This window comes from Myiozetetes cayanensis, unplaced genomic scaffold, assembly GCF_022539395.1.
Source record: "Myiozetetes cayanensis isolate MyiCay16 unplaced genomic scaffold, myiCay2020 scf14, whole genome shotgun sequence".
NCBI classification, from domain to species: Eukaryota; Metazoa; Chordata; class Aves; order Passeriformes; family Tyrannidae; genus Myiozetetes; species Myiozetetes cayanensis.
Genome location: NW_026087048.1, coordinates 12874869 through 13015401, shown reverse-complemented (window position 1 = coordinate 13015401; position 140533 = coordinate 12874869). Strand labels below are relative to the sequence as shown.

Here is a 140533-nt window from a genome sequence, read left to right as displayed (position 1 = left end):
GCTTACACATAGTATTTATATGTTCCTCCACCCTGGTTTTGGCTCCTTCCCACTTTTCTTCACAAGCTGCAGGCTGAAAAGGGCCATTCAGGGAGGCTCAGCGACACGAACACGGCTCCAGTCCCTCTGCCAGCTCCCTGCTCCAGAGTGAGCACAACAGATTTCAGCAGGAGAAAAAGTTTTCTTGGCCTGTGTTAACATTTTCACTTCTCACACTCAAACTGTGTTCCCTCGGGCTTTTCTTTTTTCTCCTTTCCTCTTTTGATGCTAATTGTTGCAATAGAGACCGTAGCAGCAAAGCTGCAGACTGTGACAACTCCAGCTGAATTCTATATATCTACATAAGGCTTGGGAAGCAGCACCTTCTTCCCACAACCCCACTTCTGAGATAACACTAAACCAACGTAGGTGGTCCTTGGTTTCTGCTCCTGAAACCTGATTTGCTACCAGTAAGTGCAAAATGGAAAACAAATACAAACATGCATTTCCCCATCCTGGATTTGGGCATACACTTTTTTTGTGAGTTTTTTTTCCCTTGTTGGAAGCTGATTTTCTTGCTTTCTGTAGTATATTAAGTGTGTCCTAGTAATCAGATCTTCAGTGAGGACAAACCAGTGTGACTCCACTTAGTTGCTGGAGCATGGCTGATTTGCACTTCACAACCTCTTCACACCTCAGTTCCAGCGACCTATAGGCATGTATGAACACACTCCCCGTGTCTCCATTACTGCTATGAAGCCAATTTTCAGAGGAAATTACAAATCTCTTCACTGTATATCAACTCACTGATGGCATTCTCGGATTCTTGGATTGATAAACACGAAGTAGACGCCCTCTACTTATCAGTGCAGGTGAAGCCTGGGCAGAAGTGGGGCAGAAGCTTCTCACTGAAAGGAAATGTCTATGAAGCACATTATTATTGTCCTGTTTCTGAAAGCATGCCTTATACAACCAGGGGGCCAGGCTCTGGTAAACAACCACCAAATACAAATGTTCAGTGACCAAAGGCTGTGGCACAGAGATGACCCATGGACTGGCTGGAGTAGCTCAGAAACTCCTTAAAAATATGTATGAGAAAATGCTGGGGACCTGCTCCCATACCAGGGCTTGTGGTGGGGGTGGCAGGGTGCTGAACAGGTGCTCCCATCAACTCCATCCCAAGTGGCATCTCCTCTTCAAGCAGACTGTGACAAAGAAACTGGGAGAAGCCAGGGGCTGAACCTGGAGCTGTGCAAGACTTTGTGTGAGAGACATGGGAGTAAAGGCAAGCTGGGGGGAGGCTCTGCAATAAAGCAGGCTGAAGGAAGGGCACGGCACTCTTTGGTCCCACAGCACCACCCCGATCTACACCATCCCCCGAGGACTGCTCATAAATCCCACCCCAGCCCATCTTCACTCTCCGAAACATCCCTGGCACAACGAGCGCTGCTGCCTGCCCTGATGTAACCAGACCTTGTGCTGGTCAGCTTGGCAGAGCAGCACTGCAGGAGCAAAACCAGGCCACAGTTCTCTCCCTGGCATCCATCACAACACTCTGAGTGCTGCCCAGTTTAGGAATCTTACAAGCCCTCCTTCTCCCCATGCGCTTGGGATGTGTGTTTGCTTTGGCCGCCGCGCCCCAACCTCCTTTTCATTTCTAATTTTTGTATCCAATCACTTTGCACACAGCAATTGGCTCCAGTCAGAGCAGACACAGGTCCCCACTTGTTCCAGCCAGAGCCATAGACCACATAGTGTTCTGAGTCGCGAAGAGGAGGAAAATGGGGACAGAGAAGAAGTGACTGACAGGCCCAGGATATGGCGAGTGGAAGGGCCTGGGTCACGGGGGTGCTGCCCCAGGGGTTTGTGGAGCTGGGTGAGCTCCATTTTTCTTCAAAAACTTTCTGTTGTCCATGCAAAGGAACATCATGGGTTTTTTTAAAAACGCCAGCAAGTCACAACTGCCAGCTGAATACAAAATGCAGTGTTGCTCATGGCAGGGTTTTTCATCCAGGACTGGTTTTGACTGTAATTTTCCTGTTGTTTGTTGCCACTTGCGGTGCACGCGTAAGCTGGTGTCGGCATGCTCTGGTGAAATGAGGCATTGGTGGTTTGGTTTGTTTGCTCTTCTCCAGGAAATGTGACTCTCTTGTGGCAGCCTGGTCATGTTGCTCTCTCCTGCCTCATCATGTAAATGTAGAGGTTGTGATGGTGTCTTTCTAAAAGCCATCACAAAACTGGACCTAAGGGATTTACACAAGAAAATACGGAGGACTGAGGTGAAGATGGGCACAGGATCCAGCTCTTTGCCTCGAGCACAGCCTCTGTTCTCACACAAGGACAAGACACTCATGCAAGACAGTGAGGGAACCTCAAAGGGGTAAAGCCTTGAAGTGGTGGCCATCCATACATCAGGCTCTGCACCACACACTGCATCTGGGCTAGGACAAACCTTGCAACTCAGTGGCAATTAACAGGTGCACTGAAGTTTCCTAAAGAATTACATAACATCCCTACCTCTTTCCTGCTTGAAGTGCTTATTGCTTGTGAAATGTCTACTATGTTATGCTGCCAGCTTTGTCAAGTAGGATTTTATACTGATCTTTATAAACATCAGTGCATGCATCTATAATGTCACCAATGTCCTTAGGACTTGGCTAAAAACCTCCAGGTCTCATGGTAAACGTGGTTTCTTGGGATCCCTTTGCAATTTTCCTTTGACAGGTGACTTACAATTTACTTCTATTAATTTTACAACACACAAGAGTCCCATTATGAAATAAAAGACCTATGACCAAAGATACACATGGTTTCCAGATGCTGACCAAACAAAGACCAAAAACCACCCTAATCACTCAGAAAGGCCCAGAAATGAGACACAGAGCTTGTCCCTGCTCTTGTGGAACTTCCCAACCTTCTACTTTGCTTATCCTGTTTCTAAACCTTGCGTCACAAGCAAAACTTTGTGTCACAAACAGATGAAAGGGAGAGCAAGAAGACTTTTGAGAGCGAGAAGATTGTCATTCCTGTGAATATGGTAGCCTGGCACTGGAGGAGTTAAACCCCATTAACACCTCTGAGTGACTGGAATCCACAAAGGTGTGCAAATGGCAGCCAGCCCCTCAGAAGTGTTGAGTTTGCCCAGGGACTGCTAAATTCCTGCCTCTCCCCATGCAGTTGACATCTTCATCCCCACCAGCTTGCTGGCTGCCTTCCCTTCCCTGTGGAGCTGGGAGAGAGAAATGAAAACACAGATGACTATGAGGCTGGAGAAAACACTCTGAAAAGGTGATTTCTGGCAAAGGAGGGTTTGCCATGTCAGAGGACACTTCTTGGCTTCAGCCCTACAAAAAACAGCACCCTGTGAGGAGGAGGATGGAAAAGTACCAGCAAGTGCTCTCTCCCAGCCCCCCTCCTCCCGGGGAGAGCTCTGCAGACACCCCCCCCACACACACACACACTCCTCTGCTGTGGTATTTAACATGGGGCTGTGGGGAACGTGATGCTTTCAAAGGGCACGGGCCTCAAAGGGTCACAGACGCTGCAGTGGGAGCAGGGAGAGTGCAGGGAATACCTGACCTGGTCCTTGCAAAGCTGCATTAGGAAAGAGTCTTCAGCTGGCCCTGATCCCACAGAGGATCCAGTACCCAACAAAGACAACGGAGGGGTCACTTGGACAGTCTCAAGATTTCCAAGCCTTGTTCCAAGTTAAAGTGTTAAATCTTTAGGCAACTCTTACCAATTTCCAAGCCCAGGAACCACAAGATGCCCCAGAGAGGACAGGCAGGCTGGTCTGAGAGCTGGCTGAATATTTTGCAGTCACTATTTAAAAACGGGACATGAGCAATTTATAATGAAGCAGTGTCACCAGCTGGCATCTGAAAAGCATTTCCTCTCTGTCAACAAGCAGGAGAGAAACTGGAGGGAATTGTGTGAAACCAAATTTCATATGCCTTTTATTTATAAAATGATTCCCCATCTCAGCAGCTGAGCAGCCTCAGAATGGGTTTTTTTTGGGATCCAGGTTCAGAGCATGTCCCCTGATCCAGCATCAGCAAGCACCTTAAGCCCTGTTTGTGGTGTGGTATGGTTCAACACCCAAGTTAAAACTCATCCTGGTGTCAAAAAGCATGCCAAGACAGCACATGTGTATGAATATCAGTAGTGGAGGCATGGCCATATTTTCTTAAGCTGATGCTATGTAAGAGATAAGAAAATTCAAATCCCGTGTTTGTGTGCTTCATGCAGCCATGCAGAGAAAGAGAAACAGCTTTCCTCTACCTCTGAATCTGATTTGCCCATTATCTCCCAGCTCCTGCCCTCCAGCCCAGGGAATAATTGAGAATACAGACCTGTTTATAATTCTCCTCCATAAGCACATGAGTCAGAGCTGCTGCCTTCATTTGCAGGTAATCACACTAGTGAATGCAGCCACACTAGTTCCTTGCCTTTTAGCATCCTTAGAGGGGGTCTTTGAAGTTTTAATGCTTTGAATCTGGATTAGCTCTCTCGACTCATTATTTATGGCCATTTATCCCAACCTGAAACAGGTCCCACAAGCTCTCTGATAAGTGGGATGAGAGATCATCTAATTCCAAAGGAGTTTCTGGCATGTGTCACTGTCCTCTGCTTAAAACAGCACCATCAAGAACATTTAGCTTCATGGTTTTTCTGTGATTTAATGCCATAATCACCCCTTCCTTGCCTCTGCGGCTACGAGGGAGTCCTGGGGCCTGTGCAAGTCACTCCACTCTGACACAGAAACACACTGTGCAAGGCGTGTCTCGTCTGTCTGGGAAAGCTGGGGGGAAAGGTAACATGTTGCATTTCTGCACAAGTGATAAATCATTGTATTGGTTCCCTGTTTGGCTTTGCTGGGCAGTAGGCAGTCAGTGCTGCATTCATTCCTCACTCCTCATTCCTCCTGTGGCTTTGCTCTTCAAAGGCATTATCATCACACACCTGTGCTAGGGCAGTGCTGCCACTTCCCCTTAGTAAATGGAAATCCAGTTACTGAGAGGACAAGACTCGCCAAGGGTCACAACATGCACTCAGAAGCAATGGAAGGAACTGAACAGCTCAACCCTGTATGACACAGAGCATCCCTCCTCCTACCAGGAGGGTAACCTAAGGAGGGACAGCTCTGCAATTTGTATCTCCCACCAAGTACCATGCACTTAACATAACTTGCAATCTGACTCATACCAATCCTTAGTCATTTTAAGAGTGATTTGTCATTTGCTGTCAGTCATGTTCCTGGTGTTAGATATTAGGAAAACCTTTCTTCAGGGAAAGGTTTATCATGCATTGGAACAGATTGCCCAGGGAAGTGGTGGTGTCACCAACCCTGGAGGTGTTTAAAAGCTGTGTAGATGTGGCACTGAGGGACGTGGCTTAGTGATGGACTTGGCAGTGCTGGGTTAGTGGTTGGATTCAATCCCCTTCGAGCTCCTTTCCAACCTTAGTGTTTCTGTGATTCTACCATCTCCCTATCCCATCAGTGAGCCTGCTCTCACCTCTGAAGACTCCATCTTAGTAACATGGGAGGGGAGGGAATTAGGAAGCAGCACTCCTCACAGCTCCAACCACCTCCCAGAGCCTTCAGTTTTGCTAATATAGGAGGAGCATTGGTGTCTCCAAGAGATGCAATAGGTGGCTGTAGCCTGATTCTCTGCACTGGCCAAGTGCAAAGGTGCACTCAGACCATACAAATAACCATTTAACCCCAGATAACAGTTTAACTCAGTTAAAGGATTGAACAGCCGGTATCTGTTGAGTTCTGGGGAGAAAAATACAAAGGCAGCAGGCAAAGGAGCCTGTTGATTTAGGAAAGGTGACAGGGAGCAAACAGCTGTCCAACCAAGCTGGGGAGCATGCAGCAAAGTGCAGGGCCCACTCTGAGCCTTGCTAGACAAGGGTGCTCTGTGCATGGAGAGCTGCAGAACTTCCAGTTCTTACAGAAGTCCAGGTCTTGAGTTGCTGTTCTCTGCCAGATGCCTGTGGTCATCGGCTCCAGGGCACTGGCAGCCAGGACAAGATGACCAGAGCTGCCTCTCCTTTGCTCAAATCACAGAATTATGCAAATTGCTCACTGACTTAACAAACTGATTTAAATTAAACACAGGTCTCTTTTCACCTGAAGGTTGCAATGCCATCCATGACACTACTAAGACCAAGAGGGTGTGTTAAATTCCTATCCTCTTTGTCCAAGACCTGAAAGAAAATCATGGCCAACAGACAGAGCATCCTCACTAATCCAGCTTGTACCACAAATCCATGCGCAGTCCTCAGCATTTTTTGTTTACCACTCAGAAACCCATCTCCATGCACTCCCCTGGTGTTTTACTGTTGAATCTTAACCTTCTCCCAAAGGACATCATCTGGCAGGTGCCCTGGGTTTCTGTTCTCTTTGATACCTTCAAAGCCTAAATGTGAGTGCTGTGTTAGGGCTACTTCTTGCATTCCTGTATTTCTTCTGCCTTCCCCATAGAGGCCCTGTTTATAGAAACTGCCCTAGGACACCAGCAGAGTTCTAGTTAAGAACATCAGAAGCTTTGGCCATTTTCCTTCAAGAGCACCCTACTGCTTTAATTTCTGCTCCCAGCTGTTCTGAAAATGGGGGGGGGGATACCTCCTCTCCAGCCGGAACAGCTTATGATACCTGTTATATCAGACCACTGATGTTTTTAGGAAGATTTACCAGCAGTTGTTTGGAACAAATGCCTAGCAGCTGGAGCAGGGGCTGGAGAAAAGACATCCTCTATTAAATCCCTCTCTACACCTGATTAGAGCTCAGCAGGCTTTTCTGCTGAGACACTGATGCAATCTTTGGTCTCAGAGAGGGACTTTTCAATAGCCTGAAGTGGCTTGGTTAGTGAATTAAGAACTGGACTGGGAACAAGCTTCCTGCTTTTCAGCCACGTGGCTGTGTGCAGCTTTGGTCCCATCCTTTAAATCTGTTGAGTCAGTTTTTCATGGGTTTCTATAAAGGGGCTGCTCTTGGGCAAGTCTGGACTGCCAGCAGCACAGCCAAGAACAATTAACCCAGGTAGCTTTAAATGAGTTAGCAGAAGTGCTGGAAGGAATCCAGCCCCAGGTGTTGCTGTGCTGTGGATTCAGCCCTCTCCCCTGCAGTGATGAGAGTGAGTTGAGAGGCTCCCAATGCACCAGTGTGTCACTGGTAGAGACACCCCACCACATCACCCAGCCCACTGTTTGCATCACTACAGTGTGATAAGGGCCACCTTAATTTAATGTGTGAGTGCAGTAATACAGACATGCCCAAATTCTACTGCCTGCTGCACCTCCAGCCTCTCATCCCAGACATGCACCTGGCCAGGTGGCTTCTGGGTTGGCTTCTCTACCCAACCCATGGAGGGGAAACATATCTTTGATTGAATCTTAAAACCACTTTTTCTCTCACTCCTGCTTTCTCTCTGCTGGTACGTTTTGGTCCCACTGAACGCTGGAGCTTATGCAGAGGTGTCTGACGTGAGAAGTGAAATAGGGAGGCAGCCACATGCCCTGCAGTCCCGATCTGTGGGCCTCCAATGGCAGCAGGTTGGCAGCTTCTCAGAAGACAGAGCTAGCACCCCAGGACAGAAAATTATGTCTGAGTGTGTTTGAGGTCAGTCTGCTCTGAGCTCTTTCAAGCATCCCATTGAGGTCTCAGCTCTTATTAACCAGTTCCTTCAGTCCCCTGCAGCTCATGGTCATGCCTAGAAAGGAAACCTCCCGCTACACACTGAAGTTCCCTCAGCAGGAGCTCATTGCAGTGCAGACCAAGGCCCCATGGGGAGGTTGAATTCAGGTGAGGGAGGCAAATGTATTGCAGTCCTGTGAGCAAGAAGCTGTTATACCAACCCACCCCTTTCTTCATCCAGCCTCATAAATCTCCCATGTGATTTCTTATTTCCAGTCCAGACTCTCTCACTGGTTTCTGATCTTGGCTCTCTGACACTGATCTTGGGGCAGAAGTTTCCCATCAGGTCTCTCCAGGCTGGCTGCTTCAAGGGACCTTAAAATAATTCATTTGTTTCACATTGTATGCTTATATTCACTAGCTAAATGTTTTTCAAATGAGCTTCCTGCTCAAAGTTGTGTTTCCAAAGAGGTCCTTGAGTAACTCCTTGTCATGTAGCAAGGGGTTAGTTTTCCTCCTGTGCTCAGTCTGCCTTTCTGGTTGAAGTTATGCAGGCAAGATAAAATTAAGATGTCTTTGTTTTGAAACTGTCAGAGAGGACAAGAGTGAGAGAGCTTAGCAAGGCCAGCAGCAGGGAGGCAATGCTCTCAGCATCCACTGGAATAAACGGTCAGGGAGTGTGCTGGACTCTGAGTGTGTTTGTGGCTGGGGACTACCAGCCTTGTGCTGGGGCCGTGACCACGTACCTGGCACAGGTGTTCGTGGAGGCAGGGATGCCACCTGAGACCAGCGCTGCGGTTTGTGGGGTCTGTGGGGAGAGCCCCAGGGTGCAGAGAAGCACTGAGCCCAGGCAGCTGGGAGGGAGGATGCTTTGAGTCACTTTGTTTCCAGCTCTCCCTTTCCCATCACTTGTGCTGCCCTGTTTTGCCCTGGTGCCTGCTCTGTCCCACGTGTGCCACACACAGTATGGCTGCAGTGGAGGCACTGGACCACTGGCTTTCCTAAACCAGAGACATGCCAGTAGCTTATTTGCCCACGTCAGCAGAGAAAAAACGAATGTCACAAACCAACCTCAGCACTAACGGACATGGAAAATTGGCAGGGAAGAGGGTGCCATAATTGCAGTGGCTGCAGGAGCACGGAGCAGTGCTGCCCAGAGACACACATCAAAGGAAAATCCCTGCCGGCCCGGCTGGCTCTGCCATCAGCCCTGCTTCCCTCCTCCATCTTTTGTCTCCTGCCCTGAGGGTACAGTAAGCCAGAGTGCCTGCCAGCCCTCCACCTCTGGATTCAGACTGGGAAGTAAACACAGTGTGGCTTTAAATCAGGGAAGAGTGGCAGCAAAAGGATCGATGCCGCCTGAGTGTCTCAGAGGCTGCCGGGGATGGGTGCTGTTCCTTCTTCACGCCCCAGCCTCCTCCCCACAGCCTGAGCAGTGCTGAATAGAGAAGCCTCTTTGGGGACAACTGGGACCGGGGCTTTTCCAGGGCTGGCATGAGTCAGGGGACAAAGATGAGAGCCACACACAGGGCAAATGGAAAAATCCAACCAGCTCACCTTACTGGTGGCTAACAGAGGGTTATTCTTGGCCACGCTCCCCCTGTACCAAGGAGGAGTGCTGTAAACACTGTCCCAGGGCCTGCACTGCCTCCTGCTACCACTTCCCAATTAATCAGCATCCTGAGTTGCAGGCAACAGCTTAGTAATGGGCACAAACACTCATCTACTTAATCATATTCCCAGTGCCCAGGTTCTCCTTGGCCAGCTTGATGAGTGCCATGTTCCTCAGGTCCCTTCTCAGCCCCAGCAGCTCTAGTGCAGCACCTTCACCTGGGACAGGCAGATTCCCCAGGCAGATGCTGCCCATCTAAGCACTCTTTCTGCACTAACCACTAGGCACTGCCCCTTCCTGATGTCTAATAGCAACCACCACATGCTTCACTCACCTCCTAAGCGCACCAGGAAATAAACAGCTGTGGTATATTTGTGCCTTCTGTTGTAAAGCTGGCACGTGGAAAAACAGAAGGAGCACGGGCTGGGAATCAGGGATGTGCACAGAGAAATGACCTTCTGGGTTGGAGATAGGTCAGAAGCTTCAGGAGAGTCCAAGGGATATTTCATCAGGGAATATCAGGCAGGTACAGGTACAAAGTCCAAAAGGAGGAGAGGAAAGGAGATGGGATCCCAAGAAAGGGGGTTGGTAACAAATTTAATGTAGTGCAGAGTGGCTTTTTGCTTTGCTTCACCTCCACAGTCCTCCCTGCTCAACATCCCTAAGTTTGTGTCCTCTGCCAGAGTACCACCATACAGCCACAGCAACACACTGCAGCAGCTGAGGCGACACACAAACAATTGGGCTGCTGTCAAATTCCTGAATCATCCAGGTGCTTCCAGCTGACTTTTGGAATAGTTAAATATACTGATGTCCCTGTCAAGGATGAGAAGACCAGGTCATGTCACTTTGCCCTCAGAGTCAGTGGCATGGCTGTGAATATAACCCAGGAGCCTGTGCCTGTCCCTCTGCCAACCACTAGGCACTGCTCCTCCCTGATGTCTAATAGCAACCACCACAAATATGCCTCACTCATCTCATAAGCACAGCAGGAAATAAATGGCCACAGTATATTCCTGCCTTCTGTAGGGCTGCTGTTCAGCTCCGGCGCTGCCCTCAGGTAACCTGGGAAAGAGTGGCTCTTGTGTGACGCCCAAGACGTTGCTGGCCACAAAATGATGTAAGCTTTAAAAATGAAACAAGCAGAAACAATAAGGAAGACAAACCAGCCAGCAGCAAGCACTTCATTTTCATAGGAAACAGCAGGATTTGCAAGCAGGAGAGTCTGCACGCCTCTTCACCTGCCTGGGAACAAGTGTACCAGAGCACTGCAGGTTGACTTGCAGGACAGCTAAATACACGTGAGCCAGGGATTTTTGACATGGTCCTAGGCAGGGCTGTGCAGCTCACATCTCTGCTTTTAAATAACGGTACTTCTGTGTGTCTGAAGCTCAAGTGACACCTCAACCTGGGTAGGGAGCTCAGAGAGTTCAACAAGAGGTGCCATGCAATAAGGTAGCTACGTGTGTCTCATGGGTACATCAGTCCCCTACTCCTGTATCAGTGTCCCTCAAACTAGATTAAAACCTAAACTCAAGATCTTAATTTTCAGAGTTCTTACTGAGCCCAAGGGATCAAAAAAATCCCATCTGAAAAGACCACATATCACTCACACAACTCTCTTTTTGCATGGAAAAACATAGGATACAGAAAATCCACCAGAAAACTGAGAACTCCAGGGAATGCAAATCCCCTAGTGACAGGTTTCACAGAAACACCTGGGGAGAAAGAGGCCTATGGTGGGCTTTTCAGTATAGTATAGACAAGGCTGAGCAACTTGAGTCTGTCTTGGGAATTTTTGCATTAAAAGAACTGCTCTGTGGAGTGTGTTGAGCAGATGAAAGAAGCAGGTAAGAGTTCTTACAGTACGGTAGAGAGGTCTTCAAAATAGAAGGACTGGCTGATTTTACCCATTGGCACAGAGGTAAAACTGAAATTGAGTGGGTTTAGCTGAAGAAGACACCAAGGTTTTTGATATTGAGAAGTAATTTGGACCCTTGGTGCTTGCTCTCCTCCCTCCATGGGAATGATGTCTCACCCACACCTGACCACCCAGGCTGCCAGGGTCTGAGGGAGGGAAACAGGGAACATCATGGCCCTCAGTAGCTTAGTTTGATTCCAGACCCTGATGCACATGCTCCCCTCCTGAACAGTTTCTTTCTTACAGCTTGAACACTCCACATTGTCCTTCCCCACCATTTTGCAGGCAAGGTCCTTCTCCTGGCTGCTTGTGTTAACACAGGTTTCCCTTGTTCTGTCCCTTGAAATTTCCAGTAAAGCGCCTTTAATACAATCTCTCTGTGGCTGTGCTAATTATGTGTGAAATATTTTTTCCCCCCATAAACCAAAGAAAACAAATCAACACAGTAAGATCCTTTCTCTCAGGCTGTTTGGCAGGTCTCACAGTCTTCAAAAAGTTACCTGAGGTCCACACAGTCTCTGCTGTCTTTTCACAACAGCTACTTTTGGGTTCCTGTAAAAAAAAAAACCAACAAAAGAAAGGGCAAAACAAATCATAAAGCCCTGAAAGGCTATTTTCCCACCTGAATAGCCCCAAGCCAAAGGACAGGCTGTCTGCTGAATTGTGTACTCCGTGTGGGGCCTGTTTCTGAAAGAAGGAGGGATGTGGGGTAGAGTAGCACACCCCTACAGCCCTTGCTCCCTAGTATGGGGATTTCCTTGGTCTGCTAATTCTGCTCTGGTTTATCACTTCCCTCAGCTCCTGCTCAGTTCTACTTTCCCTTGCAGTGGCTCTGGTTATTCCTTGTCACCCTGGCCAGGTATCCAGCCTGTTCTAATAGTGCTCGGGAAAAGGAAGGTCAGAAAGTGAATGACCCACAAGATGAGCGTGGCTGTCATTTCTTCCACTCAGGAAAGTATTCTTACATCTTCTTTTTCCAAAACCCATACCAAGTACATACCACTCAAGGCAACATTATCCCCATATGTAAGATTTATTTGAAACACCACAAAGAAGAAAGAAAGGGAGGAAAGAGGTCAAGTATATGTGCTCTGGGAACAGCTAGTCTTGGGGTTGAGACTACGCCAGGTCTGTTAGTCTCTCCTCTGAAGGGTCCTGGCATTACATCAGGTTTGGGCTCCCAGCCCATTCTTTCTGAGGTGGCTGGTTCCCTCCTGGGGACAGTGACGTTACTCCTGCAGCCTGACATCAGCATCATTACATCAGGTCTCACCCTCTTGCCCACTCTCAGCTGCCTCAGGGCTGTGAGATTCAAGTCACCGCTAACTCACCCCTCGGAGGAAGCAGTTTTGACACAGTGACCGTGCTGGATCATTGTATAAATCTCACCCAAACCTCAAAGGGGCAGACTGGGGCTGCGAGTTGAGCCATCCCATCTCTGCTTACTCCAGCCCCTCAGGGCAGGACCAGCTGGGGATTCCTGCAGCAACCCCAGCCAGAGGTGTCCCAGGCTGAGCCCTGAGCAGCTGTCCCAGCCCTGTGCATGGGGCTTGTTTCTGGAAATGCTGCATCTGGCAGGGCCCTTCCTACTTCACAAATATTGACATGGAGATCTCAGCAACCCAGCCAAGGAATAACATTTCCAGGGAGCCCTTAATCTGCAGAGCTGCTTCGATGAAGATGGGGGGATTTGGATTTTAGTCCTTTGCTTTTCTCTGCACTGTAGCAACTCCTGAGGTGGACCTGTCCAACCCTGACCCAGATTCAGGCACCAGAAAACTCTGGAGAGGCACAGAAATGCCTTCTGGAGCTGCAGCCACCACTTTGCAGATCAATGGGGGATGTTTCCCAAAAACATACAGATGCCAGGAGGCAGCAGTTGTCAAAGAGAGACCTGTTAAGAGGTCCGAGCACAGTCCCAGCTGGGTTTTTAAGAAAGCAACAGCAGTCAGTAATGTAGAAGTGTACAGACTGCTGGGAAGGTGTCCTGAGGACTTCTCCCTGCAGTTTTACTTGGTCTGGCATTTGGCAGCGCGTGTGGAACTAATGCCAGGGTGGGTGCAAAAACCTAGGGCAGTTTGAAATGCTCTCTCCTAGCACAAGCACAAACCAAGGCAAATTTTTCACACCAGCCACACCACATGTGCCTCAACCCAGGCTCAAAAATCTATTGCTCCTCTCATCCACCTAGAAACTCAGCAGAGGGCAGAAGGAACATCAGTGTGTGGGAAAGGCCCAGCAGCATGGAGACAGGGAAAGAAGGAGGTTGTTTGGAGGTGTGTTTGATGAGGGAGAGCCATATGAACATCTCCCTAACTCTGGATGCTCCTCTGAGAACCACTCCAGTGCTGGGGAAAGAATGGGAGGGTCACAACCTCCTCTCTAACCATGATCTTTTCAATGGAAGGTTTGATCTGCCCCCCTGAGTATTCTGAGCTAAAAGGTGAGGCAGGTTATATATACACCACTGGCAGAAAAAGGTGAGATGTGCTATTAGGAGTAACCCTGAGGATATTTCTGGGCCTTCTGACCTAAAACTCCAGCTCCACCTAGCCACCCTACAATCCAGACAGAGAAATGTCCTCTCTTCTGCAGCAAACAAAAAGACACATCTGCTGAAGAGTGGAAAACAAGAAGTGCTGAAACCAGAGGATGAGGTTTCATAATTAAACAAACCAAGAAAGACTAATAATAAAAGTAAGAGAAGTGGAAGGAACAAGCTACCAACTCACTGCCAACCAGTGAGGATGGATAATTTGTCAAGGTCTCCATGTGTTGTGCCTGAAGAAGCCCCCTACACTCTTCCCCATTCATACAGGTCTGCAACTGATCTCTGACTGCTCCAGAGGTTGCAGATAGCAACATCCAGCAGGGATCTTACATCCACATCCATTACACGTGGGTCTGTGTAATTATTGCTGTCAAATTGTGGAGCGCTTAGTGGGATTTTGGTTTTGAGATCGACTTTTTTACAACATTTTCTTGTTTACCAGCATGAAACCTCTTTCACTTGCAAATTAGGAAGCGAAATATAAATGGGAAAGGGAAAATGAATATTCTGGGCAGAACTGAGAGGGTTAAGAGGCTCAAGGGATTGTGTTAATGAATGACAGAAGAGGCTGAGTGCCCAAGAGATGAGTGTGCACCTCTTAACCAAGGACTGAAAACCTGTTAACTACCATAAGAAAATCCCACTGCCTGCTGTGAATGTTCTTGGACTTTGTGCTTAAAAAATGACCTCTGGGCTGCTGCATGCAAGCAGAGCCAAGTCTCCCTGTGATCTCCTTATTCATCAGCTGAAACTGCTCAGCCTGAAGGATTCCTGGAAAGCTCTTTGCAACCAAATGCTTTGGCCTAATCTTCTGGGGGGGGGCTTTAAAGCTACTGGCACAATGGCCATGGCCTTTAGAGTGGGAAATACAGAAGATGTTCCTTCTAGCTTCTAGGAGGAAGCCTTTCCCGCTCCAGAAATTAGTGATTCTGGGTGGGGAGCACCTCATTCACCCCTCAGGACTGAAATGCACAGGTTCATTCCTCCTGTTTCTCAGCAAAGACTGGCCAGAGGACAAGCCATACCCAGAGCTGCAGAGCAGCTCCTTCCATGAGGGCAGGTTGCTGCTGGTGTTTCTGTTGAGCTTTCTTTTTGCCATCAACAAATCAGCTCAGTATTTCCTTGTGGAGAGGCATTGCTCAGGTCAAAAGCCTCACCAGAGACCTCTCCCACCTCCAAAGCACCTGGCACATCCCACTGAGGTCAGAGAAGCTTTCTGAAGAAGCCAGATGAAGTTACACCTGCTACTGGAGCCTATTTGCTTCCTGCTTTTTGCACTCCTGCATCCCCTCCCTGCCTCTGCCTCACTGACCTCAGACAAGCAAACACCTTTCACTGGAAAAAAACAAATGCCACAAAAAACCTTATTCAACAAAAAGAGCAAACAAAACAAAAGGAGAAACTCTGCAGAATTTCCCCTGAGCAGTGAACTTCACTGGGAGTCAGGGAGACCTCCACTGGCAGGGGTGGCTGACCCCACTCGGGAGCCCTGCACGCAGTTGGGAGCGTGCAAAGTACGTCACCTCTGCTGCCAGAGCAAAAGGGTGCAAGACCGTAAATGCCCAGCCCAGCAAACCTGCCGGGCTTGACGTAACCTCCCCATCAGCTTCCAAGGTCAATAGCGACCTGTTTATACTGTGCGGGGTGAGAGGAGGCATTCTGGGAGAAAAGCAAACAGAGGAGATGTCCTGTGCCCATACAAAAGGTGCTGTATTCCCGTGTTGCTCCATCCCTGGTTGGGAGGAACATAAAATTAGCACTGTTTTCATTCATTCATTGTGCAAACATTCCACGTGGTGCCCACCCCCATGGTTTCCTTGCTGAGCCTGCAAGTCTCCATCAGGGAGGCTGGGAGGGGGGCAAAGGTAGGTTCAGTCCAAGCAGCTGATTAACAAGGTGAGGTGAGGGCATGAATGTGGCAGAAGGGGAAAAACGGAGAAAGGGAGAGCCGAGGGTTGTGTGTGGGGAAGCGTGCATGGGCAGCGAGCTGCACACAGCATCACCCTGGCTAGGGGAGCAGTCCACACTATCCCTCCTGGAAAAAAGCTGTCTCACCATCACCCAGGGATGGCCAGGAAGGCTGGACACATATCACATGCTATGACCATGGAGAGAGGTCAGGTCCCTTGTACAGCAGGGGCTCTGTGGATGGAGCTTGATGGACTGTGCGGTCACGTCTTGACCGATTAACAAACCTGTGCCACCTAGGGCTGCCCAATCCCTTTGCTTAAGAGATGTCAGCCCTCCCCTGCATCCCAAAACACAAGAGCAATGTATCCCTGGGGTGCCCTGCAAGAATGCAGAGGGATGAGCACCCCCAGGACACTGGCCATCCCCTCTGTGTGCCAAGCACCAGTCCAAATGGTGGTGTGAGCCTTAACACCACGCATTTAAGCCAGCAGTGCCCATTGCCACCAGACCCTCCCTTTGGCCATCCAAGGATTGAGATAAGATACTAGGCAGCCAGAATAAGCACAAGGTGCCTCATCTAGGCGAGCCAGCGTTGCCCAGCGCCAAATCTGTGACCAAAGGTGTCCATCCCCACTCACTTCGTTACAACCCTCTTGAGCAATAGGAAAGACACCAAGGGGACGAGAGAAGCAAAAAAAGAAGAAAATATTTTTTTAAAAAATCCACTTCCAAACAAACCCTGGTCTGTGCACACCATCCCCTCCACTGGCCTGGGATTCTATTTTTGTCAGGGGATGAACAAGCCGCTCTATCGGGGTGGGGGCGAGCGCTGTTTACGTCTGCCGGCGCAGGACGGGCTGTGAGCAGAAGGCAGCTCATTCAGCAGGAGCCGGAGAGTCCCGGCCACTGCAGGTTGAATAGGTACTTTGTCCAGCACGGAGGTTCAGGAAGGGCACCGTTTCCAATCCGGGATGCAAACAGGGCTGGGAGAAGCTGTGTGTGTGTATGTGTGTGTGTATGGCGTTGGCTTTTTAAATATGGGGTGAGTTTTCCACCTGCACCAACAAGGATGATAGTCACTCTGGAATAAAGGGGTGCAGGTGCTGTGTTTGTGGGGGAGGCTCCCCTGTGTCATTTTTACCCCCAGATGTTGACTCATTTCTTTTCAGTCCCCGCCCATGCTCTCAGGATCATATCTTGGTAGGCAAAGCCTTGTGACGGGAGGTTTTAGACCCCTCATAATTTTTATCTAGAGGGATTTAATCACTATCGCTCTCCATCACTCCAGTAGGACTCAAAAGGAAGGCCATACAACCACCCTGCTCAGAGGCCCAGTGACATGAGCTATGACACAACATTTCCACATTACACCATGCTTTCCCCATCGTGGAATCTTGACTTGGAGAAGTGCAGGACCCAAACGTGAGGGTCAAAGCTGACATTCTGAGGTGGCAGCCTTGCCCTTGCAGAGCATCACTACCCATCACTGCTCCAGCGTAAGAGCTTAGCAATGCAGCCAACACTGTTGAACTGCTGCAGCCTTTGCTGGCTTTAAAAGAGGGAATAGGGCTGAGAATGGAGATATTCTGGCTGTGACATTGGCTTTGCCCATAGCCTTGAGCAAGTTACCCTGCCTGTGTGAGCCTCAGTTCCACACAGCTCCAGGGCTTCAGCCTACAGGGCAGTGGGAGCTCAAATGCTGATCACTAAAGGAACCTGTGATGGCTGATAAGGCAGTGCCTGTTGCAACATCAGATATCTGACTGTAAAGGCAGGAGCAATACTTTTTGGGCACAAGCTCAAAACCCCTGGATTGCCCCTAGATCTCCAGCACCTTCTCCTGAAGGTGGTTCATGAACTGAGTTTGTGCATCACCCCACTCAATCACCCTCTTCTTACGTCCCCACTGGTTTCTTCTAAATGCCTAATTAGCTTTTAATAGGATACAGTTATTCCAGAAATTGTGTGTTTTAGGGACACAAAACTTTCCTTTTCATCCTGAGAGTAAGGTAAGGATTTGAGCTGAGAGCTGTGACATGACTGCACTGGTAGCTGCAGAGAAGGAGAAGTAGTTCACAATAGTAAGTGGTTTGATTAGAACAATTCTTAAAAGCAGTTTGAAAGGTTTATTCTTTGTTGTACTATTTGTTCTATTTCTTTTTTCTTTCCCTCTCTCACCTGGCTCGAAAGCCTCCCAAGCCCACCTTTCATTGCTTTTGGAAAAGTGCAGCTATCACTTTAATTGACACAACCTTCTTCTGCCTGGTATTTTTTTCCTTTTCTGCCCATTTTCATTCAGTGATTTCTTCCACCATACATATTCTGGATATTCAATTGTTTTCACAGCAGAGCTATTATCCACTTTTCCTTGGCCACAGGGTTTTTTCTCTGTTCAAATATTTGCACTCCCTGAAGGCTGAACTTCACCGGGAATAGACATAAGCCTCCCTTGAACTTTATAATGACATGTAAAAATCTTACCTAACTGAAAGCACTTTTGCAATGTGTTACCTGTATTTCAAAGAGCCATGAACTGTTGCTTTCCCACTTTAAACAAAAAACAAAAGCCATCTATGTGACTGTTTTTGACCTGGCCTCTCCTCAGCTTAAAGAACAAACAAACACAAGGGCAGCTTATGAATCACAATTTCTCTGACCATATTTAGCTGTTTTTCCAATCGTTCCTGATGCAGACAAAAAACTGGGACAGCCAGCAGGTACTGAGCAGTTTCTGCCCCTTTCCTGAAGCTGCTAAGAAACCACTTTGTGTGGAGCATCACATTTTCCTAGCTGGTCAGCTCCAAAGTGGAATTTTCTCTGTTCCTTGGCTTAAGCTCACCAAAGGTTTGGATGAGGTTTTCTTTGCCAAACCACAGCAGCAGTAGAGGGTACACAGGACTCACAGTTATTCCACAGCAAAACAACTAAACATGTACATTTCCCAAAAGATCTTTATGTTACAGAGAGAAAGGGCTGTGGTCAGGGATGAGGTGTTTCAGAGTGTCTCACGTACGTGAGTCTGAGCAAAATCAGCCAGGTCACATTTTATAGCTCCTGTCTATGTGCTTTTTATAACCAGCTGGAAATACCGAGTCCTGCCTAGAGCATGAGCTGTCATGCCCCATCTGAAGTGTGTTTTGCCTGTCTCCTCTCATTGCTATAGCTACACTGTGCTGCCCAGTGCACAGACCCCCAGCCAGTGAGGAGGGGAGGCCTGTGATGCTGCAGTGCTGCCCTGTCTGTCTCAGCCCACCCAGCATCTGGAGGTAGTGGCAGCCCTAGGGTGGATCCAATGCCCTTTGAGGAGGTGGGAAGGCCCCCACTTAATCTCAGCAGATAGAGAGTTAAATTTGATATGGACAAACAGCGCTCTTATAGACTGAAAGGCATGTGAGGTGGTGGAAGCAAGCACAAATGCAGGCTGGGCAGAGAATAGACTGAGAGCTCTGCTCTCTCTTAGGAACAGGACTTGGGAGTGTTGGGGGATGAGAAGCTCAGTATGACCCAGAGATGTGCACCTGCAGCCCAGAAAGCCAGCTGTGTCCTGGGCTGTATCAAAAGCAGCTTGACTAGCAGGTTGAGGGAGGGGATTCTACCCCCTACTCCACTCTGCTGAGACTCCACCTGCACTGTTGTCTCCAACTCCGTGGCTCCTGGCATAAGAAGCACATGGATCTGTTGGAGCAAGTCCAGAGGAGGCCAGGAAGATGATACAAGGGCTGGAGCACCTCTGCTGTGGAGACAAGCTGAGAGTTAGGGTTGTTCAACCTGGGGAAGAGAAGGTTCCAGGGAGACCTTAGAGCACCTTCCAATACATAAAGGGGCTCCAAGAGAGCTGGGAAGGGACTTTGGACAAGGGTCTGAAGTGATGATAGGGTAAGGGGGGGGAGGCTTTTAACTGAAGGAGGGTAGATTTAGATTAGATGTAAGAAAGAAACTCTTCACTGTGAGGATGGTGAAGCACTGGCAAAGGTTGCCCAGAGAAGCTGTGGACACCCCATCCCTGGAAGTGTTCAAGGCCAGGTTGGACAGGGCTTTGAGCAATCTGGTCTCATGGAAGGTGTCCCTGCCCATGGCAATGAGGTTGGAACTACATGACCTTTAAGGTTCCTTCCAACCCAAACCATGCTATGATGAAACAAAGTCCCAGAGTTTCAGGTGGTGCTGCAAGGGCACTGTTCTTTTCAATGGGTGTGAAGCTTTCCCGCCATCCTTTTGACTTCTAGTATATGGGCACCTGGCAAGTTTTGAAGTTAATATCCATTGCTGCTTTGCTGTTTAAAAAAAAAAAAAAAAAAAAAAAAAAAAAAAAAAAAAAAAAAAAGGAGGGGGGATATAATCCAAGGGCGACATTCACAATCAAAATTTGGTATTATTTGGTATTGAATCTCTAAGATGGAATAAGGCACTCATTACCTGTCAGGGTGATGGATGCATGGCTGGGGGTTATAAGCCTCAGGTCAAAAAGTGAGGCAGTTGGGGAAGCAAGTTTGAAGTGAGACATGGGATCAAATAACTTATGGAGAGAGGAGAAACTATTATATCATAAACCAGAAAGCAAATGAGGGTGTTAGGAAAAGAGAGGGAAGTGTAGATATTAAAGATCATATTAAGAGAGAAATGGAAGGAGAAATGCTGAGGGCAGCCATATGGCCTGGGTTCAAGAAGGGCACAGGAGAATCTCCCTGTGCTCAGTTACAGACTTTACCTTTGCTTTAGCCTGGTAGTGATCTCTTCCACGTTAGAAGAGAACAGCACCAGCATGTTTCTTCATGCAAGCCTGAGGAACTTCAAACCCTGTATCTCCGTCCATGCTCAGGTTTCACTGCTGAAGTACAACAGGCTTTTCAAACAAAAGAATTTTTCTCAATTGTGAACATCTCAGCAGTTTCCCATCTGCTGCCAGCTGTCATGTGGCCCCTTCACAAGCCAAGGTGTAGATCTGCAGCAATAGACCCATTCCCTCCTCCCTGAGCACAGCTTTTTGTCCCTCTCAAAGGTACCAGCATCCCTGATAGAAAAAAAAAACCAAAAACACCACATTACAGATCCTTCAGCAATTTCTCACAGCACCAGAACTGCCAAGGATTCAGTTATGGGATCCTCCTCAGAGTTTTGAGGTGGTTGCTTCAGGGTGCATACAGACTTCATTTCTCCCCAGTTCACCACAGAAAACCTTCAGGCAAATTCACTGTCAAATGCCCCCTTTCTCTGCCTTTATATCACTTTTCAGTTACTGATGCTCCAGGTACTTCCCTTTGCCAAATAATGAGCATCCCTTCCCTCCCTCCATCACCTGCCTCCCTCCCTCAGCAGCCAGGAGTTCCCTAAACTGTTCTTTTTGCTGCTGTTTTGGGGCTTCCCAGTACATCTGCTCATTTTTGCTCAGACTGCAGTGATATTGACTGCATTGCAGACACAAATACTTTGCTCAGGTTCCTTAATTAGCTTCATCTTATTTTAGTTTGCAAAAACCACGTTCTCTTTTTATTACACAAACTATTTCTTCTCTCTCAACCACTTGTGGTGCCCCAGCCAGTTTGCTTCCAAACCAGAGGGCTAAATTTAATCCCCCACTCCCCATTCAGCTTTCTCCATTTACAGTATTTTTTTGGTAATGCTTTTTTTTCCCCTTTCTTTTCTTTTCTGGGTTGGGTGTATGTTTTTTTTTCTCCCTTCTTTCCAAGAGGCTGGGCTTCCTTTTCTGTCCATAAGCCCTCCTATTTCCCCCTGCCCCCTGGATGCCTGCCTACCTTTACTCTAAAATCCAGAGGAGGATCCAATACACTTAGTTTGCCAGCTTCTCAAGAGGTATCTAAGGAGGCTGACAGGAGTTTGATGGTCTCTTTTGCAGCCAGTGGCAGCTAATGTGGTCTGAAACCCTCTCTCTCTTTTTTGCCATTCACACACAGTACTTACTCTTCAAGCCTGCTGCTGCTGCCACTGCCTGAAAGGACCCGAAATACCACACAGGGAATTTTGATTTCTTCTGGGGAACCAGGGAAGAAAAAAAAAAAAAAGGCAGGAAAACTCATCTGGAGATTGTGAAGAAGACATACAGGAACAGCAAGAAGTGGCAAGCTCTTTCCTTCTGAAAACACCAAAAAAAGACCTCATTTCTCTGCCAGGTGTATGGGACTTAGATTTTGGAAGCACTGCACTGAACTGTTAAAGGTAACGTATCGTACTTTCCTCCCTCCTCTCTTCGGTGTCTTTTCCTTAACTTTCCTAAGTGCTCTAGAGAAGCAGGCTCTCAGTCAGGGGATTGGTCATTTCCCTGGTGAGCAACCAGCAGAGAAATGTGAGAAAAGTTGGAAAATAACTGAGCCCGAGCTTCTCCACAGTTTCCCTCTCGCAAGCAGCGCTGCTGTGAGAGGGGAGCCTGTGCCTGGAGTGCGCCCCGGCGTGATGGTCCTCACCAGCATCCCACCCCTTGCAGGGAACAAACTACAGCCAGAGGCAACAGCTGTGTGTCAAGTTTGCTGGTTGGCTTGGGGAAGGGAGGGAAAGCAAGGATGGCTTAAGTGGTCCCATAGCCAAAACCACGAGGCGGGAGAGCAGAGACAGGTTATCCCCCTTCTCCCTCCCAAACAGTCCCTCCAACCCATCGGTGTTCCTTTGTGATGGATTTCAGCTGCCACTGCGGCTCGGGTGATGTGTCTGAGCCTGCTCCTGGGCTCTGGGGATGGAAGCTGCCGGCACACTGATTTGCTGAGAGCGTCCTGACCAGTGCCGGGGTTTCTCATGGCCACGGCTTTGATCGGTGTCATTGCTCTGCCACGGGGCAGGCGAAGGGCAGCCCCTGAGCTGGAGGGGCATTAAGCTCTGCAGGGGCTGACAAGTTCGGGAAGAGAATGAAAAGAGCCGGGATGCTGGCGGGTTTTACAATGCTCCCCTTGCACGAGGATGTCAGGGATCAGCGGCTGGCAGAGTCCCCTGGGTTATTTCCAGTGAGTTGCTCCGGGCGTTCCTCAGTACCTGCCCGCTTCCCGAATCCACTCGCAGATGAAGCATATTTTTAGCAGTAGTTTTCAGGGAGCTGAGCTCTTCACCAGAAGTGGATAGAGCAAAAATGGTTTTATTTTTCAGAATCTCTGTCAGAAATTTCTCTCTTCTCATTAATTTACTTCTTTTCAAGACTTTTCATTTAAACCTTGTGCTCAGTAGCTGCACACAGTAGAAAGTGTATGTTTTAACCTTTCCCTTTTGAGTGGTTTAGCCAAAAAATGTCAGTTTGTAAAGTTTTCCTTGCTGTCTAAAATAGCTTTCCCAGATGTGGAAAGGGGGAAACATCCCACAACGAAATAGCTGGGAGAGAGGAATTTCTCAGCATTCCTCGCTGCTTTGGCTTTCATGTATAAGCTCCTGGTAAAGGATGTTGGCTGGGCAGAGGGGCCGGTGGTTTGGGGACCAGGTTTGGTGGGTTTTCAGATTCTGCAAAGGCACTTTTGGAAGTTGAACTATTTCTTTCTTTGCTTTGGTTGTTTGACGTTCTATTTTCCTACTGGCTTCAAGAGACTGTATCTGCCTGACAGATACAAAGGGGAGATGTTACCCTTTTCTGAGATGTTTCAATTTGCTGTCAGAGTACAGGAGGGGGAGGCATCACCTCCCACCATCACTGGATGGGGCAGAGGCTGAGCTCTTTCTGCAGCCTGAGCAGTCTTTGGGGGGAAACTCCATCTGTTCCACTTGAACTGCTGTTTAATGTTTCCTATAATCACCTCTGTGTACAGTAGCAGCGTTTGACAGCAGCACAAGGGCTGGAGAATGGATGGGCAAAGACAGACGACAAGATAAGAAATTGAGGGTGTGAAAGAGATGCAGGGAAAAACTTATTAAGGAAAACCAGATATTAAACAAAATTCAGCAAAGTTAGCTCTGTCAGAGCAAACAGCAGCTCATCAACATAAAATACTCCCCAGTTAGTGAAGAACATTAAGGGTTTTAGAGAAGAGAATAGATGATATCACTTAAAAGATAGAAATGAATGAATGAATCTGTAAATGGAAACAAAACCCAGAGTGTTGTTCAGTGCTCTGTATTGCCCAGGGATGCGCATAATGATTAGGAACCCTGGAACTCCAAAATCCACTCCATTATTGGTCTTTTCTCTCCTCTTCCCTCTCTGGGGCAGATCCTCTGCAAACCTAAGTTGCACAGACCGAGTGACTTCATTGCCTTCCCGTGCTGACTTACACCTAGCGGGAACGTGGGCTGGTGGAGGGCCAACTGGTCCCTTTTAAAAATCAACGGGACCTTTCTTAGCTGGCTGAGGCATCTTTTCCACCACCACCCGCCTGCGTCTCCTCTCTTCCCCCTTTCCCTTGCCAGTGGTGGGATGGCTGCACTACCACAAGACAACCTAACCCAAGCTGTCCTCCTCCTCCTCCTCCTCCTCCTTCTCCTCCTCCTCCTCCTCCTCCTCCTCTTTCCCCCCTTGCCCAAACCCGCTGCAGCCTCCACGTGTGGAACAAGCCGGGCTGTGTGTGCCGCTCTCAGGCAGCTTCCCAGCAGCAGCAACAAAAGCCGTGTTCATAGCAGGTCTGGACCACATAGGGAGCCAGCGCACGACGGCTGCCGAGCAGCCCAGAGCAGCCGGGGCTGTTTAAAGAGTGAAGGAGAGAGAGAGGGACAGCAAAGAGAGGGAGCTGTTATATATTTAAAAAAAAAAAAAAAAATACTTGAGCCGAGTGCAACAACGGAAACCTTACAGTTTACTTTTAAAAACTCAGAGCTTCCTTGTGAGCGGGCAGAACAGCCCAGCCTGTGTGCGAGGGGCAGGACTGCGGGCTCTGCTGTGTGCACAAGGGCGGTGTGTGAGCGCTGCCTCCCTCCCCTCCCTCTCAATGGGCTCACAGTATAAATCTAAAGAAGCTTTTTGTTGGCCTGATGAATAGGCAGGGGGTTTTGTCGCGCTACCCGCGCTGCCTTTTTTGAGATGCTTCACACCGAGATTTTTTTTCCTCCATGTGCTTTTCATCGGACTTTCCTTTTTTAGAAAAATTTCCATGTCTCCCTTGTATGATATTCCCCCTCCCTGGTGATTGCTCCATGCAGACCAGAGAGCAGAAGTATGGTGGAAGGATGAGAAATACCAGAATCATTCTACTTGGTTTCCCCAAGACTCTCTATGTGCTTTAGCTTTTGAGGTGTTAAGTAGCAGCCCCACAGAGTGCCTTGGTCCAGTTTCCTTCCCCTGCTTTACAAGCCCTACTGCTGTGCAATCGGCTTCAGTGATCTCATGCTCCTGATGGCTACAGCCCCTTGACAGAGGCAGCTGGAGCCGTGTCACTGCTGCTGTGACCAAGTGAGAATGAGGGAGGTGATGTGACGAGCATGTTGGTCATGTAGTGGGGTCCAGAAGCCACCAGAACCCCATTCCTACTGTATAAGTTGAACGAAAGATGGTTGACCCTGAGGCTGGCTGATGGGGAAACTTTGTTGAAACCCAGGGGAAACCTGGGGAGCTGGAGGGGAGGACAGAGTGGAGGCCACAGAAATGGCTCTGCTGAGAGAAGGGACCAAGAGATGAAATCAGGGGAATGGGAGACCTCTGACAAGTATAATCTGGGGTTTCACCTTTATGCTTGCTCTTTGTGTCAACCAAGGCATGGCAAATCATGCCTCTTCTATAAACCCCACTGCAAGCCAGAGGAAACCTGGATCAGTTGAACTAGGGAGAACTTTGGGCAACACCCAAAATTAACTCAGGGGAGCAGTCCTACCTCGTTGCTCAGTTCCTCCCAGGTTGTTGCTGTGTCCTGATTGCATGGAGGTTTATGATGGAAAGGAGCCATGATTTCTGAGGAAAAACTTGGGTGATGGGATGTCCCAGGAGAGGCAGGTCTGGGTGTTTTGACCTGGCAGATGTACTTGCTATGAGATAAACGAGACACCACATGAATCTTGAACACGAGGATAGTCCTGGTTGCCACCATGTTATTGGGGAACTGCCTGGAAGCCAGGGATCTTCTGACACAGTTTGGTGTGGAGGAGCTGAATCTAGCCTTCCTCTGTGCCCAGCAATGGGTAGGGCAGATCCTGGAGGAAAGAGACTGGCTTTGACAGAGGCCACATCAGGCAACATGAGACAAAAGGGTTTCTGCTAGAGCAAACATGTCACATCCTGGGGATGAAGCGATCAGGAAAGGAAATTTCTTCTGGCGGGGTGGTGCTCTCGGGTTAGGCCTGAGAAGAGTAAAATTGTCTATTAAGCCATGCCAAATAAACTTAGTGTGCATTAGTGGGAGAATATGGAATGTAAATACTCATGCTTCAAGGCAGAAGGTAACCACTAAATGCCTTGTGTTAAAAAGAAACTTCCTCCTCAGCAGTTTATTCCCTATTTTTCAATGATGAGAACTTTGCTCTGAAGCTGGTAACATAGGTCTTGTCCAAGACAGGATATTGGTCTGAACACACCATTAGTTTTATCTGGTCTGGCAATTTCCATGTGCATTTGGCTTCTTCAGTGCCCTTGGTTAACACTGGGCAGAGCACTTGGACACTCTATTATTTATTTAATTAATAATGTAGACAACCACTGAAAGACAAAAGAAATCATCTGTGATGGCTACAGGACATACAGATTTGACTTAAGAAATTTAAACAGGAATAATTTGGTGGGGGAAAAAATCCATGAAGAAACATTTTCTGCCTGAGGTTAAATCACAGACTGGATGTGAAGGGTGTGTGAAGAAAATGCAAAGGCCAGCAGCTGATAAACAGATGAAAACGTGGCCGATCCATTCCAGCTGGAGCTCCTATCCATCATTCACACCTCTGCTGGGACAGCAGACCCTGTGCTGGTGATGAAATAACCTACAGCCCATGGCAAAACCTGCTGCTCCTGCTGGAGTCCTGCATGGGCTCAGGGATAAACACCCCTGGAAATCCCTGTGCAAGGTTTGCACAGGGCAGGGACAGATTCAGTAGTTTTGCTGGCACAAATCTACTCACTTCAAAAGATTACTCTGGCTTAGCAGTCCTGTGGTAGAGCAGCTATAGATCTCAGTGTAATTAACATTACATCATCTGTACCACAGTTTCAAGGTTGAAATAATCATGTAGGTTACATATTGGAAATTATAGGATGGCTTTCATATAAATTATTAACTGTCACTATTACTTAGCCCCAAAAAGATAGTTTCTGTGGTGTTTGGTGTATAAATAATAACCCAGTACCTCTATAGTGCTCAGCTTCAAAGTAATGCTTCAGTGCTGTACCACAACAAATACACTCCCATTCTGTAATAACCAGTCTGCAAATGATGTCTTTTCCTCTGTTGTAAATTATACTGTGCAGTTACTGCCACTGCTGCTATTGCATTCGGACTGGTGAGTAAATAATACTCTTTCTCTGCCATTGTATCTGGGGTTTAAGTAATACCCTGTCCTCATCCAATAGTTGGCATGTAAGTGTCACCCTCATCCTGCCCAGCACTTTGGAGCACACAGGACATCCTGCTGCAGAAGAAGAAATTGCAGCTTTCCTCTCCGTAGTATTTGCCCTCTAAATATTACTCTGCTGCTTTGTATAGCACTTATTGCATAAATAATACCCTGCTGCCTTGTAGTAATTGATATGTTAGCGATCCCCTCAGGCTGCAGGGTTCTTACTCTGCTAACACTGCCTGCAACACCATCACAAGATGACAGAGCAGGGCTGTGCAGAGAGGGACACTGGGCTCCCAGCTTAGCCCTTCACCACTGTTACTTGGGCCTTCTCTCAAAAAACAAGTGGTCACCAGCCACAGAGCTAATGCTATCCTGCAACTATCACTGTGTGTTAGCAGGAAAACCCCTTTCCTTAGCCAGCAACCCCACGGGATCATGACCCTTCCTGATGTCCTTCAAGATCACGAGCTACTTTTCCAGAGACAGGGTAAAATCCAACCCTCTGTAATTCCAAGATTCCCTGCAGTTTTCCTCCAAAAAGAAAGAACCCCTTGATCCAACTTACAGCAGAGATCACCTACCAGTCCTACTGTAGGGTTTCCTACCTGTAATAGGAGCCATGAAATTATTCAGCACCACCAATAATGTGTTTACCAGAGGACAGGAGGGTCTTCATTGCTCTTGTTGTTAAGCTCTGAATCTGCCCAGCATTTTGAAATGCTTCAGACCAGCCCCAGCACACCCCTGAGCCTTTGTGCAACGCTGCACCCTTTTCATCTGCAAAATCATTCCTGTATCAACACAGCAATAGGAATATGCACTTTCCTTTGTACCTTTCAGTACACGAATGCTGTTTGGGGCCATTCTGGCCATTCTTTTGCTGTATCCAGATAGGCATGTGGGTTACAGGCATGAAGATCTCAGAGTCAACCAAGACCTTCATTTCAGTTCATCTTCAGTGCTGTGCTTCCAGCTTTCACTAGCACACACAATGTGTCTCTGAATGAGATCACCCAGGCACCATCACCCCTCTAAGCAATACAGCACCGAGTTCAGTGTGGGCTACAAAGCCTTCCAGAGAAATTAGATAAGTTCTCAGGTGAACTGGCCTCTGCTGGATATCATGCTGCTCCTTTTCCAGCTTTTAACACATGCAGTGTTTTCCTTGCTGTATTGTCTTAAGGAATTAGTTCTTCTCCTGGCTGAAGGAAGAGATCTCTGTACAAGCTTGTGGTGGTCTAAGCATCCTCTCAAGGGCTCTCCCTGATGTCTTTTTGGAACTTGTAAACAGTTACCAGTCTAGACAAGGTTTTATTACCAGATTTTGGGCTTAATATTCCCAACCTCAGAGGTAAATGGCATCTTTACTGCTGATTCCAGTGGTAACTGGATCTGGCCACCAGATAATTTACCTGTCCATCTTATTGGAAGAATGACAAGTTGATTAAAATAGATCATAACTATAATTTACCTTTGAATTGGTCTTTTATGCCAATAGTATAAAACAAATTTTGCTTTTATACAGTTTCCCTTACTATCATTGCATGTTTGAGTTAAAATACCAACATAGCATGCTCCAGGATCCTTTTTTAAAGCCTACACCTCCTCCATTAGTGCTGGACCATATTTGCAGGTTTTAAACACTTTGCTGGGCAGTTATTTTGCCTACAAGGGGATCTGTGTTGGTGCCTTTCTGTTCCTCAAAATGTGGGCACTGTTGGTTTTAAGCTGTTCCACATATCTCTGGAAAAACAACATTTTCTGTTGCCCTTACAGAACACTTCACCAAACACTGGGCAACATTTTGGCGCTTTTCCTCAACCACATCTCATACACAGGAATTTATTTACCTCTCAGAAAAGTCAGTATTCCCATCTAATTGCTGTTTTGGTTTCCTCTGTACCTCACTTTCTCTTTTTGAAGGTATGACATATGGACTTTGCTTAGCAAACTGTAGATTCGGGCTTAGCAGCAGCAGCTCTCCAAACATCTGTGGCTTATGTTAAGGTTAAATTTCATTCCCTTCACAGTCTGCAGCTCACAGAACAATTTTATATTTCATGTAAGAGCCTTGCTTTTATTCAGGATTCCCGTGGTCTCACCAAATTCACATTTGTGCTCTCTAGGCTTGGCCAGCAGCACCCTTTCTGGATTGCAAGATCTTTAAGGCAAAGATTGTTGTCTGCCTGTGCTGTGGTAATGCACTGGAGCCCTGAGATCTGAGCTGTAATGAAAGGATTATTAATATTCACTCACTGACCCTAGACTGAAACTCATTTTGAAGAGGCTAATTGTCTTCATGTTGCTCTCTCTTTCAATGTCACATCCACACAGTTGCTCCTAAGTAGTATTGTACCTAAACCCATTTATAAAATCATCCATGTGTAGAGCGAAGGTTCTATATATACATAATATACATTCAGGACAAGGAGTTTGGCTGTTCCAAGTGTAGTGTCTCCATCCTTTAGGGTACTTTCACCATGTGTTTGAAGGGAACAGACCTTTCAGTGTGGGCAGAGTTTTGAGAAGACACTGAGACCTCCTTTGGAAAAAAGGAAAAGGCTGTGATTGAGTTTTGGACTCAACGATGGGCCTTATACGATTAAAAATATGTCCTTTTATGTGTGTTACCTTTTCCAGAAAGTGTTTGTCTGAGGGTTTTTCTTGGGGAAGCTTTGGACTAAGCCAAAGTTGAAATCTCAAGACAGGGAAGTTAAACTCTTCTGGAAATTATTCTCTCTCCTGTGCCGAGGGGTCTCATTATCTTTCCTTCTGGGTGGATGAATATATCACAAAGAGAACGACATGCACCTTCACGAAGGGCCAGGCGCTGGAAAAGGATAGTTTCCTAGGCATCTTTTCCATCACCTTGTTTCTTCCCCTCCAGCTTCCCACCAGTCTCATAAAGTAGGACTTAAGGCTTTTGAGGTCTCTGATGGATGATCCTTCTCAGTGGCAGACCCAAAACAAGCTTGTTTGGCTGTTATCTTCTTTCTTGTCATGTTCTGTTTTCTGCTGTACAATTTGGCGTGGTTCTAAAGCACCACTATAATAGAAAAAAAACAAGAGAAAGATTTATTTTCTGCCTCGAGTCCCCATTGGTATCTTCCCAAGAAGAAAAGAACAGGCTGAACCAAAGGGAGGAATTACTGTTTGGACAAAATGACTTGACAAGTGAATAGGAGCAGTGGATGAGTGTCTGAGCACAATGGAACTGCCCCTAACAAGGAGAGTTGAACATCCCTCAGTCTTCCCTACATGATGAAATCCCTTTGGAAAGACTGGTGCAGGACAGGGCAGTTGACTGAGCTTTGAGGTACCCCTATTCCCCAAAAAAGAATGGAGCAATATTAAATTAAACAGAGCGCTTACTGACTGAGCCAGTTAAGTTAAAGACATGCTGTGTGTCTTACTTAAGAGGGAAGAGAGCACTGCACCTCAGAATGGTCTCCTGGTACATGAACAGTTAGAGGACCCAAAAAAAGGAAGGATCTGTACAGGGATACAAAAGATGCTCAGAGGGTTGGAGCACCTCTGCTGAAGGGACTGCCTGAGAGCTGGGATGTTCAGCCTGGAGAAGAGAAGGCTCCAGAGAGACCTTAGAGCACCTTCCAGTACCTAAAGGGGCTCCAAGAGATCTGGATAGGGACTTTGGACAAGAGCCTGGAGTGATGAGACAAGGGGAGATGGCCTCAAACTGAAAGAGAGCAAGTTTAAAGGAAATATTAGGAAGAAATTTTTTCCTGTAAAGGTCTTTGGACACCAGTACATGTCCAGAGAAGCTGTGGACACCCCATTGCTGGAAGTGTTCAAGGCCAGGTTGGATGGGCCTTGAGCAACCTGGTCTAGTGGAAGGTGTCCCTGTCCATGGCAAAGGGGGTTGTCACTAAGTGATCTTTAATGTCTCTTCCAACCCAAACCATTCTATGATTCTGTGACTACCAGGTGCCATGAGATGGCAATGGTTGGGGGGCATGACTGGGGATGAATATAAAGAGAAAACATGAAAGAAGAGATTATCTGGTGAAATTTTAATGGGCCTTAGACAGTCCAAACACTCAGAGGAAAGCCCCTGGTTTGTACAGCCAGACAGCAGCCATGGACACTGCCCCTGCTCAGCACTCACCGACTGCTTGGCTCAGTCCCTGAAGGGAATGCATTGTCCATGGGCCACATAATCTTTCACCACTGCTGAAACTGTCAAGAGCAGGACAAAGTGGTCTGGGAGAGCTGGTCAAGGAGGAAATGAGAGGAGACAGTGAACCATTCTCCTGCTGTCATGCATGAGGCAGTTTCACAGGGTGCAATGCCCAGCCATTGATTAAGTTTTCCTAGAACCAGAGATGGGAGTGAAAAGCTGCTTCTCTTTCTTAATCCTTCCTGTACCATTCAGGCTCCTAGAGAAGTACAAGCTGGCATGGATGTTTTGTGCTCAATTTAGTTGTCAGAAGTTTGCTGGCAGAGGAAATGGAGAAGTAGGAGAGTCTTGCTCAACACAGCCAAGGCAGCAAAACCCTCATTTATAGTCTGAATGTGAAGCTTGTGGTCTCTTTGTACTGTGTGCCCTCTCCATAAAGTGGAAGGCAAAGTGAGCCCAACGCCTCCAGAACTGAGGTTCATCATATCAGTCCCAGACAGCAGACAATTTTGATTAAAATCCACTCTATTGTTTTGGTTAAGACTCTTCTTCTGGCTCCAGAATGCATGAGATCCTTCAGCAGCAGTGACAAAACCCACACTTGCATTGTGGCTGGGGGTTCATGTTACTGCCAGAAAAAATATCTGAAGTCCTAGTGAGTAGAGGCTGAGAGGAAAAGCTCTTTTTCTCCTAGGAGTCTCTCTCTGCTTGCCTTGCACAAAGAATGTGTGTGAATGTTTGATGTACATGTGCCTTTCTAAGGAGTCACAAATATTTTGGGTATCTGGAATCAGGAGAAAATAGTAATCCATTGCTTCTACACTGAAAACGCCAGTGATCTGCTCAGTAGGAAAAGATGCTTCTACATCTTCTGGAGGTATGAAGTAAAAAATATGCCAAGAAATTGGCAGACTTCAAATCTCCCCCTTTCCAGCCAGTAACCAGAAAAACCCAGGCCCTCTCCCATGCCATTTGCCCTTTTGTCTTCCAGGTCATCCCAAAGGAAGGATCAATTTGAGATTCCACCTTCCTAGCAAAACTAAACTGTTCATGCCTTGAATTTATGAGACAGGAAATCTACTTGGGAGGAAAGCTGGGGCTGAAACAGCCTCATTTAAGTAAATCTAAGCACAGTGTTTACACAATGTCTGGAATTAATGCAGAGAAAACTTTCAGGTGCCAACTTTGGAAGGAGAAAATGGGGAGCAAAAAGAGGCAGATACTGAGACTGTGATGAAGCTGGAAGCTCTTCCTCCAGGTTGGATGAAAGGTTGCTTTTACTGCTGTTAAGCAGTATTCTGTACCTGCTAAGGCAAAGACCAGATGGGATGTGATTGCTCACTTATCTCTTTTGTATGAGGACGTTTAGTATTATCAGCTGGGTGTATTCCCAGCTCGAACGGCCTCACCAAAGATCTTGCTGGAGCTTGATACATGTAGCATGTCAGTGGAAAGTGTCCTTAACAAGAGGTTGCTGCAGCTTTTGTGCCCTATAAGAACTGTCTGTTCATGTGAAGACACTAATGCAAGCAGGAGCTGTGCACAGTTTCTCACAACTCACACCAACCAGAAACGTGGCCACCCCACATGTCATTAGCCTGATCCAATGTGTGGCCACTACAGAGGCCCCAGAGCCATACTCATGGTCTTGTGGCTCTCACCTCGAATCTCCTGAGCTGGTTGTCATTCCAAGCCAGCATGACGTTTCCCTGTCTGCCTGGAGGACAGTAAGAGGAAAAAATCATTGCCATGGTGAAACTGGCAGGGACCAGCTCAATTATGTCTCTTCCAGTCCCACCCACTGCTCTGTTAGGTGAACTTCCACATCCCATTTCTTAGGAGCATCCAAGGTGATTTGGGGTAGCAGAGTATTAACAGTTATCAGTTACAGGCAGTAAATAGCAAAGTCAGCGAAGACTTAGGTCTCTGTGCCTATGGATTCTGTATTACAGTGTGGTTTCAAAGACTTTCTTTTTCAAAAATCTTTTCAAAATTTCTAGGAAACCAACCTTCTGAAGTGCTGAGGTGGGTCAAAGCAGAAGGGTTGTCCGTGAATTCTTTAAGGTCTCTTCCAACCCAAACTGTTTTATGGTTCTGTGGAATCTTCTCCCAGCATAGAGGCACTGCAGAGATTTGCTTTTCTGCAGTCACATTCACACCTTGCTCTGTAGCTGCGTCTTCACACCTCACATCTAGGGAGGGTCTGGCTTCTCTTCTTTTGTGTTTTTGTATTTCTCCCCCCTCAGCAAAGGGGAGCTTCACTAAAGGCTGACAGCAACTCCAGAAAACAAGTGTAAAGGGTAAAATGAGACTTTATGAAGTGCATAATCACCCATTAATCTCTAAAAGTTAGATGTCTAACAGTGCTCCAGGCTGACAGAAATGGCTGAATCCCTCTTTAAAGGTTCTCAGCTGAGACATCTATTTCATAAGGAGATGAATTGCTCTTTAGAAGTTTCAGTTTCTCTTCTTGGACTAGAGAGGATTTTGAGTGTGAGCTTCAGCCAGTCTCAAAGGCTTATTGTTCCCCTGAATTCAGAGGCTTCAGGGGCCGTTTGAGTGTGGCTCTGGCTTTCCATATCGAGCAGACACTCGGAGCCACGGCAGGCCAGGACTTGGTGCTGATCCCACACCTTGCATGAAAGGCTCCAGCTGTCATCTGCCATAATGGGCATTTTGAAACTTCTCTGTCCATGAAGGATAGAAAAATTACTCTGGTGTGTGTTGCCAGTGGCAGACGGTTCTGATTTCCCTGAAAGAGAGTTTGGGGAGGGCTGGTTTTATGGGCTTCTGTTGTTCTGGAGCCTGTGTGTTTATCTTGCTGCTGGAGTCAAGGAAGATGTAATATAAAACAAATGTAAATCAGGAGAAGATGAGAGCTGTTCTGTGGTAGATACCAAAAAAGAGACAAATGCTTGTAAAACTTTTTGTGTTCAGTAGGATGTTTGTTCCCGACCATATGTCTGAGCTCAGCTGACTAACTGAACATGGAACAGGTTTTGCTAAAATTTCCTCTGGCGTCTTGCTTATTGAAAGCATGACCATACATCCTTGAGTATTTTGGCTTTTCCTGTAGTCTGTGTGCACGATATAATTAGATAACCACTTGAACTATAGCAGAAAGAAAAGTCACAAAGACACCAAAAAGGGTATAGCATAGCACCACCTTGAGTCTCTGTGCCAGAGGACAGAGAGGAGCTCTGGAGCTCATGTCATGGCTGAGGGCACACTGGTACCATCACCAGGGTGCATCAGCATAGCTGTGTCTGACCATATTCACACCTGCAGTAGCAAGGGGTGCTTGAGGACAGGAGCCAGCTGAGGCTTGAGGTGAAACTTCACATTATTCCCAGTCTTCAACAAATATTTCCTTTTTTTGTGCCTTATGCACTAGGAGTGCCTGAGTGCCATCACTTTGCCATCTCCTGTAGCAATCCAGGCAGCCAGTGCTGCAGGGCTGTCAGCATGTGGAGGACCACATCCCTCAGTGACAAAATATCTGAGCAGTTTCTGCCATGTGTCTTTATGATTGGGGAAAAAAAGGACTTTATTGGTGCAGGGATGGTTTCAGAAACAGAGCAGGCAGGAGCAGCATCCAAACTACTCTGTACATAAAGACCTTACTCTCAGAATTGTTTGGAAGCCAGACAGAATGGAATATTTCTCCTATTTTCTTTGCAGCTGAAAAAACATGAAAAATCACAGGAGTACCTTTATTGCCATATTTCTGTTCCAAAGTTTGCATTATTTAAAAAAAAGAAGAAGAAATAAGACTGGTTCTGCCCACCCCACTCACTTCTCCCCCCCAACCCCTTCCTTGCCTCCCATTTCCTGGACCAGGCTGAGGCTTTTAATAGAAAAACCCTCATCCTGGATAGAGGCTGGGAATACACAGAGAGACGATAAAGTGGTTTTTTGTACAGATCACAGATGAACAATCTGTAGTTTTACATGGGAGAGGAGAAAACTCTGTTTGACTGAAGCCTGCAGGGGCATTGGATGTGCTGCCTAAACAAACATGAGAACCCTCCTGGTGTCCCTGCTGCATGATGGTGTCTCCTCAGACCTCATCAAACCCTTGGTCTCAAGTGGTGGTGCCTGAAAATAGTAGTGCTGAGATAAGTCTGGATGGAGGTGACTGCATGTCCTAAAGAAACCATGGTCCATTCCCTTATGGGGAATCAACTGGGTATGGTAAACCAGTTGAAGAGAGAGAATCGAAGGCCAAATGAGTAGAGCTGGGGTTAACTTTTGTTCAGGAGCTTCTTTACATCCATAATTTTAAAGGAAATATTGTTTTTGGAAATTCTTTTATGCCCAGGCATCTCTTCCAGGTAATAAGTGACATTTTATTAGCTGCCAGAAACAATATGCAAGTGTATTAAAGGTCTTCCAAAACTGAGAAAGAAAGAAGCTTAGAACAACCCATGTGACCCCACAGAAAAAAAAATTAAAAAAAACAAACCAAACAAAAACAAACAAACAAAAACCCCACAAACAAACAAACAAAAAAATAAACAACAACAAGCTATGACAACTGTGGGACTGAGGATGATGAAAATAAATTTAATTGCAACAAGGGTGATTAACATGGTCTGGAACAAGCAAAGTCCACAGGAGAAACTTCAGATGGGACTCAATTAAAATAGACTAGGACAGAAAATGTTTTGCAGCCAGCAAACAATTTAGGCTGAGCTGCAAGCAGACTGTCCAGCTATTTTCCAATGTATGGTGTGACTGTGTAGGTACTTTGTTGAACTTTCACTGTAGTGGCCTTTCCTTTTCTTGCTCCCTCCACATTGTTCATCCCTTTGAAAACCTGGGGATGTGGTTGGAAGAGCAGGGGATTAAACCTGCCTGCACATAGGTTCATGCTTCCCTCCACACACACTTAGATTCTCAAATAAACATATTTATATGCAGCAAATTTAGGACACTGCTCACAACTCGATACAGAAGCAGAGCCTTAGGTGTAAAATAAAGAGGTAATAAACTTGGTGAAAGGGACAGTTGTTCTCTGAGGTGGGGAGCTCCTGAGCAGTTCCCAACCCTGCCTTTTTTGGAAAGGCAAGAGCTTTTCCTGAATCCTTCCTGGCCTAGGCTGAATTGGAGAGGGCCTTGTTTCTGTCGTGGGCATTGGTTAGAGGAGGTAGGATGGCTGGAATTTTTGTGGCAGTTTAGTTGGATTCTTTTTCCTCTGGACTGCTCGGTGCCCCACACAGGGACAGCCATCCTGGTGCAGAGTCACAGCCATGACCTTGGGTAACTTCTCCTGCCTCCTCCTCCTCTCTTCTCACCACAAAATCTGCCTACTCCAGCTGCTATCCCTGAAAGTGTAAATGGAGTTTAGCAGGAAAGCAATCTGCAGGGATGGAAGGTGTTTCTGTAACATGGACCTCTCAGAAAGTGTGATCATTGCTGCTTGTGTGGAGGGCTCTCTGCTGCAAGAATTAGTTCCTTATAGTGCTTCCTGCTAGAACTTGGACAGACCTTTCTTAGTGATCATCCTAGGAACAGCTCAACTGAAGTGTGTCCAGAACAACTTCTCTTCGAGGTGACTTTTTCTGCTAGAAGATAAGGATCCTGCAACTGAATTGGAGTTTGCCAGCAATGGCCTGGTAGCTCCTGTGAATTCTGGAGCTCACCTTTTTCTAGTAGCCAGAATACCTCAATGTTTTACACAAAAAGGTAGTCAAATGGGGTTATCTCCAGAGGCCTGTGTTATTCATGGCACATGTGGTAGGGGTACTGGCTACATCCTCAGTGTGTTTCTCAGGTCCACCTCTCTCCTTAGCCATTGAGTTACAGTAGGATGCTGAGCAGGGGGCATTCCTGACACTGCTTAGGCTGCTCCAGGCTTTGCCTTTACTCAGGCAGCTCAGGTACTTGCTTATCACTGAGAACATTTCCTCTGTGCCAGGTCCCATCTCGGCGAGCACACGCTGATACCCCCAGGTGCTGAATTGAACCTTCCTGCTTCTTGGACACAGCTGGCTTAGTCTGAGACCACATCTCTGTCAAGAGCTAGTCACCCTCCTCTGCTCTGACAATCAGCAGAGAGGAATCATCAGTTTTGAGGCATATAATCTGTGCTGTATAATCTGTTTAGATGCTGCTTTAAAATGAGAGGAACAACCTCCCCAATTCCCTTGTCTAGACAGACCAGGTCTCCATCATCTGCTCTATCCACATCTGCTCAGACAGACCTCCCTCTTTACTTGCGTGCTTCCAGAACTGCTCCATCAAGCAGCTGTTTGCTCATTAACATCTGCTTGGACATCCCACTAGAGACAACACAGAGCAGAAGTATTGCAGCATGGAACCACTGCTGCAACAACAGGACATTAATCAAAGGCATTCCCAGCATAGCGAATCCCGACCAGAGCTGCATGCAGACTCAGGGTTGGATCTCTTTGGCATGCTTAAGGGGAATGAAAAATGAAGATCAACATTGCAAACAGCACCCTGAGGAGTAGGTCGGGTTTCTTACTGGCAGAGACTCAACACTTTCGCAGAATACACCCAAAACATTGTTATTGTGATTTGTTTAACCACTGCTCACAAGGAAAATCCATTTCCTCTGGGCTTCTGTGGGATAAGAGGAGGTTGGGTTTTTTCCTTCATCGCTCAGCCAAACTGCAAAGATACTGCTGGTCCCAGCTGTTACCACATGAGGCTGTTTTTCCTTGTGAACAAAGCTTGAATTAGACTAGGAGTACATGAGCTTGTCTTAGCCTTTGGGACAAAGCAAGTTTCTTCTGCTTAGAGCATTTTGTTCTGTGATGTCTAACTGATGGACAGAGAAACCTGCTCTCCTCCTACCCACTACCAATGTACAGAGAAATAACGAATGTGTGGGACTCAGAACAGTATTGGTTTGCTGTAGGCATGGACCCTAAAAGTCTTTTCAGCCACCCAGCTCCTTTTATATTTAAACACCTGTGTTTCCCTGCTTTAGGATGTTTCTATTCAGGTCTAAAGCTGCCTGCTTCTCTTGTCTGAGCTTATCTCATGGCATTCAGGGCTATTCAGCTTACCTGGATTCTGGCAAAATGCAAGTTGGATGAAAGGTGCCTGATCTAAGGAGCCTGGAGAAGTAAGAGCTTTTACTTAATGCTCAAGGATATATCACAAATAAAGAATTAGTTACTAATGGCTAGGAGAGTTAGTAATGGCTACCTGAATCCCTTCTGCCCTGGAGGGACCACCCTGCTTCCAGAGCTCACATAATCTTTACTTTTAATTTTTTAAATCTGTATATAAGCTTTACTTTCCTATTTCTATTTTTATCCAGAGGATGTCAGTGCATACACTGGAATGGCAGCTATGGGATGGTGCAAGTAGAAATAATCTGAGCTCAGCCCACAACCTCATTCCAGGGAAACAGTCCCTAGCCAGTGTTAGGCTGGTCCTTAGTGAAAGCAGTGACCTACTCTAGGAGGGATCTGGATGCACAGTCCCACAGTTGCTCGTTCCACAGGAAGCATTCTTTGAACTAAACTAAGGATATTGCTTCTGAGAGTGGACTTCATTTTCCCCATGAATCTTAAGGATTTGCCAAAACATGGAAGCTTATTCTGCTTCAAGTTTTCTGCTGTGCCTCAAGTATTAGTAGTGGCTGGTCTGTGAGCTGGACCTGTTCCCCAAAATACAGGTTGAGCCCATTTCCTTCTCCTCCACTGGCAGCTCACCCCTGAATCCCTCTCTTCCTGCCTCACACAGAGATGCAGGATGCCTCACCCATGTGGACTTCAGGCATGGCTGGATGAGATTGAGCAGGGAAAATGGTTAACTTTACAGCAGGTTTTTTTGCCTTAGATCTACAAGACAGGTAAAACACATGTGTGAGATGCATAAACATGGTTCTTTGCACTGCCTAGAGCCAGCCAAGCTGAATAATACTAGAGCAGAGATTGAAACATAAATACATTCATATTCACAAGTTTTAATGTCAGAAGGGACTTTTCTGAGCTGATCTGTGAATGTGGGCCCCTTAAACTTCACCCAGTTACCTCTGTATTGAGCACCATAACTTGCATTTGCCCAAGCCATACCTTCCAAAGAAACCTTCAAGTCTGGATTTGAAGCCACTGAGAGATCAGACTCTGTGATCACCCACTGTGTAAAATGTGGGCTTTGTTTCCCATTTGAGTTTACTTGACATATGTCTCCCAGCTGCTAATTCTGGTGACGACTTTCTGTTAGATTAAAGAACATTTACCACCAGCAGCTTCTGCTTGGAACAATATTTGTTCCCTGTTGTCAACTTCTCAGCCTTTCTTTTTTTATTTATTACAATGATTAGGTTAAGATTTTCTATTCTCCCTCCATAAAGCATTCCCTCCAGCCCTCAGGTCCCTGCTAGTGGATGTTTCTGCACCACCTTTTTCTGATATCCTCATGACAACCCAGAGGTGTGCACTAATGCACTGAGAGGAATTCCTGTTTGGTTAAATGTTGGATAATGGCAGTAGCTCTCCTGAGTGATTGCTTTCTAGGACACAACATCCCATCACAGGCATGCTCTGCATCTTTTGTATAATTTTATATTTGTTTCTATTAAAGCACAGTCTATTCAGTAATAACCCACTGGATTTAAAACCAAGCCCATTAAAAATACCTCCTTTCATGTCCATGTCCCTCACATGGACCCTCTTAGAGACACACCAGCCTGGCTTCTCCTAAGACATTTTAGTGGATGTACTATTGATATTACACATCTTCATACCATGGAACCCTGTGAAAGTCAAACCTTATCAAAATCTAATTACATTGTGTTGCAACCATGCAGGGAGTTTTATCAGACAAGCTTAGAACGGTGCCAAATAATAAAATCAAGTTTGGAAGCACCTGTTTTATATACAAGTGTCTAAACGAAGATTAATACTATGCCTATTCTTCAGTGCTTAATAAATTGAAGTCTGCATCACATTTTCCTTTGTTTTGCCTGGAATTTTATGTCAATCAAACCAACATGTGTCTATGAGGCTCATTGCTGTGTATCTTGGCTGAATATCGGCACTAAGTGCTTCAGTACTCAGGACCTGCCCCAGTGCTCCAGAGCAGATTATAAATGAACATCAGTGGGCCAGCAACTGACTCAGCCAGCTCTTCAAGGAGACTCTTGGGTAGGGCTGTTTTAACCAAGCTGATTTCAGGCTGTTTATCCATAGCAGGTGGTGTTTCCAGTTCTCCTTGATTACTGAGGAGCAGAAGGCACTTCATGGCCCCCCACAGCCCATCCTGCGGGTTCATCCCCCTGCCACTGTCCCAGTACTGACTGCCAAACACTCTGACCTCCTCTGCAGCAGGGCAGCTGGTTTGGTAGTGGCCATCATTAGAGGGAAATGGTGAAGTCAACTGTCATGCTGCAGAAGGGGTTCACAATACATTGCCTAGGCAGATATCACTCCTAACCAGAGAGACACACAAACATATATGCAATTCCACAAGGTCTCCCTGAGGTTAGAACTTATTCCCACGCCCAGCAGAAACTGGGATATGACCATTTGGTCTTGTTTAGCCCTACAGCTGCAAACTGAAGCCTCCAGGCTTCTCTGGCAACGTGTTCCATCCCTGTTCTCCCCTATTTTCTGCCAGTATAGCTGTCTCTATTCACTGAAGATAAGGTTTTGTGATGTGTCAGGTTGAAATGAATGAGTGCATGGAGGTCAATTTTTTTCCTAAGAGAAACACTAATGCTGGACTGTGCAGGATGAGGTTTATTTTTGGCCTTTTCTTGTGCAAGTGAGTATATTTAATGATCTACAAGGTCAATAGGTATATACTCAGAAGTTCCCTGTCAGCTGAAGTCAGTTGGAATCTTTCTAGATCATAGGAGTTAAACAGCCAGTATTTGGACAGGTGACCTCAAAGGAAACACCAGTGATTCAGTAAGTGTGGTCCTTCCTTCCGAGTCAGGGCTGAAATGTGATGCCAAAGAATGCTGGGTTGCCAGAGGACATGGTTTTGATTTGAAATATTGAAACTAACTTGAGTCTTGGTGGCGATTTAATATGCCATGATATTATACTGGATGATAATCCAGTTAGAATTAATTTAATTGGCCTCCCTTATATTGCTTCTGTCACTCAATGTCAGCAGGATGCTCCTTTCTTTTCCTAAACCTTTCAGAAGTAGAAGGTTGCTCTGACTAATTGAAGATCCCAATAGGATATTTTTAGGGTAGATTTAAGATGTGGATTTCTTCTACCAGTTCAGGATCCATTTGCAGTCAGGGCTTGGTATGCTCTCGGAGCATGAGGTTGGACAAAAGAGTTATAACCTTTGGCTTTTCCACCATGTAGAGGGCAAATTTCCCTTCAGAGCATTTTAAGGAATACAAAATGATTCCAACCATCTGGCCTGAGAGCCAGTGCTGGCTTGGGTGAGGATGTCCAGTGAGGGGCAGCTCCTGTTCTGAGACAAAGGCTTAGTGGATGTGATGGTTCTTCTTGAATAAAAATATAATAAGTGTGAAGACCTATTGTAAAATTGTCTTTTGCTCCACAGACAAGATTGAATCACAGGGGAGAGAGTGGGAGAGCAATATAATAAGTGATGCATAATAACACTTCTGTCTGTTGTATATAGCAGAGCATCTTATTTATTTTTCTCACAGACTTATTTCTGAAGCAAGAGGCACTTTGAGACAGCATCCTTCCCCAGGGACCAGCTTTCACTGCTAGTGTGAGGAGAGTAGGAGGCTAGGGGGCAGCTGAAAGCGTTGCACTACCCTACAGCAGCATCTGCAGCACTCAGCTCCCTGTGAACATACCACAAATCCTTTCTCCCTGTTTTTTCTTGCAGGTAAACTATGACCACTTTACTATTAGTGTTTGTGTGTTTGCAAGTCATCACTGCAGCCAACTCTGTGGAGCTCTCAGGTACGTGTCCAGGGTATGGGAAGGTGGGACTGAGCCCTGTGTTATACCCTGGTCCCATCCCCAAGTATGGGCAGCTCTCAGAAATAAGTGTACCCAAGATCTGCTCTGTGCACACAGGAGGCTCCTCTCTTCAGGTGGCTGATATGCCACAGCCTCTCACTGCTCATGCACTTGGGGAGCCAGGGAGAGAGCTGCAGGCAAAGGCAGATTTATGGGGAAACTTAGGAATTTCAGCATTCCCATTTTTAAACATTATCAGGTGTGATCTTGTAGCATGGGCAGCAGCTACGCTGCAGTAGAGCCCTTCATTCCCTTCGTTCCCCCATCCAGAATTGATCCAAATCCCAAAAGCAACCATGGTGCAGTGGTCATTGTCATAACTTCCCTTTATAGACTAGACCAAAAAGGTTATGTCTGAATATGTGGGTACAGGCTGCACAGCAGATATAGGCACTGGATCACATGAAAGCACTGGATGTTTTGTCATTAATGTGTTATTAATGTAACCATTGCTTTGTTTGGGAACTGACAGACAGTAGTGATGGCCTGGAAGTCAAGATACCTGAGCAGTCTCCCCTGCGTGTTGTCCTGGGAAGCTCCCTGAACATCCCCTGTTACTTCAACATCCCGGAGGAACAGGACACCAGTGTTATGCTGAACCCACGGATCAAATGGAGCAAGCTCTCAAATGGGACCGAAGTTGTCTTGCTAGTGGCCACTGGTGGGAGAATCCGGCTCAACTCCGAGTACAGGGAGGCGATTTCCTTGCCCAACTACCCCGCCATCCCCACCGATGCCACTCTGGAGATCAAGGCCCTGAGATCCAACCACACTGGGATTTACCGCTGTGAAGTGATGTACGGGATTGAGGACAGACAAGACACAATAGAGGTCCTAGTGAAAGGTGGGATCCTGCCCTTGCTCTCTCCTCTGAAGATTTTGCTGGGCAGAAGGGAGGAAGAAGCACATGGGCATTGAAGGCATAGCTCTTTCCATAGGCATAAGCCCTTTCCATCAGTTCACAGATAAGGTGATGGGTGGGTAAGCAGAAGCCATGGGCCAGGCATTTATTTTAGCAGGCTAGGACCAGACTAAACAAACCAGTAAAATGACTCATGGCAGAATATATGGCAAAAAAAAATATTCTTCTGGCAGAAGGTGAGTTACAGAGACAGCAAGACGACATCCTTGGCAGGAGGTGGAACTGGATACGCTGTGCTGTTTCTCAGGCGTGTGAAGCTGGAGCAGGGCTGTTCTTAGACCTTTAATTTTTTACAAACATTTTAGGAGATGGGATGCCCTCAGCTGGAGAATTGGGCTGTTCTGGAAAAACTTTTGCTACTGCCTTGCAAAGCCTATCCCAGTAATAGGTGGATAAAGTAACAAAATTTTCATACAGTTCTTATATTTTTTGTAATTTTTGCTTTCTGCACAAGACAAGGCCACAGCTTTCACTGCAGGTCTGTTCAGGATGAGGTTTATTTTTGGCTTTTTCTCGTGCCTTCTTTGGTGATGTGAGTGATGGCCTTTGTCTTCTCCAGGCATTGTGTTCCACTACAGAGCAATCTCCACAAGGTACACCTTGAACTTTGAGAAGGCAAAGCAGGCCTGCATCCAGAACAGTGCTGTTATTGCCACTCCTGAGCAGCTGCAGGCTGCCTACGAGGATGGGTACGAGCAGTGTGATGCTGGCTGGCTGGCTGATCAGACTGTCAGGTAAGGAACCGTGGAGGGGAAAGGAAAACCACAGCAGGCTCATTAGGGAAGGAGCCACCGACTGAAAATGATTGTTAAATAGTAGCTGTTGTCACTGCTGGTGTGCAGAGGGAAGTGGTGGGTTGCTAGCCATTCTCTAACAGGGGGGGATCTCTAGTAGGAAAGCAGAGTCACCACTGTCCTCCTCTGCTGGTGTTGACAACTGAATGGACAGTGGCTTAATCCTGATCCTTCATCATCTTCATCAACAGAACTGATGCTGTGCCAAGGTGCACAAGTGTGGCTCAGCCATACCGAGCTGTGCATCCCCCACTGGGGAGGTACCTTGTCCTGATGTCTCTGGTCAGTGCTCCAAGGGCCATCAGAGTAAGGGCAAGACAGCAGCTCATCTTTCCCTTTTCCCCACATCCTGGAAAAAGTAAAAAATCACCACACTGCACAGTGCTCTGCAGCATCCTCACAGCCTCCTGTGGCTGCCAGGGTCCCGCCCCCTACTCCTGATGTACCATCTCTCCCTCAGGTACCCCATCCACTGGCCCCGGGAGCGCTGCTATGGCGACAAGGATGAATTTCCAGGAGTGAGGACCTACGGTGTCCGTGAGCCAGATGAAACCTATGATGTTTATTGCTATGCAGAGCAAATGCAAGGTGATTTGAGGCTTTCATTGTTACAAGACAAAGAAACAGACAAAGCCCTTATCATGCTTAGGCTGGACAAGAGTAAATACAGAAGGCAAAGGACCTAGAGAAAAGATAGGTTAAAGGTGGAAAAGCATATACCCCAGCCAGGCCAGATGTTCTGTACAGTCTCTTGGTTAGACCTTGGACAATTTTCATGTCAAATGACTAATGCAGTACAGAGGGTGGAGTCCACCTCACCTCCACTACAGTCCACACCATCCTGCCTGGTCATCCGTTTGAGGGTGTGACATTCAGAGATGTCAACCACTTGTGCTTATGACAGGGTTCCATTGAAATATTCAATACAACAGGACTGCGATTGTCCTTTATCTCCTCTTGCCCCAGGGATCCAACTGGTTTGGGAAGTTCTGCTCCAGTCTGTATTCAGTCTGTAAGAATCACTTTCCTCTAGTCTTTATGAACAGTCACCAACACAGGGTTGCAGTTCAGCTCCAATACACAGGGCTCTTCATCTTATCCAAACTCTCAGGAGTGGGAAAGGGATAGAGAGGGAACTGGGATTAAATTCTACAGGTAATTCCTGTGCTAATGGGCGGTGTTATTGCAGGGAAAGTCTTCTATGCCACTGCCCCGGAGAAGTTCACCTTCCAGGAAGCCTTTGAGAAATGCCGCAGTCTGGGGGCGCGTTTGGCCACCACGGGGGAGCTGTACCTGGCCTGGAAGGACGGCATGGACATGTGCAGCGCGGGCTGGCTGGCCGACCGCAGCGTCCGCTACCCCATCTCCAGGGCACGGCCCAACTGCGGGGGCAACCTGGTGGGCGTGAGGACCGTGTACCTCTACGTCAACCAGACGGGGTACCCGCACCCTGACTCCCGCTACGACGCCATCTGCTACAGTGGTGAGTGCACGGGGCCGTGGGACTGAGCAACGTGTCCCCACACACCAGCAAGGAGCTCCCTGGCCAGAGATAACCTCTTGTTTCTTTAATGTTTGGGGTGTTTTTTTTTCTAAAAGAGGGAGACAAAGTAGGTTTGGCAAAAGGGCTAAGTCCTTGTCTGGGTAGGAAGCAGATCCAGAAAGTACACGGCTGCTTGACCCGTACAAGAGGCTCTGCAAGGGTGGGTGTAACACAGCCCACTTCTCTCCAGTCCTCCCACACAGTCCTGCTTTCATAGCTCCCCTGGAGACATGGAGCAGAGCTCAGGTGCTTCGTGCACAAGACTTTGAATGTTGGAGATGGAAGAGAAGGAGAAAGAGAACAGGTCTGACCCTGAAGATGTGTGTAGTGACGTGATGTGGTACAGACACGTGACTGAGTTTCTGTGCTGGGATAAATCTGAGACTGACGCAGTCTCTGGCAACCATGGAGCAAAATTGCACCTAGGAAGTGGAGAGCATCCCAGCTGCTCCCCCTTTCTTCTAACTGCACACTTCTCCCTACAACAAGAAGTGGGCAAAGTGCAGTGATATATGGTCTATTCAGAGCAATCAGAGACTAACATTCAAATGGGATTGACATAGTTAAAAAAATAACAATATTTTTAAATATGTGTTTAAACCTCTCTGATCAGATCTATTGCATCAGTCCAGATGCATTTCCCAGACCTTTGAAGGTACCCAGTTATGTGGCCAAGCTAAAGACTGGTTCACCAAAGCACAAACTTCTTGTTATCTCAGGGTTTGCATCTGAAATTGCTGTATATGGTCAGTCCTTGTCTGAGCATATCTATCAAATTCTCTCTGAATCCCTTGATGTCTGAGAGGCTAAAATGAACTAGCAGGAAAATGGAATTGGAAATAAATAGAGCAGGGAAAGCAGTATTAGAGGAAATCCCTGACAGTTTCTCATTCTCTCTCCCTCCCCAGCCAAGACCTGCTTTGCTGCATATCCAAGATGTCCCATCCCTCCCTTACCTGTCCTCACAGTTCTGCTTTGTGCTGCTCTGTAAACCGCTGTCTTTGCCGTAGGCTGACCTGCTCAGTGGCATGTTAAGCACGTTCTCCTAGACCCATGGGATGTGATTTGAGCAGGAAAGTAATTTGGGAGGGAACAGGTGGGAGTTGTTTGAATATATTTGGTACAGCAAGTGGCCCTGGCTGTCCTGGCAATGAGGTTCAGACGTTTGTACGAGATGAGCTCTTAAAGTTGTAGCCTTGGCAGAGCTAAATAAGATCATCATCCTGGTGAAGGCGTCATGCACTGAGTGTGAGGACCGGGTTGTTTTTCCTCCCACGGCTCAGACAGACCTGCTGAGGTTATCCAAGCTCCCCTACTTTCCTCCGGCCACCTTAAATTCCTTGCAGCAGGCACTAGAGGTCAGTACAGACTTGGATATGGGCAAGGTGCTCCCGGGAAGGAGAACAGAGAGCCCAGCAGGGAATGTCCCCGCTGATTCACCAGCTGTGGAGCATGCGGTGGCTTGTTGCCTCGTGACCATGCCCTCCATGCTGTGGCATTGCAGAGAGCCACAGTGAAGGAAGGAAAACTATTTCTTTTACAAAACCACCATGACTTCCTTAATCCTCTCAGAGCCAGCAAACACCCAGCTTCTTTTTGGAGGCAGCACCAGTGCAGTCCACCTCCTTAGACTGACCTTGTCCTCTCTGATTGCTGCTTTGTATCCTGACACAGGGGACGACGTTGAGACCCTGATCCCAGGGCAGTTCATCGATGAGATAGGGAGCGGGCTGGGCAGCGCTTTCACTGTCCAGACCGTCACCCAGACCGAGGTGGAGCTGCCCCTGTCACACAATGCCACGGAGGAGGAGGCCCGTGGCAGCATCGCCACCCTGGAGCCCATTGAGATCACACCCACCGCCACCGAGCTGTACGAGGGCTTCACTGTCCTGCCCGATCTCTTCACCCCCAGTGTCACAGCAGAGACAGCTGCCACAGAGGAGGAAAATGTGACCAGGGGGGATGTCTCAGCAGTGTGGACTGTGCCTGAAGAGGTCACCACCATAGACTTAGGCACTGCCATCACCACCATAGGCTTAGGCACTGCTGTCACCACCCAAACAGCAGAGGTGAGCTCAGTGGAAGAGGTCATGGGGGTGACTGCCACCCCAGAACTGGAGTCTGCCTCAGTGTTCACAGTGGAAGATCAACTGGTGCGAGTGACAGCAGCCCCTGGTGCCGGTCACCTCCCTGAGCAGCCCATCTCCCCCACGGGTAAGTCACCACCACTCCGAGAAGGCTGAAGATCAGTTTCTCCCTGAGGTAACCATCCAGCTTAAAAGAGCCCAAGCTTCTGCCATCACAGAGGGCATCCAGGGCCCTGCAGGTGTGCAGGCCTGTTTGGGGTCAGGGACAGGCTGAGTGCTTCCACTACAGTGGGACAGGAGGCGAGAAGGGGAGGCTTTGGGCCACCCCATTATGTGCTGACAAGGGCTCAGCTGGCCAGTGCTTGGGCTGCAGTGTTCACAGTCTGCTCTCCCAGATGCATCTGACTCCAGGGAAGGGGAAAGTCAAAGCAAAAAGATCCCAGAGGAGGGCAAAAAAGATCCCCAGAAGTGGCAGCAGAGCTCAAGGAATGAGGCATTTCCCTCAAAGTGGATTTGAGAGGGACTGGTCCCTGCACTGTTGTTGGGAAGACCCTTTCTGGTCGTGCATCTCAGGGCAGGAGGGTCCTGTACCTGCTGTCTCACCACGGCTTCTCTCCTGCAGGTGTGGTGTTTCACTACCGCTCTGCCACCAGCAGATATGCCTTCTCCTTCGTCCAAGCCCAGCAGGCCTGTCTGGAGAACGGCGCAGTGATCGCCACTCCCCAGCAGCTCCAGGCTGCCTACGAGGCTGGCTTTGACCAGTGTGATGCTGGCTGGCTCCGGGACCAGACAGTCAGGTAAAACTATTGGCTTGGTGACAACACCTCTCAGAATGACTATTCAGCCATGAAATCAGGGCTTTGGTCTGCCCTGCTGCTCTCTTCATCAGCTTCTAAACCTTTGCTGGCCCGAGGTTGTCTCCAGGCCATGACATCTGGTGGCCAATAAACCTGTTCTTCTCTACTTGTTTTCCTCATTTCCTAACCTGTGTATACATCTTGCACCAGTGAGCTCTCCTGGTAGGTAGGAAAAGTAGAGGAAAATTTGTATTTGTTGTTCCAAGCTGTAAGTGGGCTTGTCTCCAAGCCATGCTGGGGGCTCTGAGCATCTCTAACTGTGAAGAGTTCATGCCCTGCTCTGAAGCACACTAAGTTTATTCAGTCCTGGGTACATAATGCTGACCTTTGGTCACCTCCTCCCTTCTTCTTTTGCTAGGTATCCCATTGTAAATCCCCGAAATAACTGTGTAGGAGACAAAGAGAACTCTCCGGGCGTGCGGTCGTACGGCATGCGCCCGGCCTCGGAGACCTATGACGTGTACTGCTACATCGACAGGCTCAAGGGTACGTTCTCCCCTTTCCCCTGAGCACTGATGTGAAGCAAAAATGTGCTTTCTGCGTGTGCATGGGTGGGATGCAGGGATTCACACCTCCTCCCTCTCCCGTCCCTCAGGCGAGGTGTTCTTCGCGACCCAGCCGGAGCAGTTCACCTTCCCAGAGGCCCAGCGGTACTGCGAGAGCCAAAACGCCACGCTGGCCTCTGTTGGCCAGCTCCACGCCGCCTGGAAGCAGGGCCTGGACAGGTGCTACGCGGGATGGTTGGCTGACGGCAGCCTCCGCTACCCCATCGTGAGCCCCCGCCCCACCTGCGGCGGGGACGCGCCGGGCGTCAGAACCATCTACCAGCACCACAACCAGACAGGCTTCCCCGACCCGCTGTCCCGGCACCACGCCTTCTGCTTCAGAGGTACCCTCCCAGCCCTGTCTCCCCGGGGAAGGGGATTTCACGAGGGAGGTTGGGTGTGCTGGGGTGCCGGTTTAGGCGAGGCGCTTCGCCGGCGTCTTGGATTGTGAATTTTTGGAAAATCTCTGCAATGCCTTTTTATTCCAGCTCTGCCTCCTGAGGAGGAGGAAGGGGTCACCCCATTCTTTGAAGATGTGCTGGCAACACAGGTGATCCCTGGAGTGGAGGGGGTACCCTCTGGGGAGGAGGTGACCGTGGAGACAGAGTTTGCCACTCAACCTGAGAATCAGACAGCCTGGGGGACAGAGGTCTTTCCAACTGATGTGTCACTGCTCTCAGGTGGGTTCAGAGCTTCCCTGTAGCCTGTGTCATGCTTGGTTGGTGGTATAGGGTTGGCACACTCCCAAAGTATAAATAATTTTCCCAACTCCTTCTCTTTGTTTGATCTTTCTTTTCCAGTGAGTCCATCTGCTTTTCCTCCAGCTACCATAATACCAGAGGAAACAAGTACCAATGCTTCCATCTCTGAAGTGTCAGGGCAGGTGACTGAATCTGGAGAACATCAAGTCAGTGGTGAATCTTCGGCATCTGGGTGGGTGTCTGGAGTCCCAGACACAAGTGGAGAACCAACTTCTGGAGTTTCTGAACTTAGTGGAGAACACTCAGGGATTGGAGAGAGCGGATTACCATCAGTAGACCTGCATACCAGTGGCTTCCTACCTGGAGAAAGTGGGTTGCCTTCAGGAGACCTGAGTGGTGTGGCTTCTGGTGTTGTTGATATCAGTGGCCTGCCCTCTGCAGAGGAAGAGATATCAGTGTCTACTTCAAGGATACCAGAAATTAGGGGGATGCCAACAGAAGTGGAAAGCAGTGGGCTGCCTTTTGGAGCTAGTGGAGAAATCTCTGGCACTGAGCTAGTCAGTGGTATGTCATCTGGAGAGGAAAGTGGACTCGCCTCTGGTTTTCCTACCATCTCCCTTGTGGATACCACACTGGTGGAAGTCGTGACAACAGTGCCGGAACGGCGAGAGGAGGGAAAAGGGTCCATCGGAGTCAGCGGTGAAGGAGACCTGTCAGGAATTCCATCCTCTGAGTGGGATAGCAGTGGTGGAGTCCAAGGCTTGCCCTCAGGATCTGAGCCCAGTGGGGAGCCCTCCAGAGGGCTGGAGCTCAGCGGGGAACCCTCTGGGGTACCTGATCTCAGTGGGCTGCCCTCTGGAGGGTCTGAGCTTAGTGGATTGCCCTCAGGACTGGATGTCAGTGGAGAAACACCAGGAACACATGAGGTCAGTGGCCTGGTGGACCTCAGTGGCCTTACCTCTGGAATGGATGGAAGTGGTGAGGCCTCCAGCATTACCTTTGTGGATGTCACTTTGGAGGAAGTGACAACAACTCCCTCGATTACAGAAGCAGAAGCAAAAGAGACTTTGGAAATCAGTGGATTGCCTTCAGGAGCTGAAGATACATCAGGCACAGTATCTGGGAGTTTAGACATCAGTGGTGAGCCCTCTGGGCATGTAGACTTTGGTGGCAGTGTGTCTGGAGTGCTGGAGATGAGTGGATATCCGAGTGGAGTGACTGACAGCAGTGGAGATGTCTCTGGAGTTGATGTCACCAGTGGTCTGCTGTCTGGAGAGGAAAGTGGATTCACTTCTGGCTTTCCCACAGTGTCTCTTGTGGATACCACTTTGGTGGAAGTTGTAACACAGACATCAGTTGCACAAGAGGTGGGAGAAGGACCCTCTGGGATGATAGAAATCAGTGGATTTCCTTCTGCAGACAGAGGACTATCTGGAGAAGGGTCTGGAGCTGTTGAGACCAGTGGATTTCCTTCAGGGACAGGAGGCTTCAGTGGAGAGCCATCTGGAATCCCATACATCAGTGGAGAATTTTCTGGAGCCACAGATCTAAGTGGACAGTCTTCAGCAGTGACTGATATTACTGGAGAGGTCTCAGGGCTTCCAGAAGTCACTTTAGTCACTTCTGATTTAATAGAAGTTGTGACAAGACCAACAGTATCACAGGAACTGGGCGGGGAAACAGCTGTCACATTTCCCTACAGTTTGGGGCCGAGTGGTGAAGCCTCTGCATCTGGTGAACTAAGTGGGGAAACATCTGCATTGCCAGAAAGTGGCCTAGAAACATCCACAGCTTATGAAATCAGCGGTGAAACATCTGCATTTCCTGAAACTAGTATAGAAACATCCACGACTCATGAAATTAGTGGGGAGACATCTGCATTTCCTGAATTTAACATAGAAACATCAACCATTCAAGAAATCAGTGGGGAAACCTCTGCATTTCCTGAAATTTTCACAGAAACATCCACAAGTCAGGAAGCCAGGGGTGAAACATCTGGCTATCCTGAAATTATCATAGAAGCATCCACAGTTCAAGAAGTAAGTGGGGAAACCTCTGCATTTCCTGAAAGTAGTACAGAAACATCCACAATACAAGAAATCAGTGGGGAAACATCTGCATTTCCTGAAATTAGAATAGAAACATCTACAAGTCAAGACATCAGTGGGGAAGCATCTGCATTTCCTGAAATTAGAATAGAAACATTCACAAGTCAAGAGGCCAGGGGTGAAATATCTGGCTACCCTGAAATTAGCATAGAAACCTCGACAGTCCACGAAACCAGTGGAGAAACATCTGCCTTTCCTGAAATCAGCATAGAAACTTCCACAGTGCATGAAATTAGTGGAGAAAGTTCTGCATTTCCTGAAATTAGAATAGAAACATACACAAATCAGGAAGCCAGGGGAGAAACATCTGCCTACCCAGAAATCAGCATAGAAACTTCCACAGTCCATGAAACTAGTGGAGAAACCTCTGCATTTCCTGAAATCAGCATAGAAACTTCGACGGTCCACGAAATCAGTGGTGAAACATCTGCATTTCCTGAAATTAGAATAGAGACATCCACAAGTCAAGAAGCCCGAGGTGAAGCATCTGCATTTCCCGAGATCAGCATAGAAACTTCTACAGTCCATGATATCAGTGGGGAGACATCTGCATTCCCTGAGATTAGCATAGAAACACCAACAAGTCAAGAAGCCAGGGGTGAGACATCTGCCTATCCTGAAATTTACATAGAAACATCCACAGTTCAAGAAGGAAGTGAGGAAACTTCTGCATTTCCTGAAATTAGAATAGAAACACCCACAAGTCAAGAAGCCCGGGGTGAAACATTTCCTGAGACTAGCACAGAAACATCCACAGTCCATCAAACCAGTGGGGAAGCATCTGCATTGCCTGCTGCTAACATCAAAACAGCTGCCACATCTTTGGCCAGTGGGGAGCCCTTTGGTACTCCCGAGGAGGAGATTACTGATGCAACATCTGGAGCTGTGACACACTCCATAGCAGGCATTTCAGGGGAAACCTCTGTCCCAGACTTTGTAATTAGTACCAGGACTCCAGATGCTGAAACAACGCAGGGACCCAGGAACCCTGAAGAGGCTCAGCTTGAAATAGAACTTTCCCCTCCTGCGTTGTCAGGACAAGAGACGGAGACAGCTGCTGCTCCAGACAATCCCCATCTGTTGGCCACCACTACTGCTGCCCTGCCTCAAGCCTCACAAGAAGCAATTGACGCATTAGGACCCACTACAGAAGGTAATGTGTCTCATATGGAAGGGAAAACTTTATGGGAGGGAAGGGAGGGGGTATAACTGTCACTTTTTTGCTTTATATACAGCAGAGAACGTTACCACAGAAGCAGGTTTGAGCAGAATATTCTTCTAGTGGAAAACCATAACTATATGGGGGTTTTCACAGGTCATGATTATAGAATCATAGGATTGTTTAGGTTGAAAAAGACCTTTATGACCATTAAGTCCAAAGGTTAACCCAGCACTGTCAAGTCCACCACTACAGTGCCACATCTACATGTCTTTTAAATTCCTCTGGAGATGGTGACTCTACCTTTTTCCCTAGGCAGCTTGATCCAATGCTTGGTAAACTGGTTTCACTTGACAGAGATTTCCACCCTGGATGCAGCTGAGAATTTGGAGAAGATGGGTTGCAAGTCTCTGTGTTGTTCTGTTTCTCTTTTCATGATGTGCTGACTTGCTGCCTATACACACAAGTGTTGCTGTGAAGTGGGAAACTCTCCCTCAGCAACTTTGCAGTGTCAAGGGGTAAGAGGCAAAGCAAGCCAGCTGGAAACAAAAATCTCTGCTCTGATCATCATCTGCACTGAGTGCAATGTTTGTGTTGGGCAGAGTGCTCCGATCTCTTTGGCACAGCATGTGACCACCCTCTGGTCTGTGTCTTATGCTACTCTCTGCGGCTAGAATGGGATAAATGTGTGAGATGACACTCAGAGCATCACTAGTTTGTGTCAGCTCTGCTGATAAATGCCCTTCTCTCCACCCTGCCTCTTTTTGGTGTTTCAATGCTCTGTCTTTGGTAGGATCCCTTGTTGCCAAGTATAAATCTGAATGACCATTTATGGTGAAAACACTCCGCTAGATTTCTGACGAGTATTCCCTGAGCAGTGTTCACGTGCTCTGAAAGAATTAGCATACTGCAGTGAGAAGAAAATGAGATGCGCGATGTTGTGCTTGCTGGCGGCTGCTTCTTGGCCAAGGAAGGAGCCCAGACACAGGATGTCCCACAGCTTCCCTGGACACAGCTTGGTTTCCCTGTGCTGCCTTGAGGAGCTGGTACCTGGGAACAAGCCCTGTTTGAAAGCCACCAATGCTTGTCTTGTTTTATGGAGCTCCTGCACGTGTTCAGTTCTCAACAGACCACACTTTCCTGTAGGACATGTTGCTTAAGTATGGTACGAAATGTATGTGCAGATAGATTTGCTCTGTTCCTTTAGCAAAAGTATTATCAATTCCACCCCCTTCCACATTACCTCCTAAACGGCTTCTTTTGGTCAATTTACACGATTCAGCACAGGTATCTCTGAACTCAATAAGAGCCTGTAAGTGCAGGGCTTTGTGAGGCTCAGCCTGGTTTCTAACGTCATTTCCATCCCCAAAGTGTTTTGAATGAGTCACTGCATTTCCCTCTGCGTCACTTCTCTCCCTCTGAGAGTACAGGTAATCACAAACCTTTGTTCAGTCCTGCTCACAACACACCTGAGGTCCCCTCTGCCTCTGCTGAGCAGCTGCACAGAGGATGCTGCACAAGAGGCTGAGGGCAAGTCAGCAGGGTCGTTCCCACAGCACTGGACCAGCCTGGCATGGCATCCAGAGCTTGGCAGAGTGACGCAGGAGTTATGGACCCAAAAGCCCTTCTCGCACAATTCATGGGCTCTGCTTTCGGGCCATGCCCACTGCCACGTCCAAACCCAGAGACAAAAATAAGCCAGCAAAATCAGCATTGAGGGGGAGGAAGGAAGCCAGTGAGGCTCAGTAAAAATAAAAATAAAAATAATAATAATAAAAAAAAAGAATGACTGGCCCCAAAATATGGTTTTATTCCACTGCTTTTTCTTTTAATAAATTACCCACAAGGCGATTGCCAGATTCTTCAGACCATTTGTTAGCCAACATTCTTGGGAAGTATTTTGAAAGAAAACCATGTGTTCAGCAGCTCATGTGTGAAGAAGCTTGAAAATGTTCTGAAATTGGAACATGTGTATTTGCAAGCCCCAGAGATGATGTAGCAGCTGGGGTTTCTTAGCCTGTGACAGCAAAAGGTAAGCAACGACTGCATGAAGCTTAATTGTAGACTTTTCATAAACTACAGATGGACTTGAGTACATGTTGTATGGCTGGTGGTCCTACCAGGGAAGATGTTCCAGGGAAAAGCTTATCTTTTTATAGGTAAGCTTCTTTACTACAGTGTCCCTGCAGGATTAAATGCAGTCCCTGTCAGGGTCTGAAGGAAGATCATCCAGGTGCAAGAAAGTGTATTGACCATGGACTTGCAACACTCCTGCAACAAGAGAAACTTCTTCCAGGGAATTAGAGCAAAGAAATTACAAAAGAAATAAAAAATATATAATAATTTTTAAAAAAGGATAGAAAAATAATCATAGGTTTCCTTTTTTGGATTGTTACTCTTTACAGTGCTTTGGGGATTGTGAACATTGAAAGTCTATAAGGAAAAAACTGTAGGCTGGATCCCAGAATGTTGTTTTCCATGTTGTAGCTGCCTTTTCACTTGAAGTCTTGAAGTTTACTCTTGCAAAAAAATCATCTCTCATACCTGTGCCTTGTGCTATGCTCAGGGTTTGTTGGATGCAGTGAATGCCCATTCAGTGCAATGAATTTTGACTAACATGAAAAAGTGGGTGAAGCTGGTTCAAAGTAAAGAAGGAGCTTAGAGCGAGGAGCTGTTGCCTTGTGGTCCTGTTGTTGGAGGGTCACAGTTAGACACAGCAGCCTATTTAGCTGGATGATTTTAGAAGAATGGTATTTTTCTGCTCTGCTGTAGCCTCCACTTCTCTCAAAAGCCAAGGCCAGAAGCATAAGAAGACTGAAGATTAACGCTTGGAGTGCCAGTATTTTTTAGTATTTAACCAAATTGAAGGCTATGCATGTACATGTCTTTAGTCAGCAGTTTGATTCCTTCATGAAGACAGGAACCCCACAAGCTTAAAGAATTGTTCATAGGCTTGGTTTCTTCATCCAGAATTTTGCCAACTCAGTGGGTCTTTTTGCTTCTGGTGACATTTGAAGACAAATAATTATTAGCTGAAAAAAGCATACTGGCACTTCAGTGAAAGGCTGTGGTTTGGAGCACTCTGACCAGTCAATGACTTAAAAACTTCACTCATATTGCAGGGGGAAAGGAGAAATGTGCTGAAATGGCATCTATTTATCTGAAATTTTGCTTGTCTCTGGTGAAACAAGTCCATGAATTCTGCTGCCTGTGGCCCTGGCACTGCAGAGTGTTAGAATACAAATGAGGAAAGGTCTTGGTGGGCTTTCCTCACACTTCGCAAGCTGGAAGTCCAAGAGATAGAGTTTTGTTGGTTCAGAAAAAATCACACAGAAAAAAAAAAGTCAAGAAAATGTTTATCTGCTTCATAATGTTTCAACCAATATGGAATGAAAATTATGCTCTCAAGAAGGAGATGGAGGTACCAGTCCTATCTGAGAGACAAGCAAAAGCACAGACCATTTGTGGCTGAATAGATGATTTGGTTTCTCCTGGATACACTGTCTGCTCTGCATCAGAAGTTAGTTAGCTTGAATAAAACCTGCCTCTGCAGAGGCAATGTACAGTCCTTTACATATCCATTTACTTCTACATATAATATTTTGAAGACAGAGATGTCCAGATTTCCTGAACTCTTCTCCCATGAGAGTGTTGAGCAAATGGAAGGTTCCAGCAGATCAACAGGCCCTCCTCAAAAATTGATGATCTCTGGTAGAAAAAATGCCCCTTCTGCTACAGGAAGGCTTTGGTTCAATTATTGTAGTAAATTTTTTTTTAATTACTTAATTGCTCATCACAAGCTGGCTATGTGATGTTCAATACTAGCATTTACCTTAAAATGTGAGAGAACTGATTCCCCTAACTCCTCCTATTCTTTTCTTCTAGGAATGATCCTTCAATTGCTCCAATGTTTTTCTCCCCTGTTTGAGCTATAAGATCAGTAGTTCAAACTTCCCTGCAGTCTCTGAAAAGCAAATTTGATTGGTACTTGGATTATTTTTTTCCTCCATCTCTAGAAGATAATCATCTGGTTGGTCTCTGATTCTCTATGTGGTAATTGCACTTACAAGGAGGGCCTATAAAGGAAGAGTGAGGGGCACAGCAGGCACTGTTGGGCATGTATCTTACCTTTTCCCCTCTGCAGAACAACACCAGGAGGATCTAGAAATATCCTAGTGTATATTACTAAACTAGTTATTCACACCTTCGGGAAAACTGTAGTTTGTTGAAGGTTTGGGTGATACCATCCTCTCTGTCCACCAGCTGCTTCTCCTTAGGGGATGTTTTAAGCACAAAGCTGACCTTGTTTAATGGAAATTGTTGCTCATCTTCCATGCAGGCTGCCATGGAGAGAAATGCACAGACTGTACTGTTCTAAGAAGTGATAGCACTGTTCCTGGCATTGTCTTCTTAGCTCGGGATGAAGGATTTTAAAAGCATTTCTTTCTCACCACTTAAACTGAGTGTTCACTTTTACATGTCCTTTGCCTTCTGAACAAAACCAGGGTCAATCTATTTCTCTTTAATTTCTAAAAGATTTCTCTATCCAATTTCTATGATCTAGTACAGCAAATTGTTTCCAAAGGCATTGAGAGGATCATAGAATGGTTAGGGTTGGAAGGGACCTCAAAGATCATCTAGCTCCAATCCCCCCACCGTGAGCAAGGATGACAAGAATACTTCTGTTGTATTTAGTTGCACCAAAAGAAAATTGTTCTGACTGAATATAGCATGTGTCTGGCAATGTAGAAGAAATCTTAGGAAGAAAATGGTGAAACAAATTCAAAGTTTGCATTGCAGCTATGTAACTCCCCTTGCTTTCTCCAGCCAACAGTTTACATCTTCCAGATGCAAGATCTGGTTTATATTGGCTATTCTGTTTTAATTGCTTTATTAAAAAAAAAAAAATACATCTAGAAGTTAGAGCTTGGGTCCTGTTGGCAGCAAAAGATAGAAACTGTTGTGACAGTAGAACTGAATAACCTCTTGCAACTTTTGGGCAATTTTAACTGCAGTATGAATCGTTTTCTAAAGAGTCACTAATTCTGCATTATCCTCAAGAAGCGAGTTAATAACATGTTCTAACTGGGTTTCCTATTCTTGGCACCACGAGGCACTTTCTCCCTGTCTTTTTTTTACAGCTGCAGCTCTTGAAAGCAAGGGCTGCCTCCGTTCTGCATTCCACAACACATCGCTCTCCTTCGTTATCGAGGGGTAATAATAGCAGTAGTCTTGTCTTCTTGTCGGCTGATAAGCACTTGAGCTGCATCTCAAAGCAGAGCTGACTTTTTGGATGACTGCTCACCCAAGCAAATAAATAGCTCATGTCTGTGTAGGATGCTTGAGTGTCAAGGTATTGTCAAGGTACCTGGCAGCTGGTGCCGTGGAAGTGGGAGCTCGCTCCATGCTGAGCAGGGCTGGCACACCTAGTGTGTTGCAGGCTTTTCAGCTGGCTGAAGAGGTGTACAGAGGTTTATTGACCTCATCTAGCTCTAAACAATGTGGAAATGGACACATTTATAGTATATAAAAGGGATGAAGAAAATAGCCAAGTGTTGTGTGATAGATGTGGGGTTGTTCTTTTTTTAAATGGAGTTCTCCTCTCCCATAAATCCTGTGGCTTTGATGCAATATCCTAGAAACCAACACCCACAAACCAACTTACCAAGATTTCCAGAGTCAACATCACTGCCAATTTTACTATTTGGACCTTTCTAAAAATACCTCCAAAATCCAGATTTTTTGAGAGGACCAGAATTAGCAATGCTTCCTCCAACCCTACAGATATGTTTGAGTTTTCCAATATCAGCTTAGTAAGGTGATTCTACATGCAGATGAAGATAGGGTCAGTGCCTGAACACCCCAGCAGGCTGAAGGGGGAGTTTGGTATTTATGATCATCATGTGTTTAAAGTCTTCTCTCCAGCCACTTGCAGCACACCTCTGGGAAGAAAACCTGTCTGTGTGTATTTCTTGTTTGTTTTTCCAACACTACTTACAAGTACATGTCCTTTCTCTCTGTGTCATATAAAAATATATGTGTATATGTTTGGAGAGATATGAAACATATTTGTTTTTGCAGCATATATAATATGTGCAACCATATTATATACAATATTTGTAAAAGGAAACTCTGATTCAATGTTATTTCCCAGCTGGAAATTTACAGCAATGTCTTTGCAAAGTGTGCCTGCTCCCCCCTCCTCCAAGACCAGGGATGGTTACTCACAGCAGGTCTCCTGCATATCAGAAGAGGTCTTGAACATGCCAAGTTTTATTCCACATGGTTGAAGACAGCTGAAGTCTCATTATCCTCTGCTAAACATTTAGCTTTAGCTCTCCTGTGTGTTTTGTTCCCACTTCTGCAGCGTTCTTTCCACTTCATGGAGCCTAACAAATGAAGAAAAGCCTTTACTTACTTGCTGGAGCCCACCACAATCGACATGAATTTCTGCTGCCACCACTGTTGGGAAGCCCAAGGGGCCTCTAGAGTTGCAATCATCCTTCAGGATACCTAATTTTTCTTTATGCTCCCTATCTTCTAGGAACTCCAGTTGTGACTAATAAGCAATACTAAGCCAAGTTCAGCCCCTCTATTCTACTAGATTTGGGACTCACATTTTGTTGTGGGAAGTCTCAAAGTGTATATTAGTTCCACGGAAACAGAATTTTCTTCATGTTGCAGTAAACAAAGAAATCCAGAAAGCATTCATAAGATTTAGGAGGACAATCCTGAATGAAACATTCCTTCCCTCAGAGAAGAACTGCAAAACTGGAGCAAGAGGTTCATCAGCCATTTGAGGAATGATTTCACAGCTCACAGTGATACATCCCAGAATAAAGATGACAATCTTCTTGCTTCAAAACGCACATAGATTTACTATCCAAGGTCAGAAAGGATTTTCTGCATCACTTAGGCACGTTACAGAACATGTCAGCTTCTAGTTGACATATCAGACTTTTGGCCACTCAGTCATTAGACGGCCACATGGGGTGTAACACTCATCTGCTCTCTTGTGTCTGGGGACACTGAGCAGCTGGGCCACAGTTCTGCAAGGAGGTGATATCTGACCAACTGTACCCCAGTAAGAAGATGAACACAGAGACTGGGAAATCGCTGCTCTTCTCTGGTATTTCCACTGCCAGCATGTTTATCATTGAATGTTTCCTCACTAATCCTTCTCATCCACAAGAAGAGCATGGAGTGTTAGTCATCACTGTTAAAGCCTTTCATTTCTTCTGAGTGTGAAAGAAATGCTGCCTCTCATGAGGATCTAACCAGTCATCATTTACCCTAACCTGCGTGGATGTGCTCCCACTCTCTTCTTTAGTCTTCTTCCTTGTTTCTGAGTTGAATAGGTTTGAAATCTCTCCATTCTGAATGACTCATTCTTCTAATTCCAAAGCTCTCTCCACCAAGATGGAGTCCACAGCTGGAAAAGATGTTCCAGCTTCTTCCAGCCCCATCACAAGCAAAAGAATGAACAGTGAGACGGGTCTGGAGAAAATGGCACTGTACTCCAGTGTTCTTCACCAAGGAAGAGGCACCTCTAAGCTAGACCTAAGATCCTCAATGAGAAAAGTTGAGAGTGTGTCTCTTTGAGCCCATCTCTTTTCCTCTCTGCACTTTCTTCATCTTCTCTGAGAAGAGATTTCTTGACACACAACTTCATCTCAGGAAGAAACTTTTAGTGAGCGCTGACAACCAGGAACACTGGTTAAGAGATAGAGGTCTATTTCAGGATGTTTCCATCACTTAGGAGAATTCCACATTCTTCCTCATAGACCCTTAGCTGATGGAGACACAGACATAAAGTTTTCACGTTTGATGCAACAGGCAGAGGCAGCGGAGAAGGAAGAGTTGTCACAGCTGTCCAAGACACCAAGTGCTGTTTGTTGGCTACAACTTGCTCTGCTTGTTCTGATATCTTCAAAGTGGTGTTCAACCATCAAAAATCCCATATCTTCCCTGTAGGGTGGGTTGGGTCTCTTGCCTTCATTCTTCCAGCAGCAGCAGTGGCAGTATGTTGTAAAATACAACCCTCCCAAGTTCCCCCCAAAACAACTGATATTCCCTCCTAAACAAGCAAGGAAACAAGTTGCCCTGTTGGTGGAGTTGCCTGCCCAGAGCCCTAATGGAAGCCCTTGATTTCTTGCAGACACTGATGAGTGCCACTCAAGCCCCTGTCTGAACGGAGCCACCTGCGCTGATGGCATCGACTCTTTCAAATGCTTATGCCTTCCCAGCTACGGAGGGGACCTGTGTGAGATCGGTACGGCCTTACCTGGCTTCAGCTAATCTTACTAACTGCTGCAACAACTTGTTCTTCCCAACCTACCCCCCCCCAAAAAAAAAAAAAACAACCTCATTCCTTGTGATCCCATGAGTCCTGCCTCATCTCAGCGTGCTAACCTCTAACACCAGTTTAAAACACACCAGGGAAACACTTTGAGGCTTTTGAACATGTATATTTTGGTTAGTTTGTTCATCACAGCACCGTGTCCTCTAAGATTCCTAAGCAGGAGCTTCTGGTGTCTTCTTCAGCTTTCTCTTTTTTAAGTTTCTCTGGTGGAGCTCCACACAGTCCATAACAATGTTGATCACAGAAGTCACAGTCTCTTTGGGTCAAGGGTCTTCCTGTTCATCTGTAACAGCAGGGAAACTTCTGAGTGCGTCTTCACCCCAGGCAAACTTTCTCTGATAGACTGGAATTTCATGGAAGGATGCTTCAACTGAGCCATGAAAAATGATTGTGTTTCTCTCAGGGAAAGTGCAGCTGAGAGAAGCCTCATTCACTCCAGGAATCTCCACCGATCTGACACAGCATGACATTTTTGTCATCTCTTCAATGTGGCTTCCTGTGGCAAAATCAGCAGGGAATGTATCTTTGAGAAAACGTGAAGCGACCTATTTTTCCATCAAAATTAGGTACTCTGACCTGCACTAATACTTCTTTTTGTTTCTACAAGGAAAGAAAAAGAGTAGTGGGTTTTTTCTTAGAGCTGATTAAAGTCAAAACTTTTATCAGCTTAGCTGAGGGGAGGCTCTCCTGCCTTGCTCAAACAAAAGAGAAATAATTCACCACGGCATGAGTAAGGATAAAATATATTGGATTTTCTTCTTCCCTTTCTCTTCATGTCTCTTTCTGCTTCCAATATGAACACATGGAAAAGACCATAAAAAGAAGTCTCAGGATCACTGGACCTTCAGGGCAGAAATTATGCTATCTTAACATCACTTTCCTAATGCAACCTAATCAGCCCTGGATTTACCCATCCATGATACCTGTTGTTGAAGATCCTTGTAATCCAACAAGAGACCTTCTACCCTGCAGCTTCTTACAATCTTGTTTGGTCCAAACCAGACTTAATTTTCTCTTTTGTCTGATTTATGGGCTCTGATTTATGGGCTCTGATGCTTGGGAGATGCAAGAGGAAGCCAGTGCCCCTAATTCTGTGGGGAATGTAGATCTCCATATTCCCATGAGGCAAACCATCCTTTCTGTCAGTCTCCAAGAACAGCAGGATGTTGTAGGTGAGCTCTGCCATCTGTGCACACAGATAGTCCTTGTCACCACAGCAGTGTCCCTACCAGGAAAGAAGACTTTTATCATTCTTTTCCAAGAACATTGCTGTCATATTTACCCATAAGTAACAATGATGTAGGAAAGAGTTGCCTTTTTCCTAGGAAATGTGCTGCTGAGGTTCTGTATCATGTGTGGTCCCATCCCCAGGCTGTGATGACAAGGGATGACATTCAAGATCCTGGAAAAGAGTCTTGAATCTCAAAAAACAGAGTGAGTTCTCTGCTGACTTTGTGGAAGAGATCTCAATGCAAAACCCAAGAATTCTTAGAGCTTCAGCTACTTCTACATAACCCATTTCATCTGTTGAAGAAGGCAGAAAATGTGTTTAATGTCTCAACTAACTACCAGCCATTCCAACATCTATGAAGCATCTGCAATCTCCAGCTGGAATAATATCACAGAGGTGGATTAGGAGGAATTAGTGTGATTGAAGGTGACAAGTGCTTTCACTCACCAAGTTTAACAAAGAAGAAAGGAACTGAGTACAGAAAACCTTACTGAGAAGGGAGAGAGGCATGAGAACTCATGGAAGACCACCACTCCCAGAGCAGCAAGGGCCTAAGAAAGGATGGTAGATCAGGCATCTGAAAGGCTGATATTAAATGTATTTTATTTTCTGTTTCCTTCAGTCATATGCAGCAGATAGATGTGTGGTGTTGCATTGCATGGGAGCTGCCCAAGGTCTTTTCTAGTGGTTTCACCATTTGCCTCTGCTCTGCCTTATCTGTGGTTTTACTTTTTTCAGTAAGTGCACTCAGTTCTTCAACATCTGGATTTGGATTTTGGAGATTGTTCCAAAGCAAGAAAACCCTGCAGGCCAGCAGAAGTGGGAAGAGAAGGGTTCTTGTTTGGTCACTTCCTCAAAAACAAAGTTCAGTAAAATGACACAGGGATTCAGTTGCTCAGGAATAAGTTGGTGTCATTCAGGTTTTCTAGTAGCAGTGGCAATTTTCCTGCAGACACAGGGTCTTCAACACAGGCTCCCCTCTCTGCATGTCTTTGATGCCTTCCGACAATTTTCCCTAGGATGTCCTACAGGCAACACTGTCAGGGTTTGCTTTTTAGCGAAAGTGACCACGTGTTGTCCCATGCCATGCGAGCATGAGCTGATAAGAGGTGAGTTGGAAGGCTTCCAGACCCATGCAGCAACTCATTTTCATTCCTCCTTTGTGTGTTTCAGACTTGGAAAACTGTGAGGAGGGCTGGACCAAGTTCCAGGGCCACTGCTACAGGCACTTTGAAGAGAGGGAGACTTGGATGAATGCAGAGACCAGATGCCGACAACATCAAGCCCACCTGAGCAGTATCATCACCCCAGAGGAACAAGAATTTGTGAACAGTGAGTGCTGAGGGCAGTCTGAGGCTGGGCAGGGGTCCAGCCATACACTGAGTCTATGGGCAGATTTATCCAAAATAGTGTAAAAACCACAATTTGACCCACTGGTGCTTATATATATCCTGACAAAGCTTCAGCCTTGCATGGGTCCATCCATGTTCATGGCACATTGAGTGGGGAGGGAGATGGACAAGTATGATATTGGGGAATATAAGGACATCAAGGACTAGTGACTGCGAAGAAGCCAAATGACCCAGAGGCTCCAGGGCCAGAGACAGCTAAGATGGAAAAATAAATGCTTTCAAAAAGGTGTGGGGCAACTGTGACCCACACTTCTCTTCCCTTCTGCTCTTCCAGGTCACGCACAGGACTACCAGTGGATCGGCCTGAGTGACAGAGCTGTGGAGAACGACTTCCGCTGGTCCGACGGGCACTCCCTGGTGAGCCCACAGCCCACAGCATGAGCAGGCACCAGCTTTCCATGGGAGAAGAGATTCCCCTTGGGAGGGAAGAGCCCCATGAGTTGCATGAAGAGTGCTTGGGTTGGGCATTGAGTGAGGGCAGCCCTAAACTTCGTAGGGCTCACAGTTTTTCCAAGCCAATAGTAAAGCTGGTCGGCTCCTCACACCGCCACGGCAGAAATAACCACTACAGGAGCAGTGCCAGCATCCCATGGTCCCTGCTGGAGAGGGACATGGGCAAGGCAGCAGCAAGGATGAAGGAGGGAGTAGGAGAGGGAAGGGCTCAGCCTTAGGTAAAGGGCTTTCCTCTCTTGACAGCAATATGAGAACTGGCGGCCCAACCAACCTGACAACTTCTTTTCGGCGGGGGAGGACTGCGTTGTGATGATCTGGCATGAGAAAGGCGAATGGAACGATGTTCCCTGCAACTATCACCTCCCTTTCACCTGCAAGAAAGGAACAGGTCAGCACCCTGCAGCAGCTGCAGGGCTGGAGCAGAGTCTCCAGTGCATGTGAACATGGGTTTGGTCAAAGGTTGGTCAAAGGGGTGGAAGGAATTAGAAATAGAAGTTGGCCAAGGCTCTAGGAGAAGGTTTCACAAGGATTTGAAAATAAATGAGATGAGCCATCAAGGACTTCGACTTCCCCAGGTAGAGTCATACTCTGGTTGCATCATCACTCCCACAACACCACTTCCATGTCCTCCCACAGACACAGATATCTGTTGTGAAGTTCAGCTCTTGCTGCCTTTCCAGGAGGCAGGAATGGAGCACTGAGGCAGAACCCTGCTTAATTTCAAGGCCCATCACAGAATTCCCATACCCCCTCTGCCCCTAAATTTTGTGGACAATCTCAAAGGGAGTTAAGGTTTTATCCATGGGAGGACTGACAAGGCTGTGCATGCCCAGCCTGCATGGGGCAGGCAGGAGCTGCCTGGGTCCTGTTCAGCCAGGCAAGGACTCTTCTCAGCCCCCGTGTCTCTGCCCATCTCCTGCAGTGGCCTGTGGGGACCCCCCTGCGGTGGAGAACGCCAGGACCTTCGGTCGGAAGAAGGAACGCTATGAAATAAACTCCATGGTGCGGTACCAGTGCAACCAGGGCTACATCCAGCGCCACTTGCCCACCATCCGGTGCCAGCCCAACGGGCAGTGGGAGGAGCCGCGGATATCCTGCCTAAACCGTACGTTTCAGTCCCTTTGCCTTCAGGTTAGGGATCTGATGCATCCCTGCAGCTGGAAGAATGAGCTGGGAATGGGGGGGGCATCACCTTGGAGTGCAGGGTAGCTCAAAGCCAGGCAGAAAGGGATATCACGGTTCCCTCGACTTCTTGAAAGCTTCCCCACAATGGGGTTATGGAAGCTGACATCTTCTGGGTAGATATGGACCACATCAGCTGGCTGGAGGCACAGTCTGAGCAAGTCCTGCCCTAGGAACTCCTCCACCAAGGCAGAGTAGGGGCCACTCCAGAGCCAAGAAAGGGTAACAAGTTGATTACCAAGGGCCCAGGCTACTTAAAGAAAGAAAAATAAATGGCTTCTGAAAGGGCAAGATTTGGCACCACCTGCATCAACAGAGGGAATAGGAGGGGGGAAGCTGCAGTCTCCCAAGCCCTTCGCCAGTATCTCCCTGCCCTGGGAGCAGACAGAAGTCCTGAGGCAGAGATACGGCAAGAGAAAGGGCCGGGCTCCTGACTCTCCTCCTGTCAGGCCTCCAGCTGATGACAGCCAGCCTATTCTCTCTGGTGTTCCAGCCCAGTCCCAGGCCTGCCTACACCCCTGTCTCATCCCTGCTTGTCTGCAGCTTCCCAATAATTTTACTGGCCTCAGACAATTCACATCTGTCGAATGGCCTCCTTGCCAGGTTCTGGTCCAGCTGGGCAATTCCAGATAAGGCAGATTAAGCAATGATCCCACAGCTAGGGAAAGTCAATACAGGCTTAAGGGACAAACCTCTGCTCCAGGGAGAAGATGAAAGGAGGAGGGATGGAGGATCTATCCAAGGGCGGCTGCCTGGTGCAGTCCAAGAGGCTGATTCCCTTGGCTCTGCTGTGCATCTGGAGAGCTGTAGGCTGCTCCCTGCATGGACTGCCAGCGATCAAGAGACCTTTTCTGTTCCCAACCAGCTCTTGCTGCTTCCACCAAAACCCTCCTGTAATTATCACACCAGAGTGGTGCCAGCTTCCAGACAGACTGGCAGCAGAGATCAGGCAGAAACCTTGTCCCTCCCTTGCCAGTCAGATGGGGCTGTTTCCTCTCCTGTGCCCTCAGCACATCCCACTGCTAATGGGACTGTGGACTGGGGAGAGACTGGTAGGGCAACAGTAGAGATAGGGAAGTGGTACCCATGCCCACCCCACCAGCAGAGCTGCCCTACCAGCTGGGCACAGGGAAGGGATGGCACAGGCATCTGTGCAGATGATGCTCCTGCCCAGGCTCCCACCCGGCACCGGGCACCTTCTGCCCTGGGAGATGCAAAGCCCAAGTGCGGGGCGAGAGAAGGGCCGATTGTCCGTGTGTGGGCAGGCTGGCGCCGGGGCACACGCAGCGACCCGCCGGGCAGCGCTGCCTGCGGCTGCCCGTGTTTTTCCAGGGAGCCCGGGGCCGGGGAGGCCAGCGAGGGACAAGCAGCGTCTCTGTCCCGGCTCCTGCCAACAAGGTGCCTTTTCTTCTCTCCCGCAGCCTCCAGCTACCAGCGCAGGCTATACAAGAGGAGCCCCAGGAGCCGGTCGAGAACCAGCGGCAGCGCCGTCCACAGACCCACCCATTAGAGCGGGGCGAGAGACCGAGGGGAAACGCGAGAGAGATTTTTAACGGAACAGATATATTAACAGAGTCGATTTCTTCTTCTTCTTGTTGCTTTTTTGTCATATAAGGGAAAAAAATTATATTAAAGACAAACCCACCTTTGTGTATATATATATAAAAAAAAAAAATTAATGTTTTTCCAAGCACCAAAGCAAAACAAATTAGATCTCAGCATTTTTACTAACCGTCCGGTTCCAATTATCTTCGTGCCTTTGGGGACAGGGAGGGGGGTGGGTCTGCAGAGGGCAGGGGGTTAAGTTAAATAATAAAGATGATTATTTTTTCCTGATTTTATCCACGAACAATGTAATTATTTCTGTTATTTAATCTCCAGGGTGAACAGCACCTTTTGGGGTTTTATTTTATTTTTTTTTTCCAGAATCCTTTTACTGCTGCAGTGCGTCAGGGCGGGTGGGGAGGGCCGGGGGGCTGTGGTGGAAGGAGCTGTGGGAGGAGGGAGGTGAGGGGATGCTGAGACCCGAGACCCGGGTGCTGGGGGCTGTGGCCCCTCTCTGCTTCCCCAGCGCCCCCTCCGCAGCGCAGCGCCCGTCCAGGACAACGTGCTCTTTCCAGGGGACCGTGCGGGGCACCAGCGTTCCCTGCACCTATTTATATTTTTGAACATATCCTATTTTGAAAGAAAGATAAATAATAAAGAGAGTGAAATCGGAATGGGCACTTTGCAAGTGGTTTTTTTTTTAGGAAGGGTGTGTCTCTCTGGGCTGGGAGGCGGGGAGTCTCCCATGGCAAGGCAGTAAGGAAGAAAGGAGACCCAAAACCGAGTGCTCCAGGCTACATGGGAATGGCTCAGCCCCAGCCAGCACCCAAGGGTCCATCCCTGGGGACGACGGAGGTGGGAGGAATGTCCCAAGCCCCAGCCCCAGCTGAAGAGGGACCTTGCAGTAGGATATCACCCTCCCTGTTCAGTTCCCACCTCGGGAGGGAGTTAACTCACATGCCTAAAACCCATCTAAAACCTATGGCCAGCAGGAACTGCCTCACCTTCCAGCTTTCAGTTCTGACACCCAGGGGGTTAATTAACACTCACTAATGAGGGAACACAAAGCCTTTGCCTGAGCTTGGGTGGGCACAGGGTGGAGCCAGCAGCGGTAAGAACAATGCTCAGCCAAGGATGAGACAGTCCTAGGCAACTAGCCAGGGATTCCCAAATCCTCTCTCCATGTCAGACTCCTCGCTTGTACTGGGAGAGAGATGCACAGCCACGTCACTCCAGGGCTTTCTCCAGTTTATTAGAAGACGTCCAGGAAAATACATCTTTTCATAGACAACTGATCAAAGAAGAAGGCACCAGAATTCAAGTGCAGTCCAGGCAACAGGCACATGGAGATAAGGCACTGGTGCTCCTGCAGGGACAGGCACAATGGCATCCTTCAGCGGGTCAGGGATGGGGCTGGAAGAGGGGCCAAGTGCAACAGACACACTTGCTCTCTGCTCTGGCCAAATCCAGCTTTACCTCACTCCCATCTCATGAACTCAGGGGTAGGACCAGCCAGGAAGGGCAGGCAGGTGTCAGTGACAACCTGCCACCACAGAAAGGGGTCACCACCCACAGAGAGGCAGGGCCAAGTGGGGTGGCAGCTGTAGCCCATGGGGATCGTCCTTGCGCACATCCCATGACAGGCACTGTCCCACGCTGCCCAGCTGGCAGCTGCCCCAAGCAGCTACATGTGCCAGCTGCTGAGCCAGATGTGGAAAATATAAAGGAACGAAACAAAACAAAACAAAAAGAAGCCTCCCCCCAACTCACCTCCCCCCAGTCACCCCTAAAACAGCCCTGGGAAACACCCAACACCAGGCACGGTCAGGCTGGAAACATCCTTCATCCAAGAAGGATCTCTCCTGGCTCCTTATCTCTCCTTGTAGCAGAAGACCCCAAACCTGCCCTTGCTGGGGAAGCCGAAGCTGCGGACACCGGGCTCTGAGGGGCCACAGTTGGGCCGGGGATTGACAATGGGGTAGCGGACACTGCCGTCTGCCAGCCAGCCGGCACTGCAGCGGTCCAGCCCCAGGAACTTCCAGGCAGAGTAGAGATGCCCCACCCGGGCAATCTCGGCCCCTGCGTCCTGGCAGCTCTGCTTGGCCTCCTCCAGCGTCATCCCAGCGAGGCGGTCCAGGTAGAAAACCTCTCCTAGGAGGAAGAGGGCAGCATGAGAGGCGAGCATCAGTGCTCAGAGTCATCTGGAACATCCCCATCTAGCATCCCTGCCTGGTGCATCCCCATCCAGGCTGAGTCCTGTGCCCCAAGGGGGAGGGATGCACGCCACTTTCCCCGGGACTCCAGCCCCCAGCTGTGGCCCAGCACCCACCTCTGAGCGCGGAGGAGAAGCAGAAGGCATCGAAGCGGTGGAGGTGCCGGTGGCGCGGGCCGTAGCTGCGGATGCCCGGGGCGAGGTGCACGCCCCCGCAGGGCTTGCGGGGCAGGCGGATGGGGTACTGCACGGTGCCATCGGCCAGCCAGCCCGCATTGCACCAGTCCAGCCCCTCGCTCCAGGCCTGGAAGAGCTGGTTGAAGTTGGCGAGGATGGCACCTTGGTCCTGGCACACTTGCTCGGCTTCGTGGAAGTTGAGCCTGTACTGCCCGCGGGGAGGCTGGTAGGGGAACACGATGCCTGGAGGTAGATGGGACACTCAGCTGGCTCTGTGGGTAGCCCATCTGCCCCAAGCTCAGCCCCAGAAGGGGATGCAGGGGTCCCAAACCCATCCCAAGTTCAGAGGCAGGGACCACCCCACTGTGGCAGAGCCCAAGGCTCAGGAATGCAGGAATGGGGCTGCTCCGGGCGTGCAGGCGCTAGCGGTGAGTTGCCAGCGACATCTGGTGGCACAGGAACACAGGGGCTCGGTCCTGAGGACGCACAGACCCCCTCATGGGGATGGCACCTTCACATACAGGGATGCCCAGACTATGATAATGGGGTTGCAGGGACCACCAGTGCTGGGTCATATAGACCACGGTCCTGGACACACACGGACATCGGTCCCAGGGAGCCATGGACCACCTCTGCAGGGATGGAGAGATCATTGTCATGGGGATGCATCGGCTACAGGAACAGGGATACAAGGACCAGCATCATGGGGACATACGGGCCATGATCCCAGGGGCACATGGACCACCAACATGGGGATGGATGGATGGACCACAGAACCATGTGCACCACTAGCATGGACACAGTCACAGGGACCTGTGGGACAAGACACTGGGAGACAGGACCAAGGGGATGGGCAGGGACAAGCAAGAGGGACATTTTCACAGCTCTGAGTTTGGAAGCAGAGTCAGGGCTGAGTCAGGTCTCTCATGGCAAGTGAGCAAGAGGGGCTGGGCCAGTCACTGAGGTTCATCACAAGAGGAATTGGGATATCCAGAGCTGGGAGGGGAGGGGACAGCTGGACATGATGCAGCACAGCGGGAAGACGGGTGGGTAAAAGCAGGAAATGCTATGGCCATGGGGTCACTCCCAACTCTGACTCCACAGCAGCACCCTCAGTGTCCCAGCTGTGCAGACTGCTTTGGACTCACTCACTGCTGAGACCCCACAGCCAGACAGCCTCGAGCCACCACGCCATCCCACCAAGCATCCCAGCTGCTTTCTGCCCAAAATTGGCCTCCCTGACCCCCCTGCCTTGCTATGTCCCCAAAGGATGGGGGTGCCACAGAAGGTCAGGCTCACTGGCTTGGCACAGAGGGTCATGAGGTTCCCAGCATGGCCCCACCTTGCAGCCGGAGGTCCACCACATCACTCTCGTCCTCCAGCCCATCGATGACCTCGCAGCGGTATTTGCCATCATCCTTCAGGTGCACATCGCTGATGACCAGCGAGGCCTCGTGCCGGCTGGCCCGGTGGATGTGAGCACGGCCCTTGAAGTCCCCAAAGGCCACGTAGGTCTTGCCAATGGCAACCGCCACATCCTGCTCCTTGGTGTAGTCGTCCCGTAGCTTGGACCACTTGATGCGGATTTTGCGCTTATCTCCCAGGTCAGGCTCGAAGCGGTAGTGGCAGGGCAGGGTGACATTGGCACCATTGTAGCTGTACACAGGGTCTTTGGAGGTTTCCACCACCAGTCTGGCTCCGTTGAAGTAATCTGGGGACAGGTAAGGACAGTGTGATGGGCAGGTCAGGATCCAGGGCTGGGCAGTGTCCCCTAATCTTCCCTTCAGCCACCACCTCTTCTACTGTGAACATGCCCCAAGCACCCGTGGAGCATCGCTGACTGCTCCTCTGGGCCCCACTCCCCCCAAGAGATGGGTCCCAGCCCCAGTCAGAGGCACGGGGGAACTTCAGTCCCCTGAAACAACCTGCCAGTTCCCCTTATCCCCAATTTACCTTTGTCCTGCCCATTGCCCATGTCGTTCATGATGTGATTGTAGTAGAAACCGTTGTAGAAGGGATGGTAGGAACCGCTGGCCAGCTGCAGCAGGGTGGCCTCCAGGACTAGCAGGAGCAGCAGCATGGCTGGAAAGTGAGGCCAAACCCTGAGCCTGGGCTGGGGAGGGGGAAAAGACTGCTGTAACACCCCCCAAAACAGCCAGGAGCCTGCACAGCACTGCCCAGCAGTGGTGCTGAGCAGACTTCACATCAGGGATGCGAGGAGAGGGGCGAAAAGATCCAGCAGAGTGGCTCGCCTGCTCACAGGGGAGGGTGCAGGCAACAGGAGCAGTGCCCCCAGACCTGCCTCACAACCAGGGCTGCCAATCCCCTCCCTCCTCATCTTCCCGCCTGGGTCACACCACACACACGTTCGCTGCTGCTGCCCTCAGGGGCTTGTGGAGCACCCGGCTCAGAGGGGAGTGCTGAGACCAAACTGGGGACGGGGCAGCTGGAGAAACGGGATCCCAGAGTGTCCTTTGAACAGAGAGCACTGGGAAAACATCATGTAGGGGTGCAGAGGCAAAGAAGTGACCGAGTCCCACTGTAAGCAGCAAGCTCGGTTTACAGAGGCAGCCGAGCGTGCAGCCTGGCCGACAAGGTGGGGAGTGGGCTCAGGCTGCCTCCGCTGCCCCAGCCCCGGACAAAGCCCAGCTGCACCCGCCACTGGTCAAGGACCCCCGACTTCGACCCAGAGCTCTGCACCACAGACACAGCTGGCGCCGACACCATGCAACACATTTTGCTCCCAAAACATGTCCCATGGGTGAGGGCAGCCCGGCTGTTCCACAGCGCCAGAGATCTGCGCTACCCCTAGATCTGAGTGCCTGGGCACCCACGGCTGCCCTGCATGGGGCTCACCCAGGGTGCTCCCAGGATTGGTTTCTTGTGAGGATTCCCAGAGCCGGCAGAGGGGGCCCGGCACTCGGCAAGCCTCCGGCAGACCCCCTCCAACACTGGGACGGCTCTGACATCTGTGCCCTGCTTAGAAGAGGCTTAGGAGTGCCTGCAAATGTGCCCCGGGCCAGGGGGCTGTGTGAGAGCGGGTGCTCACCCCCAGCAGGGTCCGATATGGGGTACAGTGGTGGTCTCCGGGGACCAGGGTGTGCAACCGACTGCTCTCACCACAGATTACTCTCTGCCGGACTCTCCTCAGCGGTCAGAGCCACTGCTCACCGTGGGGTGCAGCCCATGCTTGCCACCCACTGGGATCTGCAGAACCAGCGCCCGAGGGCACGGGGTGCACCCCTGGAGCACCAGCGCAGCCCCAGGCCCGGCACAGAGGTGAGCAGCGCAGGCAGCGGAGCCACGGGAGCCACGCCACGTGCTGCCCACGCACCCCAGGGTGGGCTCGAGGCACGGCAGCTCCACACCTCGGTTTGCAGGGCACCAGCCCTGCTCGCCCTGTACCCCAGTGCCTGGTTACACCCCCCACACACACACAACCCAGAGCCCAGCGTTGCAGTGACGTGCTGGGGGCCCGGCATCCTCAGCTGTAACGCCAGCGAGCATCGTGGTGCAGCACCCACCGCAGCGATGTCTGGCACCTTCTGCAGTGATGCCCGGCTCCCTCCATGGTGATGCCATCCCTCCATGTCCTCCACGGCAAGCAGGGTGCCCACCGCCCCAGGGTGCCAGCCCTCCCCAGTCCCGGCGCTGGGGCAAAGCCCTACTCACGCTGGTTGCGGGCAGGCTGCGGGCAGGCGTGCAGGCAGGCTGCAGGCAGATGCACTGTGTTTAGGGCTCTTGCAGGGCTGAGAGGAAGCAGCTCCAGGGCCTGCCTCTTAAAGGGAAACACACGTTTCCCAACCCCCTGCTCACAGCCAGGAGCTGGGGTGGGTGCCCCCGGCCCCCTGCCTGCCCGGCCTGCCTGGCTGACAGCCTGGCCGTGCACCCACACTCTGCCCACACGCTGCCCGCATGCTGCCCACACACCGTTAACACACCCCATCTGTGATGTGCCAGCTGCCCACATCGCCCCCAGCTTTGAAGGGTCCGTGGGGAGCAAGGTGCCCCAGTGGGGCTGGTGTGATCTTATGATGCCCCGTGCAAAGCCCTGGTGAAGTCACAGTGCCAGGAAAAAAGAGCCATCCCTTGTCCCACATACAACCGGGAGGACTGGTTGCAGTTCCCAGGCAAAGGTAGTGTCCAGCTTTGGACACATGTGGCAGGAGCAGCGAGGACACAAGCAGCCTCGGACAGGTGGGCTGTGTCAGTGGGTGGTTTGTGCCCAGGAAGTGCAAGGCAGCACCTGCCTACTCTGGGATTTAGGAGAGGCTGCTGAGCTGTGGGGTTCAGCCCCTTCAAGGTCTGCTTGGTGCTGTGAGGACAAAGCAGAGGCACAGAACCCAGGGCGAAAGCTCTGGGGTGCCCAGTTGCACCCATGTGAGGAGGCATCATCCCTAAACTTGGATGATGCCCTCCATGCCAGCTTCCACTGGCACACAGGTATGCAGACCCGTCTCTAAGAGCCCCGGATCGAGTCCTCAGGAAGGGCAGTACGGCGGCGGCACAGCTGGGGGATGCCGGGCAGGGGTTGGACAGTGAGGCCAAACACACGAAGGAACCACAAAGCCGCGTGTGCCCTGACCCATCGACCCGCTGTCCCAGCCCGGTGCGCTGCATCACCCCCCACTTTGTTGTTTTATGGCAAGGAAATGAGGCTTGGGGGCCCCGGTCCGGCTCTTGCCGCCGCGCAGGATGGCTTCAAGCCGGAAAGAAAACAACTCGTGTAAAAATAAACCGCTCCGAGGCTGGCTGCGGGGTGAAGGGGGCCAGGACCCCTTTCTGACAGCCCCCCAGCGTGGAGCGCTCCCGGTGCGATCTTGTCTGCCCGACGCCGCCGCACTGATAGGGAGCAGCCCGCAAGGAAGCGGCGTTATCTGCCGCCAGCGCCGGCACGGCAGCCCGAGTTCCCCGGGGGAAGCCCCGACCGGGGATGACCGTGGGACCCGCGGTCTGGAGGCACTGCTCTTCCTTGTTCTCCTTTTCCCTGCACACCCACCGGGCCTGCCAGCCCTCCCCGAGGAGGGACGCGGTGGAGCCGGGCTGCCCAGGGACATGGGAGTGTGACGGCCGGGCACGCCGCCTGCTCGCCTGCCCGGAGCAGCCTGTCCCGCAGCCCACAATGGAGGGGCAATTACATCTCCAGGCATGCGGCCACTGCGCTGCCCTGCATCCTGGCCGAGGGTCCCTGTCCCTCCCAGCCCCGCCCCTTGGCCGGAGAAGATGGTGGGATGACATCCCAGCTGCATCCCGGCGACCAGTGCCCCCCTGTAGTTGCTTGCCCAAGTTGTCCCTGTCCCGCTAACCCAGCGACTGGGATGGTTCCCTCCACTCGCTGCCTGTGCAGACAGACAGACAGACAGCCCTGTCAGGGCACAGTGCTCCCTGGCATGGCCGGCCCATTGTTCCAGAGCCGAAGGACCAGCCCCACAGTGTCCTGTGCAGCCTGCACTGCCTGCACTACAGCGCCTGCAGCAGCCATCCTCTGCCCGGCCTGAGGAGGGGAACGGCAGCAGGGAAGGGGACAGGAATGCTTTTGTGCATCTCTTTTCAGCAACAGCTCCTGGTCCACATTTGGCCATGACTCTCTCTTGTCTGGATGTGGCCAACGATTCCTCTCCTTTCTCCTGGTCAACAGGCAGAATTGGGAAGGATCTGGCCACTGGCAGACCTGGAGGAAAAAAGGAATCCCCTTCACTCCTTACCATCTCTCACTCTATTTGTGGCACTTCTGGGATGATCCCATATTTGTTTTCTGCTCCCTGAGGGGAACCCTGGGTGGGACCACAGGTTTTCAGAGTTTTCAGCAAAGCTGCACGGGGTCAGCATAGCTCTGACCCAGGAGCACATGTTTAGGGCATGTGTTTAGGGTTGGCTGAAATTTTGGCTGAACGAGAGCCATAAAAATGTCATCCCTGTCTTCCCTGCCTCAAAGCCAGCAGCTGACAGGTCCACTGTGGCCCCACCAGAGAGATTTGTCCATGAAATGCCACTGGCACTGGATGATTCCAGCAGGAACCTGTTGCCAAGGCCAAAACTGCAGAGGAACACTCACATTCCTGTAGGATGGAGGAGGTGCTGGGCTTTCCGGGTGGTGGTGAGAGGGGAGAGGATGCTCTCCCTGATGGCTGCTTCCTGAGGAACCAGTTTGCAGCAGCTGGCAGCACAGGCAGCCGAGTCAGCAGGCAGCAGGGTGCCACAGTGTGCCGGCCATCCTGGCCTTCCTGCTGCTCCAGCAACCTGGCCAAATCCAGGAAGAGCATCCAAGAGATAGGGACAAACCACGAGGGGCTGTGCATGGCGAGGAAGGCACCCTGGCTCTCACCAACGCCCCCATCCTGGGGCTCCAGAGGAGGAAGGAAATGACCACAAGGTTGAGAAAGGGCTCAGCATCCGCCAGAGGGGCTCACTTGGGGGGTAGCAGTGGGCAGGGGGAAGCAGCAGCCAGGGGCTGAGGATGCATCCCCTGCTCTGAGACACAGCATCTGCTCCCATCACCCTCCTCATGGAGCCTCTCCGGTGTCTCTGGCTCAGGGCTGTCTTGGCTGGACTCCACACGAACTGCTCTTATCTCTGCACCAGCTTCCCGGTGATAAGGGTGGCATGTCTGGAGGTGAACTGGGCAGACTGTTCCCCGTCCCTGGCTCTAGCTGTGGCTGCTATTTGTCATCAAGCAGCCACAGTCACAGTGAATTCAGCCCCTGCTCTGCAAGCAGCCCCTCAACCCTCTGAAGCTGGCACCCACGGAGTCAGGCAACAGCCCATCCTCCACGGGCAGGGCCCAAGGAGGGGATGACAGGACGAGCAGGGCACTGGTGGCAGCAGGAATGTGCATGAATATTGTCCAGAGCTGTGGTGGGAAGCAGGTAATCCTTGGCCATTTGTGCCAACCTCAGGGGTCCCTGCCCAGTGTGGTAGAAGACTCTCTGGAGGAGCAAATCTCTTCTGCTCTGTTCATTCCAGTGCTCCTTCCCTACAAGGGACCCCATCCTCAATGCAGAGGGATCCTGCTCCAGCAGCACCCATCTCCCAGCCCTGCCCACGGGGCCCTGCTGGGAACATCCCCGTGGGCAGCCCTGGCAACACTCACAGCTCCCTCCAGCCCTGGGAGCACACTGGGGCGTAAGAGCCGATTTAGCTCCAAGCTGGGGTTTTTGCTAGAGGATCAAAGCCAAAGGAGGAGACAAAGGGCGTGGGGTGATGATAGAGGCTTCCCCTTCCCAAGTCCCTTCCCACTGCGCCTGGCCAACTGCAAGCACAGGCTCAGGCAGCTGCAGACAGGGCGGAGGCAGCAGGGAAGATGTGCACAAAGCCCTAATACCCTGTTTTTCAGACAGGGAAGGGAACTAGGAGAGTCTGTGAAAGGAGAGGCGTAGGGTCATCACAGCAGCTGGCAGCCCCCCAGGATGGAGGAGCCAGGGGGCTCAGAAGGGATCCTGGGGGATCACCGGACCTGCCGGGCTTTGGGAGATGGCTCTCAGGGAGGCACAGAGCAGACAAGCCAACAGCCCTAAAGTTTCAGCTGGTTTTAATACTGTCAGAGACACCCCGAAGCGGGGCTGCCGCCACCATCCCACCCAGGCTTCCTTGGCCCTTGCCAAAGTGAACCCACGGCCCCACGGCCGCTTCACATCCCAGCAGGCAGGGGAAGCAATGCTGCCAGCCCGGGACTGCCCGCCCGTGCTCCCACCTGCTGGTACCAGGTCTCGCTCATCTCCTACTGCTAATCCTGAGAGCGTTGCAAGAGGCTCCTCTCCACCCCACAAAAAGGGAAAAAAAAAAATCAGGTTACAGAAAGGGTCATGGCACAGCTCTCTACCTGCTGCATTTGGGTGGTTTAACTACCACCTTTCCCATCTTTTTTCCATGTCCTTGTGGCTACAAAACCATCACTCTCCATTACCAGATTGCAGTCCCCCTGGCCACCACTCAGCTCTGGGGACAATGGACCTCCAGACACGGCAAACTGCAGTGAGCTGGGATTGACAGCAATGCTGAGACTTGGGAGGACACAGGAGCTGGCACCCCAGGAAGGGGAATGCCTGCCAAAATGCCAGCCATGGCACCTTCTGGAGTATCCAGTGGGTAGAGCCACCAGCAATGGGGACCCCATGCCTCTTGACAGGAGCCATCTCATCACTCCCCTCACACTGTGCGGTGCTGACACCACAGGCAAGGATATCCAGGGCCTGGCAAAATGGGCAGGGTACAACAGCTGAATTTTTTCACAGGATTTTCAGAGCCCCTGCTTGCAGACGTGCAGGGAGCAGGAGGGACAGCGGAGGCTGCAAGCCCAGGGTGCCTGCCCTAAGCCCCTGGAAACTGCTGAGCCTCGAGAAGGTGCAGGCAAGGGACTGCCACTGACTGCAGACTCTCTGCTGGAAGCAGAAGCAAGAAGGGGGAGAAAATTTGTCCCCAGCTTTAGCTGGGAGCATACAGCCAAGCCCTGACTGCAAGACAGGGTCCCCCAGCAAAGCCCCATTTGCAGGATGGGGTCCCTCAAGGAAGCCCCAATTGCAGGAGAGGATCCCCCAGCCAAGTCCCAGTTGCAGGGGTGGGTCTCAGCCCTGGCTGGCGCGGCAAAAGGGCAGGAGCCGTCCCCACATCCCACCTGCAAGGGCCCCGTAAAGTGCAGTGCTGCAGCCCCAGCACCAACGCGGGGCAGGGGAGCCCTCTCGGCCGCCTCCCGAGTGTGGGGACATGGAGAGGGGGTGTGAGGTCAGAGCAGGAGCGGGCAGGGGCAGGCAGGGCGCAGGCTGGGCGGCGGGGAAGAGCAGCCCCGTCCTTCCTCCCCACGCGCCTACTCATCGCAGCCCAGCAGCTCCATGCGCAGGGTGATGCGGTTGTGCCAGGCCACGGGCAGGATGCGGACGAAGCGGGTGTAGAAGGGCACGTCGAACACGTTCTTCTTGTGTGAGTAGTTGTCAGTGTTGCCGTAGAAGATCTAGGAGGGGACAGGTGGGTGTCAGCGCCGCCAGGACCACCCCCCACTGCAATCCACCCCTCCCCACCACAGCACCCCTGAGCCCCCGGAGGTCACTGCCCACCTTGCCCTGCCCACACCCACCTTGGTGCTGTTTGTCTGGCCATCCCGGTACAGGGTCCAGGACGTGCCATTGTCACTGTAGGCCACCTTGTAGGCTGCCACATACTGGATGTGCCCAAAGTCACGGGCTCCTTGTGTGATGATTCCTGTCACCTTCTTCTGGTCCCGGAGGTCGATCTGGCACAGAGACAAGGCTTGTCACAACTCCTTTGTAGGGGTGGTGCTCCCACCCTACAGCACCCTTCATGTTGCAGAGGCACCCAGGATGAGCTGGCCCTCAGGGGTCAAGAATGGAGAAAACACCACTGGAACCCCACCCCAATGCCAGGCAAACACTACTGTGAAATATTTGATCCTTCAACACTCATAGCATCTCTCAAGGCATTCTAAAGTGGGTGCAAACCCACCGCCTCAGCACTCTTGCCCACCCCTACCACCTCCACATTTTTTGCTGAAAATGTTAATGTGGGAATGACAGTAAAAAAATCTTCATTCAAAAAAAAAAAAAAAGATTCCCAGAGGAAATGCATTTCCACTGGAAAGCAGTTCTGGCTGACAAAATATGCCGTTCAGCACAGGCTGACATTTGGGTTCTAAGTGAGATGGTTTCTATTCTCTTTATTCTGCCACGCTGTGCTACTGCTATTGGCACAGGGTAACAAGCAAAGGAGTTGAAAGTCTCCTTAATTTAGTTCTTTTTCCATGCTCATCAAGGGCAGTTCCAGCTATACAGTATAAATCCTGAGTGTATATGTAAAGTTATACACACATACACACACAGGCAGTCTGTGGCACAACAGCCCAACTCAGCGTGTCATCCCGACCCTCACAGCCAATGTCTTGATAAGCTGTTTTATTTAGGGCTGTGAAACAGCTGCTTTTAATCATGTCCCAAATAAAAAGCGGGACAAATATCTAAACTGCTTTGTCCTATTATGTCATGGAATCATGTGAAAAGTATAAAAACAGGGGAGGAAAGGAAACTGAGAAGGAAATTTCAAAACTATTTGTTTCCATTCCAGACTGAGAAGAGAAAAGCAAACCTGATTTTTTCCTGCAAAACAGAAACTTGGTGTTCTGTGCAGCCAGAGGGTCGTGGGACTGTCACCTCAGGCTGGGATGGCATTTCCTCAAGGGGTGATGCAGAGTTGGGGTGCTGTATGCTTGACGCACCCCACGAGGTACAGAGACAGCACCACCCTGTCCCTACGGGCACTGACCCAGAGCTCCAGGACTGCTGTTAAAACCAGAGGCTGCGGTCCCATCCTGACCTGCCCCTATGACCCCAGCTCGGGCAGCGCACGGCCGGGCTGTGTGCCCCACAGCAAAGCACACGTCAGGGGCACCCATCCTCCTTCCAGCCACCTCAGCACAGGAGGTGACCCCAGGCACAGGAGGTGGTCCCAGGCACATCTGGAGAAGCTGGGGAAGAGGCAGAAGGTTACAGAGGGAGGGCCTGCAGACCCACCTGCAGCCACTCGGACTGGCCGTTGTTCAGCGCGGTCCAGGCGTTGGTTTTGCCCGTCATGTCCAGACGAGCGTAATGGGGGTGCCAGGTAAAGGCATCAATGCCCCAGGTCTTGAAGACGCTGGAGGCTGTGATCTGCTGGTCGGAGATCAGGCGGGATTTCATGCCCAGAGGCTCCGAGCAACCTGCCGTGTTGAAATACACTGTAACACAACAGTTTACACAGGCAGTGAAAAGGAAAGAGTCCACGGCACCGACGCAAGCAAAATCCTGCAGCCCTGCCAGAAGCCAGCCCCGCATTCCCATGTTTCCAATGCCTGGAGCAGCAACAGAGCCATGCATGGAAATGCTTAGCAGAGTTACAGGGCCGCCTTTTCCCAGGATTTTTAGCTCCCAGCTATTCCCTGTCTCACAGTGCCTCCTGCTGCAGAGACGAGCAGATGTCCCCACAGCACAGCACAGAATACAGAAAGCTTTGGCAGGAGGCATAGGAGGATGTTTTCACAAGAGAAGAGAGCAATGCAAAAACAACCCCAGACAAAATCATGAATGGCACCACACCCACACAGCAGCAGGATAGGACCTAAGCCCCCACAGCATCCCACTCCCAGAAATACGACTCCCACTCAGCTGCTGGATATGTGCCACAGGGCAGGAATCTGGGCAGCACAGGGAAAGGGCTCACCCTTCACATTTCCCAGAGTACTTTGATCCTCTGGTGCTTTTCAAGTTCCCCAGCAGGAAAAGCAGCCGGTTCACAGCTTAGACGGGGAGGGGGTGCAATAAAAAGTCCCGGCTTGGAAGGTGTTAGAGGTGTTAGCAGCATGAGAATGCAGCTCGAGCTGGCTGAGCCAGTGGGATTAGCAGCTTTGACTCCCCAAACGCACCCCAGGGTATTTCTAGGCACCAGCCTGAGGAAAAACAAGCACTGACAAATGCCTTGTGCTGGGTGATCAGAACCAGGACAAGGGGTGATGCCCTGCTCCATGTCACCCCCTGCCCTGCGGCCCCTGGGGAGGGGAGAGCCACCAACATTTACCGTTCATCTCACAGCCGATGAGCTCAAAGCGCAGCGTGCAGGCGCGGCGGCACATCACGGGGTAGATGCGGATGAACTGGGCCGTGATGGGAGGGTTGAACATGTTGGTCTGCATGGTGCCGTAGTCCATGTTCCCCTCAAAAACCTGCAACAGTGAGCAGGGCTGAGTGGCCCGGCCCTCCAACAGCCTCCTGCATCAAATCCCTTGCACAGCAGATGGACAGACCTCAGCATCGCCAATGGCAAAAGGGCAGAGAGCGGAAAGCTGGGCTCTGCTCTCGTGCCCTGGAGCAGTGCACGACTTTGCAGCAGCTTTAACACTCTCAACAGAGCTTTGCAACGTTTTCTGCTTCATCCTCACTCCCAGAGAGCCACACACACATTAACATCCACTTCTTCCCACTATCACAGTACTCCACAAATTATGAAAAGCACAGAGGTAACTCACTTCTTTCTTTTTAACACAACAAATAGAGTCAGGTTATGTTTTCATGCATTTTTTTCCACTGTTGCAGAAACAAGAGGAATTTTTTGGTTTTGTAAAGCAAAGCAGATACTTACAACCATTTCCTGGATGCTCAAAAAAACACCAGGAGACACTTGCCATAAAGAACTGAGAGTGGAGTGCACTGCAATCTACGAGTATTTCTGCTTTGAGAGACACACTCTTGACAAGTGCTTGGTGCAGACACACAACAAGCCACCCAAGCTGTTCAGTAGCACTGCCAGACCGTGCCCAGTTCCCACAGTGTGTCAGTGATAAAGATATTATCTGAACGACCTAAATATGTCACTGCTGCTTCTTTGATTATGCTTATTATGGTCAATTAAACAGAGGCAGAGAGTCCTGCTCAGTGCTGGAACCGCCTGTGCCATCTCGCTGCTAGGATGGCTCCCAGCACAGCTCTGCCCCAGGTCAAAAGCATTTTCCCACACACAGGAACACTTTGGGATGCAGCTCACAGGGCTGAGGGGAGTTGGGAGCGCAGAGCATCGCAGCTCACCTTGTCTACATCCAGCTTCTCGTCCTTGAAGAAGGTGAACTCACGCCCGTCCAGGCTGTAGGCGACTTTGTAGGCGCGGACGAACTCCTGCTGCCCCACTCGGCGCGCGCCCTGCGTGATGATCCCGGTCAGCCGCATCTTCCGCAGCAGGTTGGCCTGTGGAGGGGAGGAGGATGAGCAGGGCACAGCACAGAGGGGGTGCACAGCCCCTGCCCCCACCAGCACCACCAAGCCTGGATGAAAAGGTGGGTTCACACTCAGCATCAGGACCAGGAGAGAGGCTGCCCAGGGCACTATGACTTCCTCCAGGCAAAAGCCCTCCAGCCCTGCAGCCCTGCATCCCATGGTGGGCAGACCAGGGAGCACCACCCCAGATTCCCATCTTCCTCCAATGGACTTGCCTTCTCCAGGCACATCCCAAGATGCCCCTGGGTGGAACCCTGCTGCAGAAATTCAGCCCCTCATTTCCCACCAGGAGCAGGGAAATCCCATGACAGCAGTGCTGCAAAATCAGCCACGGCTACCGGGGCTGCTCTCTATGCTGGTTTCCCGGTCCTACCACAGGTACCTGGATCCAGGGGCTCTTGTCATAGTCGCTGGAGGTCCAGGCATTGACAATGCCGTGGTTGTTGAGGCGGGCAAGCTCTGGCCCCCAGCGCTGGAGGCCAAGGAAGCCGTAGTAAACAGAGGATGCCGACAGCTGGGCGTCAGAGATGGCTCCTCCTTCCATGCCCAGGAGAACAGCACAGCCTGGGGACAATGGGAAGATCAGGGCCCAAGAGAGACAGTAACCAGGGAGCAGAACTAGGGGTCATTTGTTTCTTGTCTGGGGACACAGAAGGAGATGGAGGCCAGCCCTAGGATCTGGTTGTCCCCAAGGTGTCCCCTGTTCCTCAGCCCTCATCCGAAACCACACCATCCATCTGTCCCCCTCACAGTACAGAGGTCTGGGGTGAAAGTGCCATCTGGGGGCCACCCCAGAGAGGAGACAGCACCTTTCCAAGTATGTTCCCTCCATTAGGACCTGGCTGGTTGGCTGGCATCAAGGGCAGCCAGCACACCAGCACCCACAGTTACCCTACAGATCCCCTAACCCAGCTGGTGAGATCTCTCCTCAGCACACTGGCAGTGACAGACAGAGTAGCGGGGAACAGGGAAGGAAAGGGAATTCTGTACAGTTGGTGCCAGGGACTTACGGACATGGCAGGTCTTCCCCAAGAATGGAGAAGGACACTTGCAGGTGTAGTCACCATCCAGGTCCAGGCAGCTGCCTCCATTTTTGCAAGGTTGGGAGGAGCACTCGTTCTTGTCTAGGAGACAGAGTGGGGCAGCTTAGGAGGTGATCCCAGTACCAGTCCCAGAGAGGAGACCCCTTATTTGGTGCAGCAGGAAGAGGGGAGGCATCCCCTGAGCAAGGGCCATGGCAGGGTCCCTGCTGATAGGGTGGCACAGGTTGAAGCTCCAACCAAAGGAGCCGTCTACACCACATCCCCACTGAGAGCAATGACACAGGTGCACCAGGACACTCAAGGTTGGGAGCTCACATGGAGCAGGCTGAGCCTCCAGGCACCCCCTGTCTCATTACTCGAGGCACTGTGTCCATCCAGAGATGCAAAACAAGGCTCAGACACAGCCTGTCCCTGTGCCGTGGCACTTCCCTCCACCCTGCCAGCTGTAAAACAGCCCATGGTCCCTGACAGAAGCTGGTGCCCCACACAGTCACAGCTGCAAACACCCTCCAGTTGTTACCCCTGAGTTGTCCAGAGGGACTCCAAGCCTTAGTGGAGAAGCAGTTTCCCCTGGCCCCCTCACACCACCATACTCACTGATCTGGCAGTGCACCCCATCGTACCCCGCGGGGCACTTGCAGATGTAGTCGGTGAAGACGTCCCCCCGGTTTGGGACCAGCTGGCACTCGCCATTGTTGTGGCAAGGATTGGGGTGGCAGGGGCCTGGGGAAGGGAAAAAAAAGCTGTAATATAGGCACAGGTGGAAAAATAAGAACATCCAGTGGGCTGCCACTCCCCAAAGACATTGCATTCCCCCCAGGTGTATCCCGTCACCATATCCATGCTTGGATTGCCACTCTATGTTTCCATCTGCCATCAGCAAGGCTGGACCCCAGGGGCAGTGGTGCAGGACCACAGCTAAGGCACACTAACTTCCTGCAAGGCTCCTGGCCTTCATGGAGCACCCAGGAGAGGGTCAGCTCCTCACCTTTCTCCGTCTCATTGCAGTCAATCCCAACGTAGCCCTCGGGGCAGATGCAGAAGAAAGGGGCCTCATTAATCCCAGTCAGGCAGGTGCCCCCATTCTGACAGCGGTTCACATCGCAGAAGTCACCTGGGAGTAAAGCCATGTGTCACTGCAAACCATCCCTGAGGCGGGCATCCTCCAGAACCCCATGGATGCACATGAAGGCATCCCAACTCAAAAGCAGGAACCAGTCTGCTGCAGATTCCACGGGGAAGGGAAGCACCTGGCAGGGACCGGCTGCTGGATCCTGCACAGGACTGCTGGCATTCAAGAGTGATGGTTGAGACCAGGAGCATGAGAGAGCAGCAAGGACCTGCCCGGCTCTGGGTTTAACAGAGTCTCCACGTCAAAGAGAGGACAGGGGAAACCCAGGGCTTTGGTGCATCAAATGTTTCTGATGTTTGGCTGGGAAGCAGGGGTGGCCAGACTGGGGTTCACTCATGCACAAGCAGGACAGGATCATTCAAGGGAAAGGGGCTGGTGCCACTGCTGGGTTTTGCTCATGAAAGCTTGCACTTGTAAGAACACAAACAAAAACAATTGTAGGGGAAGCCCACATGCCTTGGTTCCCAGATGCTGGAGACGTGCAGGGAGGGAGCACAGAGTCCATCCCTGCAGAACATCTACCAGACTTTCATCACTCTCCCAGCAGCTCCCACAAGGCAGCCCCAGCTCATAGGCAGGTTCCCCCAGGGAACTGGTAGGGCTGCACCATCTTCTCTGCCTGTTCATTCGCTTCCAGCATCTCCCATGGTAAAGGGTTTACTTGGCAAGGTGGTGGTGGTAGCAAGGGGCTGGAAGGGTGGCTTCTCCAAGAAGACACCAGGAGCTGCTCCCACATTGGAGACAGCCAGTCCCAGACAATGCCAAAACAGACTCTCTGCTGCCCAAAGCCATGCCCATCACCAACACTCAGGTTGCTTCTGTGATAATAAACCCAAGAAAAAGTAAAAAACACTGCACAGCAGCTGTGGGCGAGGAGAAAAATGTGAGAGAAACAGCCTTGCAGACACCTCCTTACTCACTTGCAGAGAATAAGGAGGGGAAGGATGTGCTCCAAGCGCTGCCCATGAAGACGACCTGTTTCCCTGCAGCCTGTGGAGGACTATAGGGGAGCAAATATCACACTGCAGCCCACAGAGGACGCCAGGAGGGAACAGTCTCATCCTTATGGACTGTATCTCATGGAAAGGACCCACAGCAGAGCAGCTCATGAAGAACTGCAGTCCATGGGAAGGACCCACGCTGGATCTTTGCCTTCTTTTTCCCACCCTATCCTGTTGAGGAGGGGAGTGAGTGAAGTCAGCCCACCGCACCCATCAACCTTCTGCTCCCCATTGCAGGGCTCAATCAGATTGCAAGAGCTGGGCTGAAATTCCTCCCACCCTTAATTAATTCTGCCCTAAAAGCTGCAAGACAGCAACATTCTCCATAAACCTACATCAGATTTCCACAGAACGGGCTGAAAGCCTCAGTAACTCCTCGCCAAGCGCTAGGACAGCACATCCTTTGATGGCAGGCTCTTCTCTGCCACGCTGCAGGTGTCAGAGCAAGGGCTGAACCCACGTGGAGACCCAGGAATAACCCTTCACTACCTACATGACCTGGAGAAGGTGGAAGTTAACAAGCTGTGGGCTCGCTGCCCAGACCCACACCAAACAGTGCAGTTCTCATTAGCCTAAGCTACTACTCAGTGAGCTCCTACTCATTAGTCCTATAATAGCAGGACTCCTTTGAGTTAATCCTACTCTTCCTGACACTCCACATCTGTACGGTACACACTGGTGGCAGACAGGCCAACATCAGATGAAGGTTTCCAAAAAGATGCTGTAGCTCCCTTAGCCCAGCCTCAGGAGGCAGAAAAACTTGGGCAGCAGTTCAAGTCTCTGCCTGCACTGCCCAGCCTGTTCTGCATGACCTCATGCTCCATCAATGCGCTGCCATGAGCTACACCATGGGAAGAGAGGGCTCCTGCTGATACGAGGGATGCCTTTGCCCCATGCCCCTCCGCAGGTCTCAGGCACATCCAGCCTCCTCATCCCAAGGATCTCTCCCGGCAGCTAGCCAGGACCTTGCGGACAGAACAACTTCTGTTCAGCAGCAGCTGCCTCCCCAGGCATGGAGCGCCAAGGAACGTGTCCTCCCCAGCATCCTCACTGCCTCCAGCGCAGGAGTGTCCGGGGTGGGACACAGCAGCAAAGCAGCAATGAGTCCTCCCAAGGTCAGGATAGGAGGGGTCCCAGTTTTATACTTGAGTTATTCCAAGTAACTAGACTCCCTTTTATCCCCTCCCAGGAATAATCCCTTACGTGGTGGGTCTTGGTAGCCAGTCCCCTTCTCAGCAGGGAGGCACACAGGTCACATTTTCCACTGTAGCAAGCAGTTTGGGATGCTCCTGTTTCTCGGCTGTTTTGAGCCTGGTTTCAGAGCAGTTCAGCATCTCCATCCTCCACACACACATTTTTCTGCAGTCTGGGACAGAGCTGTCACAGGCTGAACACTCAGGAACCAAGGCAACAAAGATCAGCCACTGCTTTTGGAAATGTTTGCTTATATGAACCCACAGGCTGGCTGGAAGGCAAAAATAACATCCTCCAAATACTGGGACGGCTCATCCCAGCAGGGCTGGGGGAGGTCAGGTCTCGAGAGGGCAGAAAGGGCACCTCAGCCCAGGGAGAGCGAACACAAACAGGGCCTTCCTCACCCCTTCCTGCTGCCCTTTGTCCCTTGGCCTGGAGCCTCCACTTGGGCTTTGCTCCCCTTTTCTCTGGTCCCGTCCATCCCTTTTGGAGCCCCAGACACGACCCACTGGGTGATGATGGTGCTGCTACTCCCCGGGGTTCCCCTGGCCAGGCCAGCCGGGCGCGCAGTACCAGGCGGTCCCAGGGAGGTTGTTTACATTGTGGGCACGGTTATCTCAGCCTGAGAGCACGGGATACCCGGCTGAGCGACTCACGGCTCGGGAGCGAGGACGGGGCCGCGGACCCGAGTTCCTCTGCTCCTGTAGCGGCAGGAGAGCGCTGCGCACTCTCCCACTCGCACCCCTGCACCCCACACACGGCAGCTGGGACCCGCTCACCCTGCACCCCACATCTTCTCGCTCTGCATCAGGATCCCCAGCACCGCGGATCCCCGGCATCCCGGCTTCCCCTGCACACCGGACAACCCCTGCACCCTGGATCCCCTGCACTCCGGATCCCCACCATCCCGGGATCCTCAGTACTCTGGATCCTCTGCTCCTCACGCTCCCCTGCACCGCGGATTCCCTGCATACCGGACAATCCTGCACTCCAGATATCGGATCCCCAGCACCCCAGGCTCCTCGCCACCCTGGCTCCCCTGCACTACGGGACCCCCGGCACCCCTGATCTCCGGCACTCCAGCACCCCACGCTCGCTGGCAGCCAGGTTTTCCTGCACCCAGGCTGCCCGGCATCCCGGACTCCCCGGCACTCACTGGACACGAGCAGCAGCAGCGAGAGCCCCAGTGTCAGGGCGAACAGCAGTCGCAACGATCTCTGCACCCTCATGTTGCGTTCCGAGCCGAGCCGAGCCGAGCCGTGCGATCCCCACCGAGCCGCTCCGCTCCGCTCGCCGCGGGGCTCGGGGCGGGCAGTGACTCAGCCCGGCCCGGCGGCCCCACGTGCTCCGCCGCCCGCCCCCGGGGCGGGACCGGGACCGGGACCGGCCCCGCCGCGCCCGGCACTGCCCCACGGAGGGTCCGCGACCCCGGGGAGCCCCCGCGGGGGGTGCAGGCAGCACTAGGGGTGCAGGCAGGAAGGAGGGAGCAGGCAGCGCTGAGGGTGCAGGCAGCAAAGGAGCGCCGCAGCCAGCCCGGGGTGTAGGGTTCAGGCAGGCAGCAGGAGGGCGAGAGGTTGTGGACTGACCTCAGAGCCAAAGGTGCCTCATTAGCAGTCTGGAAGTAAGAGCCACCACGGGCAACCTGATGATGCTCCAGTGCGCTGGTTTGCCCCACGCCAGACCTTGACCCTCGGGCGGCTGGTGGGGACTTCCTGAGCCTGGCAGTGCCCATGGCTCCTGGCCCTGGCTGGCAGGGAGAGGGTGCAGAGCTGGGCCGGGATGTACTTGGGGGCTGCCAACACTTGGCAGGAGGAAGAGCTGTTCTGCAGCACAAACCCCTCTTTTCTCTCCCTGGGTGAGATGAAAGCTGGCGAGGGCTTACCCTCAGCCGGACAGGGAACAGGAGTGCCTTGTGCTGCCCTTGTCACCCAGCATGCCAGCGGCATGGGGTTTTCCCAAGTTCCTCCTAACTAGCATCGAGGAAAACAGTTTTCAGCCAGGTTGGGCGTACACAGGAAAGGGACTGGGAGGGACATAACAGTTCTCTGCCCAAAGCACCACACCACAGCTACACTGGTTCAGCCACAAACTAGCTCCTCTTTGAGCTGTGCCCAGCCACCAAGGGCTGGAAAAGCCCAGCCATGCTCTTGAGAGGAACTGGTGCCATGTGGAGAGCTCTGCCCTGGAAGGCAGAAACATATTTAACCCTGAAAGACTAAAGTATATTGAGGCTAAATCCATATTCAGCAGCAAATTCTTTGGAAAAGAGGACTGCACAGCACAGGAGTGCTGGATAATTTGACCCTGTAATGGAAAGCCCTCCTCCTCCTAAACATGAAGCTGGTTTTTATCTCTTCTTGCAAAACCCTCCATTTCAGCATTAACTAACCCACCTCAGACACTTGGCCTGCTCATATTTATGTGTTGACTCTGCCCAAGTGTTGCTACATTCCTGGCTTTGGCAATGCAGCCACGGCAGCAGCCGCAGGCCGGGCAGCCCAGCCAGACTGTGCACTTTGACCAGTCTTCCCACTCCGCTCCAGTGTCCAGCTAATGCTTTTCTCAGATGCAGTCAACCAATGCTCATGAGAGCACCCAAACTGGGAGTGATACCCCAAGGAGAGACCTGCCAGCAGGTCCTGGTGCACTGGTGATTTGTCGGAGTGCTAGAACACGAGGAACACATAGAACGGGGCACCTGTTCCCACCTACAGCCATCACCCTTGCTGGCAGTGTTTTCTTTAGTTAATAAAAACCCAAAGGAAACACCAGGTAGAGTTTAACTCCAGTGTAGGGAGAAACAGCAGCTGGAATGGAAGGAGAAGAGAAGACACAGTACTTGCTTTCGAATAACCCTTCAACCTCAGGGTAATTACTGCTGTGGTGTTCCGACGAAAACAAGGTCAGGAGGAGGAGAGTGCAGGGCAAGATTCCCAGGGCTGTGCACAAGCAACTAGGACAAGGGTGTTTGTTTGGCCTTTTGAGGGGCTAATGCCTGGATTAGTCTCGGAGAGAATGCAAGACCCAGAGGGAGCTGCAGAATAAGCATCAGCCTCTCTAAAAACAGAAAGCAAATGTTTTCTTTCTGTCCCCAGAGGCATGAATGCCGATGTCCTGGGGAACATGCATGGGAAAGGATATTAAAAAGCAAGTGTTGGAGGCCAGGCAGAGCAATGCTCTCTCCATAGGGATGATGCTTCCTGCAGGCACCAGTGAATGGAGACCTGCGATGGAGAGGGGCATCCCAATGAGAAACCAGGGTTGGGAAGAGTCTGTCGGGTCCCAGCTGGCAGTGGGAGGCTCTGGTTATGGGAAGCAGAGAAGAGAAGAGAAAGGAACAACCTGTCAAGGACAGAGAAGCAAGAAGGAATGGAGACAGCTCCCACAGGCGAACACCACGCCCGGGCTCATACAGCCGCCAAGTTTTCGCAAGGGATGGCTCTACTTGAAAGAGCTGGGTAGGTCGAAGGTCAGGCATAATTTCACTCCCTTCTGCAGGGACTACTTAGGCCTGGTTATAGCAGGATTTACCACTGGGTTTGGTTTCTTCTGCATGGAGATCTGCCAGGCTTTGCTGTGCTACAACCCTTTCCAAGCTGTGCTGATAGCAGATAGCCTGGTTCCCGTAGTTGGGGTCATAAAGAGGAAAATAGGCGATGGGGCCACTCATTTCTCTGATGCAATCCTCTTTAATTTCCAGCTTATACAAAGGTGTTTTCCTATGAACAAGGGAGGTGAACAATACACAGCCTGCCCCTTGCTCAAGCTTAAAGCCCCCATCTGCCATAAAACCAGCCAGGGTGCGTCCCATGGCCAATGAGTGTGCGGTGAAGGCTCAGGTATCAGCACGGATTTGTGTTCCTTCAGTCCCTCTCAGACACTCACCTCTGAACCACAGGATCTCTCATTCCACATTATCAACTAGTAAAGATGCCCCCCCACCCTCAGCAAAGTCCTGCTCAGCCCTTGCATGGATCTTTTTTGGTAGCAGCTCCTATTGTTTGAATTATCTGTTCTATAAAGCAGTTCACTGGATGAGGCTTATCTCAAAAGAAAGTCAACCGTTACACCCCGGAGGGATTCCCCACCCAAAACGCTCCCACAGCCCTCCTTGCAACATGATTTTTCTCCCTCACCCCAGCTTCAAGAGCCCAGAAAAAAAAAACCCTGCCAGAGGTAGCCAGCCTCATTCCTCACAGGCATGGCTCTTTCCTAGAGCCCAAAGTTGTGGTTCAGGTCACAGCACAGGTCCTGGGAAGGTTTCCTGCCCCGTGGGATCAAGCCTCCCATCCTGCCACACGTCAGCCACTCCAAGCAGGAAGGAGAAACGATCGCAGCACCACAGCAGTGGATTAAGCCCATGTCTGCTCCTAATCCCTCTAACAGGATAACCAAGGGCTTGTGCCAGCATCTCTAACCTCCTGCAGCCCCAGCCAGCGTCACTGCCCACCAGCCTGCCAGCACGTAGTTTCCAGTAGCTGCAGAAGACATCCACTCACCCAGACAATCCCTGCATGTAGCTGGACTTTCTTGTTTATAGAGTTTTCTAGAGTAAAAAAACTTTCTACACTCTGCCCTTTCCACCAAAAGGGTGACAGTTTCTTTAAACAGAGGCTGTGCATTTAGGCATGCAAATGTTTAGGAATCAGGAACTTCAGGACTATCGAAAAAAACTGGATACTGAATATCCTTAGGGCATGGAAAGCTGGGTACAGCTACTGAGTGCCCTTCAGGGTATCTAAAACTTTCTGATTTAAAAGGAAGAAGGCAAAGAGCAGCACTGTCCCTTAGTTTTGTTCCACTGCCCACTGCTGATCCTGTTGGAGCTCAGATGAGATCCCAGCCAGTTTAACTTCAAGTCCTTTGCTCTAACCTAAATAAACAAGATTATACCCAGCTTAGAGCTGGTGTGTCTGTGTAAGGTACTTAATATAAGCACCTTTATATAACCCCCTTCTCTGAATCCTTTGCAGTCTTTAAGGATTTATCCATGCTTATCTCCAACAGAAAAGGTGTTGCCTTTATCTTCACTTGACAGATGGGAAACCAAGGGCTAGAGGGGCTTGAGGGAAGGACATGTCTCTCTTTATTTTGTCCAACCAAAAGCTAGGCACGTGGGTTTGGCCTCTTTCATACACTTCCTCATCAGTGGTGACAGCACCATTTCCAAAGGTCATTTGTGTGTGCTACAGCAGGAATTACCTTGGGAAATACCTGTCTCCTCACTTGATGATGGATCAGCACTGACCTCTGGCCAGGATTAAACCCCTGTGTGGTGGTTCCCTGTGGTGGTGCCTGCCTCAGAGGACTGCCTGGGACAGCTGGAGCAGAGCCCAAATCCCAGACTTGCCTTGCCGCTCTCTAGCCTGCTGCTTGGAAGCACCCATCCGGTAACGGAGCTGGCACTCCGTGGTACACCATGATGCACAATCGAAACCGCCTATGGATTAGCAGCTGGGAGCAGCATGACCGTGCCTGAGCACCAAGCAGATCCCACAGGCAGATAAGCCATGGCTCTTTTGTTCTTTTTCAGGAAGCTCTTGGCAAGCTACTGCCTTGACAAAGCACTAACTTGTGTCCTTGATAACTTTATCATCCAGGTTCCTCTGATAACCCAGCTTTCTGTGTCAGGTTTCTGATCTTTTGCCCTGTTATCGTGCTCCCAAGACCCCTCCTTACTCAAGCCAACAATTTGGTGCACTTCTGGCATATGCTTGATGGAAGGTCCTCCAAGACCTGCAAGGATCAAGGCAAGTCTGCAGCCTGATTAAACACGGGGCCTGATGGTGCTAATGCTATATGAATATGTAACAACATGAATGAACTCTAACGAGCTGGGCCACAGGGTTTGTTTGCAAGGAGCCCAGAACCTGTCTTACCGGCTGGTGAAGAAGAGGCAGTTTGCTCATTATGGCACACTCCCCTCCCGCCCATCCATGCCGGGGAGAGGCTCTGCCCAGGTGGAGGCCTTATTAATTCGTAAAGTTGTCTTTTGATCTCTGTATCTTGGAGCATAATGAGAAGGTTTGAACTCTGCCCGTCCCACCTCCTCCGTGCCTCCCACTTGCTCTGATCCCCCAGAACTGAGCAGCCAAGGGGAGAACTGCCACAGCTCTGGCATTCACTTCTTCCTGGAGAGAGAAATATTTGGGGCCTTTTAAGACACACTTTAGTAGACACATCTATGGTGATGTAGCAGGAAAGCACCTGCACACCTTCCTCTCTGTTGCACAGACACCTGATCATGGGGGGAAATCTGGGGAGATCAAACTTCAAAGGCAGCTGCTTATTCCCTTGGTTCCCACAGCCCAAAGCAGCAGTTAGAGGCCACCTGGAGCCAGCTTTGCCCCTTTGTGGAGGGGCTGGTGACCACCAATGCAGGATGTTGGCTCCTGTAGGACCTCTGCTCTCGGAGGAAGTTGCTGGTGCCCTGTGCCTTCCCCTGGAGCTGCTACAGGAGCTCCTGTGCTGGCAAAGAGACACACATCCCCCCATCCCATGGCCAATCAGAGCCTTCCCCTTGTGATGCAATCTCTCTCCCATCCCGAATCTATCCTGCGCTCCTGGCACACCGGTTGCAGCTCCTTCTCCACCGCTTCCTGCCCCTTGGGCTGCAGCCTCCAGAGCCACAGCGGAAACCGCAGCAAGAGCTCATTTGGCACTGTGGTCTGTGTCCAGGAGAGCCAGCTCAGCCACTCAGTTACTCCTCTCCCATGACTCCTCCTTTCCTCAAAAGGAAATGAAAACAAGCTCCAAGCCAGACATGTGTCCTCAATGAAACCCATCTGTCAGAGCCATCGCCACGGTCCGGCCGGGCTCTTGCCTGGCCAGAACATCCAGACCTGCCATGGAAAAGCGCACGTAGCCAGCCCCAGGGGCAGCACGCACCCAAGGGGACATGAGGCCGGAGCAGTGGACACCACGGGACTGCCAGGGCAGCTGTGCTGTCCCCAAGAGATCTGCCTGGGGCTGTGCTACCTCCCTTCTCAGCAGTGACAACAGTTCCCAGGCAAGGAGCCAGCTGATAGCTCTGCACATCCACAGATGTCTCCGTACAGTTTCCATACACACCAGTCACAGCAGTGATGACCTTCTTAGCAGGAACAAGAGCATCCTGAGGGGCAGGGGTATCCACCCATCCCCTAGCTGCTTCACAAATTTCCTCTGAAGGAGGTTACCTAGAGCTTAGTTTTGTATCAGACCCTAATAAAGTCCCAAGTGTTTCTCCCTCCCTGCCAGGAAGCTTATACTAACGTGTTTTTAAGACATCCATTGTGTTAGTCATATCCCATATGTCCACTGCAATCACCCCTCCTTCTCAGTGGGATCTCCCATCACACCAATTACTTTGTCCAGCCTCCAACAGAGCCTTTATCAGAGCATGAACCCAGCTGCCTTCTGTCATCAACCCCCCTCCAGGCATTTTCACATTTCACTGTTCCCTCTCACGTCCTTGTCCTGCCCCACAGCCCAGTTGATACTAGATGCAAATCCCACCTATTCTGCATTCTCCCAGTGTCCTTAGAGAGTTAAGCAGCCCCAGCTCCAGTGCTGAGTCCCTGCATGCCCCCACCTGGCAATGGGCTGCTGTCCTGACAGCCCCAGCAGTAAAAACAGTGGCTCTTGCTGCAGACATCCAGAGTAGACATCGAGAATGAAAACATGTGAGTTCCACAGCCCCACTTATCTCCCTAACAGGGCTTTGCATTCTCCTGGGGCATTCCCTTTGGTCCATGTTCTTGGCCAGGTTTGTTTGTGCCTCTTGGAGATGTGTCCCAGGGACCTATGGATGCAGCCCCAGCAGCTCCTTTGGTGCGTGTGGTGGGACCAGGGCAATTATTAGGGGCTTGTGTGGTATAACCCATGTCCAGTTTAGGATGCTCCCTTCCAGTCCTTGCTACCCCACCTCAAGCTCGAGGTGGAAGACAGGAGGGAGGTCACCTACATCAACACCTGATGTGGCTCGTTTCTGTGAGCAGGGCTGACCGCAGGAACACGGTGATGCACACACTGCACATCTGAAAGAACACCAGGACATCCCTGTGGCCCGGAGGGAGGTGCAATCCCTTTAGCTGTGAAATGGGGACCCCTTGCAGTCTTCCTCCTCCTTTGTGTGCCTGTACCTTCCCACTTTTGGTAGGCTGTCTTCTCCGAGACCCGGGAATGTAAGCACACTTGCCTCATCTGCTGCTGGCGGGCAGAGAGAGCATCTCTGCCAGCTGTGAGGACAGTGACCCCACAGCCGCAGCCCCACGGTGTCAGGGCTGTGTTTTGCAGAGCACGTGCAGCCCCACGCAGGAGGCACGTTCGCTCCTGCTGCCTGTGGTGAGCTGGCAGGCTTTCCAGGGAGCCGCGGTCTGCTCACAGAGCTGCTTGTTCAGGAGCGTGCCGTGTTTTTGCCTGGTCTTGCAGCTGCCTGTCAGCTGCTGTACAAACACAGCCCTGTCTCCCGTGTCTGTTCTGTCTCCCCTCAGCCCTGCTCTTTGTTGGGCTCAGGATTAGCCACACCTCAGCTGGGTAAACAGGAGCTGATCGTGCCCCAGCAGCCGAGGGCTTTGCAGCCTCAGCCGCCGCAAGCAAGAAGTGCTCCTTTATTTTTCTCCCAAGCAAATCTCCCTTTCATCATTCAGCAGATCTGAAGCCTTTAATTGGACACAGCAGCTGATGTGATCCTCTGCTTTGTTTTCATCTTCTATTTTCTTTCTTTATCCTCTGCTTTTGTTCCACTCAGCTTCCTTATTTTCTGATCTGTTCCTCATTTTCTCACTCTTTTTCCCCACTCCTGTCTCTATCCCTTTTTTCCTTTTTCAGCCAGCAGAGAAAAGCCACCCTTTCTGCTCGTCCCCTTTTGGGTGCTAAGTAATGAACTAATGAACTATTATAGTTTGAAAAAGCCTTGGAGGTTGTCAGTAACTACATCCAGAACCTTGGTCTTCATCTCAGCTTAGAGGCAGCATTTCCTGCGAATTTTTACCTGGCTTTGAAGGGATGCTGAGCAGGGAGGGAGGAGGACGCCCATTCCCTGCAGCACAGCACCCTCTAGCCTCCGCCGGGGCGGTAGCTCTTTTCTTTGAGCTGGAAGCAGGAAGGACCTCCACCATCATCACTCAGACACGCATCCTCCCATCCTGCCACGCTCCCTACAGGTCCAGCCCTGCCCCCTACAAGTCCAGCCCTGTCCCCTACAAGTCCAGCCCTGTCCCCTACAAGTCCAGCCCTGTATAACTTTGGCAAAATCCTCCTGCAGCACCAAATCCAAGGATGGATTTCATGGGAACTCCAGGGATCAGGATCGTAACTCTGGTCTGTTCTGAGCAGACGTGTGATAACTCAGACGTCATTCCCCAAAGGTTGAGACACCAGTTTTGCCAGGTGGAGCCTGCAGTGAGCCGAGGTGGTGTCAGCCCCGAGAAGGGATCATTACACAGTGTCAGCAGCACTGGTTACTTCCTCGAGCCCATGCAATACTTTAACTCGGTGATGATACAGACAGAGTTTTCCAAAGGGAAGTGCTGCTCCTGCAAAGCCAGCTGAGGTCAGAGTGGCGTGGAATCAGTGACTGCAGCAGCTCTGCAGTTGCTGTGTTTTCTCGGGAGGATGATCCATCCACAGCCTGCCAGGTCCCCGTGCATGGAAAAGGGTGGTCACCCCAGCACGCCTCTGGGTGTGGCAGCAGAGTTTCCCGTTTGGCTATGCCTGCCAATGCATCTCCAGGAAAGCATCAAGGAGATGGAGATGCTCTAGATTAGCTTTTCATGCCGGCCACCACACTGTTCCTTGCTGTCTCCTGCCCACCCGTCCACCTCCCAAAACATGCTCCCGTGGTCCCCACCAGCCTTACCCACAACCCACCTCCCTGCACCAGCATCAAGCCTGTTTCCTCTCATCCCCATTTTCCTTCTACACCTCCAGGAAATAGAGCTCTGGCTCTCTGCTCCCTAACATCATCACCCATTCTCCCAAATCACAACTGCAACCATTTCCTTTCTACTCACCCTCCTCCAAACACAGTTGTCTGCTCCCTCCCTCCCAGACCTATCCTGATTCCGACTATTTTGGCACAAGGCAGTAGCTTCCACCTCCGCTCATTTTATTTCCATAAATATTGCTCTCTAGGAAGAGGCCCTTCCCCATTCCTCAGGCAATACTAAAATTTGGATTTTTGCAAAGGGCTGATAATCCCATTGTTCAGTTCACTGCACATTTCAGTTTGCAGGATTGCAACCCTTCATTCTCCTCAGGCACCACTACTTCTATGGGAAATTTTCCAGAGAAAGTATTTCACAAGCAGCCACTGAAAAATAAATAAATATGGTTTTAGCAGTCTCCCTCACCAGCTTTCTGAGGCGGAATAATCATAGTCTTTCCAAACTCCAACCTCAGGAACAAAGTATAATGGCAAATGTCAGACAGACCACTTGGGATTAAACAGAAGACCAATGGCTTCCTTTATTCAGTCTGACATCTTGAAAACACTCCAGGAGAAACTCATACATCCTTCTGGCTCTACTACATCAATTTGTTCGAATCCATCCTGCTTTCCAGCAGAGATGCCTCCTCTCCCTGCTCTCCAGGCCTGCCAGACACCTGCTGCTCTGATGCCACCTCCCCTGCACAGAGCCCCCCTGCTTGGGCCAGTGGCTTTAGGGGCAGGTGCCACATCAAAGCACCACTTGGCTCCTGCAGCTCTGTCTTGATTCACCAAAATGTGTGATAAAGGGGCAGAAATGGGTGTGAGCAAACAAGAGGTGGCATTAGAAGTGGCTGAGGGGACAGGTCTGCTCAGCCTGGCAGCTTTTGGTGAAGGTAGGAATTTCACCTAACCAGACTCCCTGGAAAATTCAGGAGTGTTGTGGCATAGATTCATCTGAGGGAGATACAGATGGATTCTTCTCCTAGAGCACAGAGACTGCTTGTGGAGCCAGGCAGGATTCAAGTGCCATGGAGCGTCCAGAAGCAGGACCAGCAGCACTGCTGTTACTGAGGAGTGGTTTTCAAAACTTCTTCCTCCATCGAGCAGCTGTGGCTGGATGTGGGGTAAAAGCAGCGGTAAAAGGCTGTTGGGAATTTGTGGACAGAAGCAGCAGGAGAACGGCCTAGTAAAGTGCTCAGCTCAGTGGCATTTCTCTTTTGGCCTAAAGAATTTGGGAATGCAATAGCCCATCTCCTCTGAGATGATCAGTGAAGCTCTTTGTGCTAGCAGTTAGAGTCCCCTTGGGTTTGATAGAAAAACAAAAAAAAAAACAGTCAAAAAGTCTCTAGCGATGGCCTTCAGCCATTAGAGACCAGAGCCTGTGGTCTACAGGGGACAAAAAGGTGGACAGCAGTATCCAGCAAGGCTGACTGAGGTCAGTCACTTCAGTTCTATAATTAGGAAATAAATAGCATGCTAAATAAACCCAGAGTAGAAGCTTTTGAGGAGCGTGACAGAGCTGGAAGTTGGCAAGGAGCAGCTGAATGAGAATGTGATGGAAAAATACCGAGCAGGTGGGACACGTGCCACCTCCCCGGCTGGTTTGTATGATGCAGCCATTCTCCCATCCCGGGAACTTGCCTCTGTCCGTTGCCAGCTCCTCAGGACAGAGGCTGGGCTATTTAGAGCTCTGCAAAGTGCCCATTACGTTTTTAGACACCATTTTCAGAAAACACGTAAGAGTGCAAAGAGCACTGTGCCTCCGGATCCAACAGGCTCCGGAACAGCACGGCTCTGCAGCCCACGAGCCAAAGCCTCGCTGGCACTGCAGGGAAGGCAGAGCGGGAGAAGAGGAAAAAAGCATTGCCTTTATTTCCATCTGCAAAGCTTTTTTTGTGCTCACATGTCACTGACAGGCACTTTGCTTATTTTCAGCTGGCAATCAAGCCCTGCCTAAGAGATGTTTTCGTTTTTGCTCCCTGCTACACACTGGCAGAGATGAACACCCCGATGTTTCCTCCAGCAAAAAGGTTCCCTCGGGGGTGCAAAGTCCACAGGAGTCCTTCAGCACACGGCGCGTTTGCTGAGCAGGAGAAAAGCTGGGCCAGGGGAAATGAAGCAGAAAAAAGGGTTTGAGTTCCCTGTGGCAGCAACAGCCAAAAAGAGAGAGGGATGTGAAGAACAAAAGGTGATTGTCACCACGGTGTTGCACGGGGGTGTCTTCAGGCTGGCTCAGCAGCACGTGGAGTTCTCTCTGCCTGGTACCTTTCCAATTGCTGGGTTTAAAAAGGTGGAATTATCATCAGTCTTTTTTTGGCCTCTGTACAGAGGTAATTGCCTGCCCAAAGTACAAGGCAGAGTGCATTTTTCCCAGTGCCTGCAGTTCACATACATTTAGCCTCTTTGGCAGTATCTACACTACTCAGAGAGGGATCCTCCTGCCTCTAAAGCATTAGGGTGTTTGTAGACACCCCCATCCCACTTCCCTGCACTAACATCAGGCAGAAACATCTGCTGGGCTGGAGGTGCCAAATTCTTCCCTATAAGACTGGGAGTGAAGCTCGGCCCTTCCCAGCACCCTTCCTTTCGGGATGGTTCAGGCTCCTGCTGACATTTCCTGAGCATGAGGTGTTTGCTGTGAGTGGCACAGCCTCCCTCCTGGCTCCGGGCCAGAGCGCTCCACCTCTGGCAACACTGCTGTTCCCAGCACCAGCCCTGCGGAGCAAGCAAGCCGGCCAGAACAATTCCCAGTGTACCCTGAGGGAGGGCAGCTCCCTTCACATAGCCCTTTGTATTCCCAAAATGCTCCTGCTCCCTCCCAGCCTCCCCAGGTACAGCTGGAAACTCCCCCAACATTGCTCAGAGTGAAATGCCAGTGACTTGCACCGATTCTTCCCTTCCTGTTCCTGGAGACATGGCACCTTTTCCATCACTTCCCTTCTTACTGCAGTAAACAAAACTCAGGATTTTGGCTGCTGCTGCCACAGCCACCTGTGAATTTGTGCTGCCACCTCTCCAGTGTTAAGTCCCCTCCAGTGCTTGTCTCTCATTCCTCACTGATGCATCTGAGCAACCCTGGTGCAAAAGACCATCCTATGTTTCATTTCTCCTCAGCAAGAAGAGGGCAGCTGAGAGTTTGGTTTGCTCTGCTTTGTGGCAGGGTCCATAACAAAGCTGTCTTCTAACAGCTGAGCTTCTCTCAGGTCAGAGAAATCTCCAGCAGCCTCAGGGATTTAAAACAAAAGCCTTGCCCGGAGGCTCAGCTCCAGTTCGTGGCATGTTTTCCTGCCTGGATCTGTTTTTTCCTGCCTGGATCTGATGGTGAAGGAGCTAAGGTACACCTGGAGTCAATTGAACTGCAATTTTGTGTAATCAAACTCAAACACATTCCTGAAATACTTAGTTAAGCCTGATACCGGATGTTTATCTGCTGAGCCTATCTGGTGGCTTGATCACAAGCATAACTCTGAGACACACCAAACCTCAGCCCAGCTGAGTCGCTGACAAATTTAGCAACCATAAACCCTGGGCATTCCCACAAGGTTAATAAAGCGATTAGGAAAACTGGTGTTTGACGGAGTGGTGCGGGATCACACCTGGAGCAATCGAGGGGGAGAGGATGCCGCTCTTTGCTCTGCTACCATCGTTTCAAGCAGTTCCCTCTCTGCCCTTCCCCAGAGCTCCCTCCTTCCCTGTGACTCAGGCTACAGCAGTTACTCATCCCTCCACATGCACAGCGCCCTGGAAAATGTGACTTGCTCCTTGAGAGCCTTCTCTACGTAGGAAGCTCTGACTCCCAGTAAACAGAGGAACCAAAATGTCTGAAATGACAGGAAGGATTTTTCCCACCCAGTTATATAAAGCAACCACGAGCACAGCTCGGAACAGGTGATGTTACCAGCAGCGTAACACATGGCTCTTTCGGGATAACACAAGAAAAGCAGGTTTATAAACATCGCACTGCAGACAGTTTGTTATCTTTTGTTTTCCTGCAGTGCCTCCCCAATGTGGCAGGGTCCATCCACCTCCGAGTGGATTTCGCTGTCCCTGTCACACACCCCACTCGTGAGGAGGACGCCGGGCACTCCTGTGCCTCTGAGGGACCAGGGAAGGCCCTTCCCTGCTGCTGGCACAGCCCAAGGGTGGTCCCAGTGTTTGCCACACACAGGGCGGCCTGTGGGCCCATGGCAACCAAAGCCAGAGTGGTGGAGGCCCTGACACCATTTTTAAGGTCCTAAAGTATTGTTCCTAAATGACTTGTAGTTGCAACACATTTATTACGTGAGCAGCATCCAGCACCAGCTCATCATCGGCCTGGAGGGGGTTTTGCCCTCAGAACGGCGGAGTTCCGTATCACTGAGGGGTGAACGTGTCCCTCATCTGGAGCCGCTCCCCACGCAGCCTCCCCCGCCCCAGGGGCGCTGGCTCCGGCGGCAGGAGCGGCCAGGCTGAGGACAGAGCTGCGCCTCCCTCAGGCTCTGTCATGGCGACCCCAGCCCCTCTCAGGCACCGGCAGCCCCGCCCCCCGCGCCCTCCACCGCCAATCAGCGCTCCCCGCCTGACTGACAGGCGCCCGAGCCAATGGAACCGCGGTATCCCGCCCAGCCTCGCCTCCTCCAGCCAATGGCACCCGCGCGTCTCCACTGGGCGCGCGAGCTCCCGCCCTCAGATGGCCTTCTGACCAATCACCGCGCGGTCCTGGGCGGAAGCGGCGCGGCGGCGGCCAATGGTACGGCGAGGGCGGCCGCTAAAGGGCGGCGGGCGGCGGGCCCGCGGCAGACGGGCGGGAGCGGCGGCGGGAGGAGCGGAGGGGCCGTGCGCCCGGCTGGGCCTGCAGGTGAGGTGGGGAGCGCCTTCCCGCGGGGCTCCGGGGGTGGCCGGGCCTCCCTCCTGTTCTTCCCACGGCGGTGCATGGCCCCAGCGGGCTGCCCTGGGGCCAGATCTCGCCCTGCCCAGTCGCCATGCGTTGTCCTCGCGTGTCTGTTGCCCGGGGCGGAGGTGGGGTGTCCCGCGGCTGTGGGTTTGGTGTCCGGTTCTCCCCGGGAGTGGAAGCTCTGGGTCTGGCGGTGCACTGACAGCCGTCCCCTGCCCTCCCTGGGTGTGTGAAGCCGGGCCGGGAGCTGCACATCCCTGTGCTCGCAGGGAGGGAAGGCCGGGGTGGGATGCGATGGGGAGCTCAGTGCGGAGCAGAGAGTGATCCTTGTGTGGGTCAGAGCTAGGGCAGCTGTGCCTGCGGCTGTCGGGTCACACTGTGCCCCCCAAACAGCCTCTTCCCTGGTGCTCCAAGGTCCTGACCGTGCTGGGAGCATCTCGCATCAGCTTCAGGCTCCCTTTTGTTCCGTGCTGTGTGTACCTGCTTGTCAGCCTGTGTGATGGGACTGCTCCTTTCTGCACCTTCACGTGTAAACTGTGACTTCCTCCAGCACACGGTGGGTCGGTGTATCTGTTACAGCTGATGAAATCCCTCACCTGACACTAACCTCTTCGAAGAGGTGTGTCAGCAGAGCTTTATTCACGCAGTTATGGCTGGAGGGGATTGCATTCTGCATTTTCACGCAGGTCTCCTCAGAGGATTCGTAAGGCTTCCTCTTATTGTTGATGTGCAATTGTCACTGGCCTGGCAAGCACTAAAGATTCCTGTCTGCCTCTTGCAGATTGCTGCTTGGCTTCTACAGCACTGGTGCCTCATTCTGTGACAAATGTTAGTGGCTTGTTAGTCAGCTAACTGATGCAGTGTGTTCATCTTACAGACCTTATTTATCAATTATTATCACACTCAACCATATTGGTAATATTGCCTAGGTTGACATGTTCTAGTCCCTGCTGATATGGTGTTCATAGGACACTCAGCTCAGCTGTTTGCATTTGTCATATCTCATCTTCAGACTTTCTTTGATAACATTTATTTCCTGTGCAGGGAGTTTTGTTACTGACAACTAGTCTTTTGTTGTTGTGTTATCTTTTCTTGGTTTTCCTATGTCCTCTCTTAGGTGCTTGCTTAGCTCTCGTGTCACAAGAGGAGTTTCAATGCCTTCTCCTGTCTCTTGGATCAGTGGACATGCAGATGTTCTTATTTGAGGCCTGTCTTATTTTGGTCTCAAAGTCAAGAGTAAGAACAGTAAGGTTATTAAAAGGGAAATCAGAGCTAACATTTGGGCTCTTCTATTTCTTGCCTTATTCTTAAAAATAGTTGCTTTTGCACAGAGGTGAATTACCTGCACAGAAGATGGGTCTGATCTAAGATTGCACCAAACTGTCTTTTTAGGGGTGGAAAAGATGGATAATTTGGGGATAAGTTCTTCCATCATGCAAAACTGTTTCTGAAGAAGTTAAACTTGAAAATTAATTTGTTCTAGTCTTGTAAAAGCTATATTTTTCTATTCAGGGAATGAATAGCAGCTTAAGCTCTTAGTGTTTCATAAAGCTGCTTTATTAAACTTGTCATGGGAAAACACAGAGATTAACACATGGAAATAGTTGTTCTGGGATGTGGCACTGGGAAAGAAAGATGGCAGAATAACGTGCTCTGTACTTGACACAGGTTGTCTGAATCTACCAAGTTCCAGCTGTACTTCCAGGTGTGATTTGGTGCACAACAGGAAATGGTGGCTTTAGAGCAGCGATTCAAACCTTCTGTAGTTTAACCTCAGTCAGTATTGGAAATGGCCTGGATGCTGCTGGATTCACACTGTCCTGTTATTCCCCTCTGTTGCTCTGTATGTCTTGCCTCTTCATCTCTACTCTCAAACAGCTGGCTCTGGCAGTACTGAAACTTGGGATAAGTTAACAAAGAACAGGGTTTAGCAAAGTCTCTGGTAGGGGTGTAAGTGCTGGGATCTTATAAAAAGCTGGGTGCTTATAATTCCTATTGAAAGGTGCAGCCTGAAACTGGTGGTTTGGACTTTCCAGCAAAAGCCTAAATAATCAGCTTTGCTAGTATATTGGAATCTTCATCTCTGCTTTTGAGTTTCTCTGGAACAGTCTTTCATGAGGTGTTATAGTTCTGAATTACTATTCTTAGGGTGCTATAGAGCAATTGATCTTCTGAGCAAATATTTGCCCTTCTTCAGTCTAAATATCTTGCGAAGTTTAAACTTATATACAGTTAAACAGCTGATCAAACTCAGCTGACTGAGTGCAGTACCAAACAGTTGACTTAATTTCAGTGTGCAAGGGCACATTGTCCTTCTGATGGAGAAGTGAAGTCCCACTTGCCCAACATATGTGGGTGGCAGTGATGCTAACCCAGCCAGGCAGCTAACTGAGCCTCTTCTGGCTCTGGGAAGGGTTGTATGCCCAAGGGCTTGTCTCTTCTTCAGCTGTATCAGGTGACTTAATAATAAAGATTGTCTCTGACTGCCAACCTTGCTCTGCCAATATCAGGCAGCAATAATTCAAAATGCCTTGCAAAGCAGTTCTGTACAAACCAGGTGCTTGAAACATCTTTGTGCCTGTGCTCCGTTAGAGGTAACGGCAGTGGAAGGAGGTGTCACACTTGGCAGGGTATGGATTTTTATCTGTATCTCTAGATTGACCAAGAAGTGCAGTTGCCTTGCACTCTCTCTGCTGTTGAGAAATATTTGTTTCCCTTCATTGTGGGTTTGGTCTGACTAAAGTAAATGACGGTAACAACTTCCTCTACTAATATGGATTAAGCCCTTGCCAACACCATTCTGAAGTGTCTCATCTATTAGTTTCAAATAACTGAGATACAGCCCTATTCAGGACATTCAGTACTCAAAAAGCATAGTACAGGCTCCTCGAAAGGGGACAAAAGACTGCTATTGAGAGGGTCATTCTTCAGTAATTTGTCCTGCTTCTAAACTTAAATCTTCAAAGATGCTTTTGCATAGAGCTGCAGGTTCCAGAAAGGTTATGGTGAGGGTGTTCAAGCCTGGCTGTCCCTTAGCTGGAACACCCAGTTCTGTGAAGGTTGGGCGTATGTGACTATGAAAGGTTGCACTAAGTGAAATAAGCAGATGTACAGTCACTTACAGTGAATGTCTTTGTAAGAGGTAAGAACGAAATGTCCTAAGACGTATGCCTATAATATCCCTAGCCTCTCACGTGGAATTCAGCAGGAGAGAGGGCAATGTAGCTCTTCAGATGTAGAGCTGCTGGTAATCGTAGTGCTCAAAAACCTCTCTTTCAGTTGGCGTTCTGGTAGGACCTGAGTTCTTGGCAGTGGTATTAATTGTGTGTTGGTCAGGTCCTGTCTCTTTATATGTAGTTCTTCTATCCTGAAATGTTGCTTCATTTTCAGTGTCATTACATGTACTGGACTGCTCTAGTGTGAGCCTTATATCAGTCATGAACAGACTCTGAGAGAATGACTCTGCAAATCTTCTGTTCCCCTGTGGACAGGAGCTGAGCTGCTTGTCAGGGGAAAAATAAGGTGTTTGAAGGCCTCAGTCAAGTGGCACCTCAGCTTTGGATCATATTCAGGTATAGGTGTCTTCTTGAACTGCACCAGTCTTGAATAAAGGTCTCTTACCTGTGTTGTGCTTTGGGATAGGTGGTCATTCCTTGCTATGCAGCTGGTCTGGTGTGGAGCATGTTCCCTACTTGCTTGTCTGTGCACCCTGTGGCTGAGCAAACAGCTGTGATGTGCTTGGACTTTGAGCTGCTTCTCCAGTATGAACAGCTGAACTCTGCAACTGGAGATGGAAGGGTTGTAAATAAGGCTTTAACAACATGATGCTGTGCTTCAAAATATAGTGAGGGAATAGAGCAGACTCCTTGGGGATGTTGGTCTGTAATGTAGTTTTTATTAGCTCTCCTAACTCTATGGCTTGATGCTGGGATCGTTCCCTCAACTGCTGAACGTGGATTGTCAGGTTCTCTACAGTCTGTTTACTCCACTTCTTGGCGTGAGCTTGATGCAGCTCGCTGGCACAGGGTTGTGTGATAAGCAGCTAATGCTGTAAGGCTGTGGAAAGGTGTTACCCAGTATTTCTCTCTCTATGTAAAAGTAAGCTTGACCTCTTGTACAAGAAGTTGAAGCTTTGCCCTGCAGTTCCATGAGGTAGTGGTTAGGGTGTGACAGTCTCAACTCTCTGTATCTTATCTTAAAGGAAAGGCTTGCATTATCTAAGCAAACATAGTTATTTGATTACTGCAATTAATTGATTTCTGTGAAGTCAGTTCTGTGTTAGTTTAGTCATGTTCATCAGGTGTGTGCAATAAAAGCTAAGGCAGTGGTTTTCAATCTGTCTGAGACAAAGAGGAACCAGATAAGGCAACATACGCTAAGTCTACATAGCAGCCTCCTTGGGTGATACACAAAAGCTGCCTGTGGGGCAGTTGAACTATTTTTGATCAGCTAAAATGATATTGTGAAGAAACAAAGGCAGTTCCTGTAGTTGGAAGGAAGTGAAATTCAAGACTCATTTGACTGTAAATTGCCCTTTTTGAAGAACTGAAAGACCTAAAGATCCTTTGGCCCTGTTGGCTGTAGAATTGTTCTCAGGTGCTTTTTTAAACAAGTTGCCTTGGGATATACACCTGCCCTCTTAGGTGGTTGATTTCTGCTCTGAAGATGTAGGATTCCTCAAAGTCAAAAAAGGAAAAAGCTCCAGCTAAAGGCACCTGTCTTTCTGTGCTGATGGTGCCTTGGGATGTGAACTTTATCCCTGTAACCTCACAGTACCTCTAAACTTAGAATGAGCCAAGTATTGTAATTCATGAAAAGGTCAAATTCCAGTGAAGGCACCAGCCAAGAAATTTTTTTGGAACAGGGTGTAAACAACAGTTGGTGGTGTACTTGCCAACCAGCCAAATCCTGGCTTGGGTGCTGGCTCTGGCACGAGGTGAGGAAATTGCACCAAGGACTTCCATGTGCTGTCCAAGTAGTTTTCTTTTAAGCATCCTTGTGAGGGGACATGTCAGTGTGCCCTCTTTGTTTGGAGATAAAATCTGTCAGATGTTGGACAACAAAACGATGGTGGGCTTTGCTGGACTCCTGAGGACTGCACTTTATCTCTCATGGCCACATGTAACCCTAAGCTTAAGTGCTTGAAGTGCTCAGCTAATTCTTAATTATACCCTCTGTGCTCTGAGATCTGAGACTTAGTTGGCTCTTTGAAATGGCCAGAAGTACCGAGTGATGCATCAAGATGATCTCAGCACTTGTTTCACGTGTTTTTCTTTAAGCTACCACGGAAGGTTATGGGAGGTTTTGCTCTGGGTAAGCTTGGGCTGGGTACATGCCAGTCTCAAGATAAGTGGTGTCATGACTTGTTTTGTGTACTTTAACTGATGAGGTATAGTGCTGGCGTGGCCCTAAAATACTTGTATCTATTTAATTTTCTTGAAACAAAGTAGCAGGTTAGACATGACATTTTTCCATAAAAAGGAAATAATTTTTTAATACAAGTGCTGGGTAAAAGGCAGGATATGGGACTGCACAATAAAGCTTGAGGCTTTCTTCAGGATTCCTCTTGAACAGGTTCCTGTAGTTATGTAGATTGTGCGCCTTCAGACTGCCCTCCAGTGTTTTACAAAAAGTCTGGCAGCCTTTCCCATCAGGACACAGGCTTCAGAGCCTTTCCCAGGTATATTCATCTTCATCTGTATGGTTTCAAAACATCTTCCTCTGCACTGAAACCCTTGAATGCTCACTGATGTGACATTTATGTACACTTCCTGGAGTGAGATTTGAGCAATATGCATTAAACTTGCCTTTGTTTAAAAAACTATGTACTGCTCTGGCTCTCAACCCTTTCCTTAAGTTCCCTTCTCCATAACGTGGTTCTAAATATCTAACCTGGCAGTGACAGGCCTGTAATTTCTGGTTTTGCAGTGTATCTTTCAGAAGAGGCATTAGCTTTGGTTGATATTAAAGACAATTAATTTCCTAGAAACCTTCTCCAAAGAACTAATTTCAGTGAAACAGCCATTCTTTTCCCTTCAAAGAGGTGGTAAAAAAACCTGACTTCTGATCTGTCTAGGCTCAATTCTTCTTAAAGTAGTAGGGTGGGTTTGCTTTTCTCTTGTCTAACATACTTTCTTTGAGTTTTATTCCCCAAGTGGACACTAAAAATATATTAAACCAGTCCAAGAAATGTGTGGTGCATTAGTTAACGAAGTCTGTCTACTCAGCCTGTCAGACAGCTCCTTTAGCTCTTCTGAGTCTTTGTGGGTAAGAGAGAGTATTATACTACTTGGTAGAAGCTGTAAAAGCATAAGAAAGGGGATTTTTAAAGACTTCCAGTGTTGGCCAGGCATGCTTCACTTTGGTGTCCAGCTGAGCTCTGAGAGCACCATTGAGCCAGAGTGCTGACTGGTGGGAGGGCAACCATGAGGCTTTTGTACTGAGCTGCCATTCCTGGAAAAGGCATTCCTTCAAGATTCTTCAGTCAATGTAATGGAGCATAAAATATCTTGCTAGTGGAGTCCCTTTCAAAGAGGCCTTTGCTCTTGTCTGTTCCATATAGCTGCATCTTTGCTTTAGCCAGAAGCATTTCCAGTGCTTTAGTGAAATGAGGCTTTCAGTGACTCGTTAAAAGGCTTGAGGGAAGGGCCCTGTGGGAATGGCTTCCTTTAATGTCTTTGCTTTTATAATGTTGGCTTTCCAGTATGCAGAGTCAGACTCTGCTTCCATGGGTGGAGGAGCTGCAATGCTTGGTAGTTACCAAATCCTGATTGGGCCACGTTGAGTCACAGCGTGAAGTGACTTCTGTCCATGGGAAACCTGTAACTGAAACGTGTACAAGTCCTGGATTTGCTCAAAGTTGTGAATTCACTTACAGTACAAGTAAATGTTTTGATGGCTTTTCCAAAACCCAGTGTCTTTGAAAGGATAGTAAGGAAACTGCTGTAGCTCTACCGGCTTTTGTTGTACTTGTTTCTATTCCTGTCTGGGAAGGGGGGAATATGTTTTTCTTTTTTCTCACTGTACTTGCACAGGTCAAGTGCACTCTAGCAGTAGTGCTGAAATGTTTCCTGTAACATGATTTTCATCTTTTTGTGATGAATGTGAAAATGAAAAGACCACAGATCCAGCCCTTGCTTTCCAGCGATTGATTTTAAAGTTAGCTCTGAGTCACAATTGGGACTTAAGATCATTACTTAGAAGGGCTGTTGGTCTTGGGGGCTGTCATGCCTGTGATTCTTTTTTAAATAAAAAAGTGTAATTAAGGTGCTTCAAAATAACATCCTTGGGGCCAAGACTTTCAAATTCTTTGTGTTCCTCCATGTGGATCTCAAACCCTGTTAGGATGGAAAGGCAGGCTTGGTTGCTTCCAGTACTATACTTACTGCCTCCTGCTAGTTTTGTCTAACCTGCCAGAAGTGAATCCAGCGTTCTTCATAGAGAAGAGATCAAATGTTTGTCCATTTAAATTAATGCTGACCCTGTTAGAGATTATTCTAGATTAAAATTTGTCTGGCTCAACACTGTGGTTATCTGTCCTTTTTTGTAAACAGACAAGTTTTTTTGGGTCAATGCAAAAAGGGTTTAACAAAACAGAAGCAAGGTGACCTTATCCCAGCTGGTGAAGAGAGAGGCATTTGTCCTATGTGATTAGAGACGGAGCTCAAATCCATTTTATTAAGATAAACCCTTGAAATTTTAGAGCAGAGTGCCTTGACTCAACCCCTGCAAATCTGCCCTGGCTGAGACGGGTCTGTGTAGGTCCTCAGAAATACCAGACTCTAGAGGAAGTACCTGAAGTGCCTCAGCTGGATCCATAGGGCTTGGAGTTTACCAATCTAGTCTTCATGCACTTAGATCCATTGCTTAAATAATCACTGCAGATACCTGTGCAACTGCAGCAGCAATGCCAGCGTTGTGTTACATCTACAGACTGATCTGAGCTTTTGGGTAAATACCCTGACAAATACATGATCCTCTAGCACATGTTTGAGGTGCGTAAGTTCAGTGAATGTGTGTTTAGACTGTCTTAAAATGGAAAAGTACTAGTTCACAAGTGTCAAAGCATAATCCTGCCTACCAACAGCTGATTTTTCTGTAAGCGATATCAAGCTGGTATGCTGTTTTAAGGGAGTGACAGGCTAAAATGAGACATAAAAGTATCAGAAAAGACGTGGTGCATTTGTAATCTGAAGATTATATGGGAGAGAGCGCTCTCAGGGAGATAGGACTTAGCTGGATCAGTTACACTGATTCACTGGTACAAAATCCTGATGACTAATTGTGCCCGGCATTATTTTTAACAAATTAACTAAGGTGAAAGCTGTAAATGGCAAACTAGCTTAAAATCCAGGTGGCAGGGAGGTCTGAGGTAACTCTTGTATTAGTGTCTCGTAATTTTCTAAATAAAACAATGAAAGGAAGATGACAACAGAACTCCTGGGAGTTTGAGCTGGAGAAGATTTGCTTGAGCACCTGGTTGTCCTGGAGTTCAGAACTTGGTCTGCTCTTCTGCCGGTTGTACCTTCCCTGGGGAAGCCATTTCTGTAGTTTGTCTGTTGTTTCCTACGCAACTGATGGTAGGGTTGGTGAAAATATAAGTGTGGACATGATACAGCTGAACATTTTACTTGAACTCTTCATTGAGATATGTGATGCCAATGTAATCTTCTGAATAGAAGACGACTTTTTGTGGCCCACTCTGCTCCCTTCTACTGTGACACTTAGAATTGGAAAGTAAAAGCTTCAGAACTGTCCAAAATCAAATGTCTCTTCTTTCCTCACCTTCTGTTCTGTGATGCATATGGTTATGGTGGCAGAAACTTGCAGCTTTCCAGCACACTGTTAATCAATAGCTGATGTCACTTGTGTTTTCTTCCAAGGGATTTTGGTGTAGCTGCGTTGAGTACAGAAAGTACTTCTGATGCTCTTCATTCCTGCTAGGAAGAATAAAGCTTTGATATGGTGTGTCCTGGTGGTGCGTTTTCCATTTGGAAGCAGCAGCTGTGGTAGGGAGCAGACAGTTCTGGAGCTTTTCCTGGAAGCTCTGATTCCCCATCGATTTGTTGTGCCTGTAGGAAGCCAACCCTAATTGTAAATATCACTTACACTTTTACGGTCACAGGCTGAAAGCTCTCTCCTTTATTGGCATCATCAAATTCTTGTAACAAGCCTTCTTGCATGTGCACTGGTATTAATTAGGTGGCTGTGTCTGAGCCTCCTGTGGCTCTCACGGTCTTGAAGTGTGATATGTTGTAACATCTCAAAAAGCAAGTGTGGGAACAAGCAGAGACTGTTTACAAGCTTCCGTCTGTAGGAGTGAGCTGCCTTCCTAAACCTGAATAAAAGTAGCAGGAAACTTCTTTCAGTCTGTCTTCACACTTCAGTAACAGTGTAGATATTGCACAAAGTTGACTAAAATAGTTGAGTCTGGCCTTTTAAATACAAAGGGATTAGGATAGTTTTTCTAACTTGGTACAATGCTGCACTGTCTTGCAGAGATGGGATCTGTCTCTGCTCATGAAGGTGTGTTTACATACTGCAGATGAATTAATATGCTGGAGGCAAGTGATCTAGTGTGGAATCTGTCCACTGGCAAGAGATTTCTAATGCAGATGGATCAGAGCTGAAGTGGTTATGACTGACTACACAAATCACTAGCAATGTCTGTGGTGGGACCTTTTGTATAAATTTGTGTTTATCCTTTCCAGCTGAGAGATGCAGCTTTGTCAGTAATAATCAATTTGCTTTTCCTGCCTTCACAGGGTTACTCCTGTAGCACGTGGATCCAGAAGGTGACAAGTCTACAGAGGGTTGGCAGTCTTTTCTGGCTTGGGGAAAATTTGAAATTGGTAAGACTTGGCTTGTCAGTTGATATTTTACGTGGGTTACCCATATGACATGAGGAAAGACCCAGGAAAAACCTGCACCTTCAACAACAACTGCAGCGAGCTGTTTGAACTGTGTGTTCAAAAGAAGCTGGATCAGTTTAAGAACTTGATTTCAAGCTGGAAGGATGTATTTTTCTTAATTCTTTTTCTTGCCTGTATTTCTTTGCTCTGAAGCCCTTGAAAGACTAGGTATTAATCTAGTCCTTCAGCTGCAGAACTGCAGTGAACTAAAAGAAATGCTGAAATTGCCAGTACATAAAGTGACCACCTTAAAGAGAGGCAGGATTTAGTACCAGTATTCTCATGGAATTACAAAACTCAGGCTGAGGAACTAACACAGTAGTTCTTTCAGGTTCTCATTTTCAAGTCTGTTTTGTACATCTGTGAAGAAACATACATCCAAAGCTGCTAAGGTGTCTTTTGCAGACTGACTTTTTACCTGGCTTCTGTTTGAGCTGTGGGTAGTCTTGTGCAAGATCCTGAATATATTGACTGGCTGCAGACTAGGGCTTGACACCTGAGACACTGGTTCAATTGTAATGCAGCACTGATTAGGAATAAATCTCCTTCCCAGTCGATCATCCAGTTTCTATTCCTTCTGTTGGTCAGGGTGCTTAGACCAGTACAAAATAAACTTCCCTTCATCTTTTAAGTTGCTAGGCTGAGTTGACATGCTAGGATTTCTTAGCAGTGTTGACTAACAGATTTAGTTGTTTAGCATAATTATGTATTTTACATGACATTTGATACATCCAACAATATATTTCTAAAAGCTTTAATATTTTTTTTTAATCTCCAGGCTCAAAATGAGTGCAATATTGGAAACCTCTGAGCTGCCAGCAGTGTTTGATGGGGTGAAGCTGGCTGCAGTTGCTGCTGTGCTGTATGTTATTGTTCGCTGCTTGAATTTAAAAAGCCCAACTGCCCCTCCTGAACTCATTTACCAGGACTCTGCTTTGGCCCGCTTTCTACTCAAATCCTGCCCACTTCTGACCAAAGAGTAAGTATATTTTTTCCATGTTGACCTGTATTATAGGAATAAGAGCTGCACTTATCCATTCTTCTGCATAGCGTGTTTCTTAAACCTGGGTGCAAATGAATGTCAGAGGGCAGTTTTGATAAAATAAACCTGTTCCAAGTCAAGCACTTAATTATTGTTAGCATCCCAGGTACCTGGAGTTAGGACCAAGCCTTGTTGGGCACAGCTCTCCCAGGATGCAGTCAGCACATGTTCCTGTTCTTGTACTCCTTTCTCTTAGGGAGGAAATCTCTTGGGGGTCACAGGGAGGAAATGGTTTTTATGCTGTGTCAGTGCACTTATAATGAACACAGGGTGGCTATTAGTTTTAAAGTGCCTACTCCTATTTGAAGTGCCTTAAGTTGATTGAAAACTAATGAAACTTATTACTGGGGAGAGCACATCATAACTAGTTTATTAAAGTGATGACATACTGGCCAGCTCTAAGGCTGTTGCATTCACTTCAGACTGACCTTATGTCAGCTGTGTATTTGAGCAGGCTGATCCTTGACCTTCCATTCTAGGACCTCCAGAATCAGTGCAGCTCTCACCTTCTCCAATAACCTTCACCAATAATAGGAAGCATTTAGTACAATTTCTCGAGCCTTTGGAGGGACAAGGACTTTGATTACAGTATTTATCTTCTGCAATCACTTTGAAAACTTGCAAGTCCTATTTAGAAGCCCTAAATACATCAATTATCTAGTAAGTGCTTAGTGCAGCTGCATGAACTTTCCTTTTGGATCTCAAAAGTCAGACTGACTTAAGGATAGTCATTCTAGGGGAGATGAGAGGCTTTTAGCAGTGCTGTGTTGGGTGTCTTGATTACAGAAGGTGTACAATATGAGGCCATGAGGTCTGTAAACTTTTAGAGGAAACAAAGCACTATCTGTTTTTAGATTAGAACCCAAAGAGGGTTCTGTGATGCACTCCAGGTTTGGTAATGTGTGTTTGGATTCTTGATTATGTCCACTGTCTTAACTGCAAAGCAATTACCTACCTAAAAAATGCATTAAGGAGGTTCAAGTTACTTGGTACCTTAGGCACTTGCCATGTCAGTGTAACAGTCCAGATTGACATGTCCATAGTCACTGAAGGAGAAAGCATGAAGCTGTGCTGATCATGAAGTCTTGAAGGCACGTAATTTTCAGCTAATCTTTGGTAATAAGTTGGAAGCTAATTCAGAGTCCATATTACTCCTATTTCAACTCTCCTCACAGCACAGGCTCTTAGCACTGCTGTGTTACAGCCATGTTTTTGACTTTCAGTTGGAGAACAAACCATTCCCTAAAGATTGAAAATGCAGAACATGTACTGCAATTTTTAGACATCTGTTGTGCATTAATTGCAGGAGTGAAGAGCTGCTTGCAGAACCCTGGTGTTGCGTTAATAGTGTACAGTTGTGGGTTGTTTTCTCTGGATCAGCTGAGCTCAGGCTTGCCAACTTCTCTGAAAGCTGTAGCAGTGATCTCCTATACATGGTTCTTGGGTAGAATGTTCTCTGAAAGGTTTCCATGACCCCAGGAAGCAAACTCAGCTGAAACAAGCTAGAACAATGTGTTGAGAGGTAGTTGTTCAGTCCTCTTACCTCTATACCTCTGTTAAGGAAGACAGGAATATAATTCCTATTGGGGATTGAAAGGATTTAAAGGAAAGACAACTTTAAGATTATGTATATGGGGGTTTTTTCTTACTATTGAATTTATCATGGGCTTTTTTCAATACAGAAATTTAAAAAAAAAATCAAAGAAATTCTGTCTTTAGGCATGAAAGTCACCTGGGGACTAAAGGGGAACAAATATATTTAAATTCCTGCAATTATGCATGAAATAGTTTGCAGGACTAATTAGCAAAAAGCTGTGTGAAAACAGCTTGTGCCATACTCCACTGAAAAATCTTGCAAGGCTTTGATTACTTGCTAATTATTCAGAGTGTTAGGAAAGCTGATTAAGCAGCTCTTTTCAAATTCTACCATGAAAGCAAAATAAGTAGCCCAGCAATCCCTTTTGTTATATCAGTACCGGGTTTGTTGTCAGATCTGTTATGTGACCAATTCTTCTCTACAGAAGAATGTTCACAGCTGTGAACTGGCTTTCAGACCTGGTTTGTTCAGCTCCCTTACACTTCAGGGAGGAAGGGGTGAGGGTACTGCTGGGAAAAACAGGGTGGCAGGGAGAAAGCAGAAATAAGCAAAGTTATTCTATCTGTGCAGGTGTTCAAAAGTACTTGGAGAAAACACTTTTGGACTTTATTTTTCCTTTATGACACCATCCTCACCTATGGACTTCCACGTTGTAGCTGTGGTGTTGTTCAGTAAGCCAAGTGGTGGTAGATGAATAATTTAGGAACTTTGAATTGTAAAACTGCCTGAGGGTGGCTGCGTGCCAGGTACCTTGTACTTGCAGATGTTAGTACTGCTTTCTACAGTTCTCTAAATTACTAGAAGCTTTCTACTTATCTAGCAAACGCTGGTAAGCAAGGGAATATCTTCTTAGAGCTCATGTTTTCTTACCTCTGTTTCCCTTCCTCTGCCCTGTCAGCTCTGTACTTTGGCTTGCCAAGTGGAGTAGTATAATCAGACCCCTTTCCATTCAAATTGCTGCTTCTTGCATGGAAGCTCTTGCAAATCAGCACATCTGTGGGTGCTCTTGAGCCCTTGGGCCTAATCCCTGGCTACAGCTGTCTTCCTGTCTTTCAAATGGGTGCAGAAAGTCCTTCATCTGCTCTTACTCCTGTGGAAATGTGACGTTGGCTCTTTGGTTCATGAGGATAAATTTGGCCAGTGCTTGCTGTAGTAGGCACAGACTTTTCTTGGCTGTTTATGTTTATTCTACCATCAAGTGTGTGTATCTTTATTTCTGTAGAGATATGGCACGTGTCATCCCTATCGAAAATAATTATCCTTGCTGTCTGCACACTTTGTATCATCAATAAAGGCAAACTCCTCAAAGATTGAGGCAAATGATTGTCAAGCCTGTTAGTAAACACTGTCAAAGATCCAGCCTAAATCCTTCTTATCCTTTGTTTGCACACTAACCTATACTGGATAAGTAGGCTGCCTGGTACCAGAAGACTCCTTTGCACTGTCACTGCATTTCTCCTGGATGCAAGGAGACAAGTAGTCAGGAAAGCTGTCTTCAAGCTTTTCAATGTTCTTTTCTTCCTCCTAATAGCAAGCAGTGTTTGATTCCTGTCAACTCTGTAGTGTTTTACCCTGGGAGGAACACTTCCAGGAGAATAATAAACTAGAACAACAGTGTTACCCCTGAAGCTTTGGCAGGTGAACATGCTGAGAGGTAGAGGAGAATGGCAGCTCCCTATTGGTAAAGTTGAAGCCTTAACCTTGGGGAGAGAAGCAGCCTCGGGGTTCTGAGTTCTTGCTGGGTGCTGTGGCATTGGCAGCAGCCTTGTTCTCCGGTTCTTATCAGCAAAAAACCTTCACCCTCTGAAGGAAAACTGCAAGTGCTGTAATCCTCATGCCTTGTTTTGACTAAAATACCTCTTTGTAGTCACTGAAGGTTGAGGAGGAGCGTGATGGGCACTTTACTAAATAAAAGCTGCGTAAATGGTGAAGGAAGTGGTTTAGCCAAGGAAGCCAGTCTGTTCTTTTAAATAGTTCTGACTTCATACAGTTTCTATGGGCAGCAAACACTTCTACTCCACTTGTTAGTTTCTTCTTTGAGGCTCAGAGGACATGGAAGCTCCTTAAGCTGCTTAAATTTTTTTTTTTGTTACATATTTGCTCTATTTTCATCACATTGAGCAGTCTAGATGAGCTGATGCAGAAAAAGCTGCTTTCTTTGTATTTGTGTGAGGGGGTTGAACTCTGCAGACTTCTAGATGAGTTTTCTTGATCAGAATTCAACTTGCATTCCCTCCCATCAAGTAAAGGATAAAGGTTCAAACTAAGCTTGATTCTGTAAAGCATTCTTTAAATACCTCCAAACTGCTCAATAAAGCGAGGGGAAAAAATAATCTCTCACCTGTTGTAAGGCTGGCAGCAGTTCTCAGGGTGTCCTGACATGGACAAATTGTAGGCTGTGTTTTCTCACCATCAGTATCCAAGGTACTACAGCACATCAAAGGCCATGCAAGAGTTAATGTTTAAAGTGTTAATCTCCTCAGATGAAATGAAGTAATGCTCCAGAAATAAGCCTGTTGCTGAACTTCCACTTCAGATCTTTGAGGACCTGAATGCTGATGCTTGCTAATAAAAATAGCACAGTTTTTATGTGCTTTGTGTGAGCTGCTTATACAGCTGCTGCTTTCCTAAATTCCTGCATACTGAGCGATGTACATGCTCTAAAATTATAATCTACTGCCTGAGAACCACTCTACTTAATCAACAATCACATGTTGGAATTGTTTTAAATATTAAAATGCTAGGAGAAATATTTGTGGGAAACCTAGGAATTCTCTTGCTGTTGGGCACTGTTGTGTGCAGCCACCTATCGAGATGTGGGGCTGTGCTGCACAGTTGAAATGCAGATTTGGAGCTAAAACATTAGCATTTGTGAGCAGATTTATGTAACTGGCTGTGAATTCACTCAGCCAGTTAAGACTGAACTCTGTACTTTTGTGCCATGTAAGTCAGCTTCCATAATAAGTAACTTGCATCCCCAGGCCTGTTCTCCTGTCTGCCTTCTGTTGCAGAATCCTCTTATGGGAAGTTATATGGCTGGTTACTGGAAGACGTAACTGCTTCAAATATTTATCTTTACCCAGAGTCCCTGCTGTCTACTGCAACCAAATCAAAACAGGAAAATGAGTCAGTTAAAAGCCTTTGGGTCTGGAGGAAACTGGGAAAGTCATTTTTGTTTCACAGACATAAAAATATCCTTTCCTAGCACAATGCAACTTTGGATTTTATCAGTACCTGCTTCTCTGTGTTACTGTGGTACATTATCCTTCTCCTTGTGTGGAGGTCTTGGCAAGAAGTCTTCCTGAGTGCTGTTCACCACCCAGCTGGCTGCTCAGCTCCTATCACCATAACCCACTGTTGCAGAACAGTGAAAATGCTGCTTATAGACACTGTTTGTGCCTGGGCTCTTGTACATCTGTGAGCAGCTTCATTGGAACAGGATACTGAGGAATACATAGTGAGTCATCTCCGTACGGGCAAGTTTGCTGTGCTGGAGTATTTGCTACAATACGCTGCTGTTCAGAACCACTTTGGTTTATAGCAGACATAGAGGAGTTGAAGTCTTTGAACACTTTCTCTATTTCTGCTGATTATCAGTGCTGGAGGGAAGCCAACTGCTTTTGAGTGAAGGGCCCTTGTTTGAAAGACATGGTTAAATTTAGCAGTAGCGATAGTTTTAGCATAAAATCTGAAGGGCAATACTCAAATGCTCCTTAGACTGAATACTACTTAGCTGCTCAGTCTCCACGGTTGTGTTGCATCCTGTTGAGCTCGTTTTGTTAAGGTAAACCTCAAGAAGAATACTCTGAGTACACTCTCTTCTTGTCTGCAGGATGTTGTTTTGGAGGAGCATCTCTTTTCAGCTGTTTGCCGTGAGGAATGTTGGCTTTACTACAAAACAATCTGTGCTAGCTATTGCTATCAGCACTGGGGTTTTTTTCAGCTGGGTTGAGTATGGAAATGTCTCTGGAACTGTTTCTCACATGATAGGCTTAAATAAATTTTGTCTTATGTGACCTGTCCTTTCAGAGAGGTGAGAGTTTTTGCACAATTCCTGGCAAATCGTCTCCCTCACCAGTGTGGTACTGTGCACCTTCATGGCTGAAGAGTTCTTTCTATGCTTTCCTCTTTGAATGGTTTTAGTAAATGCAAACTGAAAGTCCACACAAACCTTGTATAAAAAGATGTCCAGTCCTTCTATCCTGTACAGTCTTGCACTATCAGGCTTAGTATTTGGTCTTGGAAATTCTTGTAGACTTTGTCTCACTGAAAGACATAGAAGTCACTTACAGGTAGATTTCCAAAATAGATTTATCCATTGCCAAAATGGAGGGCCAAAAGAAAGTGTGACAGATCATATGTCTGATTCTGCTATAGATAATAAGGATACCTTGTCCTTAACTGAGGACAGATTTTACCCAAATTCAGAGATAGAGAAGAATCACTGTAAAGGCTTTATCGGGTTTTACAGTAGTTAGATTGGCAGCTTGTCTTTGTCAAAAGTAACATTTTTAATAGCTGCTTGTTTGTGCATCAATCTGGTAAGGTAAATTTTAATCAGTCTTAGTTCTTCACTGATAATGCAAGATCTGTATGATCTAGGCAACTTCTTTCCCTCTCCCTGTTCAGTCTGGTGTTCAGTCTCCTGGAGCTTGGATACCTAAGGGATGTGTTTTGCCTCACAACAAGCCTGTTGCTTAAAGGTTGATGGACCTAAACGAAAATATCAGTGAGATAAGCTGCTGCTCGAACACTTGGATGGATTTCAGAGCTTAAACTGCTTTAAAATAAAATACAAACAGTAGAAATACACTTAGCATGCTTAAGTATTACTAAATAAGAGTAACAAAACTGCATCAGAGTACTATGCACATTACTCATGCTGAGTCTTGACCTTTAAATATTTATTTGAGAGTGCAGTTTCATGCAGAATGACTAACACAAGCCATCTTTGCTGCGGGCAGTGTGATGCTTAAGCAGCTGACTGGAGTTGGCATCATAAAAGATAAGCTGAGCATTTTACTTGGTCCATAGGATGCTCAAACACTTGTTCAGTCTGAAGGGAGCAACACAGAATGCTCCCTTGTCCGTAGGGTTTCACACAGTTTAAGCTTTGAGGGAGACATGGAAACTGTAGATATCATTTATCCATTATGGATACTCAAAGGGGATTCCTGCCTTAAATGAAGAATGTGTCAACAAAACTGCATGTGCTGTTTGCCCATAAAAGTAGCATAAAAGTTTGAGTTATTGCAGATTAATACTTAGGTAACCTCCAGTTGGGTTATTCAAAGTCAGGTTTGGGGGTGTCTTTCCCCAGAGAAACCATCTGTGAAGGCAGACTGGTAAGCAGTGCACTCTTGATAAGCAGTATGCTTGAAGCCTTTTGTCTTAATTTAAACTCTGGCAGTAGTGATGAGTCTTTGAAGACTTCTAATTTCCCTCTAACAACATCCTGTGGTATCTGCTGCTGCATCTCTTCCAATGGACGACTGTAACCTGTAGCTGGAAACTTGAACTGTAGATTAAACATGAGGAAAGGTTTTGTGCTTGCAGAGATCCTTGATTTTTGGCTTATATTTTCTTTCTGTCGAGATGGTAGCAGTAATGAGTGACAGCTGTATAGCTTAGCTACTGTAGCTGGAGAAATTGCTTTCCTGTTAACCCTATGGGGTAAGACTTTGGGATAGTCTTTGATTTGAAAAGCATGGAAGCAGAATTGCCAGGATTTTCCAATGCATATGCTTAACCCAAGATTGGAAACCATGAAACAATGTTGACGTCTGAGTCTCTTCTTAAAGAGCTACAAATTCTTATTATAGGTTGTGTTTGTCATCTCTGCTCAAAAGCTGCCAGCAAACCCCATCTGTAAAGGGCATCTGTGGAAAAAATACAAATGCAGTCAAGCACAGTGTAGTGTGGAGTACGGCTCCTGACCTGAACTGGTGGTAAGGGGAACAACTGGGGTGAAGCCACTGTTTTCCCTCGTGTTAGAAGAGCAGTGTATCTGGCATAATGGCTGTGTTCAAAGCCTCTTTGCTGAGCTATATGTGACTTGAGCAGAACCATCTGTGGTTCTTGTGCAGTCTGGTTCAGTTTGACTGCATTATTCCAGTGGATCCACTGACTGCTTTCCACCTCTACCAGCTATTTCAGCTTGTACAGTCCCCATCATTAGGAATCTGCACAGCTGCACGTGGTGCCCGGCAAGACTCAGTGCAGAGATGCTGGGCTGACAGAAGAAGGGTAATGCTACTGGCCTTGCGTGGATCCTTTGAAAAGCTTTATAGTTGAGTGATCAAATCTAAGGTGCACTGAGGGCCAATTTACAAGGTTGCTGCAAAAGCTGCCAGCTGATGCTCACCTTTATTGAAGTGGTAGCTGCTTGTACGGGAATCTATTTTGGGTTTCTTTGGGAAGTGCAGTTACAAAAGTTTGACTGAAACTACAGCGAGCTGCTGTGTTTCTTTGACTGTAAGAAATCTCCCTCATAGATAAGGGAAGAGAACAGGGAGAAGGAGCATACTGCCACTCTTGTCTTGCTAAACAAGCCTAATTAGTTCTTATATTATAGGAAGTCTTTTTAAGGAGTGTGTGGGGGAAGAGGGAGTTGCGGATATGACACATAAGAGCTGGTATGGGGAAGGTCCAGCTGTGTGAGTAGGCAGTGTCAGAGCACAAAGGTAAGGTTTCAGTCACATTCTAGTGGATTATGGGCTTAAGTAGTAAATTTGAGTCCTGAGATGCCTAGTTTTCTGTGGACAGGTAAGAACATGATCTCTGCTTCATGTGGTCCCAGGAAGTCAAAGGGAATAAATGCAGGAAGCCCTAAACACAACAGGGAGGGAGTTGCTAATCTCTCAGGATCCAGGGTGGTGTTAACAACTCTAAGCTGCTTCTGGATACCCTGCTCTGTGTAGCAGAGACCACAGTTTCTTAATTGGAAGCGTGTCCCCTGGGCCTGCTGTTCTAAACAATAAAACATTCATGCTTTCCTGTTCAGAGCTGATGGAACTGTCTCTTCCAAGGCATCAGCTCAGTCTCCTTTGCCGTGGCCAGGTGATTTGCCACATGGTGGTGGTGTAGGGCACAGTATGGTTCCTGCTACACCACTTGCTCCTCTGCTTGTATTAAAAAAAAACAAACAAACAAACAAAAACACAGATAACTAAGCCTTCAATGCTTTCCAGCTCATAGCTGTGTTTCTCACATACCTATTTTGAGGGCCAGTAAGCCAGGAAAAGACAATCTGCGTTGTCACCGAGCTTTAATATACCCTTGATAAACAAAAATAAGTGGTAGATTCACCCCTCTTATTGAAAGGGATTTATTATTCAACAAAGCTTGGCCAGTTCTGAATGGAGTCTCTTAAAACTGTCCCAAATTTACCTAATTCTGAGAGGCAAAATCAACCTGTCCTATGTTCTTTCCTTAACTTAGTAAAGCAGTTCTCTGTAAAATAGTCCCAACCAGCAAATCTTGGGGCTTTCAGTTTTCTAAAACTTACTGTGAATCCTGTAACTTCTGCTACTGCCTTGTGTGGGGAAGTGCTTACACAAGGTCATGTGGCTCAACCCAGCAGGCTTCAGCGTTTCAATTAAAACAGATTTACAACACTTTACAGTTCTAGAGGTCACTTTGGTTGGCTGGCAACATAGAGTCCCATCTCACCGAGGCACAAGGCCTCTCTGTATTTATGGAGAAGCATTTGTGCCTCTAACATCTCGATATAGAGGAATGTCAGGGTTTTGGCTGCTGCTGCTGCTATCAGTGTTGTTTTTTCAGCTTTGAGAGCATTTTGGTTTCTCCTCTTGTGTAAGGCTGCAAAGATCACTGCTGCCAGTTCAGTCATAGCAAAAACAATTCCATATCTGTTACTATATTTGGTAACTGGTGAGAGATTTGTTATGGGAGTGCTTATCTGTTCTTAAAGGATCATTAACACGGCAAGGGCAAGCAATTAAATTACTGCCTTTCAGGTACATTCCACCCCTGATCTGGGGAAAGAGTGGGCATATCCAGACTGCCCTTTATGGAAAAATGGGGAGAGTGAGATCACCACATCCGTATGGACTTCGCAAGTACCTCACGATGCCAGATGGAGCGACAGCCACGTTTGATCTCTTCGAGCCACGGTCTGAGCACTGCATTGGAGGTCAGTCAAACAGCTGCTGGCTGCTAACCTTGATTCTGTGCTCTGGGGGACGGATGAGGGTAGAGCCCACGACTCCCATTTGGCCTTGAGAAAAAGCAGATTTCTTTTTTAATTGTCGGTGTTGAGATCCTTGTGGTACAATGCTGCACTAGAGCAGTTACTGTTATCTTTGTAGCTGAAGAGAATCTGAACAATGCTTTTCTAATGAGGCAAAAATTCAGTGGTTAGAGCTGGTAATGTTGGCGCTTTGCACATGAGAGTGATAGCTCATTTGAAGAGCATATGCTAATCCTGACTCTAATTTACTGTGGTTACTTGAATTACAACAATTACTTTCTTCATTGATGAAATGATATCTTGTTAAAGTAGTGAGCAGTGTCAGCAGATCAAATATCATTAGATTAGCCACAAAGTAGATGATGGTTAATGTCAGCTGATCAGAATGTCTGTGCTTAGCAAAGCTGCATTTCAGAGATCTGTATTACACCCAGCTCTGGAAGGGAAATGAGGGGAAAATAGCATAACCAGTCTACTTGGTGCATGAATGAGCACTGGGCTCCACACCTTCCACGCACATTGCAGTCACAGCAGGCAGTCAGAAGGCAGAACATGTATAATGTCAAAAATGTCCATCAAAGGGAAGAATATGCTCTTGGTCTCTAGGCAGTGGCTGTAGAACTGTTTGCACAGCTTTCCCTGAAGTTAAAAGCCATTCATCTCCCATAACATGAATTACTTTTTCACATCTGTAGCGCTGGAGCTGCTGGTCTCCTGTCCTGGACGGGATTTTTGGCAGACTAGTAGGAATTTTAGCTTGCATGTGGTAGATGGTTTCCCACGGATCTGGAATGGAAACCTTCTGAGCCTCTTCATTTGCATGAAGTGACATTTACTCAACTTCCCCCTCTCTGTGCACAGAGGATGTCACGATGGTGATCTGCCCAGGGATCGCCAACCACAGTGAGAAGCAGTACATCCGCACCTTTGTCGACTATGCCCAAAAAAATGGGTACAGGTGTGCTGTCCTGAACCACTTGGGAGCCTTACCAAACATCGAGCTCACTTCTCCACGAATGTTCACGTACGGTAGGTATAGTCCCTGGGGGACTTGCTTTCAAGCTTATGGAATTTCTAGGCCTTGATCGGCCTCCTTCGGGATAACACAACTGCTGCACCTGAATGAGGGTAATAGTTCAGTGCTGTTTCCTAGGAACTAAACTGAGCTTACATGGGAGGAGGAGGAGAGGCTAATAATACTGAATTCACTTTTCCTTGGCTCTTCTGCCAGCTCTCACACATGTTCTAATCAAGGAGGCATATTTTTGAAAACTTCTGGGAAAGAACTCTCAGGTCTACCACAAGCCTGCTCAAATGATTTTAGAGATGCTGAAGTTGCCAGTTTGGTGGAATGTGAAACAAATGTGTCTGTGAAGGATTAAACGCTCCTTCTGAAGCTTTGTCAAATGTGACCCGAGAGGAGTTTGTACCAGTCCATCCAGAAAGTACATTTCTGTCCTAGGAGGATTAACCCTGCATGTAGCACAATGTGAAGAAACAGCAACAGTTCTAGAGTATGACAGTCAAGCTACAGAAGTGGTAGTGCTGAACTGCCATGATTTTGGGCTCTCACCTTGAGTAAGAATTCTTTCTTGAGCTAGAAATGAAAATAAATACTTGGAACAGTGTTAAGCGTGACTCATGCTAGTCTTAACTGCCCCCTTAATGAGTAGAATGTGGCCTTTTTGCCTGTGACCTAATCTGCTTGTCCCTGAGCTCTCCTGAGCCCTCGTGTCCCTCTTTACTGTAAATATCTGTAGGAACACTGTCGGGAGTCAATTGTGAGTTTACCAGACTTGTGCTAGGTTACAAGATGACTACAACAGATACTGCTTAGAGTTTGGATTAACAATTAGAAGAGTTATCTCGAGCAGTTAAATTGTCAAAATAGAAATATTGTGCTTTGAGATTGAGTCTGGCAGGCAAATAGGCTGTAATGCTTAGTTGCTTGTTTTAGAGTTATTAAATCTACTCCTCTTTAGAAAACACTTCAGGAATACCAAGTACCTTCATTTGTACTGAGGCCCTAGGCTGTTAATGGCTACAAGCCTACTGTATCTTGAAAACTAAGCTTGTCCTCATTAAAGCATTTGGTTTTTTGTTGTGGTGTGTTTTTTTTGTTTTGTTTTGTTTTTTTTTACAAAAGTTGAGAGCTTGCTTTAGGCCTTAGGGAGTTACTCTGTAGTGCATCACTTGAGGCCATACCTTTCTGAGTCTTTTATAACCTTGGAAAAGACAAGGAATGCCTAGCACTTCCTTTGAGAAAGGGAGTAAATCACTTAGCACAGTTCCTTGTTAAGTAAAAGTACCAGCAAGACCATAAGCAGGCTTTACTCTGCCTCCAACCCAAATAACACAGTGTCCTTCTAGCTTTGCTGTATTCCAGACATATTTGTTGAGGAGCAAGTAACCTAAATATGGGATTCGCTGAATCCTCCAGCCTAAATTTGGGATTCACTGAATCCCAGCCCCTACATCAAGGTTGACCTGTTGCTATTTTAGCTTTGGATTTCTGAGCTGCCCTGAAATCATGAAGGTCAAACACTAAAGTGTTTTGACTGCTGGCTTCTTCCAGAGGAAACCAGAGCAATGCAGCTTCTGTTGTCTTGAGGAAAATTGCTCATTAAGAATGTTCACAGGGGAGCGCCCAAGCCCTGCTGGATTGCTCAACCAGGAGCTTGCTGTTCCACTGAAACAAATACAAACCCTGGTGTTCAAAGTCTACTCCAGAGCTAGGTAAAGCCAGAGTCTGATGTCTAGCAAGGGTGCTACAGCTGGGTTGGTACAGGGTAGAATCCCCACTCTCAGGATTTATCCTGGACAAATTCCACAGGGTAGTGCTGAGTTTCTGACTCTAAACATGGGGATATCCATGTGTCCTTTAGAAAGCTGCAGTGTCTTTTACCTCTTTGGTGGTTGCAAAGGGCTATCTGTCCCTGCTGAAACCCTTCCTCATGATTCCAGAGAGCACCTTCTTAATCAGGCTCTGCAGGAGTCTGCTGAGAGCTTTTCCTGACAAGCCAGCTCTGCACTTCCATCCCCTTCCCAATCAGTAGGGATTTAGGGATCCATGACAGTCTTGCTAAAAGCAAAGGAGTGAATTGCCTTCCAGATAACCCACTTCAGAAGTGGTGAACTACCTCAGGAAGGTAATGAAGTAAGGTGTTCTTACATTGTAATGTCAAGCGTGGAGTTGCTGGACTGCATTTTTAGGCTGTTTTAGAAAGGAAGAGTTTCGATTGTCACGTCAGCTGCTGCCGTGATTTTTAAGCGCATAAATTTCATCTTACTTTGGCACTCTCTCAGAACTAAATATGAGCTAAGCTCCCCAGGACTCAAACAGATGTATGAACACATGTGTGAATCAGAGCTCTTAAAACCGTAAGGCTATTGAAAAGTCAGAAAGGGTAAGGAGCTGAACTCAAAGCGTGCAACTGAAACTTCAGGCGGGGAATTGAAGCATGTTAGAAGATAAATCTTTAACTTCGTCCTTCTTTTTTAGGTTGCACCTGGGAATTTGGTGCCATGGTGAATTACATCAAGAAGACCTACCCTCAGACCCAGCTGGTGGTTGTGGGCTTCAGCCTGGGTGGAAACATAGTGTGCAAATACCTGGGAGAGAGCCAGGCCAACCAGGAGCGAGTCCTGTGCTGTGTCAGCGTGTGCCAGGGGTACAGTGCACTGAGGTGGGTCTGGAGGCTTCTCCATGCTGGTCTCTTCTGGGAGTGCAGGTGGGGGCAGATCCTTGGCAGGGTACTTGTGGAAGGGCAAAGTGAAGGTGGTAGTTTTTCTCTTGTGTTGACTGGTCTGACAGACTGCAGTGTGCAGGATGCCACCCTCCTGAAGGATCAGCTTTATTGATTTGAAAGCCTTAAGCTTCTTGTCAGCAATGTGAACAGGTTTTCCGTACCTGGCCAGGTACACGCTGACAGCTTCTGGGCTGTGCTTGTGATGCTACAGTGTCCCTAGAGGAGGCATTCCCCATGCAAGTCCTGCTGTAATGAACCAGGCAGGCTGGGCACTGAGACCAGCTGCTGAGCTGATGCCAGTTTGCAAGCGATAGTTTACATTGTCTCATCACTCTGAAAAGTATCCCGTGGTTCATAGTAGTTCGTTTGGCTTCAGTGTTTAATTCCATCTGGCGGCTTTTATCTGGGGAGACTGGAAAGAGACACAGCACAGACTGTTCCATGCTGCCCTCTTAGTGTGTGTCACTGAAACAGTGCTGTTGGGCTGATGAGATGGAGAGGCACTTGAAACTGTTCTAGGAGTGGGTAGTTGGGGAGGAGAAGGCTTATAGCCCTGGAGTCTGCTCAAAATTTTAACATGTCTTCCCCACCATGGAAGCCAAGGCTGTGGCACTTCAGGAACTGTGGTGGCTCCACTTGCACACACTGATGGAGGCTCCAGGCACAGTGCTGCTGCTTGAAAACTGGTGCCTCAACTAATGTGCTTTGTACTCCATGTATGCACAATTAATGAAGCCAGTGTAACTGGCTAAGCAGCTGTTTTCAGTTTTTACTTTCTGTACACGTGTACAGCAACTGAGATGTATCTGACTTTACAGTAATTTAACTGCAGTTTTTGAGCCATGAGATTATTTATGAGGCAAGAGGGGCTATTGAGACTCATACTTGGTTCATGATCCTTTGGACTGATAAAAATGGTCAAAACTATGGCAGACCTGTGAGGGGCTTGCTATGGGATTTGGCCTCACAGCTCTGTCAAGGTGGCTGGAATTCTCGATGCTGCTGATGCTCTGCCTGTATTGGGACCATTTTGATATTCAGCAGTCTGAAGATGCCTTTTTGAATTAAAGTCTTACAGGTAAAAAAAAAAAAAGCTTTTCTGGAAACATTAAGATGTGATTAAAAGTTTAATATACATGTAATATTCCAGCATACCTAATCCCTTTTGAGGTCAGATGTGACTACTGCTAAAATACATATAATCTGCTGCTAGTTCACACCCTTAAAATCTGAACAGATGCTGCAGGAACAGCTGTTCTGTTTTGTTTCAAGTAAAATGTTCTTAGCTGTCCTGGGGTTCTGGCATAGAGTACACAGCATCCTTTTGAAGCCATCTCCTTAATTGCAGCCATCAGGCAGGGTTTGCAGGAATAACATCTGGCTGAGGTCCACTTGGTTCATCTTGTGCAATTACACAATATTGTATTTCTGGTCTCCAAAAGGATGTTGAGAGTAATGCTATTATGCTTGCAGGGCAAGGACAACCTGATTAACAATACTCCACTTGGATATTTGTGTGGAAAAACAACTGGGTGGGTTTTTTTCCTGAGTTTAATGCAAGTATTGGGTGGGTTGTGTGTATTGCTGAGCTCTTGCCTCCACCTGCTGGGTAAACATTTCCTAGCAAACCTCCTGTCACAAAACATCTGCTCTCTATTACTGGTCAGCCAGCAGGAAGGCTTTTCAGGTCTTGTCTCCCTACCTAATATCTGCTGCTGCTTTGAGTGCTAATTTGCTGAAGAATTAGGGGAAAGCAACATCTACTGAGCAAACCACAGGAGAGGGAAGGCCTTGTGCCCTGGTTATAGAAGTGGGAGGGAAGGAGGTGGTAAAAAGCACCTTCATGTAAATGGTTAAGCCTTACCCTTCCTGGGCTTGGTCTGGTAGCTTAAAATAGCTGCCTTCAGCCTTCTGGGCTGCATGGAAGTGGATTACCCTGGTAGACATGACCAGTTAGTTTAAAATTCCATTTTTTTAATATTGATTTGTCCAGCCTCTATCCCCCAAATAACCTCTTAGGAAGTGAAGGAAAAAAGTGGTGGTGAGCAAGGGGTCTCAAATAGGAAAGCCTTTCCAGAGCAAGAGCAATACTAGGATTTGCCAGAAGAATGAGACTCTTAGTTGTAATGAATTAACAGAGTCAGGGGAATGTGTTCCCCGAGGCTAAATAGGGACAGGTCTCCTTATTCCTTAATCTCTGCCTGCACAGGCTTGATTCTGCTTCTTGATCTTGTGGAATGCAACATCTCCATAGCTACAGGCTGTGGGGAGAGACCTCAGCTTTAAAACCTGGGCACTCCTCAAAATGCAGGAAAGCTGCCTGTGGTTTTTTTCAATGCTGACAGCTCTTCATATTGGGAATACTGCTGTACACCACAAGAACTGCAGGGAAATGTAGTAGCTTTAACTTCAGATGTCTTGTAATAACTTAACAGGTTTGGAAAATGTTTTGTGAAGAAAGAAATGTGCATTGTCCTGTCTTCCTTCGTTCCCCTGCCCTGGCAGAAATGTGGTAGTTACAGTCTTGCTAGACAAAAAGATATGGAAGGTTGGGTGGGCTTTTTTTTTTAAAAGAAATTCTGTACTCTGGCATTACTTACTACAAGAAAACAGCTTGCTCTTGCTCTGGTAGGGGATTTGCTGGTTATGGCTTGGGAGGTCGTGCTAAATCTGCTGCAGTTCTTGTAGTATGTTAATGTTTAAGTGGTGAAGTGCTTCAGTAGCTGAAACTGCTCCCATCATTCTTCAGTCACTGGGTAAATGATAGTGTGTTTCCTCAGTAACAGCAAACCCTGTGAAGAGCAAAGCTCTAACCTGCCCATGACCCTGCATAGCAAGGGAGTGCTGGTATCTGGCAGAGCTCACAGAACTCTGGATGGCTTTAATTCTGTTTTAACAACAGATAAGCTGTGAAGTGCTATTCTGCTTTGACAAAAGGTAAAGACAATTCAGATGATACTTGCAGCTGCAACTAGTATTTATTCTTACAGTTCCTGCCAATGAAGCTGTGTCTGTGCATATTGGAAACATCTGCACAAATTATTTCCTCTGCAGAGCTATGTACACAATAGGCAACACTGTTCAGCAATGGGTTTTGGCCCTTTCCTTGGTAGTCCCATTATGTAAATTACATTCAACTTCTGCAAAGGGATACTTTGTCAGTGTTTTGGATCTTGATTGATGGCTCTTAAATGCCGTGATCAAAACTTCTAATTTTGTTGTGCAAGATGAGACTGCAGATCTGTTTTCTGATAATAATAAACTTCATCAAAGTGGATTTCCTGGAAAAGGTTAAGCCGTGGCAGGGAAGGCCTGGAGGTTTGTTTACATAGCTTCCAAGCTGCCATAAGATGTTAACAGTGTATTAATCTGATCTTTCAAGATCTCCATTAACAGCTTTGTTTGTTCTGCACTGTGGTTTGTTTTTTTTTTTTTCTAGGGCACAGGAAACCTTCATGCAGTGGGATCACTGTAGAAGATTTTATAACTTCCTCATGGCAGACAACATGAAAAAGATCATCCTTTCTCACAGGTGCTGCAGTACATCACTTACACTGATGGTATTGATTGGGTCAATTGCTATACTGGATTTGTCTTCCCAGTCCTTTAAGTAGGACTCCTGGAAGTTCTTTGGTTGATCTTTAGATGAACCAACAGAAAAGGGGAGCCGGTGTCAACCTCATCAGTATACTGTAAAATATACAAATAAGCTTTGGTCCTTTTGTAGGAAGAAAGACCTTGTTGTCTTTTTGTTTTCTATGAAAACTTGCTCAATGAATAAACAAGGCATGCACAGGAAAACATTGCAATTAGACTTCAAAGTCGAGTATTCTGCATCTGTTTCACTTCTAGCCAAAGAATTCCCTATTCAAGGAGCCTCTTGTTCTGCCACCTACCTGAGGTAGGACTAATCTTCAAGATCTACTGTATGGAGTTGCTGCTTATCAAATAAGCAAATAGTCAAACCTGTAGCTCTGGCTTCTAGCTGTTCCTCTAGAAAGAACCTGTAGCCAGCAAAATACTTAATGTTGCTGTTCCTGGAGTGCAAGTGCTGCTGTTGCAATCCCATGTCTCCCCATAACAAAGGAATGTGTGTACTAAACAGATGACATACTCAATGTTGTTTTTCCTCACTAAAAGTTCTCTGGGTGGTACTTTCTAGGGCAAGAAAGTACCTCATCCATGCCTGACTGAAGAGAAAAGGAGAGGAATATCTAAGGTCTACTGAATTAAGAACATGTGTCACTTCAAATTTTTGATTCTCTGTTTACACTCCTGTGCAGTATGAAACACTTGTAGAAGTTAGGGCAGCTGATGTAGGATGATCCATATAATTCATTCCAGATTTACAAATATTTGGACAACTTGACCAAATTTAACATCTGAAGTTAGGTAAGCTCCCATTAAAAGGTACTTAAATTTGTAACCCAGAAAAAGCCAGCACTGGCCTGAAGGCAAGTATGTTAAGTAAACTTTTTCCATAATCACTTGTGCTCTTAGGCAGCTCCCCCAAATCAAACCTAGCTCTGCCTTGCAGCTGCCTCTGAAAGGGAAAAAAAAATCCATTTCCAACTTTTGGCTTTTTTTCCTGTTTGTTTGGGGAGAAGTTTGTTCTGGTAAAGAAACATTCTGTCCTGGGGGCAATAATTGGTTATGACAAGTGTCCATAGTAAATAGCTTTCTGCTAAGGTAATGCCCCAAGTAATTTCTGTTGTGTGAGCTAGGCTGATGTCTGTGCTGGGGGGATTTAGGACCAGATGGTGGAGGAGATGCTATGCTCAGGACTGCTAGTGCTCTCACCCAAACCACCCACAAGCTTGGTCTGAAGCCAAAGAACCCTCCCTCTAATAAACAGTTCTGTTCCAAATACCCTTAGTGCTCTCTGTTCCGGGATGATTCTTTTTAGAGGCCCCCCTCATGCAGTTTTTCAGTATATCAGAACAACATTTTTTCTCTAAGGAAGCTGCTGGGGCTTCTGTTACATCTTACTGCAGAGGCAAGTGGACAAATAACGCTCTTCTTGTTCCCAAGAAAGCCTCATGTATATGTAGCCCACTTCTAGCCTTGTCAGATTTCGTAGACTCACTTGTCCTTGAAACAGGTCCTGCTGCCCTCTTGTTACTTGGTTGTAATTCTTGATGTTACTCTTTCAGGCAAGTTCTTTTTGGAGATAACATGAAGAAGCTACATAGCCTGTCAGATGCTGATCTGAGCAAGCTCTATACAGCAACATCCCTTATGCAGATTGATGACAACGTGATGAGGTATGAAGGACGGTTCTCTGCTCCTCTATAGAACTCTGAAAGTACCTCCTCTTTTCAGTGTTGCTCTTGCATGCCCCTTGCTGTGCCTGTAGGAATGTGCTGAAATACAGTGAACACAATGTCAAATTCTTACCTACCTCCATACTGAAGAAAACTTAGCAGAAAATCAACTTACTCTTGACAGTCACAGCTTTTTTAAAATAATCCAGGAGGTGTTTATCAGTTACACCTGAACCTGCAGCCTTCAATAATGTAGGAAGAGGCCAGCTCTGCTGCTGAGCTCTAGCAAAAAAAAAAAAAAAGTGGAATGTGGAAAGCATCTCAGAGCTGCTCATGGATTTCCTTAGCTCTGTTTGAATCTTGAAAAGAACCTTCTCCCCAAAACACACTGCTGCCTTCTCAATACTTACAAGGGTTGGCTGAGATAATACAACTTAGTTGTCATACTAACACCTAAATTAAGTTCTCTGCTTTATCACGCAGTAGCCTGTTATTCCCTGTGTCCTTAACAACACCACAGCAGTGGTGGCAGTGTCCATACCACGGCATGTTCCGTATCAGGCAATGACACCTTTCCAAAATGAAGCTGTAAACTTTTATATATAGATGTCAGCTATAATGTTTTTGGCAAACTTGGAGTATCGTTGGCCGCTTATAAAAAAAAAAAAAGACCATTCCCCTGAGGGAAATATCCCAGCTTGTTTGGCCCAACATACCAGCTATGTTGCCTCTTAGGTAAAAACAAGGCACTTGAGTATAGGTTTACTGAATTCTGAGGGCCTTGTCAAGTATGTTTGAGCTTCATAAGCTGTGGTGGGATTGTTTTTGAAAAAGCTTTCAGGAAACGATGAGCAAGATCATAACTTTTTCTTTCTTCTACATGTACAGTTAAGTGAAGTGGGATACTCTAAAAGAAATGCCCTGAAGGCTGCTAGTTTTCAACTTGCATTTTTAACTTGCCCGTGCTCTCACCACGTTTGAGTAAGCACAGAAAGCATAAAGGCATATAATGCCAAAGGTGGGTTTTGCAAAGACACTGAGTATTAAAAAGTTCTCTGAAAATTGAGGCATCGTTCTTGTTTCTGCATGTATGTCCTCACTTGAAAACTAACAGTCACATGGGTACTAGAAGCAGATGATTGCAGTGACAATCTGCTCTGTTTCAGGAAGTTCCATGGCTACAGCTCACTGAAGGAATACTATGAAAAGGAAAGTTGCCTGCAGTACTTACACGCGGTAAGCTCTTGCAACAGACTGCTCTTGTACCTTCATTTTCCTGCTGGAAAGAAAATACACAGCTGTCTTAACTGGGATCTTCAGAAATAATCAGGCACAGTATATTGGACTGGGATTTCAGTTCTTGCTACCTCTAATACTGGGGGTAAATGCTCTGGGCTCTAACCAGGTTATAATTCTGGCAGGTAGTAGCACCCAAGGGATCTGGATAGAAGCTGTGTGTTCAGCTGAGCTGCTCCAAGTGCATCAGGATAAGGTGGGAAATGGGTGGTGGCATAGAGCCTGCAGTTTCAAGGAAGAAAGAATTTACTGGATACTGTGGAAGAGACTCAGGACACTATCTGGCAGGCAGATGCTTAGTAGAGCAGAGTTTTGCAGAAGTGGAACTGAGATTAAGTCCTCCTTTTTCTACTGAACCAAAGGATGAAGATGTTCCAAGGGAGTTTCCTGGACTTTAACCAAGGTGTCCATAACAGAGCTGGCACTAGCTGCCTGATGTGCAAAGCAGAGCAAAAAAAAAAGGGTGTAGCTATTTGGATTCTGAGAATGGGAACTTGATCTGTGTTTGCTCTGATACACCCCAGTCTCTTTCTTGCAGTGGAATTGGGGAGGGAGAAAAATAAATTAACTCTGAAATAGGAGGTATTAATTGAATTAAATGAAGATACTTTTACAGTTGGTAGATTGACATTCAAATACTAACTCTTTACTTTTGGGTTTTTTTCCTTTTGTGCCATGTTTCTTGATGCAGATCTATGTTCCTCTTCTGCTGGTTAATGCTGCTGATGACCCTCTTGTCCATGAGAGCCTCCTATCAATTCCAAGAGCTCTTTCAGGTATGCTGAAGCAATCTCCTCCAGCTGTGCATATTTGTGCACCTGCAACTTGCTTATCACATCGTGATTCACCATCTCAAAGTGTCTGGACTTCCTCCTTATCTCTGTAATGCTGTGGGAGGTGTGCTAAGCCTCTTTAAATCACCAGTTGCTAGAACTGGCATGGCTAACTTTGAGCAGGGAAGAACTTTAGTCCACTCTGCTCTTTTGGCTTGTGTTGATAGCAGGTGACATCCAGGTTGTATTCTTGGATGGAAAAAATGATTCCTCATGTCTTCATTCCTCACTGGGATTTAACAGAAAGGTGGGTGATAGAGGCAGTCTGGAAGAAGCACAGATAAACACCCCACTTTGATGGTGGAAGAAGGAGAGTGTGTGAATGGCCGTGTCACTTGGCAGTGGACTGACATCTCTCCCTTGGAAGGAGTTGAGCTATCTTCAGACAAGAAAAAAGGAAAATTATCAGTATTAGCTCAGAAGGGGGAGCTGCTGCTGCTTCATCATACAAATAGTGGGTGCACAGGGAAGGAGGCAGGGTCCGTTCTTTTCCTGGTTGAAGGCTGTGAGCAGAGGATTTATCCACAGGAGCAAGCACAGGTTTGGTTTTTTTCAATATCCATGAAACAAGACGGCTGATTCCTCGTCAGAACTTAGTGCAGCTTGACATGATGCAATAGCCCTAGTTCCAGTGGCTGCAAGTTAAAGGTGTTCATTTGTTGAAGGAGGTGCATTCTCAGAGCAGTACAGCTACTGCTGTAAGGGCCTGGCCAGCAGCATTTCTTGGGCAGCCTTGTGCTGCCAGCTTAGGATGGTTTCATTCTCAGCTCAAAGATGTTAACCTTCTGGAACTCTCTGTCTCCTCTTGTTTTACAGAGAAAAAAGAAAATGTCATGCATGTGCTGCCCCTTCATGGAGGCCACCTGGGATTCTTTGAGGGGTCTGTACTGTTCCCAGAACCTCTTACCTGGATGGATAAGCTCGTGGTACAGTATGCCAATGCCATCTGCCAGTGGGAGAAGACAAAGCCTCACTGCTCGGATGCAGAGCAGGCCATGTCTTCCCAGGAGTAATTGACCCAAAGACTCTGGATCACTTCAATATATATCTCCCCCTATGGGAACATCTTGTTCCCTCACCTGCTGCTTCAGGTTTCCATTCTCCTTGATATCCTGTGGCTGGGGTTTGATCACAATGTTTTCTTCCAAAGTGGAGTTAAAGCAGAGGTTAACATCTGGTCTGGGCATTTTGGGGTGTATAGTCACTTGGGTTTATAACTTACTCCTCTGCTTGAGGAATTAGGTTGCTGACTGTGGCTTGTTACAGGGCAACTGAGCTAAAGATTGCTTGCTTTAATATAACAGAAGTTTCAAATATCAAAATCTCTTTACCTGATGGTCAGAAACTTGATCTGCAGCATTTGTTTAAGTGTAAATGACCAGGTAATGATCACTCTGCCCCCTGTTCTGGTGCTGGAAAATACCTGTACCAAGCCACAAGCCAGTAAATGTTCAGTCTGTAAGCCACTACACTGTGGCTTGGAAAAACAGATGCTTGACTGCAAGTGGAGTTTCAGCTTTGCACCATCTCAAGGGAAACCTTGTAGTTCCTAGGAATGCACTTGCACAAGTGAATCACTTTAAAAAATATTCAATTTTCTATGCTTCAGCTGTCTGTGGTTTGGGGTGGCTTTATACTGGGACTCCAAGTAGGGAAGAGCTGCAGCCTGGTAATGCCAGTTAATGTTTCTATGTGTAAACATTTTCTCACTTCAGTTACCTTGTCATTTTTTGCCTCTCTTTAAATGCAGTCATCTTTTCAGTACTGGATTCTTTGTTTGACCCAGGGCTGGCTCTGGCTTCCAAATGGAAACCCATGATCAAGAATCTGCAGGATTTTTCCATGAGATTGATCTGTTTGAAAGAACATTTCATGGAGAGCTATGTACTCTTATGGATTAATTGCTGGGGGGGGGGGGATGTATCTCTTTAGATTTATTCACCTTATGTCATGGCAAATAATATCAAAATTCTTCCCCTTAACTTTCAGAGCATCAAGTGGTTTTCAGACATGACTTGCCTTACAGTTGATGGGGAGCAGGATGTGTCTAGCTCTGTGCAACTGAAATGACATCTTTGCATTAGTGGCTCCCGTAAGACACTGGGCTCTGTCTTACTTGAATTTCTTTTCCACACTGAGACATCCCCTTCTAGTTTTAATGTCCAAAGTGAGGTGTGAAAGTTGGTTGCAGGAAAGATGCCTACTCACTTGTGCTTTTCCTTCAAGTGGCTGTTGTGGCCTGTGCCAAGATGGTTATTAAAGAGTCTAGTCTATCTCCTGGAGGGAAAGTTGTCCCAAGACAATCTGGAGACTGAAACTTTGTGGTAAAAGAATCTTTTTTACTGTTTGCTCTGTCAATATTGTAGTTTCATTAATCCATCTTTAGGACTTCTTTATCATGGTGTCAGTGAAATTCTTTTCCTTTCACACTTCCCACATCAGCACTTTATTGCTTCAGCCTTGGTCTGTGTTCCAGGCACTTTAATTTATAGCTTAAGGGTGAAACAAGCAGCAAGACTTCAGACTGGTAATACAGGGGAACAAGCCTTCTGGACTGCCCTGTCCCTGAACTTCAGGAGAGCAGAGAGAGGTGGGGTTTTGGTTTAATAAAGCAATAATTAACTATTGTAGCAAAGGTGCATCGTCCTATCAGGAAATTTTTCATTTGCCTTAGGCCAGACACCTTGGCCTGTTACAATGAACTGTGGATATCTGCACATTCTCCTTGTTAGTAAATCCAGGTTTTCTTTTTTTTCTTCAAAGAAAAATGAAACCAAGTAAAGCTATAGCAAGACTTGGCTGTGCTTGTGGCTGTTCCTTAAGAACTATTTTAGGGCATCAGTTAGCAAGGATATTCTTAGCTGATGGATATCTTGTCTCTGTGTTATCCTCTTATTCATACTGCATCACTAAAATATGTCATAAAAGACATTTCAGTTTTTTGCTTAAGTAGTGTTCATGCAATATTCATTGGTTGTGACTTAAATATCTTCTCGCTTCAGCAAAATGGAGTGTAAACAACACTTGTACACATCAAATAGATACAGTATAAATTTAGGTGTCTCAGTCTCCTAAAATGAGGTGAGCAACCAGGAAATTCTCAAAGCAGCAGGAGCTGACTTTGTATAATCACACAGATTTTACTTTCAAGTTAGAAGGTCTTCCTGATGAATACTCCTTCCTGCCCCACAATCCAAGCCTTCATACTTCAGAAGTGCCAGTGCTGTGGATTCCCTGAAGCTCTCAAGAAGTAATATGGGTCTCTGTCTTGCTCCTTTGCCCTGTTTTTGCACTTGCATCTAAAAGTGTTCAAATTGCTTGTGACTTGACTGATTCTGGCCTCTTTGGGGAAGAAGAGCTTTTGTCACGACTTGTTCATGCAATGGTTTCTGGAGCCTGAATGGTGGTCTTTACTTGCCCAGTGAACCCAAACTTAAATGCAATCTGAATTTTTCAGTCTTAAAGGTGAGGTCTTTCATCTCTCTTCAAGACACATGAAGCTGCTGTCGTGTGTACCTGTAGGTCACTGCAGTATGGTCTGATAGAGCAGTTCAAGATCACAGCATGACAAATTTGATATCTGCTCTGCTTAGTTTCAAACTGGGATTAGAAAAAGCAGTAGGAGAGTTTTCCCACAGGTAGTCTCATGGTATGCACACCTTTCCCATCACTGGACGTAAGTAGCACTTGAACATAAACCCCAAGGACCTTCTTCATCAGTCAGCAGGTTGCAGAATTACTACTCTTTGATGGTTAGGCTGGTCCAACCATCACCTTTGCCATTTTTCTGGAGAGATCTGAAGATGGTGGGTAAGAAGCTCAAGCTTGCTCTTACTGAAACACCTTTTTTGGTGGTACCTTTGTTAGCTTCTAAATGGGCGTGTTTTCAGATGGGACTGGTATTGTTGTAGTTGCACTGTAAAGGAAAACACTTAAACTTCCCTATGATCTTCTTCCTGAGTGTTTTTCTGCAGTTCCTGCTTGTGAAGATACAGATTACAAAGAGAGGGCATTTAGTAAAAATATTGGGAACTATTAACTCCAGTACTGAACTTAGCCAAGCTACCTGTGTGTCATCTGTCCTGGGTCTGCCGCAAGTTCCTGGACCACAGCCCTTTGACATGTGGTGCCTTGCCCTTTTTCTCCTCCTCCCTTCACATCAGCTTATCTAGAGACTTCAGTAACAGCTCTGTCAGAGCTTTTAGGGCTTTGCTTTTTGGTAAGTGAATTTTTAGATACCAGGTATCAAGGCACATCCTTGATGTACACTGTACAAGTGTGTGCTGACTTAAAGGACCTTTGTGGCCAGCCTACAACAGTCTATTTCAAGGCATAAAATAACAATGTATATAAGCAGTGGATCATTTGTAGCTCCCTGCTCCTCCAGCAGTTGGAACTGAGTCACAGAAGCAAGGTTTGCTTTGCTTAGTGTGTGATTTGTTGTCTTACAGTCCCAAAGCTCCTGTGTCTATTAACACTCCAGCAGCATAGCTGGAGGTAGATTAAGTGACTACATCTGAAAAGAAAGAGCAGAGAAGAGTAACATCTTCAGGATTTAATTACCAAACAGTTTAGTCACTTGGATTGCTTCCAATTTTTTCTGGAAATACTATGCCTGTCTGGAGCTTATTGAAATTCTTTTTTTTTTGAGACCACAGAAGGCCTGAGCCTTCTGCTGCACATAGAAGTCATTTGTTGTAAAGAGCATCTTGTTTCTGGCTTTAGCCATACTCCTTGTGTCCTTACTCCTTAGGTGGGTCTGTTCATTGGGAAGGTTCTGGAGTCACAGTGACTCAAAGCAGTGTCTCCTTCGTGGCTTCTAGGTGAAAAGCAAAAGCAGCCCTTCTTGTTGTGAGGACTTTGAGTTTTCTCCAAGCTTAGAATGCCTCAGAGCAGAACCAGCCCAAGGTGGGGGAGCCCTGTAAATGTATCCTCTTCTCACTGGGAGTGGGCTTGACACAGGCCTGGACTTGGTCAGCTTTCTATGCTGTGGTGTGGAGGGGTTTTTAGAGTTCTCCTGAACATCTGTACAAGGTGGCACAAAGCCTTTTTGTGCCTTGTCTGAATGACAAGGTTGCATTGTAGTCAAAGCTCTTTTGTGACTAGAGATGAGATACAGAACTTTCTTCTAGGATCTCCACTATAGTTCTACTGGGATGTTGACCTTTCTTCTGCCAACTCAGAAGTCTTTAAAAGAAACAAAAAGCCAAACAAAACCCATGCATATTTAAAACAACCAAACCCTACTGCTTAGCCCAAGTCAACAGCTTTCCAAAGGAGCATATTTTCTCATTGTGTTACATGGCAGCTTGACCATAATTCCTAGTGACAGATCACTAGATGTTCTTCTTGAGAAAGAATAACCTCTTTTCCCTGAAATTTCCAAGCCAAAGAGGTGTGTGACGAGCTTGGGAAGAGGAGACCTGTGCTCTTGTTTAGCTTGTGCAGCTGTGTTAGAACAGGCAAAATGACTTCTAATGTTCTTGGTGAGCAGTTGACTACGAAAACATTTTCAATTTGGCAAAATTATATTCTGCAACCATCTTTAAATGCTGCCGTGAAGAAACTTGTATATTGAGACACCCTCCCTGCTACCATGTTCTGAGTCAGATTCTCTGGAGCTGAGAGCTGCAGGGGAGATGATTTGCAACTAGCAATGCAATTTTTCTATATCTGCTGATGTTTACCTTTAAAATTATATATAAATATATATAAAACAATGTCTTTGATTTTTTTCATTAATTTTTGTTCTTGTGTGGTGTGAAATGGAAGTCACTGCAAAACAAAATGTAATTTTGTTATCTTTGATTTGGTGGGATTTCTTTATTTAAAAATAAAGGACTTACTGAAGTCAGTGGTACATCTAGTGACTGTGTGCAAAGTTATATATGTTGGCAGAGGCTCTCGGTCTTCCCCGAGGCCCAGTGTGGGGAGCTGGCTGGGTGGGGCGTGACTTTATCTTCTCCCCCTTTCTCTCTTGCAGCACATAATGCAAGCACTAGTGCTGCTCAAGCCTTTCCCAGTTGCTTTTTGTCTTTTGGACAAGAAGGGATCTTTAATGCCATTCTGGGGAGAACGGGCATGGCATCAGCTTAAACTGCATGCCTGCCCTGAAAATAGTGAAGAAGGGTTATTTTTGCCAGTGGAGAACATCTGTTATTTTACCCTGCGTGACAGGGAGTGGATTTCCTAATCTTTCAGCTGCTGGTGGGGAAAAACACACAACAGCAACTCTGGCCAGGACAGTGACATCTTTGAGCCCAGAGCATACAAAAGCACTACTCACCTCACACTTAGGAGCTCACTGATGTGTGGTTCATTATCTACAGACCAGGTGAGATAAAAGTGGAGGGTAACTGGGACCTGTGAGTCCTTGGGGCAGCAGGGTTGGGACAAGACTGTTGCTGCTCTTCCCCTGTAGTGGGAATTACTTTGTGGGAGATGTTTTGGGCTTCATCTCTAGCTTACTGGACATTGAGATTTAGCTGTTAGTTCTACTTTAAACCTGCTTCCTGGCTCAGTCAGAGTCACTGCTCCCTGCTCTGTTTGCTGTGCTGTTCTGTCTCCCTATCAAAGCAAGTTACTGGCTGATAATCTGTCCCAGCAGTGGTGAGTAGCCACAGGGACCTCACAAAATCTGTCACTGTCCAAGTCCCAGAGGCAGCAGTGTGGTGCTTCTGTCTGTATGTGTCGGTTTTGTTGGTTTGTGGTTTTTTGGTTTTTTGTTTTTTTTTTCCTGTTTTCACAAGCTGCAATTGCTCTGACTCCCAGGCAAGCTGTGCTGTTGTGTTTGCACTGGCCTGATGGTTGCAGAGTTGTCACACGTGGTTTCCTTGGGATGGCTCCAGATGCAATAAGGAGCCAAATACAGCCATGAGGTGCTTTTTGCTCTCCCTCTGGCCTCTCATACAAGGTTGGCACAGCCTCAGGCTGAGACTTGCCATGCATGGCCTCACCATCACTGTGCTGCTGGAGCAAAGACAGATTTAACCCCAGTGGCTTCTGCCCAGACAGGCCCCCTCCTCCCTGTGGCTTCGGAGCCCACGTCCTGTTTGGTTTGAGCCTGAGCCAGTGCCCTGATGAATGTGGCTCTTGTCAGTGCCCTCCCCCTCGGCCAGCTTTGGTGGGGAGGGCTGCTCTGGCTGATGAAAGATGGAGATGGGAGGGGGGACAGAGCACAGGGCAGGACCAGGCTGAGGGAGAAGGTAACCTGGGCAGAGACCAGCAACTTGCTCCTCTCCCAAGCCCTACTGCTGACCAAGGGAGATGGCCTAGAAACAGGTATCTGATCAGCTCCTTGGAGGAGGTGCCTGGTTCATGAGCCAGAACAGACTACCTTG

General features: G+C 48.2%; 4 protein-coding genes across 9 annotated transcripts; 2 read left to right on the top strand and 2 right to left on the bottom strand.

Annotated features, from left to right (window-relative positions):
• The first annotated feature begins 41970 nt into the window (after positions 1-41970).
• Positions 41971-67208, top strand: ACAN (aggrecan). 2 transcript variants are annotated; one of them, XM_050309449.1, is made up of 17 exons: positions 41971-42040; positions 42573-42944; positions 43582-43756; positions 44277-44404; positions 45006-45299; positions 47034-47573; positions 48069-48243; positions 48662-48789; positions 48899-49192; positions 49337-49528; positions 49649-52810; positions 60975-61088; positions 63583-63741; positions 64096-64178; positions 64518-64662; positions 65197-65379; positions 66878-67208. In XM_050309449.1, the coding sequence occupies exons 1-17, from the start codon at positions 41971-41973 to the stop codon at positions 66964-66966; spliced, it is 6303 nt and encodes a 2100-aa protein (XP_050165406.1). In that variant the 3' UTR covers positions 66967-67208. The 2 variants fall into 2 exon arrangements, with proteins under 2 accessions (XP_050165406.1, XP_050165407.1); XM_050309450.1 differs by lacking the exon at positions 60975-61088.
• A 963-nt stretch (positions 67209-68171) lies between these two features.
• HAPLN3 (hyaluronan and proteoglycan link protein 3) lies at positions 68172-73152 on the bottom strand. 3 transcript variants are annotated; one of them, XM_050309447.1, is made up of 5 exons: positions 73063-73152; positions 71344-71503; positions 70733-71101; positions 69331-69633; positions 68172-69152 (listed from the first exon to the last, which is right to left on the bottom strand). In XM_050309447.1, exons 2-5 carry the CDS (start codon positions 71468-71470, stop codon positions 68872-68874), a joined length of 1080 nt encoding a protein of 359 aa, XP_050165404.1. In that variant the 5' UTR covers positions 71471-71503; positions 73063-73152; the 3' UTR covers positions 68172-68871. The 3 variants fall into 3 exon arrangements, with proteins under 3 accessions (XP_050165404.1, XP_050165405.1, XP_050165403.1); XM_050309448.1 differs by having other exon boundaries at positions 71344-71498; positions 73063-73151; XM_050309446.1 differs by lacking the exon at positions 73063-73152 and adding an exon at positions 72915-73021.
• Positions 73153-76901: 3749 nt separating this feature from the next.
• On the bottom strand, positions 76902-87826 carry MFGE8 (milk fat globule EGF and factor V/VIII domain containing). 2 transcript variants are annotated; one of them, XM_050309651.1, is made up of 10 exons: positions 87660-87826; positions 84165-84290; positions 83774-83899; positions 83144-83257; positions 82516-82697; positions 81948-82103; positions 80944-81088; positions 79905-80107; positions 78458-78613; positions 76902-78334 (listed from the first exon to the last, which is right to left on the bottom strand). In XM_050309651.1, the coding sequence occupies exons 1-10, from the start codon at positions 87730-87732 to the stop codon at positions 78191-78193; spliced, it is 1425 nt and encodes a 474-aa protein (XP_050165608.1). In that variant the 5' UTR covers positions 87733-87826; the 3' UTR covers positions 76902-78190. The 2 variants fall into 2 exon arrangements, with proteins under 2 accessions (XP_050165608.1, XP_050165610.1); XM_050309653.1 differs by having other exon boundaries at positions 79905-80089.
• A 13373-nt stretch (positions 87827-101199) lies between these two features.
• ABHD2 (abhydrolase domain containing 2, acylglycerol lipase) lies at positions 101200-139060 on the top strand. 2 transcript variants are annotated; one of them, XM_050309428.1, is made up of 11 exons: positions 101200-101253; positions 111054-111140; positions 111979-112179; positions 121819-121994; positions 122913-123080; positions 125554-125737; positions 129240-129332; positions 130954-131064; positions 132231-132300; positions 133052-133136; positions 134010-139060. In XM_050309428.1, exons 3-11 carry the CDS (start codon positions 111986-111988, stop codon positions 134204-134206), a joined length of 1278 nt encoding a protein of 425 aa, XP_050165385.1. In that variant the 5' UTR covers positions 101200-101253; positions 111054-111140; positions 111979-111985; the 3' UTR covers positions 134207-139060. The 2 variants fall into 2 exon arrangements, with proteins under 2 accessions (XP_050165385.1, XP_050165384.1); XM_050309427.1 differs by lacking the exon at positions 101200-101253 and adding an exon at positions 101821-101845.
• Positions 139061-140533: the final 1473 nt, after the last annotated feature.

Bases quoted from the DNA above. Each gene is read 5' to 3' on its own strand.
- ACAN (XM_050309449.1), top strand. From the start codon at position 41,971: ATGACCACTTTACTATTAGTGTTTGTGTGTTTGCAAGTCATCACTGCA. The intron at 47,574-48,068 runs GTAAGTCACCAC...TCTCTCCTGCAG, and splicing joins GCAGCCCATCTCCCCCACGG to GTGTGGTGTTTCACTACCGC. The intron at 65,380-66,877 runs GTACGTTTCAGT...TCTCTCCCGCAG, and splicing joins GCGGATATCCTGCCTAAACC to CCTCCAGCTACCAGCGCAGG.
- HAPLN3 (XM_050309446.1), bottom strand. From the start codon at position 72,980: ATGGAGGGATGGCATCACCATGGAGGGAGCCGGGCATCACTGCAGAAG. The intron at 71,504-72,914 runs GTGGGTGCTGCA...CCCCCTCCCCAG, and splicing joins AGGTGCCAGACATCGCTGCG to CCCAGGCTCAGGGTTTGGCC. The intron at 69,634-70,732 runs GTGGGGCCATGC...ATCTACCTCCAG, and splicing joins GGTGGACCTCCGGCTGCAAG to GCATCGTGTTCCCCTACCAG.
- ABHD2 (XM_050309428.1), top strand. From the start codon at position 111,986: ATGAGTGCAATATTGGAAACCTCTGAGCTGCCAGCAGTGTTTGATGGG. The intron at 121,995-122,912 runs GTCAGTCAAACA...CTCTGTGCACAG, and splicing joins GTCTGAGCACTGCATTGGAG to AGGATGTCACGATGGTGATC. The intron at 125,738-129,239 runs GTGGGTCTGGAG...TTTTTTTTCTAG, and splicing joins CAGGGGTACAGTGCACTGAG to GGCACAGGAAACCTTCATGC.
- MFGE8 (XM_050309651.1), bottom strand. From the start codon at position 87,732: ATGAGGGTGCAGAGATCGTTGCGACTGCTGTTCGCCCTGACACTGGGG. The intron at 84,291-87,659 runs GTGAGTGCCGGG...CTTTACTCCCAG, and splicing joins GCTGCTGCTGCTCGTGTCCA to GTGACTTCTGCGATGTGAAC. The intron at 78,614-79,904 runs GTGGGTCTGCAG...TCTCTGTGCCAG, and splicing joins GCCAGTCCGAGTGGCTGCAG to ATCGACCTCCGGGACCAGAA.